Genomic DNA, 127,209 nt, shown 5'->3' with positions numbered 1-127,209 from the left:
GTTTTGTAGAGAAGTCTTATCCATCATTTCAGTTCAGTAGGTGGCGCCATTACACCCTAGGCCTGGCGCAATGCCGTCACGTTACACAAAAAAGTGTTGCGTTTATTGTCGCTTAATCAAGGCGAATGAAAAATTTCCGAAAACTAATTTAAGTTAAAAACTTAGTTCTTAGATCGCTAGCATAGTTACATATTTCTTTCATCTCAAAATTAAGTCACAAAAAATGATGATCCCTTCGCTTAAAGCTAGCACGCCACGACCGAAAGCACAATTAATTGTCAGAAATCGACAAATAATTCGACAAGCGTACTTTTTTTTTTGTTAAACAACAAAAATCAATATTGGTTATATCTTGTCAGTACATTATTATATCATAAATAAAACATATTTTTCCATGAAACATTACGAAGTGGTCCCACAGTTACATAGTCTACTAATGCGATTTTCCGAATAAATTTCCATGGAAACATTTTATAGATATTTTATTACTACGATAATATGAAGTATAATCTGTATATCTACATAAAATGTAAATCTTTTAAAATATTAGATATATATTATTATTATTTTTTGAAATTGTGTAAGTATAACATTATACTTTTTCTATTATTGATATTTTTGACCCTGATCTACTTTTTACCAGCTTAAAATACATTTATAGTATTATATAAGTATCTAATCACAATTCTATACAAATTTTAAAGATATACAATACAAATAGCAAAATAGCATGATTTAATACCGAACACCACACAGAAATGATCTATATCTACCATAACCAAACAGCTACAAACCTAACAGAAGTAAATGATCACTTAAAAGGATGGACATGGAAGACTGAAGAGAAATTCTTGAGGAAACTTTGACAGTCATATGATAACACAGGCCAACAAAAAAAAGTTTATAAAACTTTTCTTACAAATTTATGTGATGCCTATGTATTTTTTGGCGCTGAAAAAGAATCTGAAATTAGATTTTACGTATCACCTACAGTTTTCTACAATTTGACATGATTTATTCTACAATTTAATAATTTGAAAAAGAAAAAAAACGAAATAATAATAATAGTCTCCCGTTTTTATACCGCTTCGCGGCTTTGGGAGTATAGCAGGGTAGTCTGCTATATCTAGGGCCTACGGTATACAAGGAAGATAACATGGCCAGTGCTACGCTTCAACCGCCTATTATTACCCCTGGTTTTACCCAAGGTACTCATTTTATTCAGGCTGAGTCGACCTGGGGCCTATAGACTTTTTTAAAAATGTCTAGTTATTCTTGCCGGCGGTAGGATTCGAACTCCGGACCACCGGCATGCGAGGCAAGCATCCTACCGCTTGCGCTTGCCAATAAAATGAAAAATTAACGAAATACATTAAAATATTACATTATTAGAATAATACCTTTTATCTAATTCTTATCTTGTAATAGTATAGGTCTGTACAATCATTTCAGGAGTCAATAATTTTGTATTTTCTTTCTCTTTTTTCTGTAAAACTTCTTAAGTAGCTTTTTCACCCATGCTAGGCACTCTATTGTTCCCGATGAAGTGACCAACAGTAATCACCCATCATGTTAGTGTTCCAACGTGCTTTCCTGGTATCGTTTCTCCATCACCTTGATATCCTGGTGGAATCGTTCGCCTTGTTCTTCACTGACATCACCCAGATTTTCAGTGAAAAAGTCAAGATGGTTATGCAAGAAGTAAATTTTGAGGCTCATTAGACATCTCAAATCTTTATAATCTGATAAATTAGCTGTTATAAGCTTTTTGAATGAAATCACATATGGAAAAAAAACATCTCGTTACATATTGACATAATAATATACATAAAAAAAGTTATACATTCCGGGGTTTGAGTGAACGGATTCCTTGAGGGGAAGGTGGTTTTCAGGATTATCTTTCCTGTATCTGATATCTTGTAGTTTTTAATATAAATAAGACTAACGTGCTAGGGCTTGATGATGGGGCAAATATTGAAATCGGTAGCTCAAAATTTACCGACATTATATAATAAAATCTACTTAAGATTGTAAGTATTGATTATTTTCCCACATAATAGTAATATTTATTTATATTTTATTATTAATATTTGGTGACAGGTTTGTCATAAGTAAACAACGTATGCTATACTAATACGTTAACAGGTGGCGTTAAGAGCAAATATAATAATTTATTGAATTTCTTTAAAATATAAAGAATAAATAAATAATAAAATTACTTTATAAATTTTAAATATATTATTTCAATTTTAAAAATATTTTTTAAAATAACTTGTTCTTTCATCATCATCATCATATAAAAATTAAATTTAGATGCTTTAAATAATATTGATTTATATTTTCATAATTTGTGGCCTGTCTGAATATAATGTTGGGTCAGGGCTGAAGTAGTATCGGAATGTTATACAGATATGTAATGTTTGTAAATACGGTTATAGATTCGTTGGTTTGTCTGTCCTATGTAGGTACGTGAGCAACTGGAACAAGATATCTCGTAAACACCATGGTCTTCATTGGGATTTCGTTTTTTACGGATCTGACGACATTGGACAACTTGGATGAGTATTGAAGATGGTTTTGATATTTAGAGGGTTAGGAGTTCTATTGATCTTGCGAGTGACACCTTTCATGAAAGGTAGAAAGGTTTCTTTTTTGGATGGAATGAGGTTTAGATATTTTTGAATGCTCCTATTGATTTGGTTTTTGTGGTAGCTGTTTTGTAAGAGTGTTTGCCTTATTAAATTGATTTCGGATAATCTGTGATTGTTGTTACTAAGTCTAAGGGAATGGGAAACAAGTGTGTTAATAACTTAATTAAGTTTTGCGGGATGATGATGTGACTGGGCATAGAGATAACGGTTTGTATTGGTGAGTTTCCGGTACAGGAAATAGGAAAAACGTGAGGTGGCTGTTTCTGAATAAGAACATCAAGGAATGGCAATGACTCTTCAGACTCAACTTTCATCGTAAATTGAATACTGAGATGTACTCCATTCAGGTGGAAGAGGAAGAGATCTAATGTGTCTTTACCATTGTGTTATGTGTCTTTACTTAATCGCCATTTTTTCGATCCTTTCATAGATTTTCCTCTATTTCTCTGTCTCTTATCTCCCTATTTATACCTTCTCTCCAAGGCGAGGTCTTCCTCTTTTACTTCTACCATGAGGTTGCCATGTTAGAATTTGTCTTGGAAGTCGATCTTCGGGCATTCTTTGAACATATCCATAAGATCTTAGTTGTTGGGTACCAATATCATGTACTATTGTACATTAGTGTATTACAATAATACACGATATCATTAGCCAAAACATAAATATTAAAGACGTAATTGATAATGTTATGTCTCCACCCTCAAAAGTATAATTATTAGGACCAGATGGTACGTCTTTTTCCTTTCTAAAGAAGTGTATATTTTGTGTTTGTTATTTATAATTTGTTATTTATTTTCTGACTTGATTCTGGTGTTTTTCCAGATTTTTGGAAACAAAGTTTTTTAAAGCTGTTAGATTGTTTGATTTTCAAGTATAAGACACTACTGTTCTTCTAAACAACGAACAAAAGGTTTCTCTAAGGGAAAATCTACAACAGCCATCTTAGGTGTTTATTAAAACTTTATAATAACAAATTTAGATAATAATAGGCAGTTGAATGTAGTTCAATTCAATCAAGAGAATCACGACGCAGAAACATAGTAGATGATTGAAAACTTCACTAATAAATAACATAATTGCAGTCTGTCCAAAAATCTTTGTAAGTCTCTTAGACTAATAATTAAAAATTATTTTCACGAGGTTTAAAATTCTATAGACTAACTTTGTACATATATTTATTGTTTTGCTACTAGTACATTCATAAACAAATACATTATCAGACTCATTAGAGGATATTTAATTGGTTTATTTTTTAAATTTATTATTTCAAATTCAAAAGAATGAAAAGACAAAGTAATGGTTAGTAATTATGAAAATACAAACAAAGATAAAGTATAATGTAATCGACCATACATGATACGGCTAATTTCGTTTTAAATTTCATTAGATAATTCTGTTATTTAATTAAATAATATAAATATTCAAAAGTTCAAATAGTAACATAAAAATCATGAACAGAAAAGAATAAAATTTCACAGGTTACGCCAAGTTTTGCAATTAAAACGGAAAAACTTCACATTAAAACTTTAATATCTAAAAAGCGAATATTTATATAATAGTCTCCCGTTTTATACCGCTGTCGCGGCTTTGGGAGTATAGCAGGGTAGTCTGCTATATCTAGGGCCTACGGTATACAAGGAAGGTAACATGGCCAGTGCTACGCTTCACCCGCCTATTATTACCCCTGGTTTTACCCAAGGTACTCATTTTTATTCAGGCTGAGTCGACCTGGGGCCTATAGACATTTTTAAAATGTCTAGATGTTCTTGCCGGCGGTAGGATTCGAACGTCGGACCACCGGCTTGCGAGGCAAGCATCCTACCGCTTGCGCTACGCAGGCCCTGCGTAAAAGCGAAAGGCGAATATTTTCATATATTAAATGGTCAGCTAGACCATTTTATAACGTCGGCCAATAAGTCCTGGGCCCACCGAGTAAAACAACATCTTTTTGCAAAAATAATTTTTCATTTATCAAAATAACGTCATTTAGCGACAATACAATCATTCCAACGCTTTTCGAATTTTTCGATCTGGCCGTTGTAAAACTATTTATCTTTGCCTTCCGAATAGGCATCCATTTAGGCGATTACTTCCCCATCGGAGCGATATATCTTGCCACGGAGCATTTTTATTAGATAGGAAAAAAAAGTAATTGCTTGGACATAAAATTAACCCTGGGAGATTTAAATGCGAAAGTCGGTAGGAAGAACTTAACAGGCATATAACAGGAGGAAAAAGTTTACATCAAGAAAGTAACCAGAACGGGATAAAATAGATAGAATTTGCAATGGAGAATAAAATGAAGATAATCAATAAACAATAGTAAAAGGGCATCAGGCCTTCTAGCGCAAAACAGGCCATTTTCCTTTGTAATGTATAATTGGATGGAGATCCATGTATAGTAGTGATCAATCATAGGAATTTAGTATGTAGAGGTCAGAACCTTGTCGAATTATGATGATTCGTATATTGTAAAGATCGGTCAGAGAAGATATATCATGTACAGATACTGTTTTGAACCTAGTTTTGAGGTCCTTTGACCAAGATGTTCTTCTGCTTCGTTTACCTCGTCTTTCAAATATTTTTTCCGGCAGGATGGCTTGTATGATGGCATATCTAAATTCATTTCGCATAATAGGTTCAAAATACTGTAGTTTTTAAGATTTAATGGTATTTAGTACCTCTTGGTTCTTATATATTTATAAGCATTAGCATAAGAATTATTTATAAGCATAACTTTTTTTAGCTTGTGTGAACTTGTGTAATATAACGGATCAAGAAAACCCCTACGACAGCCTTGCAAATATATGTACCGCAAATTCTGAAGCTGATCATGGTGTTTGTTATGGTGATTCGGGCAGTCCCTTGGTTTTAGATAAACAGTTAGTTGGAATAGCATCTTGGGTATTTCTTCCATGTGGCAGAAAAGGCGCTCCATCTGTATTCACCAGAGTAAGTCACTATGTTCCGTGGATCAAGTAACATGATACTGAATTGTAATATAAGTATTTAAATAAATATAAACATCATTTTTAAAATCTCTTAATGACACAATCTGGAATAATAAACACCTAACACAATGTGACAAAACCTGACACATTTAAAACGGAACGACTACTAGAAACAACAGAGATGAAAATACTTCGACGAATATCAGGAAAAGTCTGTTGAATAGGGAGAGAAGCGAAAACATAAGAAGAGCATGCAATATAGAAGACATAAATAGATGGGCGACAAAACGGAAACAGGGGTGGAACGAACACATTAGTAGAATGGCAGAGGATAGGATAGTAGGAATAGCACGAGATAAGTCACCAAATGGACGAAGAAGTATTGGCAGACCAAGAAAAAGATGGTGCGATAGTTTAAACAATTTAGTAGGCTAATATTGACGAAGAAACAGGCTTTAAAGTCTACATACAAGAGGGAATAAGATTTTTAAAATAAATTTTAAAATACAGATTACTTTTTTCTTCTTTTTCTTTTCTATAAGCCAGTCTACTTGTTTATTCATCTGTAACCTCTATGAAAGGTTGTCACTTATCTTTTGTAAAGCATAACAGAAAATGGACCAGGGTAAGCCCAATCTAAAGATAAAGAACGGGGTGGACTTAATAATAAGTAGTAGAAAAGATATTGTACGGGATGTAGCTAGATATTTTAAATAATAGATTCTCTACGAGAAGTGACCACCAAATGGTAAGAGCAAAAGAGCAGATACACATCAACAAACAAAATAGCATGATTCTTAAAGAAATAACTATGAATTGGACAACCCCAGAAATATAGCATAATATCACAAACAAATAAAAAGGTCTCTGAACGATAATGAAGATATGCCCGTGGATACTATTGCTGAAAATTTGAAAGTCAGTATTAAAAATGCAACAGAAAAATATTGTCCAAACAAAAAATATTCAATAAATAAAAAATAAGAAAACTGTCAGATAAAGCCACGCAGGAATTCAAATTAGTAAATAGGAAAAAGACGAAATAGAATAAAAAACAAAAAACAGCACAATACGATTAAGATTTAAATGCAATAGAAGAAAATATATAAAAAAAAAAGAAAAGGGTTATAACTGAAGTCCGTTTGAAGAGGTTTACTCTCCGGACACTAGAACTCACTTAAAGCGTGGGTGTATGTTACCTGAAGTAAAATTTAATTAAAATATTAAACATCATATAATATTAACATCATGTACAATCTTTGGTAACATTATATATTTTAAAGGGTTTTTACCCTAATATTTTGGTGGCTCAGGCATGGTAACCTATATTTTTAACCTGATGATGGAACTGTTGTTCCGAAAACGTTCGTGTTTTTAATGTAGCCCTTTTAAGGGTTTTTGTAAAATATACCCATTTACAAAGATTAACCTCTTTTTGTGATACGTGGTATACAGCCAGCTGCAGGAATTATTTTCCTTGTGGATTAAGAAAATATAAGTCTTAAGGTCCTACACAGAAACTTTGTGCTTTAGATGAGCAAGTAACAAAAATTATGTGTGAGAAAATTTTAAACCACGGATCAAAAGATAAGGAATGAAAAATAACAGGGCACTTCAGAGATCCTTCAAAAGCCAATGAACTCAACATGTGATTTAGACTACTTATAGTTATGCTCTTTTATATACAAAAGAATTGGCAAACTTCTATACCTATGGTTATGTTTTACACAACAAGTAAGATTTTAAAAATTTCAATTAAAAAAAAATTTAATTGTAAAATTATTATGCGAAATCTATGGAAACGATCTTAATGAAATTTCGTGAACTGTTTTATTACAAAAGTCCTTAGTGGTTGAAAATCATTGTAGGGGAACAGGCTTGTTGTCGCTCCTTTTTTTGTATGTATTGCTTCTTTTCAGCAAGAATAATATATTAAAACATTTTTAAATAGTCATATCTTATAGGAAATTCAATTATCTCTATTTTATTTCAGTACGATTTTGCTCCAAAATAAATCGTTTTAAAGTTATAAGCAAGGAAAGTAGAAAAAACGATGTCTTGTATCATTTTTATTTATTTAATAATATTCCCAACCTATTTGAGAGGGAGGATGTCAATTACTATTAAAGTCAATGGAACAACTTTTTCTGCAAAAATCAAAATACATCTGATTTCATCACCTCATCACCTCTCGCATCGAAAAGTAGTCGTTTTTTCACAGCAGCAATATCAAAAAACACCTCAAATTTAAACAAAATACACGGAACTTACACATCCCCATCTTTTATCCAAATACTGAGATATAGTCTTTGTTGACTCATTTTTATACAACAGAGTGGGTAGAATACTAAGCTTTGTGCGGTCGATAGTTACCGTCATTGATAGAGGGCGCGGTATGAATCACGGTCAGCCATATTTATACCATAATTACAAGCATTATTATAATTGGAATTAAAATAAATAGGCATTTTATTGCCACAAAATATTATATTGTTATTATATGTATTTAACTATAAATATTGTGCTAGGAGTTTTAAGTGTTTTATTAATTTTATCTGATTATTGTTATTATTCCCAGATTTAGCCATACTCTCACTCCCTATTGGGGGAAAATTCACTCATCCCAGATAACTAAGTTTGATATCAAAAGGACTCTTTCCGTATTATCGAGCTGTAGGTAATTTCATCTTAGGTATCTGTCAAGAAGTTTCGTACAAATCTGGATTTCGAGAGTACCTAGTATTTATTATTAGTATTTTTATTATTTTATACAAAAATGCTATACGCTGCCGAAATATGGACTATGAACAAAACTATACAGAACAGATTGCAATCATGGAAAAGAAAGATATTTCGCAGAATGTTTGGTGGAAAAATCGTACAGGGAGAATGGAGAAAACGAACTAATGTCGAAGTTTACCAATTGTATTCTAACCCTACAATAAAAAAAGTAGTAGTGAAAAAACGTAGATTAGAACGGCTTGGACAGAAAGGTAATATACAAGTCAAGAATATTGATTGGAGAGTACCTGAGGGCAAAAAAAAGAGAGGAAGACCAAGAAAGAAATGGAGAGATGTAGTGATGGAATATGTCAGAGAGATGGAAATCAGAGATTGGAAGCTGGCAGCTAAGAAGAGAAAACGATGAAAATTATCCATCAAGCAATGGGCCTAAAAGGCCTGTTAACGCTATACGTACATACATATTATTTTATATGTTACTGACTTGTGACCCAGTGTCTACTTTAAAGTCAGTATTTTCACCTCCTATCTTAGATAGTTTCGATGCGTTCTTTACCATTCTTAATTTCAATAATAGATATTGTTGTAACTGGCATGTCATCTGGATTCATATTATTATTTTTATTATCACTGCCAGTTTCTTTCACCTCTCTGACTGTCCTTGAACTACTTTTGCTAATATATTTTCCATCTAAGAAGACCGCTTTGCAATTAAATGCTGGTAACTTTATTACTAGCGGACCAGATAAGCGGCGATATATTTTACACTACCTTTATGAATAACATTTTACTGCTCTGTTGTTTCAATCAGCACTGCTCAACAAGTTATTGTTTATTGGTTTTAATATTTTATTGCAATAGTACGATTACGGAATATTTATATTATTTGAAAAATAATGAGAACCATATATCATAATATATTGTAATCTCCTTTATACACACTTTAAAAATTTGTTTAGTAATGTATTTCTTAAATCCACACAATTATTGAAAAATGATTCATGCTGTTTAAAAATATCTTGTTATTAACGACACTGTCATCGACAAAGTAGATCAAATTCAAACGTCATTATATTTCTCTTCTGTTTACCGTTAAAAATTAATTGATGGTCGTGGGTTGTATTGGTGTTATTTAATAATTTAACAAAATATATAATCAGCAAAAATCGTATTTAAAACATGCGAACGGTTTTTGCAATCACAATCAATGTAGTGTTTATGCTTGTTTAGCATTGGCTGTTAAATAATTTGTGTTCGATTGTTTCGTCTGTTGTACAACCCTCGTCCTTTTTAGGGTGTAGTAGTTGTATATAAGTACCTATTTTTTATAGTAGTGTAGTGAAGCGGTACTTTAAAGCAAAATGAGTAATTTGGAAGAAATAAAATACAGTCGAAATGTAGAGTGTTACCTCCAGAAGAACGGCGTTTATTTCTAAAAGTCGAAAGTTATTTCAATTTGGAAAAAAAATAATATGGGTTCATTGACATCTGTTGTGGCAGTTCAGAAACGCACATGCCATCCCATTCTGGGTTTGGTTTTACAGTTTCTGGTGTGACCTCGCTATTTCCACTACTTTTCTCCATTCTTTTCTCTCTTTAATTGTCTTTTCTATTTTTCTAGTTTCCAGACTCCTTAAGTCTTTTGTCACTTGTTGTCTCCATCTCAGTTGAGGTCTGCCTCTGGTTCTTTTACCTGGTGGCATCCATTCCGTTATAACTCTTAACGGATTGCTCTTCTCTATTCTCATTATTTGTCCATCCTATCTAATTGTTTGTGCTTTCAATTGCTCTTCTTCTCTTGCTGTTAATCTAAATGTTTCTGTGCATATACATCCTTCCCCTTATACCCTTCTTCTTCATATTGTTCTGAGTTCGTTATTGTTTCTTTTTCTTTACCTCTATCCGTTTCTTGATATATTTCTTCGAAATACTTCTGCCATTTTTCTGCTTTTATAGCTATATTAGCTGTCCGTTTTCGGTAACCTAGTTTTAAGTATTGGTACAATGGTTTGGGTTGTGTCTTTTATTTTTTGTTTCTATCTCGTTCATAATTTCTTTTACTTTTTGATTTTTTTTTTTTCGATTTAAATAATTACTTTGTCTTTTGTCTTTGATCTTTGTATTTTTCTCGTTCCTCTTCTTTGCTTGTGCTTAACCATTTCAATCTTGTTTTATTCTTTTCTTCCACTACAAATTTGCACTATGCACTTCTAGCCTATATGGGTGGAAGTTATATTTATAAAGTCTAAAATGAAGCCTTTCTTAAAAAACTGCCAGGGAAAAAAAATGTAAAAACTTCTATGAGGACGACTTTTTTGAGGGAACTAAAAACTCAATGATATCGTAAAATTAAGCCAATACTTTCATTAAAAAATCATTTTTCTTCACCTAAACTTGGATTTGGAAAAGGCCACAATGTAGACCTTTTCGTGTATAGTTCGTTGCAAGATATTCCGGATTTAATCTTCTAGGTATAGTTGTATACAGGGTCGAACTATACTAATACATTTTATCAAAATTACGGCAATCCCACAAAGTAAAAGAAAAATACATAAACATAATACTTTTATATTAAAATATATATTTAACATAGTAAAAAAATACAAAAAATTTTTTTTTTAAACCTAACTATTCTCTACTTTAAAATCGGTATCACAATTATCGCTATCGTTTAAATCTATAACTACTCTATTTATAATGTTTTGGAACTGTAAGTATTTTCTTTAAGTTTTTTGACATGCTCTATACATTTTTTTCAATTATCTGCTGTAATATTATTACATTCGGTCTTAATTAAATCTACAACAGTCGAAAAAAATTTAGGATAATTATTATTTTTCCTCACATTACTTTTTAATTGAGACCACAATAATTCTATTGGATTCAGTACACAATAGTAAGGAGGTACTCTTAATACTTTACGGCCATTCTCAGCTAGCCTGTCGAGAACAATTTTTTTCACATTTAACCAACTTTAATAGTTCTACAAGTTGATTTTTCTGTAAGAATCCATAAAATATATTTTATGTTTTGATAAAAATTCTTGAATTTCAGCGTTGTTTCAGCTATTTCTTTTTAATTTAGGTAGTAATTGCTGCTCAAATCACGTTTCAAACAAAGTAATGTACATATCTTGATGATAATCTAAGTGACAATCACTTACACTCTTGTTCTTCTTCTAGTGCCGTCTCCGCTAATGAAGGTTGGCTATAACCATTGTAAATTATTTTGAGAACAATTTCCGAAGTGGAAATTGAAACGTCAATAAACGTACTTTAACCTTTAATTGTGGCTTATTCCCATTTAAATAGTAATTACATTGCGAATTCGTCTCTATCTTCTGCTTTTCTTAAGAGCGTCTGTGTGTTTAACCCGGTCCAGTGGCGAATGTTTTTCAGCCAGGATATTTGTCGTCTACCAGGACCTCTTTTTCCTTCGATTTTACCCTTTATAATCAGCTGCAACAACTCGTACTTGTCATTTCTAAGTATGTGCCCCAAATATGCTGTCTTTCGCCTTTTAATGGTGGTCAAAATTATCTGTCTCTTCCCATTCTGTGTAACAACATTTCATTCGTAATATGATCGGTGACTTACACTCTTAGCAGAGAGTAATAAATCATCTTCTATCGATCCTGATTCTACCCCACAATGTAAAATACAAATTCTCTTTCCTCTAGAGAAAGAAACATTGGTGACGCAATTTTTACTACCATCGGTTCAACATTTTTTAACTATATCGTGGGTGTCGAACCAACTTTCATCCAAATAATACAAGTTCTTCCCTTCACTCCTAAAAGACCTTAGACTCTCCAAATAATCGAACCTCCACTTTATTAAACGGCTGGATTCCATAAAATTGCCTGCCGTTTATTTACTGTTTTAAACATAAAACCATTAGATTTTAAAAACCTTCCAAAAGTAGTTTTATGACACTCGGGGATTATTTCTTTGTTTTTTTAATTCAATTAAAAGTTTATTTAAAGTTGGTAAGTTATTAACTAAATACACCATCGTCGAAAGAAGATCTAAGAAAAAATATGTAATTTTTAACGAGTAGTTACCGTTGTAAAAGTTAAGCACGATTTGCTTTGCATCGTGTGTGAGATGAATACAACCAGAACGTTTTTCAGGTTCAGACTAGTCTTCACTTCCTGAAATAGTAGCAGGAATGTACAGGACGTCGTCACTAATCATATCTATTCTATATTCTCTATTCTATATCACTCATATTTATAGCTATTACACTGACTTCTGATCTAAATGCATGACAAAAGAAAAATGAAGTTCTTTTCAAGTAAACTTTCTTCTCACAGAAGCCCATTTAGTGATAATTTAATATTAATAATATTAATTAATGATATTAATAAGTAAACATTATTACTTTACCAGAATAAAATTCCAAGAAATTTTCTAATCTCTTATAAACACTGGCTTTACGTATCTAGAAATTTGTAATTCTGAATTCCAGTATAGTGGAACCTCGATTATCCGTCTCTTTATTAACCGTCACCTCTGTTAACAGAAAGGGTCCATACATGTTATGTTGGCTATATAAGTAAAAATTTAGTCATCAATTCATTTTGTTTGAGCATTGCGATAAGCCAAATGAAATTCGTTAAAGTGTACACGTGCAGTTATGCCACCACCGCATTTTTTTATGTAAATAATTTTTGTTCTTATTCAGGGCTCCGGATTAAATTTAAATTTAATCAGGTAATGATAAAATTATACCGTGCTTTTAGAGTTCTGTTTTTAGAATCGCAAGCCGAAAATAAAAACGCACAGCACAATAATTATTACAGTCCTTATCTGTGTGTCACCATAATTCAGTTTGATTCAAATTCGAACATTGATTATGTCACTTAGTCGTTTGATCAATTAAGTTTTGAAAAATGGAGCCTTCCACATCTGGAGCATCAAAAAGGAAAAGTGTTGTTTTGTCAATTATTGAAAAAAAAAATAGAAATTATTGCAGAACTAAAGAAAGGTGTTTCTGCTGTCACATTTAGCAAAAAGTATGATGTTCCGGGAACAACAATCAATGATATAAAGAAAAATACTGAAGGAATTGAAAAGTATGCTTCGCAAATAGAATCGTTGGAAGGCTGGGTAAAACATCGTAGGACAATGAAAAAAGCCACAAATGAATCACTCGACACGGCTCTGTATTTGTGGTTCGTTCAAAAAAAAAGCGAAGGCGTTCCGTTGTCTGGACCAATCGTTGCCGAAAAAGCGTTGTTTTTCAACATGAAATTGAATGGTGATCCCTCATTCAAAGGAAGCAGCGGTTGGTTGGAAAAGTTCAAAAATCGCCACGGTATACGGGAATTGAAAATCGAAAGTGAAAAATTGAGGACCGCAAGTATTGAAGTCGTTGGTGAATATAAAAGAATGTTTCAAGCTAGGATTGATGAATATGGTTTGACATGCGATTAAGTGTTCAATGCGGATAAAACTGATTTAAACTACAAAGCATTGCCAACGAAAACACTCGCTTCACTGTCTGAAAAATATGCACCCGGATTTAAAACGCAAAAGTAACGAATCACAGCAATGATGTGTTCAAATGCAAGTGGTTACCATCACCTTCCTTTATTATTGATTGGTACAGCAAAAAAACCACGTTGTTTCAAGGGCATAAATATGAACGCGCTTTCCGTTAACTACTAAGCACAACATAATACATGGATGTCCCCAAAATATCCACCGAAATATTCGCTGACTGGTTCAAAAAGGTATGTACTGCAAACCAAAATTTGTTTATTTATTTTTCTAACGTCTGGTTTTTTAGGTTTGTATACCGGACGTTCTACAATATGTACTTGCAAGCAAAAAATTTGCCACCAAAGGCGATTCTTATTTTGAACAATGCACCTGCCCATCCGGAAGCCGGAATATCACGTGCTTTTCTCTTCCTGCGAATACAACATCATTGATACAGCCAATGGATCAATCGGTCATTGAAACATTCAAACGAATATACAGAAAAAAATTTATTCAAAACCTAGTTATGGAAGAGGATACTGGAAAGCATACAATTTAAAACACGCAGTCGATAATGCTGGAGATGCTTGGGCTAATGTTTCGGAAGTAACGCTGAAAAGAGCGTGGAATAAATTATGGTCTGAATCAACTCAAGATGGAAATACACCAGTGACAGCCGAGCGTGATGCAGTAACAAATGAAGTTATAGCTAAATCAACTGTTTTGTTTTCGTTGCCTAAAGATGACATAAACGGATGGTTAATTTGTGATGAGGACGCAAAGGACTATCGATTGCTGGCAGATGATGAAATCGTTGAAATGGCAACAGAGGCGGACGAAAGTGATTCAGAAGCTGACACAGACTTTGACGGTGGCGATGTTGATGATGCTATTGCAACTCACGAAGATTTGCGTGAAGCTAGAGAAGCTGCATCGCACATACAAGAATTCATTGAGTGGTATTCTCGACAAGAAGAAGCAAATAAGGTAGATTTGATGATTTTACGTCGATTAAGAAATTGAGCCGTTGCAAAATGTGAAGTAACAATAAAACATACAAAGATTTCGGAATATTTGAAATCAAATTGATTCGACTCTACTAACATAAATCCCTCCTATATTGTCAAATAAAACATACAAATAAAATTTGACAGTTATACTATGATTTTTTTTTTAATGTTCAGTTAACCGTCTTTTCGATTATCCGTCATACCCTTGGTCCAGTGCCCTGACGGATAATCGAGGTTCCACTGTACATATGCAATTAACTGATTAAATTTAAATAGGTACACAAAATTATGCTTAAAATTTTATTTACCAATCGTTAACAACTCAAAATTGAAATACGTACCTAGCTACACCTACTTTGTATCATTTAGTAAAGTACTTTTAAACTTTGGATATAATTTAAAATTGAACCTAATGTAACGATAGACTAAGGGTGACTATTCGTTACAGCATTAAGGGAGTACAGTGATTTTGTACTTGTTATCGGCCCAGTCTCTTAATCTGGGGAATTCCATCCGAATTATCTTGCAACGGATAATATTAACATTTGATTTGACTGGACTATGACGAAAACTCCATTTCACAGCTAACAAAATATAAAAAAATCGAGCGAAAAAAAATTTATGTCAATAAAAAGTCTATTAGATCGCTCGAAATAAGTAAATACCCGTATGACGACGTGATCATCACCATCCCCGACCATCTAGACTTACACTTTCACTCTACCCATGTCGATGGCTATGTGTGTGTTGTAAGAAGTAGCCAAGGTCAGTTTCAACTGTTTCAAGACAAACACCACACCTCGTGCCATGATACTTACCGACCATCAAATCAGTTGTTGACGGGCACTGGACTAATTTTCAAATTGTCGGCAAATTATTGTTATTTAGTGAATTGTTGTGTGCTGCTGCGCTACTTGCCGCAGTATCTCGTGGGTACTTTTGATGATGTGAAAAAGTCAAGAACGTGTCAGCTAGAAATAATAATTGTACTTAAATATTAAAGGTAAGTTTATTATTTTCTATTAGTGTCAAAGTGATACTTTAAGGATTTTAAGAGGAAAAATCGTGTCGCGCAGCTCTTATAACCTTTAAGTGATCAAAACTATATGTAACTGTTCAATTTAAAGCTAACTGTACTTTAATCAGATAAAACATTTATTATTTATTTTATTTATTAAGATATTCATTTAAAATCGCGTACAAAAAACCTGTTAAACTAAAAATTATTGTTGACAATTATTATACAAAACAAATAAATTGATTAATAAAAAACCTACATACCAATAGTTTATACAGTATATTTTACAATATCAACAACCTTATTCGAGTTTAAACCAAAAAGAATAACGATTTGAATATTATTTTGTGCCGAATAATTCGATGTGTAAACATTTTGTTGAGGATATATTTTACCGCTAGTTTGCATTTTAAATATATACTTAATAGTTCCGCTATAAACTATTATAAATAGATCCATTTGTGTTGCCAATATTAAGTAGATAATGTCTTGTTGTATGATAAAAGACTATTTGGAAATGTATGATAGAACAATTTTTATGCCAGTAGATAACAACGGTCTATGTGCAGGCCTATTCAAAGTAAAAAAAAATTATAACATTGATACATTTTGGCATTATTTTTGCTTAATAATTTATTAAAATGATATAATTACTCCAGTTTTCAGAGACGAAAATGCCATTGAACCTATAAAAATCATACAAACCAGCCGAATTTTACTCAGAAACTCCAGTTTAGGACCAGAAAAAAGACGCAAAAAAGTTTACCACTTTTACCCATGGGTTTCCCTCTAACCCCGCCCCTATAGGGGGGTAAAAACGCCAAAAAATCGATTTACTAAGAAGCTGTAGGCCGTAGAAAAAAATGTTTTAAATAAAAAATGTAGCTGAGATAATTTTAAATAAAAATGTTTATTAACACTTTTTGTGTAGAATGAACCGTTTTCTCTAAAACAACGTTTGAAGCGACCTTCAATTTTAAATGTCAGTTACGGGCGCGAAATCAATGTTCAATAAAATTTGTATCAGCTCGACGGTAAAAATTTGGTATCTTTTGACTTAAGTGTCCTATCGACAAAAATCGAGATGCGTTTTAAAGGTAAAGAGTTCAGCTTTTGTATGCAATTTTTGTATTTTGCCGCAAATAAACTCAGATTTTATAAAGGTGTTAAATAGATAAACGTGGCGCAATTTTTCCATTTTCTATGATTTTCATGAGATCAATGCTGAGATCACAACAAACTTGAGCAGGACATAAGTGACACAATTTGGATTTAGAAATGCACTGGGAACGAGGGAAGCTCTGTTCGCTGTGAATGTACCTGTGCATGGATGTTATCAGCCAGTATATATGTGTTTCTTGGATTACAACAAAGCCTTCGATAAGGTCAGACATAACCGTCTTATCGAATTACTTGAAAAGAAAAACTTGGATATGAGAGACATCACGATCATTAGCGCTATCTATTATAATCAGATCGCTGTGGTAAAAGAGAACAAGGTCTTTTGAAATGAAATACATATTGAGAGGGGCATCAGACAGGGCTGTGTCCTGTCTTCTACTCTGTTCAATTTGTATTCAGATGAAATAATCCAGGAAGCACTAGAAGAACTAACTATGGGAATAAAAGTAGATGGCCGACCATTCAATAATATACGGTTTGCCGACGACACTATTTTATTAGCGGAATGTCGTGAGGATTTACAACAAATGGTTGACATAGTGGTAGAAGTCAGTGAAGAAAACGGACTGTCTCTAAACACAAAAAAGACACAATTTATGGTAATTACAAAAGCCCAACAGCTCCAAGAAAACATAACAATACATAGAGAACAAATTAAAAAAGTTGAAAAATATAAATATCTGGGTACAATAATTAACGAAAATAATGAATACACAGAAGAGATTAAGGCAAGAATAGGACAGGCAAGAAATTCTTTCAACAAACTGAAAAAAGTACTCTGCAGCAGGGACATTTCAATTTCTTTAAAGATAACAATTCTGAGATGCTACGTGTTCTCCATATTATTTTATGGGTTGGAGGCTTGGACATTAATGAAAGATGTTTCGGACAGATTAGAAGCCTTCGAGTTATGGGCCTACAGAAGGATATTAAGAATAAGTTGGGTGGATAGAATCATGAATGTCGAGGTGTTAAAAACAATGGGAAAAGATAAAGAGGTTTTAAATACAATTAAAGTCAAAAAACTGCAATATCTGGGACATGTCATGAGGGGCGAGCTTTATAACTTGTTGCAATTAATCATGCAAGGAAGAATACAGGGTAGAAGGAATCGCGGAAGAAGACGCATCTCCTGGTTAAACAATTTGAGAGCTTGGTTTAACTCCACTTCTGCTGACCTTTTTAGAGCAGCGGTATCGAAAGTGCGAATTGCCACGATGGTTGTCAACCTTCTTAGAGGAGATGGCACATGAAGAAGAAGAATGAGATCAATACAATCTATCCCTTTAATTGACTGGCCAGTATGAAGTTTCGATTACTAGAGCCTAACCTTTAAAACCTATAGCATGAAATTTTAGTTTTAAGTTTTGGTAACAAATGTGAGGCATTTGAAATACGCTTAAAAAACGCTGGATTTAAAGTTCCACAAACAATCTAAAACGTTTAAAACTTTATTTTTTTTAATTATACCATTACGTTTTTTAAAAGAACCAACCTTCTGCTATAAACTATACCCAAAATCGTCTTCGTGGAGGCATTTTCCGTGACGTGTGATCGTTTGTAGTGTAAAACATTAAATTCTGCGTTTTTTATTCATATTTCAAATGCCTCATATTCGTTGTCATAAATCAAATTTGAAATTTCATGTCATAGGTTTTAAATATTGATTTTTAAAAACGGAAATTTTGATTGTTGATCTCATGAGAATCGTAAAAAATGGCAAAAATCGCGAGACGTTTATTTATTTAACACCTTTATAAAAACAGTCTATTCGCGGCAAAATACAACAACTGAAGACAAAAGTTGCACTCTCTACCTTTATAACGCATCTTGATTTTTGTCGATGGGATACTTGGATCAAAAGACATCACATTTTTACCGTCGAGCTGATACAAATTTTATTGAACATTGATTTCGCGTGCGTAACTGACATTCAAAATCGACGGTCGCTTCAAGTATTGTTTCTAAGAGAACGGTTTATTCTACACAAAAAACGCTAATAAACATTTTTGTTTAAAATTACCTCAGCTATATTTTTTATTTGAAACATTTTTTTCTATGGTGTACAGATTCTTTTGGTTAATCGATTTTTTTACTTTTTTTTCATTGTACGGGGGGAGTTTTAGGGGGAAGCCCGGGGTAAAAGTGGTAAACTTTTTGCATCTTTTTGGGGTCCCAAAATTATTATTCTTGTCAAAATTCAGCTTGTTTGTATGATTTTTAGGGATCAACTCTCTGACAACTGGACTGTAATATCTAATAACTACAGCTGTTTTGGTAGAGTGCCTTTCTCAAGTGATTTATTATTGGAATGTGTTTACACTGGATAGTCTTTTTAACTGAATAGGTTGAGTTCAGAAATATGTCTGTATTTTTTAATTTGTTAATTTGCATAGATTCTAATAAAAATAGCTTAAGGCCTTTATTTTGGATGTGAAGAATTTGAAATTTGTCAATAAAACAATGATTAAGATATAGAAAATGAAGTGCGTACGTAGAATCTGTTTATCCATTATTGAAATCCCTTTTATGTTCTACTGTATGTTTGTTAAAAGTTTTACCAGTTTGACCGATGTAAGTTTTTGGGCAGTCGCCACATTTAAGTTTGTATACACCACTGTGTAAGTGCTTTTTATTTTGGCTCTTGTTGTTTTTAATGTATTTGCCCAAGTTATTGTTTGTTCTAAAAGCTGCTGTTATTTTTTTCTTTTTTATGTGTTTGGCTATTTTTGTTGATTTCTTGCCTGTACATATATGTAATCGAGCAGAAAGTACTGACCACCACCAAGTACCACTCTAGAGCTATTGTGTGAATCGAAATCGATTCTATAAGGGTATATTTTTTTACGGTACTTATATTAAAAAAAATTGCAACATTTTCTTAGAAATATTATTTATTGTCACTGAAAATTTTACAATTTTATGGAAAAAGCTTATATAAGTTAAAAAAAAAGTAATAATAACAATAACAATTAAAATTTACTAAAATTACATAAATCGTCAATATCACAGAATAAAACATAAAATATACAATCCATTGCAAAATTTTACTATATTGCAAATTGCATAATAAAACCTTACGAACTAGTTTACGATTATTATTAAATTTGTTACTAAAAAACAGTTTGAAAAAGGACTGACTTTTCATCTTATTAACAATTATAACTTTTTTTATGCCACGTGCTTGTTAGTAGGCTCAATAAAAAGCTGGTAAAATGGAACACCTTTCAATAAAAACCTTTTCTGATCAATAGGAAACATGAGCATTTTTTTTAATCTTCTCGATTCTCGCATTTCGACCGCCATCGTTTTCTGTCCATCCATTCGTCTTCTTTGGTATGGGTATAAGATTCCCACAGGCAAAAGACCACTCGGACGTCCCAGAATGCGATGGAGAGATAACATCCAAGCAGATCTCCGAAAAATGAACATTCCATTTGACCCTAGGTTGATGGAAGACCGAACAAATTGGAAAAAAGTTGTACAGTCAGCCAAGACCCACCCAGGGTTGTAGCGCTACGTGATGATGATGATTCGTCTGCTTTGATGGCTCTATCTCTCATTATGTGCCGTACATTTTCATTGTTGTGGTATGTAATTTAAACCTTTCTTTGACCATCTATCTTCATTCATTCGCTTCACGTGACCATACCACACTAGTTGTCTCGTTTCAGTTGTGTCTACACTGGAATATACAGTATTTGTCCTCCTTCTAATATCTTTATTCCCGATATGATCTTTTTTGGATATACCACACGCTCTCCTTAGAGAATCTATTTCCGCTATTTCTATTCTTTTTTTTTTATCTTTTTTCGTGATCTGCCAAACTTCTGCACCATAAGTAGGCTCTACCAAGGTTCGATAGATTGTTGATTTCGTTTCTTGTCTAATATCTTTAGACCATAGTAGAGAGTTTAGAATGTTTACCGCTTTTTCCCTGCTGAGTTTTGTTTTTGATGTCTCTTTTGGTAGTGCCTTCTTTAGATATTATAGATCCGAGATATTTATATTCATTGCATGTTTTTGTGTTTCTAATTTCTAACTCTGGATCTTCTTCATCACCTCCTATTTTAAGATATATGTCTTTGACATATTCATATTGAGGCCCCATTTTTCATATTCTTGTTTTAGTGTTCTAAAAAAAAACATGTAGTCCATGTAATTACTATTTAAATGGGAATAAGCCACAATTAAAGGTTAAAGTACGTTTATTGACGTTTAAATTTCCACTTCGGAAATCGTTCTCAAAAGAATATTCATATTCATAACATTCATATTCAATAATCAATAAAATTTAAATATTTCATACGAAATGATAGTAAAATTCACTAACTTTATTATAAAAAATTTAATTAGTTTATTTTTCCGGGATTTTCTGAATGGTGAAAAGAGCACAATTCTTATTATTTTGGTAAGGTACCTCAATTAAAAAAAAAAAAAAATACTACGTGCCACAGAAGCCAAGATATTGGAAATTTTGCCAGCGCCCTTCAATTCGACGTTCCAATATAAAAAAAAAAAACGAAACTCAGACAGTTCTCTCCACTTTTCCGTGGCGGTATTTTATGGGTATCACCATTTTAATTGTATCACCATTACGCTCGTGCGTAGTATGTTTGTTTTTGAACTTCTTATTGATGATAAGGAATCCATTTAAATCTAGGAATGTGCCTATATTAGCTTCAGATATAATCCATGACTTGAATTTCCTTATATTTAAAATAAAAGTAAAATGTTTTAGTGTTAGAATATTGTTAAAACTTAATACGATTTAAACGAGGATTAAATGATTTCTGGTGTAAAATTTGTTTTTCTTTTTTATCTTTATTACAATGAGTTAACAATTTTATTTGTATATAAGAAATCTCGAGACCAATTCTTATTGCTTTTTAATGGGATAAACTAAAATCAGACTTTTCTTCATTAATTTCACATTAGACGCGTTTTATGTTGATTACTTGGGATACTTAGGGAAATACATTATATTATAAATGATACGCGAAAAAGTACAGAACAAATACAGAAGAAATTATTGAAAAATTTAAAAAAAAAGAGATTTTTTGATTTACTTCTATTCTGCCTTAAATGCATCTCTAACCCAACTAATCAATAGAATAGAATTTATTTAGTTAATATATAAAGATAGTTTTGTTTTTGACAAGTCAAAGGAATAGTGACAATATTTACATACATACATACAAAATTTGTGCGAATTTAAACATTACAAACAGATATTTAATATTAACAATTTAAGAAACGACAAATACACTAAATAAAAATATAAAAACCTGAAATATCGTCATATAGACAAATACCTTGACCAAACTAATACTATTGGGTAAAAGTTGTACTTAGATACTTCGTTTTTGAATAGAAACGTTTTAAAAAGTGTGACTTGATTTTAAGCTTAAACAATAATAACTGAAGACTTTTTATTTCATCGGTCAAAACGTTATACAACCAACATCAGTCGAATTTTTTATGCTCTTTGTCAACCCAAAAAAGGTTGTGCTCCAATAGCATCTCTAGATCTTGTATTGTGATCAAGGCAGTTGGAGTTTATGTTAAACTTACCTTTGTTGGCATGAATTTCAATCAGCGTCTCATATATATAGAATAAAGGTAGTGGCATAATACCTAAATCCAGAAATAAAGGTTTACAGTGTCCTCTACACTCTGCTCTTACAAGTATCCTCACTACTCTTTTTTGGAGTTTAAAAATTTGATCTGCGTAACAAGAATTATCCCAAACAGTTATTCCGTACTGTAAATTGCTATGGAATAGTGCAAAGTAGCACATTCTAAGGGTACTTTTAGGAACCATATAAACTAAGTTGCCTATTAAAAACATATACTTGCAGCAAGTCTAGAACTTAATCTGTATGAGCACTCCAATTCAAATTATCATCTAGGAAGATGCCTAATAGTTTAACACTATTTCTTGAGATAAATAAAGATCTAGATCTAAAAATTAAATTCTGATTTTTCTCTTCATTTAGCTTCAGACAATTAGGTACAAACCTTTTTTTTTGCTTTCTGGGTATCATTATCTATTATTTATTATTTTTAAATTATGCTGATTAATATCAGTATTAATGAGAGTTGTATTGTCTGCGAAGCAAACACATTTTATAGGAAAAGTATAGAGAAATGAATCCATCAGATAAATAAGAAACAAAGTGGGTAATAATATCCAACCTTGAGGAACTCCATATTCGACAGTGTTAAACTCAGAATAGCTGTTATTAAGAAAAACTGGCTGTTTTCTATGTGTTAAGTATGATCTAAATAGATTAAGAGTGTTTCCCCTAATACCGTGTTTATGCATTTTTTCCAACAGTAATTCATGCGAAACACAATCAAAAGCTTTGGATAAGTCATATAATGTCGAAAACACAAAATGACCTTCCTCCAAGCCATCAACTATATATCTCTCACAATTTTCTGTATAGCTGGTGTAGTGCTACATTTTTTTCTAAGGCCATATTGATTACAAAGTACTTTGTGTTTTTCTAGATATTCTATAAAACGATGTGATGACTAACGTGATGGCTATCGATATTAATCGATTTACTGAAGAACTAAATACTAGTCATAAATTAGAAATGGGTCGTTTAGAAAAGTTACTTGGATAAATATTGGTATAGGAATTCAAGGCAATGAAGTTGTAAGATTCCTTGACCAAAGAAAGCGTTGCAGCTGGACAGTTCATCAAGAGTAATCTGGGAGCCGAAAAATACTTAATCGTATCTGGAAGTAACTAAGGGAAAAAGTGGAAACTACATTGAAAACGATTTAGCACTAATAGCACTAATAGATTTACATCGAGTATTATGACTGACTTTTCGTATAGAAATTTTGACTTTACAAAAAACCATATAATAAATTTTCATCAATTTGCATCACACAAATGCTATTATTTTATCCCTTATAAAACCTAAAAAATTAATTTTAGAACCTTCTAATATGTACCAATTACTGTAACATATTAAATACGCGAATTAATGGAAAAGGTAGTAAATCTTATACTAATATGGAGATCAGAAATATCACACCTCTAATCCCAGAGAAAATGGTTTTAGAAAAAATTTATCGGGATATTCTTTACCTCGAAAGTGACTCACATAAAGCACTTCTTTTTCAAGTACCGTGTCCTATTTAGCCAGTATACACGTCGTGTTCCTAAGCTTCTCCTGAACAGTCATCATCTACATCAACCTCCTCGTCAACCATGCGTCCTCTGTTGCTGGACATAGGTCTCCCTCATCTCTTTTCATCTGTCTATGTCTTGTGCGGCTTGCATTCAGTTTTGCTCCTTGTCTTAGTCTCCACTCGACAATATGTTTTGTCCATCGGTTTTCTGATAATCTGGCGACGTGTCCTGCCCAATTCCATTTTAGCGACGCGATTTTTTCGATAGCGTCTGTTGTTTTTGTTCTACCACGTATTTCTTCGTTTGGGATTTGGTCTCTCAGAGTGACACCCAACATCTGGCGCTCCATAGCCCCCTGAATCACGCAAATCTTATTCACTGCCTTGTTTGTGAGTGTTGATATTTCTGCTCCATAAGTGAGTACAGGTAACACACATTGGTCAAAGATTTTCCTTTTGAGGCGTTTAGGTATCCGATTTAAATACATAGTTTAATTTACCAAACGCTGCCCAGGCTAATTCTATGTGACGTGGCAGCTCATACGTCTGGTTATCTCTGCCCAACCGAATTTCATATCCCAACTACTTATACAATGTAGTCTGCACAATATTCTTTCCATCAACAGCAATATTTCGATTTAGCACCAGATTACTCATTATTTGCTTCTTGTTCATATTAATCTTTAGTCAGACCTCCAAGGAAGCGTGATATAATTTTTCAAACATTATTATTGCATTATCCATACGATCGGCTATAAGGACGATGTCATCTGCAACTCTCAAATAACTTCGCTTCTCTCCATTTATGTCAATACCATGCTCGTTCAGATGTGCCTTCTTACAAGTATGTTCTAAAAGCGTCGTGAATAGCGTTGGAGAGACGGTGTCTTCTTGCCGTACTCCTCGCTGTATACAGAATTTATTTGTTTCTTGTTCAGATAGTCTTATATCTACATTTTGGTAGATATATTTGATTATGTTATACTGTAGCGATGGTCTCTTCAGCATTCTGTCAATGCTTTTAACATTTACTGGTAGGTTATAATATCGAATGCTTTTTCGTAGTCGACAAATATCAGTGCAAATGATTTGTTGTATTCTGCAGACTTCTCTATCAGGTTCTTTTTTATCACTAGTAAGTGGTCATTAGTGCTGTATCCCGATCTAAATCCAGCTTGTTCTCTAGTCCAGTCTTTTTTTGATAATTTTTGTGAAAAGTTTATATGTTCGCCAGGGAATTTGTTATTTTTCATTTCTAATAGTGCCGTTTTGATTTCGTATGGAGTTACTTCTGGCATTAATTCTGATCCCTGGTTTGTAATTTTGGGCAAGGGCTGATCTTGCCTTTACTCGGTGCTCTCATACATTTCGCGATCAAAAAATTCGACAACCTCAAGGATTTTGGTTCTATCAGTAGTAATTTTTCCATCTTTGTTTTTTATTTTGTACATATTTTTGTTGCCTATGTTGTTCGTATTTCGCTTCAAAACTTTTAAACTTTTGTTTTCCTGAATTATTTTCGTTATTTCTCTTGTATTGTTTTATCTTACATCTTTTCGGATTGACCGTTGGATATCTTTATTTAATTTCTTTATTGTTGTTTAGTTGGAGCCGTATTTTTCCGTCAGCTGTCTTCTTTTACCTATTAGCTCTTTGGTATTTTTGCTTAGTTTTTCTTTGTGTCAGAATGGTCGGGCAGCACTCCCTTTCCGTATCTTTTAGAGTCTTTGTTATTCCATAATTTACTTGATCTACATCTTCTATTTTATCTTGCATGTCTTGTATATGTCTGGTTAGTGCATCTTCATACAGCTCGTTATTTTCTGAAGGAATCCATTTCTTTTTTCTTGTTTTTAGGATCGTCTTTGTTCTTTAGAATTTGAAATTTAATAGTATCTTAGCTCCGATTAATCTGTGGTCGCTTTCTATTGAAAATTGGTTTTATAATAAAATCTGTTTCATTGTTGAAACTGCCATCTTGGCTGATCATTGACCATTTACGCTAAGGCTTTTTATCGAAAAAAGAGTTTATCATGGATAAATTTTTCTGGTGTAAGAAGTTCAGCAATCTTTGCCCTCGTACATTTTTTTTGCCATTTATTATTGATCGTGAGCAACATATATCTCTCTCCTCTTTTGGTCCTTCGAGTCGGATGTTTTGTATAAAACTTAATGAGGTCGCTGGTTAAATGATATTCGATAAATAATAATAACGAAAAAATGGAATAATTTGTTTGTAAATCAATTAGCGAAAAATAGCAAATATAACTGTCAATAAATTAGGAAAGAAACTGGTCTTACTCATTATTGTTGTCTGTACAAAGAATATAGACTTACCTTTTGAAATATTTGAATCGTAGCCAAAGAAATCTCGTTGGTAGCGCGTCGGGGCGCCGGCCGGCGCTCGATGGCGAGAACCTATCACGCACTAGGTCTGTCTCGATCGCTGTCTGGGGATGAAGTGTTTTTAGATTGCAGGTCAGAAAAGAATCTTTTGGCCGTTGGGTAGAAGAGGGTACATCAATAAATCACCCTATTATATTGTGATTTAGAATGCAATAATTTAAATTAATTGAGACCGTAATACGAAACCGTACACTTGTGTGCATATTTGTGACACAGAATACAAAGGAAGTCAAATTCTCCGCACTTAACATAATACATGAGACAACCAGTTTACAGGAAGCAATATATTTTACCAAAGTCGTTAGAATAGTATTGAATTAGATAACATTACAGTACCGTAACAGAAATATTAATAGTAAAAATATGAAAAGAAATAGTACATACTTTCCCAAACACATGACATCGCTATCTTTTTACTCTTTTTTCATTTTTGCAAAACGTCGTTCTTTGTAAGCTTATCCACAAAGCATATTTTTTAAATTCTCCTGTAAGTTCACCTTCTAAATGTTCTTCCAGTTGCTAATGTCTTTTTTAGCATCTTTTCTTCCACTTCATACAATATCACCGAAAACACACAACACTTCAGTATTCGTACTTGGCGTTGCAGTCTCAGGTAATTGCTGCAAAGTAATTTTCTGATCTTATTAAATATTGATTGTGCTTTTCCTATAATTGAGGGGGCGTTGAAGTATTATGTAGCGCAATTTGAGGGAAGGGAGTTTTCTAAAACTTACAGTACGTTATAAGGGCGGGAGTTGTTTTTTACTGAAATAAAAATAACTAGAGATTTTTAGAAGGTTTTATGATGAGTCCCTTGATTGTTTTGTAAACTTTTTTATTTTCTTCTTTTTGTTTGTATTTTACGGGGAATCCATTGGCCATTTTTTTTTCAGTATTCGCTAGTATTTTAAATACGTAATACACCGAAATACATTGCTGTCTGTCTCGTCAGTTCTGTCCCCCCGGAGGGTGTATAGTGGTCATCGTGATGTGTATTGTTCGTTCCCATAGATCTCTATCTTTGGTCATTTCTTTTACCTCATGCATAGGTATTTCGCATATTCATGTAATTTGGTCGATCCATCTTGTTGGGGATCTTTCTCGTGATTTTGGACCATGTACCGGACCTTTCCTTAAATAATCTTCCCATAATCTAAATCTTTTCATGTTTTCTGTGTCTACTCTCATAACATTTCCAAACTATTTTAATTGTTGGAGATGAACTTTGCTGGAGAACCTAAGTGTCATTAAAAGGGGGAGATTTTCATCCTTAGCTGTCCTTGACCTTTAAAATTGGCGCTTGATGGTTTCGGTAAGGTGGTATTAGTTACAGCGGGTCGACACACCTATCTATAAGGAGTGGGAAGCACGCATTCCCTACAGCGAACACCCATGCCGACGATTTCGAGTCACTTTTATCAGTATCTGCATACAAACCCTTAATGATGGTAAAATTGAATACGGTGAAGCCAATGATCATCATATTTTTGTAGATGGTGGGCCGCATGACAACCCGCGCTATCGAAGAGTCAAGAATTTTGCCATTTAACACGTCAGAAGTACCTGAATGCTCTGTTAACTGTGTGTAATGCATCTGGGAGGAGGGCATACACTCATGGCCTGTCTTAACAAACGACTGTCAGGTCTCATTCTGCTGCATGAACATTTTGGTTCTCATCTCTACAACAAAAAAACTATTATTGATGATAGTTTGAGAAAACGCATTTTTCAGCACGCTTGGGAACCAAAGTCTGGAGAAAAATAAACATTGTGAACTACGATGTTTCATCAGAATCTAATGTCATGGTATAGCACTCATGTCCGTGAATCGCAATATTTCTTGCAAGTGATTAAATGTGCAGACGAATCCTGCTGTTCCTGTTCGAGTAGTAGATTAAAATCTTTCTTTCCTGATTTCTTGCCGCCAGTCTGTCCAATCTTTAAACCACAAACACACTTAGTCATATTGATAGTTAGCAAAAAAACAAAAACTATTTTACTAATACAAAAACAAGTTCGACTATGTCTCATTGCAGTAATGTCGAATTTCATAGTTTGGTTCGTAGATTGATGATACAAAATGAGTGAGCCAAGTTCATGAAATTTTGTAAAACCAATTAAGTGATCAGTTTAATGATTTCTGCTAACATATTTTGCCAATTTTATAGCACTTTTGATCTTTTATTTTGTTTTGCTTGACCCAGTTTCTTTGTACTACTAGGATTATCTCACTCAGACTATTTGAGAGGGATATCAAAGGTCGGAGTCTAAACACATAAAAACATGTCATAGTGATAGTTAACAAAAAAACAATAAATATTCCAACTATTTTACTAATACAAAAACAAGTTTGACTATGTCTCATTGCAGATAATTAAATGTTTTCAGTAATGTTGGATTTCATAGTTTCAATCGTACATTGATGATACCACATGAGTGAGCCAGATTCAAGAAATTTTGTAGGACCAATTCTATCTATTTGATCTTCTATGATCAGTTTAATGATTTCTGCTGTTATCTTTTGTCAATTTTAGACCACTTATGAGCTTTCCTTTTGCTTTGCTTGACCCAGTTTCTCTGTACTACCTACTAGGATTATCTCACTCAGACTATTTGAGAGGGATATCAAAGATCGGAGTCTAAACATATAAAAACATAAAAATGAAGACATTAAAAATAATAAAAGAATATTGGAATAGAACTGACCGGAATACGAAGGACAGGAACGTCCAGAACGTGGAAAATGAACTTATAAAGACGAACGTAAAAGAATATTGGGGAGGGGCGCAAGAGATTGGATGGAAACAACTAATACGACAGATAAAGATATCTCAAGATTATAAAGCTAACAGAAGACCATCCTTTTGAATCTGTGCACCGATTTCTTTAACTGGTGAATAACTAATTTACATGACCACTAAGAAGTGATATATTGCAAATTAAATTATAAGCCTAATTTTAGTATGCTCTCATGACTGTGTATTCAACTCCAAGCAATTTAGGACATTTACTGAATTTAAATACAATTCAATATTCAAAATTTTTAATTATATAATATGCAAGGCAATGTACTTGTACCCATAAATATAATTTAAATATTTTGTTCCCAACCTTGGAGTTATGCGGTATTTATAGTACTATACAATTCACTGTTATCTTGAGATTGTTTCTTGTCTCTAGGTTAATTTTAATTATTGTCATATTTTAAAATTTCTTACAAGGTTTTAAGGAGTAAATATTATGACTATTGAAATTATTATCAGAACTAAAACGCATCTATCACAAGTGGTTTGTTATTTTTGTTTCTAAAGCAGCAATAAAAATAAAAGTACCTACTCTAAAACTTTTACTCGGTATTCTTTATTTGTTATATTTGTTATAATGCCTCCTTATTGAAAGTTATGGTTTTACGAATAGTAGAATTGTTTAAATAAAAACATAAGGTCAATCAGGGTAAATGTGGACAGGGAAAAATGAGGACATCGAAAAAAAAAAATCGTTAATAAAAGCGCTATGTTGAATTTGTCTTGGTATCTCCCTTCTACATATACTTAGGTGAGATCTACTAGCAATCTACGAACTCACAATAAAAAGCTGTTATTTTAACGCACCTGACACTGAAAATTAACCTATAAAATATTTGGTGTATCGGTTTGGTCGGCTGTTACGGTAAGTACTGTTACCTTAAAAATATTTAAAATATTGAATGTTTTTCATCACAGCTGGCTTTAATTGATTAAGTAGAACATTTTTTTAATACTTGATTTAACCGCAAACCTTTGTGAGATGTTTATTTTGTGTCTCCAGAATTTTGCGGCAATTGCGAACGCGTCCCCAATTAACCCTAACAGCAGGGCCGCCGCTACCATGTGTGCCAAGTGTGCATCGCACACTTGGATAATACTCAAACGCGTTTCATTTATCATGTATACTTCTTTTTTTCATCCTAATCTAAAAAAAAAATGCCAGAAAATATTATTTATTGTATGAAATGCCGCCCTTTTGCAGGTAGTCATAAAGCAGTTTTGGGAATACTTTTTAATTGAAAGCGGCTGGCGGCTTTCGGACTTCAGTTATTTGGGATTTCACACGTAGATGCTTTACAAGAATTTAGGCAAGTGGCTGTAAAGTTTCTGTTATAATATTGTTTCTATGATTATGTTTATAAATGGGCTATTATGTCTTGTTCAGTCTTAGTTGAGAATTCGATCAATTTAGACACGCTTTTGATAAACGATTTTGTTTGTAAAATATAGTAGTGTATCCGTTTCTTTTGCACAGTAGTTACTGTATTTCAAAGTAACGTCGAGATTAGAGCAATTTTATTCGTATATGCGTTACGGCTACATATTATTTGGAGAAAAATTATTGGACAACTTATTTGAAGTGTTTTTGGATTTATTTTGTTAAATTCGCCCGGCTTCGTCAATAAGTGATAATTTCAAAATGTCCGAAAGAAAAAGAAAACGACTTTCAGGCTTTCAATATAGAAAAATAAAAGAGGCAAAAACTGAGGAGAAAAAAAAAACTTAGCGGTGCACTGAAATCATTTTTGATGAAAAACATACATGAAAATATAGAGGACTCGGATATAAATTTGGGACCTTTAACTTCAAGCGAAGTCCAAACCATAGAAAAAAGTACCAAACAGTTGAATATTCCTGCGGATAAAGAATATAGAATATAGAACACGAAGTGTGTGCGACATTGGACATTAAAGATATAAACATATAAAGTTTGCCGAGACGAAAGCCCGAAAAGTGCGTTTTTAGTTTTTTTATGTGTTTATGTTTCTATTCACGGTTTATTTTAATTAAATGGACGTTTAAATAAGGATATTAGGATATACATATTCTGGACGTTGGATCATGGTTATTAAATTAGGATAAAGGACATTTAAATTAGAATATTAGGATGGGATATTAGGATATACATTAAGATATACATTAGGATAATATATGGACGTTGGATCATGGAGATTAGTCTAAATGTTCAAGTAAGTATTTATCTATTTACAAATTATTATTGTTACATTATGCACCTTTTGCACATTTCTTTAAATAATAGTATGTATGTCGAAAGTATTGGAAGGGGGGCGGCAAATATTAAGTTGCACACGGGCGGTCAATACCTTAGCGGCGGCCCTGCCTAACAGTTAACGTTACAGGTTAAAATAAATTGCAATATGGTAAGAAAATATATTAAAAAAAAGACCAGAGAAAACCTAAACGACAGAAAACGTAAAAGCTGTCGGAAACGACGTCAAAAACCACAACCGTTCTTATCGCTCTGTTGCAAAATATTATGGAGTTCCAAGAAGCGAATATATATATCCGAATAAATGGAAGAAAAACTTCACTGGAATATCTCGGCGCTGGTCGACATAATGCCCTTTCGAAAGAAGTTGAGGGTCAACTAGATTTTAGCGAGAGTCGACTTTGATTATCCCATGGATAATGAAGAATTAATATCTTTCGTTTAAAGTTATTGTCAAGATTCAAACATTTCCACTCCTTTCAAGCAAAATAAACCCGGTTAAGATTGGTATAAGCATTTTATGAATCGACATCCTCGATTATCATTAAAGAAACCACAAAGTTTTCAAAATAAAAGGGCCCTGTCTTCTGATCCTTTTGTTGTAGCTGGTAGCAGATCATTACAAAAAATTACAACAAATTCTTTTTCAACTGTGAGCTTTTCTTCAACTGCGACGAGTCTGGATTTTGTACGGATCCCTCCAAAATTAAGGGTATTGGCCAAAAAAATAAAGCGCTTTATCAACGCATTCGTGGCACAGGTCGTGCAAATATATCAATCAACTATGATGTGAAAAAAGTTAAAAGATCACTGCCAAATGTGGAGCCTACTCAAAAAGTACTCTTAATGTTTGATGGACACAAAAGCCATATAAGTGCAAGACTTGTACAAGCTGCCTTACAAAACCAAATAATTTTATTTCGATTTCCTAGCCATCTAACGCACAGACTGCAGCCTCTAGGTTTTTCTGTTTTTACTCCTCTAAAAACAGGATGGCATAGAATATTACTCACAGAAATGAGAAAATATTTGGGTGTTATCAATAAGAACAAAATGTCGAAAAAAGATTTTTCTATTGCCATCAAAGATTTATGGATAAAATATCTAACTCTGGATATCATCGTTCTTGTTGGTACAGGTTGTTTGCCAGTGGACCAAAGTAAATTTCCAGAGAATGATTATGATCAAGTTGCGTTAGCTAGGTACAAATCTACCATTAAAAAACATATGACTGCCGAGGACACATTAACCACAAGTTTGGAAAATGCTGATACCAGTCAAATGACTTCTGGTTTCAACGTTTCCGTAAGCGAATTAACAAATGATAATGCCGCTTAACGAAATATAATTGATTTCTTCGTAAATAAATTAAAGACGAATGTAGAAAGTTCGGTTATTCCAACACCAGTCAAAGAAAGACAAATGCGGTTTAAGCAACTTCAATATGGAGAAGTTTTACCTTCCAAAGAGGTTTTAGAATGACTGCGTCAAGAAGAAGAGAGAAAAAAAGTAAAGTTACAAAACGAAAAAGAGGCAAAGGAGATAAAACTCCACAAACTAGAACAAAGAAAAAGGTTCGAAAAAAAAATATTTCGGTAAGCCAATCTGATACCAACGAAGATTTGGAAAAAGAAATGCAAGAGCATATGTGACAGTGCGATAGCGATATAAGCTTGAAATATGATATCGACGATGATACGCCTGGAAATTTTTTAAAAGGAGATGTTAGTTCATCGCAGAAAAATACCATTGAATTAAATTGAGAAAAAGCGCAGCAAAAAGAACAGATGGCAACAGATAAGCCATGCACTAGTAATATTTCCCAACTATTAGGCTGCAATGATAGTTGCCAAGATTTACTTAATAGTTATTCTACAGTAATCACTTCGAAAACATGGTACGTTGGTCTGGTATCGGAAATTGTTTCCGATAAAGAAGTGAAAATGATATTTTTAGATCGACTAAGAAGTTCTTTTAGATGACCAATGCATCTGAAGATTGAGAATGTAGCAGTAGAATCAATTATAATGGAGATATCTCCAGAAGGCAAAAATCCCGTAACATTATACTCTTCTATTAAGGACATTGAACAAGCCTGGAAAGAGTCGAAGATTTCTCACAAATAGTATTGTTTTTATTTGCAGTTGCAGCAAGGTTCGCCCCACATTGTATGCAGGGCAGACGAATACCACATGATGCGCGTCATCCACCACTCCACACTCGGGACACATATTATTCTCGATCTTTTTTATTTTATATGTATAACACCGGAAAGATCCATGTCCCGTCATAAATTGGGTGAAGTAGTAGTTGTGTTTACACTCATACCATCTTACTACATCTGGGATAAGGGCCCTCGTCCAGGCAGCCTTGTCTGTTTCCCTTGACCATTAGTCCTGCCAGATCTCCAAACTCTTTTTTCTTTCTTGTGTTTCTGAACCTAAAGCTCCATTGCCCCTTTGGTGCATCCGACCCCTTTCATTAGCCAGGATATGCACCGGTACAGCACCGGCCACTACTTGTAAAGCAATGGTTCATACGGTCTTGTACGTGCTGCATACTCTGATCAATGGTTTCCTCTGCTTCCTAAGAAGCATGTCTTTATATTTTGCTTTGTTGAGGATCTCATGCCACATTGGGGCCCCATATAGTAAGACATGATTGACTGTAGGATAACTGATATTTGTGTGACCCGGGGCCTCCTACATTCGGCATTATCTTATTAAGGGTCGAGGTCCTCTCTTTCGCCTTCCGACATGCTTCTTGTATGTGGTGTCTGAATGCCATTTTGTCGTCTAGTATGATTCCCAAGTATTTTACGGTCTTCTGGGGTCTTAGGTCGGAGCCTCTGAACCGAAAATTTACCTTTTTTTCTATCCCGTGGTCCCCCCAAGATGATCACTTCTGTCTTTTCTACTGCAAGTTTTAGGTCATTTTCTCTCTATCCATCTCAAAGTTTTTTCTATTACTTTATTTACTTTGTTTATAATACCCAATTCATATCTTCTATAAGTAGGGCTAGGTCGTCTGCGTAGGTAATATCCCTTACTCCTTGTGTTTTGTTTACTTCTAGTACCCCGTTGTATAAAATATTCCATAGTGTAGGTCCCAGGACTGACCCTTGGAACTCCAGCAGTCATTTTCATCTTATTTTTCTTCGATATGCATACGCTTCTTTGCAATAGGTAGTTCCTATCAGGAGAAGACTCGTTCTGTGGTCCAAAAAGTGAAGAAAATATAGCACTATCTGTGTAATTTTATTAAAATTTCATTAAAATAAAATTAATTTTGATAAAAATGGATTGTGATTTAACTAGACCCATTTCAAATGACTTGGAGGCAGCAAAATATGTATCAAAGTAACCAAAATTACAATATTAGTATCACAATCGCCAATGTTTATTTTTCTTTTTAAATTTTCTCAGTAGATACTTGACAGACTATAAAAAATGTGTGTGAAACAAAATCCTCATTACATATTTAAAACAAATTATAATAATTAGGCAAATCGTAACCGAAATAAAGCTACCAGAGAATTTCGCGGTTCCTGTAAAATTGGTCAAGGTGGAGATTGGCGACTTTAATAATAGGCGACTGATTTATTATTAAAAAACTTATATTTGTCTGAGTGAATGTCAAAATAATAGAGTAGAATATTTACCCGTTCAATGTTAGAAGTCAGTACATAAAGAAATTGTTTTCAAGTTTACAATTCAAGGCAAAAGTAAGTTATGCAACCAAGAATCCCAAAACACAGTTGTATACAAAATTACTACTTCGTCAGCTTTCTTTTATTACCAGAAAAAATAATACGTATGTGTTTAATATTTTGGTTAACAAAGTTAAACATAAACAAATACAATAACGTGGGTGATTTGCTGTCCAACCGCACTATGAATATTCGAAGTTTCTAAATAGTTATCTCTTCTGCACACTTATTAATGAATGCAAAAGAATTTATACTTGAAATCGTCATAGATACGCTGCAAGTTTCACACGGTAAAATCCAAGAGTTGACCAAAACAACGTCAATACGGAGACGCACCAGTCGGAAATTCCATCAATGTAGTGATGTGTTTGACCGCAACTACTTAAATCTAATCTGCATTTTATCGAATTGTACATTTTTGCGGATGTATATTGAGTGTATCATAAAATTATTTTGTTGAGTCAAGAATAAAAAAGATTATAAATAAAACATTAGCAGTGTTTTCAGACCAAATTTACAAATTACTTCAATTAAAACAAAATTATTCGAATTCTGCCCACTTCCTGCCATTTTTGTACGGTCAAATGACGTCACGTATTGGCTTCTTCATTTTCATTGTTTCTTTAAAAAAATTTATTTTGAGAACGATTTCCGAAGTGGAAATCAACACGTCAAAAAAATTATGGCTTATTTCCAATAAACATTCATAGGAACAGTATTCATTGTTTCTTATGGAAAGAAAATAATTGGCTGCATTTAAGTCATCGATTTTAAGAACTGTATCCTCTAAAAACATTTCATTTTCTGCTTTTTTTAGTGCCTTGTGAATGTATTCTTTTTATCTACGTAATTTGTCTTGCGTTTCAGTTATAGTGGTACCACCTGCATTTGTTAATAGACCGATTGGTTTGTTACGATTTCCTGAAATCATTTCTTTAACTTTCTTATGGGTGTTGCCATACCTTGCCTCACATTCGTCAATTTCTTGACATTTAATGGACATCCATGGTTCCTTAGCTTGCTTTATTTTCTGTTTTATTTGTTTATTACTACTACTACTACTAAGGATTTCCACAGTTTTCACTGTCTTCCTTCACTCAACCGTTTTCTCCAATTTTCCCTGTCATTCCAGTCTCCATCTCGCAGGGTCCTTTTCTCCATAGCCTCGTCGATTTCATCTCTGAATGACCTTCGGGGTCTTCCTCTCTTTCTTCTTCCAATCGGGCTCCATTCTGTGATTTTGTTTATCCAGCGTCCTCTGTCCGCTCTTCTGACGTGGCCGTACCAGGATAGTCTCTTCTCCTCTATATAGTCGATTATGTCTGATTGCACTCCCATTCTCCGCTTAATCTCTGCGTTTTCAATTCTGTCTCTTTTTGTAAGTCTACAGCTTCTCCTCAGGAACTCCATTTCTACTGCTCTTATTCTACCTCTATTTCTCTTGTTTATTGTCCAGTTTTCGGACCCATATGTCAGGGTGTTATATATTCTCTTTTTTGTCTTTATCATAATGTTCTTATCCCACAACACTGAGTTTAGTTGTCTTATACAGTTTCTTATTTGGCTCAGTCTGTTGTTTATATCTTCTTCTGTTGTTCCCTGGTTCGATATTATGGTTCCTAAATACTTGAATTTATCTGTTCCATTTATTTGTCTTCCCTCGTCTATCTCTAGGTTTCTCATATCCTTGTTTTCTGTTGTTAGGTATTCGGTTTTCTCTAAGTTTATTTCCATTCCGTTGTTTTTATATTCTTCTTCTAGTTTTCTGAGCATAAAGCTGAGATCTTCTTCATCTTGTGCGATGACTACTTGATCGTCGGCAAAACTTAAGGTGTATAGGTATTCGTCTCTTACTGGTATGCCCATTCCTTCGCACTTTCTCCTCCATGGTTTGAGTGTCTTTTCCAAGAATATTTTAAACAGACTAGGGGACGTAGCACAGCCTTGTAGAAGTCCTTTTGTCGTCTTAAATGGATTGTAGGCTTTATTTCCACATTTAATAGCTACTTTGTTTTCTTTGTATAGTGCTTTAACTGCTTTTATTAGTGTTTGTCGGATTCCTAGATCATTCATTGCTTCCCATAATTTGACTCTAGGTATTGAGTCATATGCTTTCTTTAGATCAACAAAGGCCAGATGGACCGGTCTACCTTTTGCCATTTTCTTCTCTATGAGTTGTTCTAATGTGTACGTATGATCTAGGCATGAGTTTCCTACTGCGAACCCTGCTTGGTCTTCTCCAATTTTTCCTATTATTTCAGTTTCTAGTTTTTCTTTAATAATTTTCCCGTAAAGTCTACCTACCGACGATATTATACTAATTCCTCTATAGTTTTCACATTTTTTCCTGTTTCCTTTCTTATGTATGGATGTGATGTATGCTTGTGTCCATTCCGCAGGTATTTCTTCTCCATTTAGTCCTCTTTCGAACATTCTATGTAGCATGCGGAATAACTTTTCCGTTCCGTTTTTAATTATTTCGTTTGGTATTCCTCCGGGTCCTTTGGCTTTTTTGTTCTTCAATGTCTTGATTGCTCTCTTAACTTCTGCCAGGCTTATTTCTATCTGGTCGTATGCTCCATTTCCTGCATGTTCTATATTCTCTTCCTGAAATTGGGGACGGTTTTCTGTAAGTAGTTCTACGTAGTATTCTTGCCACTCGTTTTCACTAATTTTGCCGATCTGGGTTTTCTCTGTCTTATTTTGTTGAAGTGCTTTTAATATTCGCCATGATTCTGAATTTCTCGTTCCTCCGATATGTCGTTCTATCTCTTTGCATGCTTGTTCCCATCGTTCGTTCTTTTCATTTATTACTCTTTTCTTTACCTCTCTGTTTTTCGCTCTATATAGGTCTAAGTCTTCCTGTTTTTTGGTGTTTAGGTATTTTATGTGTAGTTTTTTCTTTTCTTTTATGCATTTCAATGTGTCTTCCCTTAATTTGATATTCTGATGGGTGTTCCTTTGGTCGTCTTCTCCAAGAGCTTCTAAGGCCGCTGAAATCAGGCAGGTTTTTATGTGTTCATGCATTTCATCTAACGTGTCATATCTGAATTCTTCTAGTTTTTGGTCTAGTCCTCTTTTGTATAAATCTTTTATTGATTCTTCCTGCAATAGATGTAATTTGAGCCTCTTTTCGTTTATTGTCGTTCCCGTTGTAACAATCGATGTATGTTTTTGTTTTGTCCAGATATAGGGGAATTCCATCCATGCCACCACAAGTTTGTGATCTGTTCCACACTCTGCCCCTCTTTTCACTCTGGTGTCTTTCACTTTGATGGAGCTTTTGTGGTTCATGATAATGTAGTCAATAATGGATCTTAGTTTTCTTGTCTCTTGAGTCCATGTGTACTTATGTATATTTTTGTGTTTGTAGAATCCGTTCATAATTTTCAAATCATTTACTTCACATAGTTCTACCAATCTTTCTCCGTTGTCGTTAATTGTGTCTTCTCCAAATGGACCAACTGTTCTGTCATTGTCTTTTCTTCCGACTCTTCCATTTAGATCCCCCACTATTATTATTTCTTGTTTAGGTTTTCTCTTATCCATTTGTTCTTGAAGTTGTTCGATAAATCGTTCTTTCTCATTGGCTGGACTGTCTTCCGTTTGTTTATTAATTTCTTGATATTTAATTTAATTTTTAATTTTATGTATTTTTCTTTCGTCCATCTTTTCGAGAATTTCTTGTGTCATCCATTCTTGTTTGGCAGCTTTTGTTAATGTTAATGTTTTCCGTCCCACAGTCTCTATTGTCTTCTTTATATTCTTCCATTTTGTTTCAATATCTGTAATGTTCTTATTTTGTTGTTTTATTTCTTGGATACTTTGATTTATTTTATTTCGAGTTTCTTGGTATGTATTTGATTCTCTTAGTTTATCAATGTATATTTGTGGTCTAGATCTTTTCATGAATGGTTTTCTCAATCTTACATTCAAATTTGCTACTACAGGGTTGTGGTTCGAGTTCTGCTCCAGGGCAAGTCTTCACTACTGTAATAGAGTTCTTGTACCTGTTCCTTATCAAGATGTAATCGATCTGATTTCTTATAATTCTGTTGCTGCTGATATACAAAGTTATAATAAAACTTATTTGGTCATATGGTTTGCAGATCTGCGGATCAGCTAGCAAATCTAATGTTATAAAAATACAAAGATTTAACTGATTTTAAGATTACTGTCAAAACTACTTGCACAATTAATGTAATAAAGAAACTATAAAGAATTTAAGAATATTAAATCATTTCACATCAACTTTGTTCATAAACAAACTAAGTACTACTTATTAGAAATATTTTAAACTAATATCCCCCATACAAATTCTACGACAATGGGTTGGTTGAAAATACCTGAAAATTTTAAACAACGACCAAACGACATTCATTCGATTTTAAATCCTTTATTTATACTTAGGTTCCTTATCCCCAACGCTCTCTCGCTTCCAACGATGGTAGCGATTGGTTTCATTTGCGAAAAATCTCCTGACTATAGAAAAGAAAAATAAAAAAGCAAGAACTGGACTATTTACATCTTTTAAAGCCATTTTAAGGCCGTTCCTCGCTATTCTGGGCATCACTAAATTCCAATGTAAAAGTTTAAAATAAAATAACTCAAAAAAATCGGTTGCCTGTAAAGTCGGTTTTACGGGCGAAGATTTTACGTGACAACGTCTTTTTCTCGGTAGAATATTTATTGATATGAATATTATTAAATTGCACAATAGGAACAAGGAATTGAATGAAAATAAGAATTGCACAAATTTTAACTATAGAAATATATTTTGTTTACTAAAACATTGTACATGTAAACTTAAACTTAACTAATTTCTATTTGAGTGATTTTGTTGAGGATAGGACGATGATAGGAGAAATATGAAATGAAAGGAAGTGTTTCTGCTGTAATGTGTCTTGAACGCCAAGAACGCTCGAGAAAGACAGAGACACAAGCACGGAAGCACGCACCGATTCAACGCGCCTAATTCTCTAGTGCTGCGCGCGCAGCGGACCGATCATGTTTGAGTGGGAGAGAGACGCAAGGCATTCGCCGGTCCGGCGGGCCTCTCTCTCGTTCGGTGACTCACTGTAACAGACGTGAGCGGGCGTTACACTTTTTCATGAATGACTCCGAGCCACAACCTAATTTAAGACGTTGTCACGTCAAAACTATGGCAGATATTAAGATAATTCTTTTTTTTTATATGATAGGTCTTAAAACATTCTATAATAATAGTGCACTAACTCTTTAGAAATTAATAAATTGTTTAAACAATACTTTTTTTCTATTTTTTTTTTGTTTAAAATTAACGTTAAAATTTTTTTTAATAAAAGTTACGTCACTATAGAATTTTTTCCACTTTCCGAATCTGTTTTTACTTTTAACATAAAGTGTAACACAAAGCAGCTATTTTGTTTAAACTTTTTTCAGAAACGCTCGAAGCTCTACTAATAGTTATCTCTCTCCGTAAACTGTTTGTTTTGTTTAGCAGTAATTAGAGTTGTTCAACAGAGCTTGCCATAATCACGGTGTCATCTGCATTTCTTATGTTGTTAATAGATCTTCCGTTAATTATTATTCCTTCACTTTGAGATAGTAATGCTTCTTCAAAAATGGCTTCACTATATACATTAAATAGTAATGGGGACATAATATAATAATGGTGAGTCACGCTGATTGTGAAGTACGGGCTGTTATACGATGTCTTAGTGCTAAAGGCGTAAAACCGATCGATATTCATCGTGAGATCGTTGAAGTTTACGGACAAAACATTATGAGTGATGGAATGGTAAGGAAATGGGTGAGAGCATTTAAAGATGGCCGCACAAATGTGCATGATGAAGAATGGAGTGGTTGTCCTTCGGTCGTTAATGAAAATTTGCTGCAGAAAGTGGACGAAAAGGTGAGAGAAAACAGACGCTTTACAATTTCATCATTGTCCGACTGCTTTCCTCAGTATTCTCGTAGTGTTTTGTATCGCATTGTTACCGAGAACTTGAATTACCGGAAATTGTGTTCACGTTGGGTTACAAAAATGTTGACGGATTTGCACAAAACCCAACGTTTAGGCAGTGCATTGACTTTCCTTGAGCGGTACCACAGGTGAAGATTTTTTAGACCTAATTGTTACTGGTGACGAAACGTGGGTGGCCTACGTCATACCAGAATCGAAACAACAATCCATGGAATGGCGACATTCATCATCACCCAAAAGAGTGAAGTTTAAGCAAACAATTTCTGCCCGGAAAATCATGTTCACAGTTTTTTGGGACAGAAAAGGAGTATTGCTAGTGGAGTTTTTGCCTCGTAATGAGACAATCAATACAGCGTCTTATTGTGAGACATTGAAGAACAAAAGACGTGGCAAGTTGAGTAAGGGTATCGTTTTGCTGCATGACAATGCCCGTCCACATGTGGCTAATCAGACCAAAGATCTCATCAAATCATTTAAATTGGAAACTCTAGATCATCCTCCATACAGCCCTGATCTGGCGCCCAGCGACTACCATTTGTTCCAGCACTTGAAGAAACACCTGGGCGGTCAGCGTCTTCAAGACGATAACGAAGTCAAAACATTTGTGATGCAGTGATTAACAAGTCAGGCGGCAGAATTTTATCAGGAGGGTATTCAAAAACTGGTGCCACGTTATGACAAATGCCTCAATATTCACGGAAATTATGTAGAAAAGTAGGTTAAGGTACAGGCTTTCATGTAAAAATAAAATTATTGCCATAGCTTTGCACGTCTTTTTTTAATTCCAAAACGGTACTTACTTAAAAAACACTCCTGAATTCAATTTCTGGACTGAGTTCGTTATCTATTACGATTTGTGCTCTTTGATTCCAGTATAGGTTTGTTATTATTCATAATTCCGCAACTCTATACTCTCAGCTAAAACCTACCCAGGAGCAGATATAGGCTCGGATCACAATCCTGTAGTAGTCACATTAAGAATAAAACTAAAGATCATTCAAAAACACATACAGAAACAAATTGACGTGAGAAGACTGAGTGAACAACATATAAAAGAGAAAATAATAGTGAACATCAAAGAAAATTTACAAAATATAGAGAAACTGAATAGAAATACTGATAACATAGACCAAAAATGGGAGAATATTAAACATGCCGTAATGCTGGCAGGGAGAGAAAATTTAACACCGAAAGAAAGGAAACATAAAGAATGGATGAATGAGGAAATACTACAGTTGATGTGTGAAAGAAGAGTACACAAAACAAATAATCCGATAAGATACAAAGAAACAGATAAACTGATAAAAAAGAAAATAAGAGAAGCTAGAGAAAGATGGCTAAGTGAGCAATGCCAGGAGTTGGAACAACTGGAGCGAAAATATGACTTTTTTAATGTACACAAAAAGATTAAAGAAATGACAGGAAGGAGAAGAACAACACAGACAGGACAGATCAAAGATACAGATGGTTTACTCATAACAGATTTACAACAAAAAATGAATCGATGGACAGAATACATATCACAACTTTTTGATGACAAAGATAGACAAGAAATCTCAAACGAATATACAGATGATACAGGGCCTGATATAATCAGAGAAGAAATAGATTATGCAATCAAACAAGCGAAAAGTGGTAAGGCCCCCGGTCCTGATGAAATTCCCGTAGAACTGCTCAAACTTATGGACGATGAATCTATTAAAATACTCCTAGATCTATTTAACACAATATATAGAACTGGAATAATACCTAGGGAATGGCTCCGTTCGACCTTTATACTACTGCCAAAAAAGGCAAATACAAGGGAATGCAGCGAATATCGTACGATAGCTTTGATGAGTCATGCTCTAAAACTGTTCCTGAAAATAATCCATAATAGGATCTATAGGAAATTAGACGTAGACATCAGTAACACTCAGATGGGATTCAGAAAAGGGCTGGGTACAAGGGAGGCTCTGTTTGCAATGAACGTTCTCTCACAGAGATGCTTAGACATGAACCAAGAAATTTACACCTGCTTTATTGATTTCGAAAAGGCCTTTGACAAAGTACAACATGAACCACTAAGACAAATTCTAATAAAGAAAAATATAGACAGCCGAGATATTCGAATTATATGCAACCTATATTGGAATCAAGCAGCAAATGTGAAGGTTGAGGGTAGGCTAACACAAGAAATTCAAATCCGTCGAGGAGTCCGGCAGGGATGCATCTTGTCGCCACTTTTATTTAATCTGTATAGTGAAGCTATTTGTGAACAAGCACTCGAGGAAGAAGATCTTGGTCTGATAATAAATGGTGAGACGATCAACAATATAAGGTATGCTGACGATACGGTTCTCCTAACGGGAACGCTAGTAGAACTACAACATCTCGTTCAAAGTCTCAATATATACTGTAACAGTTACGGCTTGAAAATTAATTTGAAAAAAACTAAATTTATGGTAATCACGAAATCAAAGAACATCACAGCTAATCTTTAATAGACAATACAACGATTGAGCGTGTGTCCTGTTATAAATATCTATGTGCTTGGATCACAGACGATACTGATCAAACAAAAGAGATTAGATGTAGAATAGAAATCGCTAGATCAGTCTTTAATAGAATGCGCAAACTCTTTTGCAATCGTGATATCAATATAAAGTTACGAATACGAATGCTGCGGTGTTATGTCTTTTCTACCCTGTTGTATGGAGTAGAGGCTTGGACACTAAAACAGTTGACCACAAAAAACATCGAAGCTTTCGAGATGTGGTGCTATAGGCGCATTCTCAGAATATCATGGATGGACCGCGTCACTAACACGCAAGTACTCCAAACTTTAGACAAAAGATGCGAAATTCTAAATGAGATAAAAACTAGAAAGATGGAATACTTGGGGCACATTGTGAGAGGTGAAAAGTACGAACTTTTAAGAAATATCATGCAGGGCAAAATTAATGGCAAAAGAAGTGTGGGAAGAAGAAAAATATCGTGGCTTCGTAATCTACGTGAATGGTTCGGGTGTAGTTCGATTGAACTTTTTAGGCGCGCTGCTAACAAAGTCGCAGTGGCCATAATGATTTCCAATCTCCGCTAGGAGTGGCACGAGAAGAAGAAGAAGAAGATTATTCATAAGTCCCTATGGTCTATGTTTTTTGTCTTTAGAATTTGGACTGATTTTTTATGTCTTATTTTGTCAAATGCTTTTTTCAAAATCAACGTAACAAACATCACCATTCATATCCATGCATCTTTGAGCTAACACATTAAAAGCAAATAACGCTTCTCTGGTTCCTAGTCTGTTTCTGAACCCAAACTGACTATCATCTATTCCTTCTGCTTATTAAATAGACAAAGTTTATTCAGATTCAGGTTATTGATAAACCAGAGTGTTCATGGTTTTTACAATGAGTAGTTCATGAAGACGTTTATGTACCCCACGAAAAAGTCGACTACAATTGGCGAAATTGTATGTAGACCAGTGGTAAGTACTTATTATTTAATTTAATTTTTTGTTTGAATAGAAATATTTTCTGTTGATTTGTGGCATTTTCCTTCTAAATTTTTATAACTGTGTTTACAAAACTTCTATTGTTTCTCTATTTGCTTATAAAATAATAATATATTATGTAGAAGCAGCGTAGAATTTCGTCCAATTAGCCAGTAGATTTTTTTGAATTTCAATCAAAATTCTTCCCTTTTCTTCTTTACATGGGCTCAGTGTAACACCCCAATATTTTGCAGTAAATAGAAGAGAAGCTCATGGACAATTTTTATAATACAGCAATGGTATTAACGTTAGCTGCTGGAAAAGAAGAGGAAAGTATAGCAAGAGGATGGGTGAAGTTGGTCCAGAAGATAACAAAGCTGTTATTAACGTAATAGCTCATGGTGCATGGGCGCGAAGATTAGAAAATCGAAAAAATTGTATTTTTCACACTAAATTGTTAATAATTAAAAAACGACGCCGAAATATCTACAGAAAACGTATAGGCTTTTTTTATATAGGCTTATAATAACTAAATATTTTAGTTCCCCAAGCTAATATGCCTTAAAGTTAAAAATTAAACAAAATTAGTTTATGTGACACTCCGTGTATAAAATCAAACCGTTGAAATCATCACTAGAAAATTATTTCTAAATTTTTCATTAAGAATTTTATGCGAGAGTGTGGTTTTTTGATCAAAAAGTTTGGCTTTTCACCTACGTAACAGGAAACTCAGTTCTTCCTTCTTAGAACGCATTATCTATTATCTCGTAAGATTGACGGATGGATAACTATGCCACAAGTATTTGTGTGCATAAAATTCCAAGTATTACGTTAATGAAAATCCATTGAGAGATTAGAAACAAAGTTACATAATTTGTAAGAAAAAATATTATAAACATGTAAATAATATCTACGTAATTCATAAATATTCATGCCAATGGCTATAAAACGTGTTTTATGCGTGAGTAGTGGAACCTGCATCAACGACTTACATCGAAATGTTTTATATGAAATTGAAAGATTTTGCAACATTAGTGTGTTAATCGTTTTGCAAAGATCGTCACATACATCTTTTGCATCATTACATATATGACTATACAGAGTGATCCACTTATGTAGTCGACAAATTTCTAAAACTTAACCCGTAACCGGTGAGGTGCAATTTCAGTTACATTGAGCGTGGTGTAGAGTCCCACGGACTCCTTTTTAAAAAATAAAAAAAATGATTTAAGTATTTGAAAAAATTTCACTGAAATAAGTTGCAACTGGGATAACCTTTATTCGCTCATAGGTACATAAGTAATATAAATAAGAGGTTTTTATTTTACGATAGTACTGAAATTTTTCACAAGGAAACAAAGTTCCTGTATTTGGCTGTATACCATATATTAAAAAAAAAAAAATTGAATAAAATCCTTTATAAAAAGGTATATCAAAAACCCAGTTGGGCTATGTTGAATTGACAAAACGTTTTCGGAATAAGTATTCCATCATCAATGTCCTAAAATAGTATTTAACCACTTAATTAAAAAGAACATGAAATAATTTAAGTTTTGACTAAGGTTAATGTAAAATGTGCTTAATACGTACTAGTTAATACATGGATGTAGCCACTAAATATGTGGGTAAAAACCCTTTAAAAATTATTAAATGAAATTTAGTTTACATTATGTCTAATTTACAGTTAAGATGTTAAAGTTACCGTTGGATTGGTAACATAGCGACATATGACTCTACATTAAGTTGCAAGTCCTGAGACGGTATGTCTACGAGGACTTTGTCAAAGCAACTGATTGAAATGACAATCTTGGCAGGTTATGACGGAAGTTATGACAGAGCAGTCAGTGTAACTGTATATGTCTATTTAAGACAGAAGCCAACGTTGTTTAAAATTGTGAAAGTTGAAATAAAATAAAATTATAACAGTATCAACCATCAATGTTATTGTTATAAATTATGTATGTGAAATGAAATTGTGGTGAGAAAATTATATGATTATAGTTAGGCAACCAACTATACAGTGTCAAGTGGTGTGATGAAAAGATTCTAATATAAGGCCCTTTATGTTTTAATAACATTTGATACCTGGAAAATGGAAACTAGACACAGGTGGAAAGTTGGGTTCTTAAAAAAGAGTAGGAATTGATATATTTAATATGTGAGGGTGTTATTCAATGAATGAAATAAAACTATTATGATATAAAGTTCATGTAAAAAATTGACTTATAACTCAATTATATTAGGCCCTGTATGTCAAAAAACAACATTTGGTACCTGGAAAATGTAAAACTTCTTGAGTTGCAAGTTCATGAATATAAATATCTGATTGGATGTTGACAAACTGAGTGAAGTAGTTATATTTTGTGTGTTGATAAGTATATGAAATGGACAAAATTTGATGGTTGAAAGTGGTTTTGTAATAGGTATATTGGTCGTAAAGTACTCAACTTATAACTTGAAAAAAGGCCCTATCTGTTATAAAGCAACACTAGGTACATAGGAAAATAAAAGATTAAGTTATAAGTTGGTAAGTTGAATGAACTATTGGTCTATGTTGACAATAATAGTAAAATGAAATTGTTGTAGGTGGCTCTGTTAAATTTGAGTAAAGAGAATGAAAATTAAGGTGTTTTTGAGAAAATGGTGATAAACGGATAGACTACGAAAGGCTGAGGTCCCCAGAGAACCGAAGCCAAACCCTGAGGGAATTGTGTAGAGAAGTAAAATAAGAATTTAATAATATGAAATGGGTGGTGGATGATGGATGATCTGATCTGAATTTGGAAGTGTCGTAATAGAAGCATGGAAAGTATTGGTTATAGTGATTAAGACATGAAGTTTTGGTTGAAAAGAAAAGAGTGGGATAGATGGAAAGTAAGATGTATTGAAAGAAAGGTTTTTAAAGTGAACTAAGGGAGATGCGTATTAGGTGAACTAATAATGAATATGGAATTTAATTGTAGAAGTAAATTGGGGATGTAAGTTAGGAGAATAGTTGGCGATGGAGAGGGAGAAAATCTCGATTGAATGAAACATGACGATTAACGCAATTTGGGCTTTTTTGTTTTTCTTTAAGAATTTCAAGATCTTCGTATAAATCTAGAATAGATTCGTATTCGTATAAATCTATAAGTTATTCTATAAGTTATCATTATTAGTTCACCTAATACTCATCTCCCTTAGTTCACTTTAAAAACCTTTCTTCCAATACATCTTACTTTCCATCTATCCCACTCTTTTCTTTTCAACCCAAACTTCATGTCTTAATCACTATAACCAATACTTTCCATGCTTCTATTTCGACACTTCCAAATTCAGATCAGATCATCCATCATCCACCACCCATTTCATATTATTAAATTCTTATTTTACTTCTCTACACAATTCCCTCAGGGTTTGGCTTCGGTTCTCTGGGGACCTCAGCCTTTCGTAGTCTATCCGTTTATCACCATTTTCTCAAAAACACCTTAATTTTCATTCTCTTTACTCAAATTTAACAGAGCCACCTACAACAATTTCATTTTACTATTATTGTCAACATAGACCAATAGTTCATTCAACTTACCAACTTATAACTTAATCTTTTATTTTCCTATGTACCTAGTGTTGCTTTATAACAGATAGGGCCTTTTTTCAAGTTATAAGTTGAGTACTTTACGACCAATATACCTATTACAAAACCACTTTCAACCATCAAATTTTGTCCATTTCATATACTTGTCAACACACAAAATATAACTACTTCACTCAGTTTGTCAACATCCAATCAGATATTTATATTCATGAACTTGCAACTCAAGAAGTTTTACATTTTCCAGGTACCAAATGTTGTTTTTTGACATACAGGGCCTAATATAATTGAGTTATAAGTCAATTTTTTACATGAACTTTATATCATAATAGTTTTATTTCATTCATTGAATAACATCCTCACATATTAAATATATCAATTCCTACACTTTTTTAAGAACCCAACTTTCCACCTCTGTCTAGTTTCCATTTTCCAGGTACCAAATGTTATTAAAACATAAAGGGCCTTATATTAGAATCTTTTCATCACACCACTTGACACTGTATAGTTGGTTGCCTAACTATAATCACATAATTTTCTTACCACAATTTCATTTCACATACATAATTTATAACAATAACATTGATGGTTGATACTGTTATAATTTTATTTTATTTCAACTTTCACAATTTTAAACAACGTTGGCTTCTGTCTTAAATAGACATATACAGTTACACTGACTGCTCTGTCATAACTTCCGTCATAACCTGCCAAGATTGTCATTTCAATCAGTTGCTTTTACAAAGTCCTCGTAGACATACCGTCTCAGGACTTGCAACTTAATGTAGAGTCATATGTCGCCATGTTACCAATCCAACGGTAACTTTAACATCTTAACTGTAAATTAGACATAATGTAAACTAAATTTCATTTAATAATTTTTAAAGGGTTTTTACCCACATATTTAGTGGCTTCATCCATGTATTAACTAGTACGTATTAAGCACATTTTACATTAACCTTAGTCAAAACTTAAATTATTTCATGTTCTTTTTAATTAAGTGGTTAAATACTATTTTAGGACACTGATGATGGAATACTTATTCCGAAAACGTTTTGTCAATTCAACATAGCCCAACTGGGTTTTTTATATACCTTTTTATAAAGGATTTTATTCAAAAAATTTTTTTGAAATTTTTCCTTATTATAACAAGCCTCCAAAATTTCCTCAATTAAAAAAAAGTGCAAGATTTTTTATCCAGAAGTTTGCAAGTTTAGAATATATATATATAGGGTCTAGGGAAATGCTAATCATTACTTTTTATGCAAAAAATAAACAAATTTATTCGGTAAAAAAAATCTGACAACAGGTGAACTACACTAATTTTGAACAACATTATTTTCGGTAAGATTATTTTGAAGCACATTTTGTGCATATTTTCTTACTACATTATAAACATATGGGCTTTTTACAATCACAACATAAGTAAAATATTTTGGCTATTAAGTTAAGATGGGTATAAATAAGAATATTTCCGAATCTCTAATTTTTCTTCGGGTGGAAATTTTACTTGTTCTTAGTCAAATAAGTATTCTTCATATCGAGGTTTTTATCTATCTATCTATACAGCCCTTGCTGTCCAATTTTGGACATAGGCCTCCTCTTCTTTCTTCCACGTCTCTCTATTGTAGGCAGTTTGTATCCACTTCGGGCCTGCGTGTTTCTTTAAGTCATCTGACCATCTCAGGCCTTTGTGGCCTTCCTCTTTTTCGTTTGTAATTATATTGTCTTCAGTGTATAATTATCTTAGCCCATCTGTCGTCTTTCTGTCTTATGGTATGTCCAGCGAACTTCCACTTAAGTTTTGCTATCTGCGTTAATACATCGGTCACTTTTATTTTGTTGCGGATCTGAGTTTTTTATATCTAAGCTAATTCTAGGATTTTCAAAAAGGTTCTGTCAGGCTTTTCGCTAGTGCCTTCGTGAATTTGATTCGGGACGTATTTTCAATATTTTTGAAAAAATTAAACATGATAAATGCATTGACACAACTCATATCTAATATTTTGTAAAAAAAAGGCCATTGGCCAATGTCGAATTCTCTTTGATGAGCTGTAAATGGTGCATTTCTCATCTATAGTGTATTTTTATGTATGAGAGAGTAATAAAACAATAAATTATGTATGCACATCCCTAAACTGTTGATACGGGTATCTCAATGAAAAACAGATATTTGTCAACAAGTTTACAGAAGTATATAGGAAAACAATTTTAAATTGACTATGACCACCAGGTATAAAGGTTGGAGCAGAATAGAATACAATAGTTGTGAGGTTTACTAATCCCTAAATAAGGTTGCCAGTATCGGAGTGATGGAGGTTAACAGGTACTAATGAATTTGCAAGAAATGTAAGATGTTTATTTTATTGGTTATATATAACCAATAAAAGTTTAATAAGTACCTACCTATTTGCAAAATAAAGTTTAATTCTTTAGATAAAATAAAACGTTTTATTTTATCTGAAATGAGTGCATTCCACGAAGTAAGGGTTTCAACAATCAAACATTTAATTCTTTAATTCCAGGAATCTACGACAGTAATTGACTAGATAATTACCTTCTAAACTTATTCCACAGAAAATGTGATAGTGGGTTTTTCCATTTTGTAGGAAGGTCCAAGTGGCGTATTCAAAATTCTTAACAGTTCACTAAAAGTAGGTACTTCAGTTGCAAGGTGCAGTTTATTGTGTATACTAGTTTTATGAAAAATTTATTCACAAATGAAAACAATTAACTACTGGCAGCTTCATGTACAGTACTCCTAGATTTTCCACATAGCCAACATAGATCAGTTGTAATAGAAGTTGGCATCCAAATACCAATAATATCATCTTTTCCTCGACCTAGGTGGAACTTTCAAAAAGCAGACTGGCCGAGTTTTACTGAAAGATTGGACACACACAACACGTGCAAACTACATGAGATTTGTTGGTGTGGTTATATCTACAGCGAAAAAAAATATACCCAGGGGATATCGTAAAGAGTATGTCCTAGGATTGGATGAAAAATGTGAGAAATTGGAGCCAGAGTTTTAACCTTGTTTAGGCTAGACGCCTCTTCAAGGAAGGGGTACTCCTTTTTTTTTTCGGAGTAATGGCGGTATGATAAACGTGATGATCGTTGTATTGGTGGAGAAGTAGTGGACTACTAAGGAGCTGGGGTTCAGAAGATGGCGTGTGAACGATGTATAAGGAGCGCACAAGAGGAATTTGCCAAGCATGTCAGACGAGGTACTTCAGGGGTTACCAACTATACAGTAGGAACGGTTCTTTATCAGCGTTTTGGCTTGCAGTGGTTAACTGCGATATTTAATAGGGAATGATTCTAGAATTTCAAAATACTCATTAGGGAGTTCATGTCCAGTGTTGTGCAGAAGTTCAGCTGGAGGAAACGGAACTTTTCTTTTGGGAAGCCTGGTATTTGCCCTCGGCGATTGCAAGGAGTCTTTAGTATTCGTTTATTGTTGTTCGAGCCTGCAATGGTTCTTAGGACATACCTCCTGCTGAGAGATAGGATTCTGTCCTTAATTGGTGTGATATTTGCCGGTGTATGTATGTGGGCTGATGGATATAACCTGCTCTGCTTCATGCAGTATTTAAGGATTTTTTTTTCAGTTGCCGTAATGACATTGATTTCATAGGTCTTCAGAGAAGCATAGACGCACGCCTTGTATTCGATGATGGGTCTGATGAATATTTTGTAGGTGTGCACTAAAGTTTTAGATGACGGCCTGCCAAGTTTACCGGACAACACTGCCAGGAGTTTAAAACTCTTCCTCACCCTATCTAGGGTATCTTGAATGTCGGTTTTCCAGTTGAGGGCCCTAGTAAAATGAACTCCCAAATAGGAAACCGAGTTTCTGAGAATAAGATTCTCTCCTAACAGGGTTATTCGGCCCCGGAAATCGCGACACTTTAAGATTTTAAATCAAATTGATTGTGTTTTGGAGGGATTTATCGTCACTCTCCATTTGTTGCACTACCTAATGACTCTATCAAGGAAGTTTTGCGCTCTTTCGAATACAGACAGTCGTCCATGTTCTCTGTGCGAACCTCACGTGAGGAGAACAGTATCATCAGCGTAAAGTAAGAGGGACTCCGATCTATACTGTGGGCAGGGGATGGCACTGTTGTAGACTGTGTATAATACTGGTGCAAGTATTGAGCCCTGGGGTACTTCAGCTTGTGGAGTAAAGGGGGTGGATAGGTGGTCAGCTACTTTGATCCTTATCGTCCGATTAGAGAGATAGGAATTGATTATAGTGTATTTTTATGTATGAGAGAGTAATAAAACAATAAATTATGTTTGCAAATCCCTAAACTGTTGATACGGGTGACTCAATGAAAAACAGATATTTGTCAACAAGTTTACAGAAGTATATAGGAAAACAATTTTAAATTGAGTATGACCACCAGGTATAAAGGTTGGAGCAGAATGGAATACAATAGTTGTGAGGGTTACTAATCCCTAAATAAGGTTGCCAGTGTCGGAGTGATGGAGGTTAACAGGTACTAATGAATTTGCAAGAAATGTAAGATGTTTATTTTATTGGTTATATATAACCAATAAAAGTTTAATAAGTACCTACCTATTTGCAAAATAAAGTTTAATTCTTTAGATAAAATAAAACGTTTTATTTTATCTGAAATGATTGCATTCCACGAAGTAAGGGTTTCAACAATCAAACATTTAATTCTTTAATTCCAGGAATCTACGACAGTAATTGACTAGATAATTACCTTCTAAACTTATTCCACAGAAAATGTGATAGTGGGTTTTTCCATTTTGTAGGAAGGTCCAAGTGGCGTATTCAAAATTCTTAACAGTTCACTAAAAGTAGGTACTTCAGTTGCAAGGTGCAGTTTATTGTGTATACTAGTTTTATGAAAAATTTGGAAGTGCCGTGTAAACGCCGAAAAATTGGTCCTTTAACGGTTAATGAAAAAACATTAATATTTAATTGTTTTAAATCATTTACAGACAAACGTTTATGTGAAAGTGTTGATGAGACCGTTGAGTTAGTTAGCAGTACACTTGGTGTTGGGAAATCTACGATTTACAGAGGTATTAAAGAAGAGAAATGTGGTAGTTTTCAAATGCCAAGTAATGCTCCAGGGAAACCAAAATTTCAAATAGAATATCATTTTAAAGAAGGACTTCGACGGAAAGTGCATGAATTCTTCTTTAGACAAGAATTTCCAACATTGGATAAAGTTCTTGTCTCAGTTCGAGATGATAAGGATTACCCAGAAATGAGTCGAAGTACGTTATGGAAACTTTTAAAAGAAATAGGCTTCCGCTGGAAAAAGAATCCCAGAAAGTCTATTTTATTAGAAAGAAGCGATATTGTCATATGGAGAAGACATTTTCTAAGAACCATAAAGGAAATGAGAAACCAAAAAAAAAAAATATTTTATCTTGATGAAACATGGATCAACGAGGGTCATACACCAATTAAATTTTGGCAGGATGAAACTGTTACAAGTCAAAGGCACGCTTTTGTAAATAACTTATCTACTGGTTTAAACACACCATCAGGAAAAGGACGCAGGCTGATAATAGTACACATTGGCAGTTCAGACGGTTTTGTTGAAGGTGGTTTATTAACTTTTGAATCAACTCGTACCGGTGACTACCATGAAGACATGAACGCTGATGTCTTTCAAGAATGGTTCGAACAAATGATAAATCTTCTTCCTAAGAACTGTGTAATAGTAATGGATAATGCAAGTTATCACTCCAGACTTATAGAAGGACTGCCCACAACCAAGTGGTTAAAAAAAGACTTGCAGAATTGGCTGAGTTCAAAAAATATAACGTACCATCCCGGATCTATAAGAAAGGAACTTTATTCGTTGTGTGCCCTTCATAAAGAAAAATTTTAAAAATACGAAATTGATGAAATTGCCAAAAATCGTGGAATGACAGTACTTAGATCCCCACCATATCATTGTGAATTAAACCCGATTGAACTGGTATGGGCACAGATAAAGAGTGAAGTTTCAAGAAAAAATACCACTTTTAAAATTCATGATGTTAAACAGTTGTTTTTGGAGGCCGTAAATAATGTAAAACCTGAAAACTGGGGAAAGGCAGTAAATCACACTATTAAAGAAGAGGAAAAAATGTGGAAGCTGGACAATATTACTGATAAAATGATCGAGCCAGTTATTATAAATCTTGGTTCTGAAAGTTCATCTTCTGAATCTGATTTGGATTTGTAACAAGTAGCTGTAAGTTTTATATTAATATTTTTATTCATCTATTTAACATACCTTAGACGGTTTTAAAAACTCTTTTCCTCTTTTGTAATTTTTAAAAATTAAAAAAAAAGTGAATTTTTTAAAACCCTTTTTAATGTAGGCCAGTCAGTTCTAATATAGTGTGTGATAAAAGAGGTCACTTTTGTTTACATACACATAACACTTTATAACACTGAAATAATTAATTTATTTTTTACGATTATTCAAAGTAATTTTTCAATTAATCTTGAGCACGCCCATGGAGTGGTCGGAGGTACCAGTTAAAATTATGCTAATTACTCTCTCGTTCATAAAAATATAAACTATAGTCTATCAACGCCTCCTTTTGTTGAATTATGTAATGATATTATTTCAGGTTTGTTACTCTCAACATCCGTAACACCACAGTGATGTGAACCAACTTGTTTTTGTTTGTTTGCCTAAAATTCTGGAGGTATTTCCCTTGTGGATTTTCTCCTGTTTCCGACATAGGCAAGGCCTCTGAACTGTAACTCTTTCACTAGCTGAAGTAAAGTAAAGCAATTATGTTCAGTAATGTTCCTATTACTGCTAAATAGAGCTTTTGATAGACGAATTTCGCATTGTGTGGGTTTGGTTAATTTTTTTTTCTGAATTTGAAACACCAATTCCATCTGAAGCTTTTTCGATATATATATTATTATGTTAAGGAACATTTAATTTTAAAATACAATATCTAAATTGATAAACTTACCCATAACTTTTTTATCTTAGAACTTACTTCCGTGGCTCAGTATCAATTAGGTTGTGTTTGCAAGTATGAGGACAAATAGAAATAAAAATATACACAAATAATACCATATGTACCTCTTATCAATATATTATATCATAGAAATTCAAATATACCAGCTGTATAAAAAAATAGATTACATAGATACAAAAAAAAACAAGAGCATATCATATAATTATCAGTATAAATAACAACAGATCATATGATCCTAATGTTCTCTCTGGTCCTATAAATTTGTATAAAAAAAACTGTCTCTATTCAATTCTATATCTCAAAACAAAACTTCGCTCCGAATCTCTGGGCCTATCTTTTGTTTTCAATAAAACAAACTAAACTTCATATTGATTCTCCTTATGCTGTTTCTCCACACCTCCTGATCTCGTTTACTCTCGTAATTAAAACATATGCGGCCTCGCCTCAAATGATTCTTATATTAAAAGAAAGACTTGTGGATTTGAAGATCTCTTCTTACACTGTCACGGCCTTCTGCTGCCACAAACTTTCTTTCATGATTCACCACTTTATCTCGCAGCATCCACACCTTTCTTTCTTATCACAGGAAACAACCTTTTCTCTTGCAGTTCTATCTTCTGGCTCCTCGTTTTTCCTTTGCAAAAAAAACATACTAACTTCCCTTTCCTCTCACTTATAAACAATAAATTGAACTAAATAAGTTAACAATTTGTTCAAACTAAGCACAGCAAAAAGAACATGTGGTTTTGTTTTTTTATATAAAAATTTATAAGTAAAAAAAACATTGAAAAAGAGAATGAAGAACTAAGAAAATCATAGATGCACTTCCAACAATACAGCAATAGTTATGATTTATGATTATGATAGTACTTTCAAAATTATTGTATCAACCGTTTCGTAAAGCTATGATTATGCTGACTCTACAATAAACCTATACAATACGCTACTGACGCTACAATAAAGCATCATCATCAACCTGTATGCGTTCCTTACTGGACGTAGGTGTACCTTAGCTCTTTCCATCTGTCTCTATCTTGTGCAGCTTGCATCCAGTTACTTTTTCTTGGTCTCCACTCGACAATACGTTTTGTCCATCGGTTGTCTGATAATCTGCTAGCATTGCTATGACTATTCTAAAAGCTGGCATAGCCATAGCTATATCTTGGCTAGGAAATGGAGTAAAGGGCCCATCTTGGCGGCATATTTTATTGCTAAGTAATAATTGTTATCGATTGGTATATTAACCAATCCTCTAAAACTTCCCCATCATCACCTAGCTCAAAACACACCCCCGGAAAAACCGAGATATCGGCTAAAAAGCGAAGCGAACCGCTTAAAAGCTACAGATAAATTTAAACAAAACCAATATAACTTCAATGATACACTTTAAGATAACAAGATAAATCAAATTTGTTCCCAGTCAAAACATTCCTACGTATGGAATAGAAAGAAAATTCATAGGGAAATATATAATAAAATGTAATTCTCATTACAATCAATAATTGTGATTTAATACTATATAAAATAATGCCGTCAAACTCTATGTATATACATATCAATAATATACCTAACTACTTAACAAACTGTATATTTAATATTGTGTAATTAAATCGTTTTTATGTCAGTAGTTATCGTTATGAATTCGCCAATTAATCTCATTAATCAAAAGTAAAATTTCTTTCTTTCCTCTACATCTGGTGAAACGGAATAAAATGTAGGAAGTAGCTAGTTAAAAAATCAAGTTAACCTGTGCATATCCTTGTTATTGGTAGCAGCTCTTTGAAGGATATTCCGCAACGTATCGTGACTTAATTAAATACCATTATCAAGCAAGGTTAACACATCAATATTTATTTTTTCGGTGTGCAGCTTCTCGTGAGGGATTTTTTAATAACGAGAGAGATTTGTACAAGGCTGTTCAGGTGAAAGAATTAAAGCATGTAAAATTAGCGTATATATCTCAACGTTCTGGTAAGGTTATTTATGCGTTTAAAGGGTTGGTCGTGCTTGACCTTACATATTTAATTAGTAACATATTTCACAAAGGTTTTGAGAAAATATTTATGGTACAGTAAGGTCTCATTTTATGCGGATTATTTTTATGCAATTTTAAAGTTATGCTGTTTGTATTTCATCCAAAAATTTCTATTATTAACTATTATAATTAAATATTAACTATTTACATCCAGATGTCAGTAAAGTGAGCCTTTGCAATTCGGGGATTCCCTTGTTACATGATGTCCCTATTACATCATTGCGAGTTTCGCATTGAATGGTATAACCTGTTATTGTTTTAAAATAATTTATCTCTTAGCCGTGCTTCGTATTATAATAAGTTGTTTAAAATTTTGCTGATTACAAGTTGCAGTATAATAAGCAGCACGGTTTTCGGATTGAAAGGTTTCGAGTATCGTAAAGTTTTATTTAACATTAGAAGAGGTTTTTACCACCTCAATATCGTAAGTATAATTTTTTTTATTTCTTGTTTTAAGATTGTATTTGGCCCAATGGGGAAAACAACATCAAAGACAATCAATTTCGTTAAAATCGAAAATTGTAATTTTAGATCGCTTAGGAAAAGGAGAAAGTAATTGGAAAACATTTTAATTTAGGCGAATCAACTGTAACAGCAATTAAGAAGAATGAAGTTGCTATAAGAAAATCTGTAATTTCTGGTATAAAATTAAGCGCCAAATTTTCATCTTACTCTAGTGATGTATTATTAGAAAGAACAGAAAGAGCCATCTCAATTTGGATTGAGGAACTAATTCAAAGAAAAATTCCTGTAAGTGGTTATTTAATCCAAGAAAAAGCTCTTCAGTTTTAAGAGTTAATGAAACAGTCAGAGCCAACTTCTACTTCCCAAGCTAGTAAAAAAAATCTGGCTATCCCAAAAACAAGATATATTCCATATACTCCAACTCTATCACCCAAAATTATCGCACAAATCAAATCCAAATGAAAAATGATTCAGAGATCCCCTCATCAAGACAGAGTACAACAGGCTCTCGCCGTTCATAAGGCTGGAAGTGAACAAGCTGAAACAATTACAGTTGATGCGCGTCACAGCAGACCTTGACTACCGAGTCGGTGCTGAATTCTGGAATTAACTTAAAGTCCTAACGAAACAGAAAAGTCAGCCACGAACACACCTCATACTTAATAATATCATCCTTAACAATTCACAAGATAAGGCAGAAGCCTTCAAAAATACACTACAGGCCGCCCTCGTTTCCCCTAATAACCCTAATTTCATCGAGAGATCCAAAAGAGACACCGAACGGAGAGTGGAAGATATATTCTACTACCCTCAGGCACACGACGGACCACATCCTCATCCGATGATGGCCGCTGTGACTGAGGACACCGTCAGAGAGATGTGTAATATTGGAAAAAACACATCTCCTGGCCCTGATGGCATCCACAGAAGATGCCTCAAAAATCTTCCAGAGCTACTTTCCAATTCCATGAAAACTGGCCAGCACAGTCATGATTCCCAAACAAGGGAAAACCCTCATCAACCCTAAATCGTACAGACCCATTTCTATATTGAGCACCCTAGGTAAAGTCTACGAGAGGATCCTTAAGGACAGACTCGTAGAATTTCTAGACGCCCACATCTCCATTCCAGACTACCAAAAAACTCCACCTTGCTGGACTGCCCACTCCTTTCGTTAAACTAATCAATTCCTATCTCTCTAATCGGACGATAAGGATCAAAGTAGCTGACCACCTATCCACCCCTTTTACTCTACAAGCTGAAGTACCTCAGGGCTCAATACTTGCACCAGTATTATACACAGTCTACAACAGTGACATCTCCTGCCCACAGTATAGATCTTAGTCCATCTTACTTTACGCTGATGATACTGTTCTCCTCACGTGAGGATCACACAGAGAACATGGACGACTGTCTGTATTCGAAAGAGCGCAAAACTTCCTTGATAGAGTCATTAGGTGATGCAACAAATGGAGAGTGACAATAAATCCCTCCAAAACACAATCAATTTTATTTAAAACCTCAAAGTGTCGCGATGTCCTGGGCCGAATAACCCTGTTAGGAGAGAATCTTATTCTCAGAAACTCGGTTTCCTATTTGGGAGTTCATTTTACTAGGGCCCTCAACTGGAAAACCGACATTCAAGATACCCTAGATAGGGTGAGGAAGAGTTTTAAACTCTTGGCAGTGTTGTCCGGTAAACTTGGCAAGCCGTCATCTAAAACTTTAGTGCACACCTACAAAACATTCCCATTGTCGAATACAAAGCAGACCAATGAAGACCTATGAAATCAATGTCATTACGGCAACTGAAAGAAAAATCCATGACAGTATCTAAGGAGCAGATTATATCCATCAGCCCACATACATACACTGGCAAATATCACACCAATTAAGGACAGAATCCTATCCCTCAGCAGGAGGTATGTCCTAAGAACCATTGCAGGCTCGAACAACAAAAATAAACGAATACTAAAGACTCCTTGCAATCGCCGAGGGCAAATACTCACCAGGCTTTCCAAAAGAAAAGTTCCGTTTCCTCCAGCTAAACTTCTGCACAACACTGGACATGAACTCCCTGATAAGTATTTTGAAATTCTAGAATCACTCCCTATTAAATATCGCAGTTAACCACTGCAAGCCAAAACGCTGAGAAAGCGCCGTACCTACTGTATGGCTGGTAACCCCTGAAGTACCTCGTCTGACATGCTTGGCAAATTTACCCAAATTCCTCTTGTGCGCTCCTTATACATCGTTCACACGCCATCTTCTGAACCCCAGCTCCTTAGTAGTCCACTACTTCTCCACCAATACAACGATCATCACGTTTATCACACCGCCATTACTTCGAAAAAAAAGGAGTACCCCTTCCTTGAAGAGGCGTCTAGCCTAAACAAGGTTAAAACTCTGGCTCCAATTTCTCACATTTTTCATCCCATCCTAGGACATACTCTTTACGATATCCCCTGGGTATATTTTTTTTCGCTGTAGATATAACCACACCAACAAATCTCATGTAGTTTGCACGTGTTGTGTGTGTCCAATCCATGGACGTATAAACATAGATGGACCCAGCAATAAGATACCTTAAACACACACTGTTTTGAAGCTTCGATATTCCTGGACAAGAGGGTAAAGGGGAGTAAAACGGGTATCGATAAACTGTGATACTTCCTCAATGAGCATAAGCGTGCTTGAATTTTTACTCGCGGGGATAATTATTCAGAAGTTAATAATTGGAAGTAGTAATAATGTATAAAAACACGTTTTTATAGAAAAAATAAAATACAATTTTATTTGCTTTAAAATTAATACAATAAAATATAGTTGAGCTCAAGTTAATTTTTTAATAGGTATCAAATAATCCTACGATAAAAAAAACAATTAAAAAATATACATTTGTCAAATTTAAGTACATACCTATATTTATTGATAATGTGTTAAAACATATTTTTTCAAATTGTGACAAATTTGTTTTAATACAATATCAATAGATTTCACGTAGTAAGGGTTTCTGCTACAAAATTATTTATTGATCATTCCAAAGCTCTTGCTGGCATTTGACATAAAATTATTTGCAAATATACCTACTTATTAAAAAGTAGGCGTGAAAATGTATAAATTATTGGAAAGCTATTTACCGAACAGAAATATTAAAGTAAAAATGGTAAATAGACATAATAGAAGACGTTGGTATAGAAATAAATTTTTATTGATTGCGAAATAAAACAGTCTTAGTAAGAACGCTTCTTATGCGCACGGTGTTAGCATCTAAAGTAGTACTCGTTTCATGATGAATTCCAATTTTAAAATATTTCTCAAGAACCAATTTTAAAAGTTGCATAGAGTGACCATCGATTGCATCTTCATCATACATATGGTCACCAAAATGCTCATAGATTGATTTTGGGACATTTTGTATGGTTTTATTAATTAAAATATTCATAAGGTTTTTAACTAGTCTGTTGTAGATATTTATAGTTTTATTAAAAAATCTGAAATATTTTTCAGCTTCCTTACAAGTTTAAATAACCAAAAAGGATGCTTTTGAAAGGTTTTTTTTATACTGTTTTCTCTGTTGAAGTTTAGAGTAAGTTTCATCATTAATCAATATTATTTGGAAACCTACATAGAAAAATAAATGAGTTTTATTCATTTCACTAATTTATTGTTAATTCATGAGAAATATTAAATTAAAAAGCTACTAAACAGATCTTTTTAATCAGATGATGTCTACTTACAATTTAAAAATGTCTATACTAATTTCATGAACTAATATCTTGTTCAATACATTAATTAATATGAATAAACCCAATGGTACGCCTATGAAAGACATATTTTAAAATGTAAACACACAGGCTTCCTCAGTTCCTCATCTTAAATAATGTAAACAAACAGTACTTACAAATTAAATGAGACATTGGGATGTAAATATTTCGTTTTTTTTTTGCAAATGCAAAACTGTAGCACCATTATTATAATTTGTTTATTTCACTATTTACAAATATCACTTAAAATACAGCTAAAATATCGAAAAACAACTTTTCCTCATCCTGGGTAAAAAGTAAACAAAACATGGACATAACATGGAACAGCATTTGAAGTTTGACGTAGAGCCATAAGACAGAGAAATGTAAATACCGTTGCCATTAATAAATACGTTTCAGTGCTTCTACATATAAAATAATTGGTTGATATCTGTTATACGCTATTATTAAATGATATGCACACTATGTGCACATTTGATGTTTTAATTACAATTAAATATATTAATATAAGTAATAAATTATTATTTTGGTTTGATAGCACCTGTAGAGTATAAAATAAATATAGTAATATTTTCAGCGATACGTGAATAAGATATTTTAATAAAAAAATGTGACAACATTTGAAGGTGCTGAGAATGTGACCTAGTCAAATAATTTTGGCTTCACATTTTTATGTAAATAACTGAGTCCATCTGTGTTTATACGTCCATGGTCCAATCTTTCAGTAAAACTCGGCCAGTCTGCTTTTTGAAAGTTCCACCTAGGTCGAGGAAAAGATGATATTATTGGTATTTGGATGCCAACTTCTATTACAACTGATCTATGTTGGCTATGTGGAAAATCTGGGAGTACTGCACGTGAAGCTGCCAGTAGTTAAATTGTTTTCATTTGTGGAAATAAAACATAAGTCTGGGTTGTAGTCTCCCCTCCAGGCTGCAGATCGAAAAGTTTCCCGATCTTTAGCCTATATATATATATATATATATATATATATATATATATATATATATATATATATATATTTAGGGATTCTACAGTATTCACTGCCTTCCCTCGCTCAACCGTTTCCATCTCTCTCTGTTGTTGCATTCTCCATCGTTCAGTCCTCTCTTACTCATGGCGTCGTCTACTTCGTTCCTCCAGGATTTTCGGGGTCGTCCTCTTTTCCTCCTTCCTATGGGGTTCCATTCGGTTATTTTCTTTATCCATCTGCTGTCGCTAGTTCTTCTTACATGTCCATACCACTTTAGTCTTTTTTGTTCTATATATGTTAGTATGTCTGTTTCTATTGATGTTCTTTGCTTTATTTCGTCATTACTTCTCCTATCCATTCTTGTTACTCTGCAGCATCTTCGCAGGCATTCCATCTCTGTTGCTACCATCTTACTGCTGGTTTTCTTGTTTAGCGTCAAAGACTAAATAAGCGTTTTCATGTTTATCGACATGATATGAATAAATATAAATAGTCACAAAAACAAATAGAAAGATGGAATAGTTTTTTTAAGCTTTTGTATGAATTTCTTTCAGATATTCGAAGTCATTTGTCATGCAGCCTATTTCTTATATATATATATATATATATATATATATATATATATTATATATATGTATATATTATATATATATATATATATATATATATATATATATATATATATATATATATATTGTATGGCATTAGGTAGCAGGCCATTATTTTTGTATTACATGCCTAAATTATAAATTCTGTACGAATATGTTTGACCAAAAAATCCCTTTTGTTAACTTGTGAGTGTTAACTTTACCTTACCATTATTGTCGGCATAGTTTTTAAAGTTGGTATTACATATTGTAGTCGTGAATTATATGTGATTTATGCTGGCTAAAATAACCCCTTAACAATTTCCCACTGGCTTGTAGCTTACTACTGTCAAATGATTTTTAAAATAATATGACATTTTTTTTAACGATTAAAACGGTTTTTATCACCTTGTTTCTGTACTACTTTTTCTAGTTGTCAACAATGAGAAGTGATCGATATGTAGTTAAAACCTTCATATTTTAGACTGGCTGACATTCACCTCATTTGCCCATTTATGCTGATTTTAATTTGCACACTGTTTTCTTAAGCGTTTGTCACTATAAGGATTCAGATGGGTATGATACTACAAATTCATTATTTGTTGAGAATTCGAACTTCGTATTGATCTGCTATTTATTTGAAAGAATCTACTATTTAGATTAGATCAAGTTTGAATTAATAAAACAGTTCAAATTTGTGCAGATACTTGGTTTACAGACAGATTTAATACCTGATTTGACCTTTCACATAAAATTTCAGAGAGCAGTTATACAAGTTTGATTTTAAACTTTTAAACTAATTTCAAATCTAATCAGAAACATTTTGTGATTTACATATTATACATTTTATGATTTACATACAATATTATGCTAATTTTTGTAACCGGTTACATCAACACGTGTCTCAAAGTTCATCTACAAATGTTTCGAAGACTATAAATAAATTAACAGAGAAATGTATCCATGGGGAAACCAGAACAGAGACAAAATCTACTAGATGATGAATAGTAGATACTGGATATTGTCAAAGAAAATAGAATTTATTACTCCACTCGTCAGAGCCGAAAATGGCACTGAACCTTTAAAAATCATACGAACAAGCAGAAGCTCGCTAAGAATGTCAACTTTGGGACCACAAAAAATATGCAAAAAAGTTTACCCCCTCTCCCCTCGGCTTCCTCCTAAAAAGCCCCCTGCAGGGGGAAGAACGGAAAAATCAATTTATCAAGAATCTGTACGTCGTTGAAAAAAATGTTTTAAATAAAAAATGTAGCCGAGATAATTTTAAACAAAACTGTTTAATAGCACTTTTCATGTAGAATGAACTGTTCTCTTAGAAATAACGCTTGAAGCGACCGGCAATTTTGCAGTTACGCGGGCGAAATCAATAAAATTTGTATTAACTTAACAGTAAATTCGATATCTTTTGATCAGAGTGTCCAATCTACAAAATTCAAAATGTTTGTATTTTGCCGCAAAGGTCAGTTTTTATAAAGGCGTTAAATAAATAAACGTTGCGTGATTTTTGACATTTTTTAAGATTCTTTTATGATTATGATATTTTTACAATCAAGTTGATACAAAATTAATTTCGCGAGCTAACTGACAGTTAAAACCTGTAGTCCAACATTCTATAAACAACTCAAAATCTGGCAGAGCCCCTGGGCCAGATGAAGTTCATATCGAGCTGATTAAACTTATAGACGAAGACAATTTAAGTGCAATAACTATACTCTTTAACAACATATACAAATCTGGTGAGATACCTACAGAATGGCTGCTATCGACTTGTGTTCCGATACCAAAAACCAAGAACCCCAAACACTGTAATGACCATAGATTAATCAGCTTAATGTCACAATTAAAAACATTTTTAAAGATTATACATGCAAGAATATTTAGAAATTGCGAAGCGGACATGAGTAATAGACAGTTTGGCTTTCGTAACGGCTTCGGAACAGTGGAGCTCTGTATAATTTTACAACTCTTGCCCAAAAATGTCGAGACCATCAAAAAGATCTTTTCGTTGCGTTTATAGAGTATCGGAAAGCTTTCGACAAAGTTATACATAACATTCTCATGGAATGTCTAGAGAGAAAAGGACACGACAAAAATGATATTAACATAGTGAAAAATCTCTATTGGAACCAACAGGCTGTTGTAACATTAGATGGAAATAGCACGGATGTGCAACACATAAGTAGAGGAGTGAGACAAGGCTGTGTACTTTTACCATTACTTTTACCATTACTATTAAATATATATTCCGAAGAGTTATTTACGCAAGCACTTGAAAACTGTACAGAAGTGATCAAGATAAATGGTGAAAATATAAATAACATCCGTTATGCTGCCGTCATTATCTCTGAAAGTGAGGCAGACGTGCAGACGTTACTACACACAATTTGTGATACTGTGGAACAGTTTGGTTTAACAATAAACATAAAGAAAACAAAAACCATGGTTATCAGTAAGAGGGGCAAAGTCATTACAAGGATCTAGATAAAAAATGAAGATATTGAGCAAGTGGACAAAATGAAATACTTAGGAGTCTGGATTACGGAAGATCTGAATCCGAAATCACAAACTCGCTAAAGAATAGAGCAATCAAGAGCAGCCTTTTTGAAGATGAGGAAATTTCTGAGTAACCAAAGACTCAATCTGCAAATCCGATATCTAATGGTAAAATGTTATACGCACTCAATTCTTCTTTATGGTGTCGAAGCCTGGATTGTTGATGTTGACTTAATGAGAAAACTGGAAGCTTTTGAGATGTGGCTTTTTAGGAGAATTTTGAAGATACCATGGACCGATCATATTGCGAACAAAATGGTGTTGCACAGAATGGGAAGAGACAGAGAACTTTTGACCACCATTAAAAGGCGAAAGACAGCATATTTGGGGCACATACTTAGAAATGATAAGCACGAGTTTTTGCAGCTGAATATGAAGGGTAAAATCGAAGAAAAAAGTGGTCCTGGTAGACGACAAATATCCTGGCTGAAACACATTCGCGACTGGATCGGGTTAAACACACAGACACTCTTAAGAAAAGCAGAAGATAGAGACGAATTTACAATGTAATTACTATTTGAATGGGAATAAGCCACAATTAAAGGTTCAAATACGTTTATTGACGTTTCAATTTCCACTTCGGAAATCGTTCTCAAAATAATTTGCAATGGTTATAGCCAACCTTCATTAGTGGAGACGGCATTAGAAGAAGAAGAACTGACAGTTAAAATTGCTGGCCGCTTCAAGCATTGTTTCTGAGAGAACTGTTCATTCTACATAAAAAGTGCGTTTTATGGATTTGTCGTGAAATCCTAACAGAGAACTACCGAGTAGCTATCGTCCGATATCCCTGCTATATCACTTGTACAAATTATATGAACGTCTTATTTTTAACAGTATCCAGACACTATTAGATGCAAAACTAATTCCACAACAAACAGACTTCAATCCAGGCAAATTCTGCATAAGCAAGTACTGAACCTAACAGAGTACTTAGATGAAGGATTTGTACAGAGTGAGATAGTGGGGGTAGCCTTGCTAACTAAGATGTGTAACACTGTGCTTGACTACGATTTGGTAAAGATCATTAGGTCATTTTCCCATTGCTGTATTCCCATTTTGCGTAAATCACTGGCTACTGCGTCCTTCTATCTCTTTCTTGGGCGACCAACTGACTTTCTGCCATCGGGCCTTTCCCAGAATGTGGCGTTCATAAGTCTTTCGTTACTCGATCTTAGTACGTGGCCCGCCCGTCTTATTCGGTTTGCTTCTACGTTGTGCTAATTGGAAAGAAGAGCAGATGACGAGCTCAGAAAAATGATGTACCTCAAGGCAGCTTTCTGGCCCTGCCAAGATCTACTCAAAGCATTAAAAGCAAAAAGGCTTTCTACGAACCCCTTCGCCTATCAGTTGGCCCAACGTTAGATTGGTAAGAAAATTAAAATTTAGAGAACAAAAATAAAAGCGCAGCGTAAATTTTAGAAGTTTTAATGCATCGAACAACATTTTTGAGTTTCCTAATTATAGAAAATATTTTATAACGTAATTAAAACTATTGATTAAACAGAATAATAATAAATTAAAAAAAAACGCATAGAATATGTAATATTAACAAAAAAATGTGAAAGTTTACTATAAAAAAAATCCCTTTATTTTTAATGACATCCACAATTTTTCGAAGCACAGTTTTTACCAAGTTATGACAAAATTCTAATGTAAACGAATCCCATATTTCTTGCAATTTTTCCTTCAATTCGTTGACGGACCTGGCAGGATGTTTTCTCAAAGCTTTTTTCATTTCGTGCCACAAACTGTCTATCGGGGACAAGTTGGGACTGTTAGAAACCCATTCCAGAAGTGGTATGCCATGGTCTTCCATCCATTTTAAACTCTATTTTGAGGTATGACAACCTGCGCCGTCCTGTTGGAAGACAAAATCTTCCGCTGATGTTAAACGGTTTTCCATAATCGGTAAAAGAGATTCTTCTAAAATATTCTAATATTTGTCCGTGTTAACAATTCTATCGATAAAATGTAACTTTTCCACACCTGTAGACGACCCAGATCATGACAGATGCAGGAAATTTGACTTTTCTCCTTATACAGTCGGGATGGCAAGCTTTATTTTTCCTGCGAATGACGCGACTCCTACTGTCTCCAACACACAATTTAAATCTGGACTTATCATCATCATCATCAGTGGTGCTACAGCTCTAGTTGAGCCTTGACCTTCCCCAGCCTATTTCGCCAGTCGTTTCTGTTCATCGCCAACCGTTGCCAATTTGCCGCGCCGATTTTCCTTGCGTCCTCGTCCACACCGTCCCTCCATCTCAGTCGAGGTCTGCCTCTACTCCTATTTCCCACTGGGACCGATAATAGAGTTCGTCTGGGTGGGTAATTTTCATTTGCTCTTGACACATGTCCAGCCCATCTAAGCCTACCTATTTTTATGAAGGATATTACATCTCTACCATTTACTATTTTTTTATACTTCTCGTACAATTCGAAATTATATCGCCTTCTCCAAATACCATTCTCACAGAATGCGCCCATTATTCTTCTTAGTATCTTCCTTTCGAAGACGAGCAGAAGATTTGCGTCTGTTTTGGAGATGGTCCATGTTTCTGACCCATATGTCAGCACTAATAGGATGAGTGTTCTATATATTATTAGTTTGGTTTTCTGGCTTAAATTTCTGTTTTTTAGCTGCTTGCTTAGTCCAAAATAACATTTGTTTGCTAGCAGTACCCTCCGTTTTACTTCTTCAGATGTGTCATTATCGTTTGTTATGAGAGAACCCAAATATGTAAACTTATTTACTACCTCAAAATTATATTGGTCTATACTGAAGTTTTCTTCGGCGTTTCTAGCTCTATCTCTGTTATTTGGAATAGATGCTAACATTTTGGTTTTTTCCTCGTTTATTTTAAGGCCCATATTTTGTGCGGCTGTCAAGAAGGTGGAAGTCATCTCTTTAAGTCCTCGTGTAGTACGTGCGATCAAATCCAGATCGTCAGCGTAAGCCATAATCTGCGTTGATTTATTAAAGATTGTTCCCCTATTGTGTAACTCGGCATCACTTATAGTCTTTTCTAACGCTATATTAAAGAGAAGGCACGCCAGCGCGTCTCCCTGCCTTAACCCTGCATATGTTTCAAACGCTTGTGACATATCGCCTTGTATTTGCACTCTGCAGATCACTTTACTCATAGTTGTTTTTACGAGCCTTATTAATTTATGGGGAATATTAAGTTCATTCATGGCTTCGTATAATTTACCTCTTAGGACGCTATCATACGCTGACTTAAAGTCCACAAAGAGATGGAACTTATCACTCCATTGTATTAAACCCAATTGCAACTGAGTCCAATCTTTATACTCTTTTGACCATCTTAGTCTATTTTTCTTTTTTGTAATGTTAAAAGTGGCTTTTCCTTAGCCTAAAATAAAATGGAATTTATTAAAAACAATTCGTACCAATTTTTTCAATTATAGAACTTAGTTTGTAAGTCATCATCATCATCACTGGCTCGACAACCCTTTTTGGGTCTTGGCCTGTTCCAGAATTCTTCTCCATTCTGATCTGTTTCGTGCTTTTTTCTCCAGTTTTTTTATTTTTAAAGTTGTTATATCATTTTCTATTTGTTCTGAGTATCTCAGCTTCGGTCTTCCTCTTGTTCTTTTTCCTACTGGCATCTGTTTGAATATTTTGTTTGGTATTTCGCCTTCTTCCATTCTTTCTACATGTCCTATCCAACGCAGCTGTCCTATTTCAATGAATGTTATAATATCCAGATCCTGGTATATTTTGTATAGTTCAGAGTTGTATCTTCTTCGCCATATTCCGTTTTATTTTGTGCCCTTATATATGTGTCGCAAGATTTTTGTTTCGAAGGTGGCTAACAACGTTTCCTCTCTTTTAGTGAGTGTCCAGGTTTCTGAGCCGTATGTGAGTACCGGTCTAATTAGGGTTTTATATATTTGGCATTTTGTTTTTCTAGCGACGTTATCTGATCTTAGTTGCCTAATTAAGCCATAGTAACATTTATTTGCAATAAATATTCGCCTCTTCACTTTCTCCGCCACGTTATTATCATAAGTGACTAGGAATCTCAAGTATATAAAGTTTTTTACCCCCTCAATGTTGCATTCTCCTATTGTTGTATTTTGTGGCTGCCTTATTTCTGCGTTTTTACTTACCTGCATATATTTTGTTTTGGTCTGATTGATTTTAAGACCACTATTTTGTGTAGCTCGTTCTATTTGGTTGTATGCCTCTATCATTTCTCTTCTTGATCTTGCGATTATGTCAACATCATCTGCAAATGCTAGTATTTGCACGCTTTTATTAGTGATTGTTCCTCGTGTATTGACTGTTGTGTCCCTCAGTATTTTCTCGAGTACGATGTTGAACAAGATGCATTATAGAGCGTCTCCCTGGCGTAGTCCCTTTTTAACATCTATTGTTTCCGTTAATTTATTTTGTATTCGGATTCTCGGTTTATATTGTCATATGAGCTTTCAAAGTCTATGAAAAGATGATTAGTGTCGATGTTATATTCACTTGGTTTTTCGAGGATCTGTCGCAGAACAAATATCTGGTCTATTGTTGAGTTCTGTCTACAGAAGCCACTTTGGTATTTGCCAACTATTTATTTCCTTTTCTATGTAATGGTACAATAATACCACTATTCCACTCTACTGGTAGCTGTTTATTTGACCATATCTTTGTTATCAATTCATGTATTTTTTTTTGTAGTGCGTCTTCTCCTTCCTTCAGTAACTCCGATGCTATTTGATCTGATCCCGGTGCTTTATTGTTCTTTAATTATTTGTCTACTGCTGCTATAATCTTGGCTATTGTTTGTGGAGTCTTTTCTCTGTTGTCTGCTTGGTCTCCTGGTATGTCAGGGTTCGTCTCTTTCCGATCTCCTTCAAGCTTTTCCGTAAAATGTTCTGTCCATCTACTTAGCATCTCTCGCTGTTCTGTCTGTTAGTTTGTAAGTACCAAATCTTAATTTGTGGGCTTCTCAGTGATATGTTGAATATTGATCTAAAAACATGTGTTCAAATGTCACTCCATAAAACGCTTAACTCCATATAATTTGCTCGTCGATTTTTCACTATAATGCATTTTAATGCCCTTCGATCTGCTTCGGTTATTTTACTTTTTCGTACTTTTCTAGGTTTTGTGACGATCGAACTTATAGTTTTGTATCTTCTGACTATATTTCTTACAATATAGCGTGACTTACAATATAGCTGTCAAAGATCAGAAAGGAGATGTAATATCTACAGGAAAGCCAACTTATTGGCCAACTGATAGGAATAAAATACCAGATTTAATAGATTTCTTCATAATTAAAAATATCTCATCCAATTACTTGGACATTTGTGAAGGATGGGATATGAACTCCGATCATTCACCCATAATTCTAACCATGAGTGATATGATTATTAGAAAAGAGAACAACCCAACCTTAACTAATAAGCTCACAGACTGGGAAAGTCTTAAAGTAACTCTTGAAGAAAAGATCATTTTAGCCGTGCCACTAAAGACAATTGAACAGATAGATCAAGAATTAGATTTATTTGTCAAAGATATTCAAGATTCAGCATGGGATTGCACTCCCATACTGAAAACAAAAGTTAAAGGGAATAACTAATCTAAAGAAATTCGTGAATTAATAAAAGAAAAAAGAAAACTAAGAAGAAAATGGCAGCAAACGAGAGCCCCTCGTGACAAAACTAACCTAAACAATGCCAGCCAGCAACTTAAAAGAGAAATCCAGAAAATTAAGAATGAATCTATTAAATCTTATCTGGAAGAGTTAACAAACGACAGCAGCACAGAGTATTCGCTTTGGAAAGCTACAAAAAGAATTAAAAGGCCAATATTATATTCTCCTCCAATAAAACTGGAAGACGGTAGTTGGGCCAGAAATAATCAGCAGAAGGCAGAGAGATTTGCCACTCATCTAGAGAACACATTTAAGTTGCAAGATGACCAAGACGATGACCAGGATTGGCCTGAACCAAAGCAAATAGATGAGAATATCAAGCCAACTTCCCCAAAAGAAGTAGCTGAGTTAATTAAAGAACAAATCGACCCAAATAAAGCACCAGGTTATGACCTCATTACCGGAAGACTGCTAAAAAATCTACCAAGAAAAGCTATCGTAAAATTAACAAATTTAATAAATGCTGCCTTTAGACTACAACATTTTCCAGATTTATGGAAGATAGCTGAGATGATCATGATACCAAAGCCTGGGAAACCCCCCAATGAGGTAACATCATATAGACCAATATCACTCCTACCTGTGATGTCCAAGGTGTTTGAAAAACTCCTCCTGCGAAGAATCCTACCAACAATTGAAGAAAAGAAAATAATTCCAGATCATCAATTTGGATTTAGAAATAAGCATTCGACAATTGACCAGGTGCATAGAATAACTGCTATAATTGAAAGATCATTAGAGAAAAGAAAAGTCTGTTCTGCAACCTTCCTAGATGTGGCACAGGCGTTTGATAAAGTCTGGCATAAGGGTTTGATACATAAACTTAAATCATTCATGCCTAAACAATATTCAAATATATTACAATCATATCTAGCGAACAGACATTTTAGAGTTAAACAAGAAGATGCATACACTGATCTCAAGGGTATTGAAGCAGGTGTTCCACAAGGGAGTGTATTGGGTCCAGTCCTATATCTAATATACACGTGTGATATACCTGAACTAGAAGACGACACCATAGCTACCTTCGCAGATGACACTGCTGTCTTAGCGGTAAGTGACACCGTCGAAGAAGCTACAGAAAAACTACAAAATTCAATAAACAAAATCCATGAATGGACCAAAAAATGGAAAATTAAACTGAATGAGAATAAATCAGTCCATATAAATTTTACCAATAAGAGAATTAATAATATTCCTATTAGAATAAATGATGTCCAAGTGCCTATTGCAACATCAGCAAAGTACTTGGGGATCACTCTTGATGCGAAACTTCGCTGGAAAGCTCACGTGAAGAAGAAAAGAGAAGAACTAGGCATCCGCTACAAGAAAATGTATTGGTTAATGGGAAGACATTCCTCCCTATCCATAAATAATAAACTCCTAATCTATAAACAAATACTGAGACCAGTATGGACCTATGGCTGCCAACTCTGGGGCTGTGCTAAGCCTAGTAACATCAAAATAATCCAGACATTCCAGAATAAAGTACTGAGGAACATCGTAGATGCGCCTTGGTACGTTAGGAACAACGACCTTCACCGGGACCTCAAGATGGAAGACATCAATCAGATAATCAAGAAATTTGCAGGGAGCCATGAACAACGACTCCATCATCATGTAAACGTCGAGGCTATCCAGTTCCTCGACAATACGAACCTAGAAAGAAGGCTCAAAAGAACAAAGCCTTTTGAACTGGTATAATAAGTGAGTGAAAAGCACAGTAAAGTGTTGTGCGAGTATGCATGCTAAATCTAATGCTAGTTATTAGAAATAATAGGAAAGACACTAGTGAGTAGACACCTAATTTTAAGATTTCATTAGTAATTTATGTTAGAAACAAATTGATAATTGGTCTTACTGACCAGATTTTAATGTAAGTACACTTCTGTGTCTTTAGTAAAAAATATAGCGTGACAACTGACAATATTATTGGTTCAAATCTATTACATTCAAATACACATTGCTCGACTGTGTTATTAACTCCACAGTACACCCAGTCATCATCCGTTGCTTTGCCTATTCTTTCGAGACAGGCTGTGCGTGATCCATGGAACGTTAGAAGTTGTGTAAAAAAGTTCATGGTCTTATAATTGCAATTGATGTACATCCAAGATTAGCACCCTTGTCCACATATTGGATTCCAAAAGCGGCATCCTTTGATGTTTACCACTGTACCACAAGCTCCCATTGACCAATGATAAAGAAGCCCCTCCCCCCACAAATCCCGCCCATTGTCCAATAAGAACGAATCTCGCCCAAGATGGCCGCCTCTTCTTTTTGGTCTGTTATGTCAACTGTCAATTCTTCTTCTTTTTGGTATGTCAAATTTTCTTCTTGTCTGCAGCCGTCAACTGTCATTTCAACTTTGAAATAGCACGTACATAATTCATTAAAGTTAAAACATCTTTGTTGTCGAGATATAAGCTTAGAGCATAGAGGTTAGTGTTACAGAAGAATCCTACGAATATGATGGATTTAAAGAGTGTTTAACGTGAAAGTAACTGGGAGCACGGGAAATGAAGCGAAAATAATATTAACTATCAAAAGACGAAAACTTAAATACTTAGGATGTAATGAGAGGACAAAAATAGGTATTGTTACTTATTATGCAAGGCAACATTCGAGGAAAGCGAAATGTGAGAAAACGAAGAATATCCTGACTTAAGAACTTAAGGGAATGGTTTGAATGTAGTAGTGCAGAACTATTTAGAGCAGCAGTCAACAAGGGTCCATGCTGCCATGATGATTTCCAACCTTTGATGGTACTTGAAGAAGAAAAAGTTCCTGATAATGACTATGTTTAGTTTTCGTGAGGCCATCCTGTATAATGTTTTATAATAGCGTGAACTTGATTTTCATTCTGTAGTCTAGATTTGACTGACAGATTAAAATCAATATTAAATTTTCTTACTTTAAATCTTTTTATTGGTCAGCAACTTAAAAATCAAAATGTTTGCCTATCTTTTTCCCTCTTCAAAATTTCTTCAATAACTTCTTCAAATAAAAGAGTGTTCTCTATTGTTAATGTATTCTTTTATGTAATTTCACATATAGCTTATCTTTAATTTTTAAGTGAATCTTTAAGTTTGTCTTAATTTTATCTTGTGCTACCAGATTCCAAAATTAGTACCAAGTAAAATAGGAAGTATCAGTTAAATATAATAGTATTGCGTGACAAACAATAGAATTAGATAATAATATTTACATATTTACAGCACAGTTTGGGTGATAAATAATAATTACAATCATATTAAATTTTATGTTAACTTCATTATGATATATAGATTGAAGCAAGGTTATATTTATTAAAATTTGTGATGAATAACTGAGCAGTGAGTAGTATTTAAGATTTCCCGAATAATAAAAATATTTCTCATATGTATAAACCGATAAACTGACTCATTTAGTATAGCTTGAATGGGAAATATATTAATAGGCTTTTGTTTTTTAGCCATTTATGAAATGCATAAAGTACAAAAATATTATTAAGTATATTATGTGTGTGATATAAATAAACTTGTATGCATTGAAATCTGCACACTTCTATACTATATTTTTTCCGAGACTATTCATCGAATCAAAAAACGAGATATATTGTTTGAAAGATAATTTAATGTGCTTAAATATGAGCGTAAAGTTATGAAAATTGATTTACGCTTCTAATTAAGTAAAATTAATAAGTACATCAAGCAGATTAACTTTTTTTATTGCTAACAGAAAAAGGATAATTGACAATTTAAAATTTATTACCTAATTAAATTTTTAATAATGGCTTATGTTTTAAATGGTTTATGTAAAACATGTTGAAATTTACTGGTTTAATATTTAACAATAATAAATAATTGAATATATTGTATATAATTGAAAATAAGAAAACACTTGGCGCAAGTCATAAATGTTATCTGTATAGTACATCCACTAATAATTTTCCAACATAAACATGTCTCATTCTGGTATCAAAGAGACCGCCTTTCAAATCAAGGTTGTCAGACATATTTCCTAAAATTCCTAAGGTTATATTTAAAAAATATTCTCTATTCTCTATTCGTTATTATTCTATTGCTAGTCAACGAACGACACTCTTAAAAAATAATATGAACATATTCTCAAAAAATATATATATAAATTAATTAGTTAATTAATTTATATATATATATATATATATATATATATATATATATATATATATAAATTACTAATACTTCCATGGACTCTTCACTAATGAATTAAAGCAACCGTGAATTTTGTATATATTACTTATATTCTAAGTAATTTTCGAATATTGGCAACATTGTAGTCTGGAGAGAATTTGAACGTTCGACGTTGCCCTGTTGGTGAATTTAGCGGTAATACCTTTATAGATATAATGATCGACTTTTAAGAAATCAGACAACTTTTAAGAATCCAAGTTCTCAAAAACGGTTTCAAGAATTGTATTATTTTTTTCCAAATTTCATTGATTTTATACCTTACCTGGAAACATGAAAAAATGCAGATATATTAATAATGGTATTAAGGTTATATTCACTAATTTTAAACTTATGCATTATGGCAACAGCGAAACGCAAAGCCGTAAATTCTAATGAACACCTGTTTGTCTGGCTATGTGACACCCTAAAATATTTCCTTTTGCAGAGGCAGAGGCTTATTATAAGGTATAAGTAATATACCTTAGAGACAGCTCCGAATTAAAAAATAAAGATTTGCACGTACAATCCCAAAGAATAGTTTTAAATATGTATGAGTGTTTGAAAAAAGAAAATATTGGGATGGCTGATAATGCAATTGTTTCGAGAATTCATGTATTAAAAAAATCGGGTATAAGACGATATATACAATTATTAAATTAGGCACAGTTACAGATCATTCCTTAAAACGAAAGCGACCAGATAAAAAATTGGGTAGGATTGACACTGCTGCAAAAGACGTTATTCAGCGAACAGTTTACAATTTTTACAAAGAAAATAGAGTGCCTACTTTAGAACTGATTCGTGAAAAATTAAGAGATTTCCCTGAATATAATTATATATTCCGCCGAATTCAGTGATTGTTATGGATAATGCGTCGGATCATTCCCGCATATTAAATAAAATACTTAATAATAACACGAAAAAGGACGAAATTTTAAAATTTATGCAACTTAAAAACATCACTGTTCCTAAAAAGATTCCAGTAAAGAAAGAATTAATTAGAATGATCAAAAGTCGGAATTTTAAAAACGAATACGTTATTGACACCATTTGCAGCAGGCACGGCCATACTCTTTTGCGATTGCCCTCATACTATTGCATTTTTAATCCAATTGAAATGGTTTGGGGTACCGTAAAAAAACGATTGCCAAAATATAATCAGTCACCAACATTAAGCGCAATGGCCATTGAGAATATTCGAGAAATAATTAGTGGCATTAATAGCGATGTGTGGAAAAATTGCGAAGCTCATGTTGTAAAAATAGAAAACGAATATCCTGTTTTACCGGAAATAGCACCAATAGTGATCCAACCTGGGAACGATTCGACTTCAGAAGACTCTGACGATTCTTTTCAGTCCTTCTAATTAATTTCTTTACAGCTATCGCGATGCATCTTGAACACTAGTATTCATTATTATACAGTGTGTCGCATTTAAGATGAAGACACCTCTATATATAAGCTACTAAAATACATACAGATTTGACATTTTGCACAGTCATACATGTTGATAGTGCACATTTTTTTAAACTAAAAAGATAGTCATCTGAAATTTAAATTTTAAACGCGGCTTACTGCGAATCCACAAACAGGGGAAATTTTCGATATTTTGCTTCGCGTTAGAGAAATCGGAAAAACTTATTTGGAAAAGTTGTTCCACTTATTGTAACCGCACATACCAAATTTCATGACAAAATTCGCAATTTTAGTTTTTCAGTATTATTTGTAATCTCGATCCTAAATCTACAATTGGCTGTCTAAAGATGCATCTCGGGACAGCCAACTGTCCGTTTTAGAATCCTGACTACAATTGAAGAGCGTATTTCCAAAGTGTCTTACATCCATATAATGAAATCCATGAAATTACAGATTTTCATACAAATTTAACATACAAATTATACAATTTTACAATTTTCATATGCACTTTTAAATGGTAAATAAGAAGTTGTTTTGGTACATATAACTTTATTCTAGACTTGAAGAAATCTATAAAGTTTAAAAAAAGAAAATTAAAAAAATCGAAATTTTGGTTTTAAGACACTTTGGAAATAAGCTCTTCAATTAATGAAAAAAGTAAAAGTGCGAATTTTGACATAAAACTTTGTTATGTGGGGTTATAATAATATTTGGAACATCTTTTCCAAATAACTTTTTCAGATATCTCTAACTCGAAGCAAAATATTGAAGATTCACCCTGTTTGTGCATTAACAGTAGGCCGTGTTTAAAAATTAAATTTCAGTTGACTATCTTAATTGCTGGATAGACAATCTTTTAAAATTTTCTGACAGAATGAGCCATTATTTACAGATAATTGTAAAAAAATATTATGGTTTATGTAAAAACTAAATAATAAGTCCAATATTCTTATAAATCACTAAAATTAACAAGCTTTAATTTGAAAGAATTAATTTGTTATTTATTCGATGTTGTGAGCCCGCTCCCATTTGAAAAAAAAAACTGATTCTGTCCTTTGAAGAGTCCTATTCAAAAATGCCCCGTTTAAACAAATCGAAGGTTGAAGGGTGCCGGACATTTTTGCCGGAAACAATTCAAATTCAAAAGATCACCTTTTTCTGCTACGGAAAATATTGCTCCGATTTCTCACCAAAATCAATGTTGATACTTTAGTTTAGATACTCTTGAATCTCAAAAATACTCATTTACATATTTTTCAAGCCTCGAAAATGCATATTAGGTATCGCATTTTTCGGATTTTAAATCGCCTATATCCCCAAAACTATTAACTTTTGAGAAAAATGACATAGATCTTATTTAGAGTCACCCAAAAACCTAAAAAATATTTTTTGGAGCACAAAAGAGGATATTTTTAATTTGTTTAAAAAATTGTTTAAACAATTTCCTGAATATAATTATGTAAAAATTAATAAAAATTATATGATTTTTCTTGAAATATGCGTTTGATAACTGATCCCTTTTCTTAATTTCCACGCCAATGGTCGGCATTGGCATCAAAGAATCTCAAAAGTCGACGCTTGGCAAATTGACGATGGAAAAAGTACACAAAGAAAAGCACTTACCACTCGTCGAAAGTTGAATTAGTTGTAGATAGGGCAGTATCTCAACTTGGTGGCTAATGTCTTCGACCAGCCACGAAACATATGGAAGAGCCTAAACCGAATTAGAACGGGACATGCAGTATGCGCACACAACCTACATAAATGGGGAAAACAGCCTACCTCCAGCTGCGACTGTGGAGCTCCAGATCAAACCATCCAACACATAGTGGAGACATGTGAATTGAGGGCATATCGAGGGGACCCACAAGACTTTTTTAAAACTACGCCTGCAAGCCTTGAATGGATAGCTCAACTTGACTTAAAGATATAACCTTATCTGTTTGTGTTATCTTGTATTTTATCTGTATTTTGTCTATGTTCATTTCTATATAATCTTATGTTTGTATTTTTGAATTATGTACTTACGTTTTTTACAATTATTACTGTATTTACGCCATGTATTGAGCCATACGCTAAATAAATAATAAATAAGACCGAAAGACGTCATTCAACTTTTGTATAATATAGAAGTTTCCCTAAATATCATAAAAATTATTGAAAGCAATTACCACAACAACAAAAAGGAAGTCAGAATAGATGGACAACTTATAGTACTACAGACAAGGGCAGCGGAGTAAGACAGAGGATACAGAATGAGAAACAATAAAGTAAAAATACTCTTTTAAACAGCCGACGTAATATTGATAGCTCAAGATGAAGATAATTTGCAAAGACTATCTTCACAAATTTAACATAAGAGCAAAAGAATTTATTCAAGAAGACAATCTCAACTTGAAAAACTAAGACAATAGTGGTCAGTAAAGAACCCATCAGATGTAAAATAGAAATCGATGGCATCAGTATTGAATAAGTAATGGAAATATAGATTGGCAGAATGCCTTTATAACACTGTATAGCAAAACTGACAGATTATTACTGAGATGAAGTCAAGAATTTGAGTCAGTGTTAGACCATGCATCAAAACAAGACCCGGCACAGCCACAACACAAAGACTACTGAAAACGGCAGAGATGACAGTACTGAGAAGAATTACAGAAAATACGCTGAGAGATCGAAAGAGGAGTGAAGACCGAAGAAAATTTTACTTACAGTCTATCGACGAATGAACACTAAACAGAAAAAAAGTGGAATAAAAGCATAAGTAAAATAGGGAGATCCGTGTGGCCAAAATAGCAAGAGATAAATCACCAATCGTTAGAAGAAGTATAGGACGACTGCGCAAAAAATGAAGTGAATAACTTCCATAGAGGAATCAATCTACCAATGGACAAGCAGAATTGTTTATAAAGAGAAGTAAGAAGAGAAAAAATTAAAATCTAGTTACGAAATATTGTAAAAAACTATTTAGAGTATAGATAATAAAATAAGACTACTATGGTGGGATTTTAAAAACTATTAAAATGGTGACTAAAATTATTAAAAATATACCTATACAATGAAATAAACGACAATAGTGACTCTCGAGTTTGTAAAAATTGTTTTATATTTAAAACTGTAATTATAAAAATATTACTACTTACTTATATAGAATACTGTAAACTTGAACCACTATTGCGATTAGATTTAAAGTCGACTTTATACTGTAATAATCAAGAGGCATCTGCACCATACACGCCCACATGACGAGGAGCAGGTATTATGGCAAGAGAGAGCATGCCTCTTGTAGGGATTTTGCCAAAAAAAATTATGAAATTCACGTGCAAAAATCCAATCAATTTGAGCAAAACTGGAAATAAAAATAAGTTGCAAGTCACTTTCAGAATGTGTCCTGTTTTCCAATTCGGATTTTACATAATATATTAGTCAGCAGGCCTCTCTTAGTTTGTCTATTATTCGCAAAAAAATGCATTACCATTTTTGTATACAAATATTCATTAGCTATTTAAATTAACAGTATCACAGTTTACGTTAGGCACATTTTTACTGAGTTTAGATATATGTAGGGAGCATTAGGCGTGACTTCTTTGTTTGTGTGATTCTGATAGGTTTTTTTAACGGCATAGACATTAGTTATTTAGCCACTTGCAATAGATTCTTCCATCAGATAAATACACAGTCCTATCCCTAATCCCATAATCCCATAATAGAATGTCATGGCTGCGCAACCTGAGAGAGTGGTATGGATGTACATCAAATGAACTTTTCAGAGCAGCCGTCTCAAAAGTCCGAATAGCTATGATGATTGCCGACCTCCGCCGCGGAGATGGCACTTGAAGAAGAAGATCCCTAATCGTCTAGAGCGGTTGAGTATGCACTTTTATGTCCCCTCGGTACCTTGACTTTTTTTATGTTTTTTTGTGCCTACATTAGATTTTTCGAGAGTGCCAGGCTAAAAACCCTCAGATAATTTGTTATTAACAATTTAATTGTTTAAATTATTGTATCTCCTAAATTATTAGAGACATTTCATTTTAATAAAATGAAAATTGTTTCTTTTAAAAAAATGAAAATGAAAATGATTTGTTTATAGAGATTTAAACAAAATTAAGCTAAATTAGGCTAAATTTTGAACAGCTAATAAGAACAGCTGAAGATAGAGAAGACTTTAAAATTGTAGTAGCCAACCTCCATTGAGGAGAGGGCACTTTAAGAAGAAGAAGAAGCTATAAACTTTAAAAATCTGGCTAGTGGAAATTATAGAACAACTCAAAAGACACATTTTAAGCTTTGGTAAATGTATATATGGTAATATGATAAAATGTATATGCTGATATGATAAAATGTATATGGTAATGACCGAGATATGGAGCTTTTAATAACGAGCTCAGCTAGCACGAAAGCGGGCGGTGACCCCCTAGTTCTTCTGGGTTTTGTCCAGATTTGGGTGTCAGAATAATGTGTAAAATTTTCCATTGACTCGGAAAGTAGCATGCTTTGATAATGGCGTTGAAAATGCGCTGCAGATATTTTTACCCTTTTATTGTACATTCTTGCAATAACTTGCCTGTTATCAGATCAAACCCAGGGGCTTTTTTTGGTTTCATATTTTTCATAACTGAATTTCTCATTTTGGTAAGCGTGAAGTTTTTAATCGGTAAGTCCAGTTGAAGCGGGTCTTCTAAGAAGTTATAAATCTCGCTATAATTGTCTTTGGGATTTGGTTCGTTTGGTTCAAAAACTTTTACTAGGTGTTCAGAAAAGGTTGAGGCTATTTTTTTTTGTTATCTCTGATCCATTTACTCTGCATGTTTTTTATTGGAAGACAAAATTGTTATGGTTGTTTTAGCTTTTTGTTGCCTTCCAAAGTGAGTCTCTCTCTTCAGAGGCTGCAAGAGAACTTAGGTAATCCTCGATACCTTTGTTTTTGTTATTACAGTATACTTCCTCTATAACGAACACGGTTATTACGAGGTTTCGCTTATAACGAGATACATTAGATGTCCCGTGAAATTTCTATTGAACTATAACCGTCTATAGCGAGGCAAATTTGGTTATAACGAGAGAAAATAAGATCTTAAAACGTGTTTTTTACGTTTTTGGTCGGGTCATGGCTATAAATAAATACCTTTTCAAACAGCCCCTCAATAAACTGAACTGCAGCCTTCAATAAACTTAACTGCATCCCGCAATAAACTTCTTTACAATGAATAAATACAACTGTTTCACATCTTTAGAAAATATGATAGAATGATACTGGACCATTTAAAGCAGTTAAAAATGACAGAGTTCTTAAAATTGCAGAAGCAATAGTTTATGTTATCCTTGAAAATACGCTTTATATATTATGTAGTTGGAAAAAAATATAAGTACAGATTTTTTGTTTTAACGTATATCATTGATAATAAAAGTAAACAACTCTTTTATGTTTTAATATATTTCATTGACAATAAAAGTAAATAACTTTATTTCAAAAACGCCATTCAAACAATATTTATTAGCATCTTATATTGCTCCGAATGGCTTCACTATAGGAAGTTAATGGTTTAGAAAACTACAGATTCATATGATGCACAGTATTATTATTGTCTGATATAACGAGATCGGCTTATAACGAGGTAATTAGTCTGTCATTTCCGTTCTCGTTATAGAGGGAGTCTACTGTATTTAGTAACTTTGGTAGCTCTGTTTAGTTTTGCTTTATCGCTTGCGCATCTCGAAAACTGCCATTTTTTTCTTAGCTGCCTTTTCTCTAGTATTTTTTGTTTAACTGTAGGGTCAAGAGTTTTTCTGGGTTTGGTGTAGTGAATAGTCGGGGTTGCTGTTCACGTTGCTTATTGTATCTATCTCTCTATCTATCTATACAGCCCTTGCTGTCCAATTTTGGACATAGGCCTCCTCTTCCTTCTTCCACGTCTCTCTATTGTAGGCAGTTTGTATCCATTTCGGGCTTGCGTGTTTCTTCAAGTCATCTGACCATCTCATTTGTGGCTTTCCTCTTTTTCGTTTGTAGCTATCTGCATTAATACATCGGTCACTTTTGTTTTGTTGCGGATCAAAGTATTTCTTTTCTTGTTTGATAGCCTGATGTTCAGCATTTGCCTTTCCATGGCTCTTTGGGTTTTTGCTATTTTTCCATGTTTTCCTTTGTCCAAGTTTGAGAACCGTAGGTAAGAACAGGAAGTATACATTGGTTCTGAAGACTCTTGTTTTTAAATTTTGGGGGTATTTTCTATTTTTTAGTATATAGGGTGGCATTCGGCAAGCTAAGCTATGTTCTTAAATTAGAACTGCCTATGTGTCTTAAAAGAAAAGTCTTTAATCAGTGCGTGTTGCCAGTACTTACATATGGTGCAGAGACATTAACATTAACCAAGAAAGTAAGAAATAAAATTTGTGTTACCCAAAGAGCCATGGAACGATCGATGTTAGGCATTTCTCGTAGGGATCGGATCACGAACAAGGAAATAAGACGGAGAACAGGAGTGACAGATGCCATAGAAAGAATTATGACCCTTAAGTGGAACTGGGCGGGGCACATAGCTAGAATGTCGGATAACAGATGGACACAGCGAATAATACAGTGGAGACCGAGACAAGAAGCACATCGAAGTAGAGGTCATCCACCAAAAATTCATGGAACATTCATCCACAAAACAGAAATACATGGAAAAGACTGAGGGAGACCTATATCCAGCAGTGGATAGATCCGGGTTAAATGATGATGAGTATATAGGAAAGTTTTCCGAAGGATACCCAAGCGAACCGTATCCTTCTCTTTATTTCTCCGGTCTGATTTTCTTGTTACTTACTTACTTACTTACTTGTTCTATAGTTATTTGTGCTATTGTAATTATTAATTCTTCTGGTTGTTGGTCATAATTTTCGTTTTATTATAATTCATCATATTTTGTAATTCTTTTTGTATAGGTATTGTTAATTATTTTGTTGCATTTTTTATTTCTTGTGGCGTTTTTAATGATATTTGCAGATTTATTTGTACATCTAAGTGTTCCCTAGAGAGGACTAAATCTGAAAATAAATTTTACTGATTCCTTTTATGATTAAAAATCTAGTAGATTGGGCAGTTTTCTTGAATCGCTGGGCCAATAGGTTGGTTGGTTAGCCAGAACTTAAGTATATTGATTTGTTATCTGATATGGCTGCCGGTAACTCCTTGCCATTAGTTGTTATGACCCTAGAACCCCATTGTGCATGTTTGGCGTTCCATTCTCCACCAGCTATATATCTATTAAGTACCTAACGATCTAAGAAAATCTTGGTATTGTTCAATTTTTTTGTTGTTTTGACGGACAGTATATGGCAGACATTACTATTGGCCCCATGAAGTCATGTACGCAAACTGTTGTTGCCTGTATATATTTCAGGGTAAAAAATAAGCTCAGTAAATATTTGACTATCAGACCACAGAAGCACAGCGAGTCCCTTCTATTGATTTAGATTCATCTGTGTATATAACTCTGGTATCGGTGTAGCAGTTCAAAGGAGATCAAAGAATATTGTTACTAAGTTTTTATCTACTGACGTATACTGAAATATAGTTTGGAAATCGTTGAGGGGGCTTTGAGTACCCATTTTTCACTTAATAAATTTCTTCTAATCGCAAGAAAAGGCTCAGAAGCTTCAACATGTAGTGACTGTATGGTGGTAGATCTTATAGCAGCCAAACATACCCTCAACGCAAAATTTTGAAAATTTTTAATTTATCTTAGAAGATTTTTGGACGCAGAACCATAGAAGTAGCACCATAATCTGTAATGGATCGTATATAATCTCTATAAAACAATAAAGATGTTTCAACATTGCAACCCCACCACACTGTAGTTGTCATTCTAAGGAAATTACTACCTTTGTTGCTTCTATCCAGCATATATTGTATGTGTTTTTAAACGTTAGTTTATAGCCCAACAATCATTGAGCACAAAAATTGGTTGTATGAGTTGTTTCTCTCCACGAAAATCTTTACTTAAAGATTTATTTGTTTTGAAGGGAATCCAGAATAACCTGATAGGTCTAGATAAATCTAGACACAATGAGACGACTTAACGCCCTTTGAAATGTGGACCTATAGAAGAATTATGAGGGTTTCCTGGGTAGATAGAGTTACGAACAATGAAGTACTGAGAAGAATAGGTGAAGAGAAGGAAGTTGAACTTACAATTAAAAAAAAGAAAGCTACAGTATCTCGGACATGTGATGCGGGGCGAGAAGTATGGCATCCTGCGACTCATAATGCAAGGAAAGATAGATGGCAGAAGAAGCATCGGAAGAAGACGAATTTCATGGCTCAAGAACCTGAGAGAATGGTTTGGATGCAGCTCAAAACAACTTTTTAGAGCTACTGCCTCAAAAATTAAAATAGCTATGATGATTGCCAACCTCCGTAGCGGAGATGGTACCTGAAGAAGAAGAAGATTATTTCTCTGGTCACATTGCTCGTTCAACAGAAATATTTTTAAGTGAGCAGTGGCCATTGAGAATACATAGAATTGTTTTCTGAAGCTCTAAGAGTATTTTTTTTAACGAACTTTTCTTTTTCAAGTTTCATTTTACATCCAAGGTTAGCACAATGACAATGACTAAAAAGATGAAGACGACTTACGAATAGTGGATGGAAAAATCCTGAGAATCATAATGGAACCAATCAAAACAGATCAAAATAAATATACAAGCAGAACAAATTTAAAGATTAAGGAAGTACTGAAAGAAGATATCGTGACCAAAAAAAAATAATCTAGAACTAGATGGCTAGGTTACACCTGGCGAGCAGAAAATAAAGCAGTGACATACGCGATGATACAATGAAATCCAGGAGGAAGAAAAAGAGAAGACCAAGATCAAAGTGGCCGCTTATAGTTACAAAAGACTTACAAAATGCAGGAGTAAGAGAACAACGATAGGGAAAACTAAAAACAGGAAAAAAATACAGACAGCTTGTTAAGTAAATAACATAAGGAAAAGGGACTGATCTTCCTAAGAAATATGATCTAGAAAGTTATTGCGACTTAACCCTACATTGTAGTGTACATTATTATTATTATTATTATTATATATATATATATATATATATATATATATATATATATATATATATAGTTTATATAATTGTAATCACAAGTGTAATTAATTATATATCAATTTTATGTAATTGGCTGTATTTTTCTGTTGTATAACATTTGGAAAACTTGTGACTCATTCTTTCGGAAATTTACTTCCACCTTAAACACCATTACAGACAGTCCTAAAAAATATTTTTAGCATATGCACCGGTAAAAATCCGATTCATTTGGGTAAAACTATAAATAAAAAATCTTGCAAATCACTTTGGGAAGTCATCCGGACTCGCTTCCACTCCGGATTTTACACATATCAAGTCGATGAGTATTTTTTTATTATTTTTGCACAAATTAACTCCTACTTAATCATACCAACTTGTAAAATCCCGCCAATATAAAGATATTTGTTATTATTAATTTGCATATAATTTACATTCTTGTTTTAGGTATACCAATTTTTTTTGCAGAGCTGGCTTTATGTGGATTGTATTTTTTTACAAAATAATAACTTAATATCTGACAGCACTGCGATCATAGCCTCATTATTCAGGCTGTCGCAAAAATATTGGTCAAAACTTATACTACAATTTTTAAGGATAAAAAGTCGTTTTTACCTATATGAAAAAGTGTACCCAGACAAAGTTACAGGATGATAAAATTACAAAATAAAACCGAATTTTTTAATATTGCTCCAAAACGGTATAAAATTTTTTTACGAAAATTTATATTATATTTTAGCATGCCATGGCTAATAAAACCAAAGTAGGAAACAATTTTTTTTTAATTTTTCTAGATTTTAGGAGGTTCTCCAAACCTTACGTTCCCTCTATCTTTTTTGTAGTATAATATTGGATTAAAAACGGGACGTCAATAGAATGGTACACTTATTTTAGAACTTTTTTTGGTATGTGATTGTAAAATTAAAAGTAGTTAGTAAAATTAAAATTAATTGTAAATTAAAAAATACAGCCACATTTTCAAATGCAATATTACATTTTTCAAAATATTAAGTTTATTATTAACTTTCAAATAGGAACAGAAAATATGTAAATTATATATATATATATATATATATATATATATATATATATATATATATATATACCGAAACGTTTGCGAACGGCCACTCTTGTTTTCGTTCATCGAGAACTTCAGTCATCTTCACGCATCACATCCCATGTAAAATATGTTCCAAAAGGAACCTCATGGTTCCCCAACTCAATTAGTGGTCAATGGTCATCTGTACCAATATATTTTCAACCTTCCTTTTTAATCCAGATTTATAAAAATTTGACTTTTCTATTCTGTCCTGCTTTAACGAGTAACTTTTTTATCCAGTTGATTTTTCTTATAAATAAGAGCCATTTTTGTCAAAAGTTGCTTTTTTAATATCTTTAATGTCTTTAAAAATAAAGTTAACTTTCATGCATTTTGTTTAAAATTTTTTTTTTAAATTGTGTTCTTAAGCTCTAAAACAAGTTACTTTTTCTCCTGGCATCACGTTTTGTTATATTTTACATCAACGATAGAATAGAAATAGTATATCATATTATATTGTTTTCTTGTTAACATACTGTGACATTTTCGTAACTTTTTAATGTTTGTATAAATTTAGAAAAAACTCAAACAATGTGTTTTGTACTGTATTTTTATTGTAATTTTTTAATGTATGTTCTAACACCTAAACCTATGCATTTGACATTGTTTGCCATCTTTATATGACTTTACCAATCATTAGAACTGAAGAAGTGTAGGAAAACTGCACGAAACGTTTTCTGTTAAAAGATTGAAATAGTTTTTTCATTTTTTATTTCTCCTTGACCGATATCCTCATTTACAGTGAGATTTTTATCCCACTTGCATTGTGTATTTAAATTCAGATAGTCGTACTCCGGACCTTTCAATATACAGGGTGTTTCAAAAAGGTATGTCATAAATTAAATCACGCATTCGGGGGACAAAAATAAATTGATTGAATCCAACTTACCTTTGTACAAAAGTGTACACAAAAAAAGTTACAACCCTTTGAAGTTACAAACTAAAAATTGTTTTTTTTGCACCATCTCCTAAACTACTTGACATTTTGTAATAAAAATGGACACGTTACTTTCTTGTTCTGAAAGCATTTTTCATACAAAAGAAACAACAAAATCTAAGCGCACAGAAAAATTTTAAGGGGTGTCAGGCCTAAATCCTCCCAAACTTTTGAGTACGTTCAAATCAAAGGAATTTTGTGACATCATTAGTTTAAGACATTATTTTTAAAACTTTTTTGCCTCTTACCACTTCTTCGAAAAACTAGTTTTTTCCATAGTTGGCCATAAAATTACAATTAGTTTCTACGGATACAATAATTACAAACAGTTCCATCTAGTCAATAATTTGAAGCTATCATTTATTGTGTGAACAAGATTAGTATTAAAAATTTCAATATTACAATGGCCAACACATTTCATAAAATGGCAGATATGCATTTAACTTTGGGTAAGTTGGATCAGATTAAATTATAATTTCAATAAACTATCGGGATTATCGTAGGTGAATGTCAAGGAAATAGTGCAGCAGCCGCAAGGCGTTATGCAGTAAAATACCCCAATCGAAACACAATCGATAGACGATTATTTCTGACCATTGATCGTCGTTTACGGGAAACGGGTACATTCCAACCGCAAGTTGCTGGAAATAGTGGTCGTCCAATAATGGATGCAACTGATGAAGACATTTTAGAAATCATTGAAGAAGTCCCTGGAACAAGTACAAGGGTAATAGCTGCTCAACTAAAAGTTCCTCACGTAAGGGTTTGGCGGCGTTTGAAGGATCAGCTGCTTAAACCCTATCACTTAACAACGGTTCAAGAGTTATTGGTTGAAGATTATCCTAAAAGGATTAGATTTTGTGATTTGTTGTTAATGGAAAACAATCAAAATGTTAATTTTATTAGAAATATTTTGTTTACCGACAAGGCTACCTTCAGTAGAAGTGTAATAACAAAATATCATAACGAGCACATTTGGGCCGACTAAAATCTCCACGCCAAAAAAACGACTAATCGCCAAAGGACTTTCAAAGTTAATGTTTGGGTAGGAATTGTGGATAACAATCTAATAGGCCCAGTATTTCTTCCCAACAATTTAAATGGTGATAATTATTTGCAGTTCTTGGCAAACGATTTACAAGAGTATTTGGAAGAAGTGAAGATTGCAATAAGGCAAAATATGTGGTTTCTACAAGATGGCGCTCCACCGCATTAAAGTATTGAAGTCCGGGAATACCTTCACAGGCAGTATTCTAGTCGGTGCATTGGAAGGGGTCGTCGTGACGCACCTATTTATTGGTCACCCAGAAGTCCAGGTCTTAACCCCATGGACTTTTGCTTTTGGGGGTTTATGAAAGAGAAAATTCTGTAACAATAGAGGACGAACAACTATTGAGGATTAGAATAATTAAAGCTAAAAATAATGTGTTGAACTAATGATGCCACAAAATTCATTTGATTTGAACGTACACAAAAGTTTGGGGGGATATAGGGCTGTACACCCCCTTAAAATTTTTCTGTGCGCTTAGATTTTGTTGTTTCTTTTGTATGAAAAATGCTTTCAGAACAAGAAAGTAATGTGTCCATTTTCATTACAAAATGTCAAGTAGTTTAGGAGATAATGCAAAAAAAAATTTAGTTTGTAACTTCAAAGGGCTGTAACTTTCTTTGTGTACACTTTTGTACTAAGGTAAGTTAGATTCAATCAATTTATTTTTATCCCTGGAATGCATGATTTCATTTATGACATACCTTTTTGAAATACCCTGTATATATATATATATATATATATATATATATATATATATATAAATAGTTATACTTATATATATTTATATATATATATATATATATATATATATATATATATATATATATATAGATGATAGCTATATAATTTACACAAGGCGTCACAATTGCTATTAAGAGTCCTTTTTGTCCAGAATTGTAAGCAGATTTATTTTTTCAGTAACTATTGGTAACATTACAAAACAATTATTTGTGAATCATCTCTCATATTATTTATCTTTAAACCTTTACCCAACTTGCGAAATTATACCAACAGAAATACCACGTGTAAAAAAATCTTAAAGTAAGGAATTCCAAATTCTCTTTCATCTGCCCCACTCCGAGTCCCACTCTGTACGCTCAATTATATATTGTTTGTTGGATTTATCAATATATCAAACGATTTTGACCATTCCAAAGTAGTTTCTGTCATCTCTGGTCAGTGCATTGTGTGTGGATGGTGATTGTGGTTTGTGTTTCCTGCTACTTCCTATACATTCAGATATCTGTGTAACCCTTTAAGTTGGATCTTAGTTCGGTGTTTCGGTGAATAGCAGGTGGTTGAGTGAGTGCGAGGCTAATTGGTTATTAAGATAATTATTTATTCAGGTAAAATTATTATTGTTGTATTTGTATGTATTAGCGTATCTTTGTATTTGAAACTTTAATTTAAATTTAATGCATTTATATAAAACTATTGTTTAATATTAATGACATTGAAAAAACAGTTTTAGACGACAATTGGGTTAGTCCTGTTTGTTTTGCAATTGTTATCTTGTTTGTACAATGTTAAACTCATATTTTAGTTTTACATATCCAATGTTTAGAAGTAGAGTTGAAATTTTTTACAGGGACAATTTTTTCACCTATACTTATAGGTAATGTTTAAAGTACATAATAGAGAAGACTAATATTGCCACAATGCTGGTAAATATAATAAATTAATGTTAGCCTTATACATAGACATACGATAGTGATACATTTAAGTTTTTTTGAATTTTTTTCTTTTTCTTACCATCTTTCATCTCGTTTCAACAGACATTAAAGCCTAGGGCTCAAAAGTTTCATTTTTCATTACAATTACTATTTACATTTCTTCTTCTTCTAAGGGTGCCTGTCTGTTCCGAACCTGGCCCTGCATACTCTATCAAATGCTTGTTTAAAATCTATGAACATCTGATGGAGCTCACGATCAAACTCCTAGCATTTTTCCATTATCTGTTTTATTGTGAATATCTGGTCAATGGTGGAGCGGCCCGGTCTAAATCCGCATTGATAATCTCCAACGATTCCTTCTTTGTATATTTTGGTTTTTTTCTAGCAGGATGTTTACAAGGATTTTGTAGGTGGTGTTTAGGAGTGTTATTCCCCGGTAGTTAGTACATTGCTTTTTGTTTCCTTTTTTGTGTATTGGTACAATAACCCCTTCTTTCCATTCATCTGGCATTGTTTCTTCTTGCCAAATGTCTTGAATTAGCTTGTATCTAGAACTGTACAATGCTTCTCCTCCATTTTTTAAGCATTCTGCAGGTATACAATCGCTACCTGGTGTCATATTATTTTTTTAAGTTTTTTAATTGCCTGTATTACTTCTTCGTATGTCGGGTATTGGTCTTCTATGTTAGCTGTATGTACTTCTATGTTTGATGTATTTCTTCTAGATTGGTCGTTCAATAGTTGATAGAACTATTCCTTCCAGGTTTTTAGAATTTCCTTGTCATCAGTGATAAGCTGCCCGTTGTCGTTTTGAAGGAAGTTTCCTGTTCTTGCTTGGTACCTGGTCTTTATATCTGAAACTCCTTTGAAGAACTGTCTCGCTTGTTTGTTCTTTCTTTTTTTTTGCTATATCTCTGATTATTTGTTCCTCATACTCCCTCTTCTTCCTTTTCATTAGTTTTCTTGTCTCTGTTCTGCTTTGTCTATACATTTCATTGTTGTTGTGCAAGGGGTTTTGTAGCATGTTCTTTCTAGCCATATTTCCTGCTGTTATAGAGTTCAGGCATTCATTATCAAACCATTTTTTTGTTGTTTTCTTTTTGTATCCTAGTATTTCATCTGATACGCTTGTCAGAGCTAATTTGATATTTTTTCAAGCTGAGTCTATATTGTTATAGTCTTCTGTCTGTGTTAGAGCGATTTTTATAGCCTTTTGAAATTTCCGGTCTGTCTCCTTATTACGTAGAACTTCGGTATTCCATAATTGTGTTGGTGTATTCTTGTGTGTGTTTTTTTTGACGCTATTCTTGTCCTTATCTTCGCTTTTACCAGAAAATGATCCGTGTCTCCATCAGCTCATGTTAGGCTTCTTACATCTATATAGTTAATACCCCTCCTGGCATCTATTAGAACATGATCGATCTGATTTCTTGTGACGCCGTCGTTGGAGACCTATATTTGTTTATGCATTTTCTTGTGTTCGAACATTGTCGATTTTATTAGTAGGTTGTGGGACGCTGCAAAGTCTATTAACCTTGTTCCATTATCGTTGCTGACATCGTGAAGACTATGGTTACCTATTGTTGGTTTGTACGCTGCTTCCTTCCCAATCTTTGCATTGAAATTCCCTAAGATAATATCCATGTCTTGTTTGGGTAGATTATTCATCAGTTTCCCTAGTTTCTCATAAAAGTTATCTTTTACATGCTCTTCCTTTTCCTCAGTCGGTGCATGGGTAGCAACTAGGGAATAGTTATGTAGTTGTCCTTTGAGTCTGAGATAACAGAGTCTTTCATTAACGGGTTTGAAAGTTCTGACACCACAAGACTTTCCCTGACTATAAAACCAGTGCCGAATTGATGTTCCCGTTTGCTTCCGCTAAAAAATATTACTGATTTATTAGTTTTTAGTGTACCTTCTCCAGTCCACCTAATCTCTTGTAAAGCAGTTATGTCCATGTTTTTGGATTCAAGTTATTTGACCACCTAAGTTAGGGCTCCAGGCCGATATAGGCTTAGTACGTTCCAGGTTCCTATATTCATTGTCCTTTGCCATCGCTTTTGTCGTCTTAAAAGATCCGTCCTTATCCGAGGCATGTGCTTCGTTTTCATAACTATGTTTTTTTTACAAGGAATAGTTAGTCCCTTGCTTAACCCTCCTCCTTTCTCATCCTGGACTTGGGACCAGGCAACGGCGGAGTTAACCTCTGATTTATCACCACTTGTAAAATTTTAGTTGTAAGTTTTAGCGTAGTATTTAACAAGTTTATACCTCTGTAGTTTCCTGGCTGTTTTTTATCTCCTTTTTTGAATAGTAGAATTAGTTCGCTCGTTCTCCATTCTTTCGGTATTTTATTGTGTTTTATAATTTTATTAATCAATGTTGTTAATTGTTTTGTCATTGCTGCTCCACAATATTTCAATAACTCGTTTGGTATCCCGTCTTTACCTGCTGCTTTCTTGTCCTTCAGGTTTTCAAGCATTATTCGAACTTCCTGTACTTGCTTCGCCTTGAGAATGACTTATTTTTATTTATATTTCTTTCACCAAGAACTTTCTTGGCCGAGGCTAAGATATTAGACTTAATTTTTGCCCAGCTTTCTTCGACTCCATCACTTTCTATGATATATGTATTTTTGCATTTTTCGGTTATTTTTTTTTGGAATAGGTATCTTGTGGAGTCATCCTGTAAGCTTTCGACTTTTATCTTTGTGGTGTATTCTGGTGTTTTGTTATCACATGTTGGTGGTGTTTTTACTCGTATTTTGCCTAATAACAATTTATGATCGAGTCCTATTTCTGCTGATGTTAGTGCTCTTACATCCAAGATTTGAGAGGGCTGTAACTCTCTATTCAACAGAATATAGTCTATCATAGATCTTTTTCGTCTACTGTTTTCAAAAGTGTATTTGTATTGTTCGTTGTGAGGAAAAAATGTATTATTAATACGTATCGCGTTTATGCTGCAGAGGTCCGTCAGAAGGTCTCCGTTTTCATTTCTGCTATTTTCGTTATATCGCTGTTTTATTCCTGAAACTATATCATTACCAACACGGGCGTTGAGATTATCTACACTGATTATATATTCATCATTTGAGGTCTCGTTTATTACAGTCTGAAGGTGTTCGTAGAAATTTTCCCTTGTGGTGGTATCTCTGTAATTCTCTGGGGTTTGACATTCAGAGGTTTGACATCCAGTTTAACTTTACTTTTACACTTAATATTCTTTCAGAGGTATATTTACATTCTTGTACTTGGTGTAAAATTTTTCTGTGTACTAACAGGGCGACTCCTTCTTTGGCTCTGGTTTCTTTCGCAACGCAACTGTAAATCATCAGATAGTCATCTAGCATAATTTGGCCATTTCCTTTTTTCTTCGTCTCTTGTAGTGCATATATATGTCTATATTTTTTTACAAGCTCTTTTGTAATTTCCTGCTCTCTTGTATTTAGAGACTTTCCGTTCCAAGTACCGATGTGAAGTACAGTTCTCGTTTTCCATAAATTCGTTGTTCTCTTTCTCGCGTTAGTCGTCGTAATGCAATTATTCCTGTTCCGAGGCATAATCCTGTTTCTATGAGCTGTATGGTTTTAAAGTCTATTAGTAGGGTGCTAACCTAGCTGTAGACCTTCTGTAGACCTCCTCCTCCTTTATCCGAGCTTAGGACCTGCAACAATTTTGTCGAGCTACTTGATCCTCCCAACAAAACTGCAGGCGGAGTTCATTTTTATTGTAACAAGCGGAAATCAAAACGTCAAATAAGACTTACTTTAAATTAAAATCGTGGTTAACTGCCATGAAATACAGTAGATATTTTCCTCTTATTCTTTTTTGTATATATAACGCCATTCTTGGAATGAAAAAATTACCGTTTTACTTTTTGTTCATGTTTTTTGTGGGAGTGTCCAGTTGTTAACCACTAAATTTGTAAAATATTTCTCATTGCCTGAATTTTGTAAGTAATTCAATAAACTTACTTTTCTTGTTAATTGAAAGTAGCTTTCGTGCCTTTGGGTTTTTACAGTCCGCACATTGTTAACGATTCTGTGAAGTATGTGTTAGTGTTTACAGAACGGTTATAATTTTATTAAAATATCAGAGACCTGTGGTAAAGTTCTATAAACAATTCATATTGTCCGATAATTAACAATTTAAATAATTGTAATTAATAATTATATTTCGCCACTTTATGTGTCATTTTAGATATCATTTGCATTTAACTTATCAAAACATAATGCGTATAAATTATTCAAATCAATTATCAAGTTTTTGGTTTTAACTAAAAAATATTGTTTCATATTTAAAAGATAAGCATATAAAAATAAACCTTTAATAGATAAAGAAAGACATCTAAATAAGTACAATGATCTTCAATGGAAAACTACGAGGAATGCATTGGAATAAATTATGGTCTTCCATTAATTTGTTTATCTAATAACCTCGGAAATTACATAATATTCGGACTACTATCTAGGTCTTGGAACAATTCAAATATGATAAAGAAGACAAAGAATTTAATACTACTCAGAGAAAAAGTATTTAAAGTGTGTTTGCCACAAGAAGAAAGTGTAAAAGGTATTTACCAAAGATGCTTACCTATTGTAAGTTCTCACTGATTACTTCGTTTCTTATTCTATCGTCTTTTTAGTATTAATCCAGTCAATTTAGACATAAAAATAGTGGTCAAATAACAAAAATTCCCGGAGAGCCAAATACTGGTGGAGAGCTGGGGTTTACCATTACAAATAAAGTTTTAAATATCCCCATCGATCGTATTGTGCTACAAAAGTTATTTAAGGTCAAAGGTCAAAATTTGAGTTTTTTTCGATTTTTCTCGAAAACAGTAAGTTTTATCAAAAAAATATTAAACCAAATTTGTAGACCTTAAGATCCTCTACAAAAATGGTCGTTATGACTTTTTCCTTAGAGTTACCATTCCTGAGGTATCGTGAATAACAAAATAATAATCTACAGTAAAATATATTTAGCCTACATTATTAAAAAAGGGAGGCCTACATTCTTGGGAGGGACAACGCTTGAAACATACTGATAGGCCCAAATATCTTGGAGTAGTACTAGACCGGTCACTAACGTATAAATTCCACTGTCAGAGCACAAGAAAAAAGGTTTCTACGAGAAACAACCTTCTCCGGAAACTTGAAGGGAGCAAGTGGGGTGCAAACCCCCAGGTCTTGAAGACAACAGCTGAGGCCTTATGTTTCTCAACAGGGGAATATGCTTGTCCCGTCTGGGGTAGATCTAGACACGCCCAACAAGTCACCACGGCGTTAAATGAAACATGCAGAATAATTACCGGTTGTATGAAGCCTACCCCCTAACCCTACTGTACCGGGTAGCTGGATTCTCATCACCAGATGACCGCAGATGCGTCTCACAATATGTGGAGAAGTTCAGGCAAACTTTCGATGAAAGGCACCAATTATACGGGTTTGAAGAACCACCAGGAATCAGCCGACTTAAATCAAGGAAAAGGTTAATGAGAAATGTCAGCGTCGAACCACCCGAACTGTTCCCCCTACATCCAGAACGACCTAATGGAATGAACCTGGACTGGAGAACCTGGCGGACACTGAATCGCATACGCACAGGTGTTGCCCCTGTAAAACAGAACCTCATTAAATGGGGCATCAAGACAGACAGCGACGCACTTTGTGAATGTGGGGAAATACAGAACGTGGAGCACCTGAGAGTATGCAGACTTTGCCCATCACAGTGCACCCTCGATGATTTATGGCTTGCAAATACAAAGGGTGTAGACGTAGCCCGATATTGGGCAGAAAAACTGTAGTCTTATCCAGACACGAAAAAGTAAAGTACCGAAAAAAGTCTGTTTCCTTTTCAGTTTCCACAGAACTGACCTGACCTTGTCCTGAAGACGCATAGAATCTTCTACAGCACTTATATCGTCTTCCTGGTGGATGAAGAATCGAGTACTTTTGCCCTCGACCCCTCGAGCATCCAATGCCTGCTGAGGGGTCGGAGCTAATTCTGGCTCTACTTCCACTTGCGGCTCATTGTTTTCTTTTTCTTCTACACGAACTGCTTGTAGGATGTCCTAGTCAGAAAGTCCAGATCTTGTAGCTAAATTTTCATCATCTTCTTCAAAATCTGTTAGCTCTTCCGGTCCGTAGGTGATAGTAAGTTCAAACTGTCTAGCCCAAACATCTAATGGCAGGTCATCTTCATCATCACTCAATATTTGATCTTCCAGCCATCCTGCATGTCTAAAAGAATGTTTTATTGTATTGCTCGTCACCTCGTCCCAGGATTTACTAATCATTAAGATGGCGTCAGGAATGTTTAGCTTAAGATCGCCATTTTTCTCAACCAATTCCATCAAAAGTCTTCTCCTGTAATGGCTTTTTAAATTATTGATGACACTTTGGTCCATATACTGAAGGACACTCGTTGTGTTTGCTGACAGAAAACAAGGTTCAATGTTTTGAAGGTCGCACAGTACAGGATGAGCAGGACAATTGTCTACAAACAGAAGAAGTTTTTCCCTTTAAGCTCGATATCCCATTTTCTTATCGCTTCTTTAAAAATTTACGAAGTCATCCACGCACTCTTGTTTGCTTTATAGATCACCGGTAGATTTTTTATGTTTTTAAAGCAATGTAGGCTTTTCGGCTTCCCTATCACTAACAATTTTCGCTTCACCGAACCTGTCATGTTAGCGACCACCAAAACTGGACGGCATTCCTTAGAGAGCTTTCCACCAACGCATTTTTCCGATCTAAATTTTAAAGTACTGTTTGGTGACATTATAAAAAACAATCTAGTCTCATCACCATTGAAAATGTCGTCTGATGCATATCGTGTCTTCAGTCCAGTCCACACGTTTTCTAGCCAATTATCAGTTACGTTTTTGTTAACATCGCGAACCTCTCCGCTAATTTGTCCGTAGTTGATCTTGTGCCGTAGCTTCCTTCCACTTGCTCAGCCAACCCTCAGAAAAAAACCCTGTTTTTTATGTTTTTTAATACGTTTTCAATAATAATAATGATTCTTTAGCCTTAAAACTGGCATTTTCTTATGTAAAATTTAATTATAAAACTTTTATGCCCAATACAAAATTATTCTAAAACCAATAGTTCTTGAGATATATGCAAAAAAGAAAGAGAAATATCAAATTTTTTGAGTTTCTTTCATATTTTGATTATTAAAAAGTTAAGCTAACATTTTACAATTCACGCATAGTAAAATTTTATTTGTAGTTATATTTTGGAGCGATTTATGCAAAAAATTGCGATCATATTCTACACATTCAAAAACATTTATTTTAAACAGATAGCACCTGGACTATACAGGAAAACGGGTATTTAATAGGTACCTAATTAAAATAATATAGTAATAATACTTATTTATGAGTTTATTTTAATTGTTATACGGAAATAGAAAAAAAATAAAACTAGTTTCTAAGAATATTTGTTTACTATCTACAACACATAACTACTAATAGTAAATATGTGCATTCTTAGAAATTAATTACAAACGATAAGTACAAAAATATTTATTCGGATGACATTTTATCTACAAATAAACAAATAGTTATTGATTAGTTGTGAATAGTATAAAAGGTATTCGAATAAAGATAACTAGGTAAATTATCTTACATTAAGTGACACATGAAAACATTAAAAAGTTGCAGTTGCATTCATACTACGTCAGTTCTGTAATTCATTAAAATTTATTATCAAAGAAAAAATGTTACTAATGTCTAGAGCCTGACCCACTACTCTGAGCCGCGTAATGTAGGTTGCCTATTATGAATTTGGATCGGGGAAATTACTGACAGACTTACGCATGACGTCCGACATCGGATAATCATTTTTGACTAAAATAGATGTTTATAATTATTTTTCTTTCAAAACGAATTGTCATTACAACAAGCAATTTTAGTTCTACCATATAATGATTTAATGACTCCCTTTTAAACATTTATGTTGTGATTTGATTTATAATTTAGATATATGTTCATATGTGTTGGTTTTTTTATACATGAGTCCCATATCCACTATTTTCCTTTGAGATTAAAACATCCAAAAAAGGCAACGATTAATTTTATTTCTTTTCCATTGTAAGTTTTATTGACTCCTCTTTTATAGCTTTTATCTATATTAATCAGAAGTGTGTCCAACAGATCATCTACATATTTCCAACGTATTGTGGGCTTTAAATTTTGATTAGGAATATTTGTTTTGAAATCTTCCATCAATATATTAGCTAATAATGGATTTAAAGCACAGCCTAAAAATTTTGTTTATAGGAATCATTGTTTAGATGAAAATAAGTGTTGTCAGTAGATAATGTCAATAGTTCCGTTATAGCTGACACATTTAATTTGGTTCTAGTTGTTAATCTATCATTTTGTAATTTGGTCCTAAATTGTTTTCAAAGTTTCATCTAATGGTACATTTATATATAGACTATTTATTTGTATAAAAACTTACTTAGAAAATATTACATATTATACAAATCAATGTACCAAATTATAATAACATTTAAAAAAATATAGATAATTTTTTCGAGTTTTATTCGAGAATCACAAAGCAGTTTTTTTATTTTTTCGAAAGATTTTCTGGCCTGTTCTATTCTCGATTATTTCTAGATCAGGATTTAGGCTGCTATCGATCCAACATCCCAGGTACTTAAATCTATTGACCTGTTCTAAAATGTGCCCATTTGGTTTTCACTTTGGTTTTTTTAATGTTTATTTTCATACCAAATTGCTCACAGGTCGAGTTGGTCTTGTCGATGAGTCGTTGTAGACCTAAGTTGGAATCCGCAATTAACACTGTATCATCGGCGTATCTGATACTGTTGATATTTACGCCATTCACATTGACTCCATCCTTGGAATCCTCCAATGCTTCTTTAAATAGAAACTCGGAGTAAAGATTAAACAGCAGAGGCGACAGAACACATCCTTGTCTAACTCCCCTCCTAATTTCTACTTCTGCGGATGTGGAACCTTCGATCCTAACTCTGGCGTTTTGGTTCCAGTACAAGTTTTTTAAGAATTTGATGTCTTTTCCATCTAAACCGACTTCTTGCAAATGTTCTAATAGTAGGTCGTGTCTTACTCTATCAAATGCTTTTTCGAAGTCTATAAAGCATATAAATATATCTTTCTGTTGGTCGTAGCATTTTTGGGCGAGAACTAGTAAACTGGGCTCTGAATCCAAACTGATCGTCTCCGATGATTGTTTCGCACTTTCTATAGATACGATTATGTACGATTTTTAGTAGGACTTTTACTGCATGACTCATAAGGCTTATCAGACGGAACCCATTGCAGTGTTGTGGGTTACCCACCGCTAAGATATTAATATGTGATCAATTTAAATACATTTATTAGTACCGGGTATCATCCAGGTTACTTTATGAATATTTTTATGAGGGAAACACGTACTAACAACTCTTAATTTGTTTACCATTGCCAACTGTGCCACTCTTATACCGTTGTTGCTGGTAATATCATGTAAACTATGCTTACCAAAGGATTCTGCATATATTGGCTCTTTTCCCAGCTTCGCGTTCATATTACCCAGGACTATAACTGCATCTCTCTTCTGTGCGTTTTCATATTCTACTTGTAGTTGTTCATATAATTGATCGGTTACTAATTGATCTGCTGCTTCTGTTGGGGCATGGATATTAATAATTGTAATATTATGAAATTTTCCCCTTAGACGTATTTTGCATATTATTTCATTAACTGGAGTGAAACCCAATACTGACCTGCGGCATTTATGGTTTATCATAAAATCCACTCCAAAGTCTTTTTGTCTTTCTGCTCCACAGTAGTACGTACAGTATTCTTTTTTATTTATGCAACGATGCCCTTTAAATCTGATTTTTTGGTGGGCTGCTATGTCTTCTGCGTACTTAATAGTTCCTGTGCAATACTTTGCATTTTGCCTGGCTGCAGCATGGTTTGGACATTCCAGGTTCCCAGTCGCAAATCCATCATTAAGTCCTTATTCCGTAGCTTAGGTCGTTGTCCATCCGTTTAGTTCATTGGTTGTAGCATTCGTGATAGCTGAGTTTAAGGTGAACAGGTTATCGGCCTATTGCACCCGAGTCCAGTGCCAGGGTTTCTGGCTATGGCTTCTGAACAAGCTATGCTTTCTCCCTTCCTCGTCCGTCTTGACCCTACCTTCCATTGGAGTTGGTTACCCAATCTCCAATAAGGTTGCTCAGATTTACCGGGGTTCACCCGTGTGATCAAGATCACACTTCTTGGAGATGAGGATAGGAATTAAGTAGGAGAGGCTATAGGTGTTATCTGGAAGCAACACCTTGTATTGCGCCTCACCGCTCCTTTGAACCCCATTGGTCTTACACTGGCTTTATAAATTTTTGATTTCTCAGTGTTAATGTGTCTGTTTCGCCATATAGTGTTATTAAGGCATCCTGACAGTCTATTTGCTTTTTGTACTTTATCTCTCACTTCTTTGTCCAGGTCTCCTGGATCACCTGGACAATCTACAGATATTTGCATGAAATATGCAAAATATGCAATATATACATTTTGGATATTTGCCTAAGTCTAGTAATACAGTTTAGATACTATTTAAAATGCCTAGGTTCTTCTTCTCCTGACGCTTTAATCCTTTGTGAGTTTTGGTCTGCTCAACAATGTCCTTCCATTCTAGCCTTTCGGTTAGTTTTAGATTTATCTTTTATCTTATTGTTTCAAATAAATTGCAATTGTACAGCTTGGGAAAAACATGACAATACAAAAAAGCACAAGTAAAACATTTTTTTTAACCAAATATCTTTAATATTCGTTGAAATTTCGTTAAAAATGAGACATAAAATATTATAAAGTGGTAAAAATTCAAATCACGACTACTAAAACACTAAAACTCATACTAAAGATAAATGAATCAAAAATTAATTACTATTTAAATGGGAATAAGCCACAATTAAAGGTTAAAATACGTTTATTGACGTTTCAATTTCCACTTCGGAAATCGTTCTCAAAATACAAACATTAGTAAATAATTTAAACGTCAATAAACGTATTTTAACCTTTAATTGTGTCTTATTCCCATTTAAATAGTAATTAATTTAAAATGCCACAAGAAAATAGCTTTAGAATGAATCAAAAAGTTAAACAAAATTCATTTATCTCTATTCTAATAATATATAAAGACATTCCACAAGATTTTATTGTGGTCACTTATCAATCTTCACTTTAAAAATTTCAAAATTATAGCTTTAGATAACACTAGAGTGGTATACAATGATCGTTCTATTGTAAAATGTAACATAATGCAACGCTATTCCTAAAACAAGTAATAATTTTGTAGTATTATGACTGATACAGAACATAGTGCATTGTGTATGAATGGATTTTGATTCAAATTTATAGACTTTGCAAACTTTTTAAACTTCATTTTCCCTTATCCAAAGTGTTATAAGAATTCCTGCATCAAGAAATGAACGCACCAATTATAGGTAATGATAATAAAAATGTTATGTAAAAAATCATGACATATGGGGCCGAAAATTGGATCATAAACAAGAAAAACAGCAGTAAGATAATAGCAACAGAGATGGAATGCCTGCGAAGATGCTGCAGAGTAACAAGAATGGATAGGAGAAGTAATGACGAAATAAAGCTAAGAACATCAATAGAAACAGACATACTAACATATATAGAACAAAAAAGACTAAAGTGGTATGGACATGTAAGAAGAGCTAGCGACAGCAGATGGATAAAAAGAATAACCGAATGGAGCCCCATAGGAAGGAGGAAAAGAGGACGACCCCGAAAATCCTGGAGGAACGAAGTAGACGACGCCATGAGTAAGAGAGGACTAAACGATGGAGAATGGAACAACAGAGAGAGATGGAAACGGTTGAGCGAGGGAAGGCAGTGAATACTGTAGAATCCCTAAATATATATATATATATATATATAAAAAATCATATAAAATTACTTGTCCTACCTTAGCGTTCGTGTGTGTTCATAATAACTTATTAAAGTTATTATAAAAAATGTTTATAAGCTAAAAAGACGGTTGTTTTTAATGCTTTTAAAGTTATTAACATTTATAACTTACTGCAACAACAAAGTTTTTTGCAATTATCTCTATCTTAGAAACTAAAACTAAAAAAAAATTAAGATCTTCAACTTTTATTTGAACTATTTTTCTCTAAAATGTATAAGACTGTTTTCTATGCAAAAAATATTTTTTGTTAATTTTTATGATCGTTTAAAAAAACAAAGCAAAACCAGCTGTATGTCTTGAAGGATTTGTCATCAACTATCCCTGATAGAACCTTCAAAAACCTGTTTAAGATTTTTTCAACTTTTTGTCTTATAAAGCGTTATATTTTCTTCTGTAGTGATCATTCCTAATTCTTCTGAGAAGATCAAGAGAATAGTGGAAGTTTCAAAGGGTGTCAAGTGCCAAAACTTTTGATTTTGAGTTATTGTCATAGAAAGGTGGTATGTGCCATGCTATCGCCATCGTCCTAACAAATGCGCTAAGTGCCATTCCTAATACTAAACTTTGAATAAGGACTGTAAGATGGCGCCTGTGGTATGTGTCTTGCCTGTTGCTTTACAAAGGAGTTATGTGTCAGACTGACAAATTCATTAATATTAATTTTATTGTGAAAAAACAGTTTGCTGCAATGAGTGAAGTGAAAACTCGAAGAAGTAATGGCAGCAACTCGGCAGCTTTGGCAAGAAACAAACATAACTTAGGAAGGCTAGCAAAGCATATACAACTAGAAAACGTAAAGATATAGCAGCAAAACCGTTGCCAACATAGGAAGTTTGTAACAGAACCTATCATGTCGCACTCTGTCTTACTTTATATATTTTTTATTCTTAGATGATTTGTAAGTGCAAATTTAATTGTGCAACTATCAGTTATTGTTGGAGAAAATCCTTGTTTGAATAGAGAACACCAAAACTCAAGCTGCCGGTGCAAAGTGCAAGGAGGCGCCGACATGGTACCTATGAGGTTCCGGAAGATAGTAGTCGTCAAGCTACAGTAACCTACACCCTACCCAATGAAAATGGAGCCTTTGCTCAAGTGTGGAAAAATACATTTATGAATACCTTTGCAGTAACAAAGAAAAAGCTGGAAGTTCTTATAAATAAAAAGGAACTTGGCGAAACTTCTTTCTCAGATAATGGGACGTCTCATAAAAAATTGCTATAGTCTGAAGATAATCAATGTGCTTTGTTTGTGCAATTGTTTGTTTTGTAAGTGAAAGTCGACATTTGTCTCAATACCTAAGAAACATCGTCCAAAGACATGCGGTAATTATCGGACAATAAGTCTGATGAGTCACGTTTTGAAGATCTTCCTGCGAGTAATACGCAGCAGAATTTACACGCTGTTAGAGGACAGAATTAGCAATACTCAATTTGGGTTTAGGAGTGGCTTGGGTACAAGAGAAGCCTTGTTTAGTATACAGGTGCTAGTACAGAGATGCAGAGATATAAATCAAAATGTGTACATTTGTGCAATCGATTTGGAAAAGGCTTTTGACAAAGTCCGACATAACAAAATGCTAGAAATATTGGCAACAGCTGGATTGGACGATAAAGATCTACGAATAATTACAAATCTATACTGGCATCAAGTGACAAGAATAAAGGTTGAACAAAAACTGTCGGATGAAATAAATATAAAAAGAAGAGTGAGACAAGGCTGTATATTGTCGCCTTTACTTTTTAACTTATATTCGGAGGAAATATTTAAGTAAGCCTTAATTGTGAATGGAGCAACCGTCAACAATATTAGATATGCCGACGATACCTTAGTGCTTGCTAATTGCGGAGAAGACCTTCAAACTCTAATGAACAAAATAAAACAGACTTGTGATCAGTATGGATTAAAACTCAACGTTAAGAAAACTAAATATATGATAGCAAACAAAATTATATACAGGTTGACGGTATAAAAGTCGGAGATGCCACACTGGACAGAGTAGAGAAACTTGTGTATTTCGGCAGTAATATCAATGAGAGCTGGGATCCAACTGCAGAAATTAAAAGCCAAATGCCTTTGTAAAAATGAGAAACGTACTTTGCAGTCACGATCTTAGCATTGACCTTAGAGTTCGAATGACATTTTGCTACATCTTTCCTGTCCTGCTGTATGGAGTGGAAGCGTGGACTCTAACTGAGGCTATCCTTAGACGCTTGACAGCCTTTGAGATGTGGGTATACAGACGACTACTGAAATAAGCTGGTTCGACAGAGTTAGAAATGAGGAGGTCCTTAGACGGCTGAACCAAACAATACAACTGGTCAATATAATAAAGAAACGCAAGCTGGAATACTTCGGTCACATTATGAGACACCCTGAAAAATATGATCTTTTACATCTGATCATTCAGGGAAAGATCCAAGGTAATCGTGATCCTGGTAGAAGAAGAACATCATGGCTGAAAAATCTAAGGCAATGGTATGGAAAATCAACTACATCGTTATTTAGAGCTGCTGTCAATAAAGTCACGATAGCGAATATGGTAGCCAACATGATATCCAACGATTGATAACGGTCATGAAACTAGAAGAAGAAGAATCAATACAGTATAAACAAATTTTGACAATCAATCAAAATGTGAGCTAGAACTTCACCAAAGAAAAGCCTAAAAGGCAAGAAAACTACCCAAGCAAGATACAATAGATTCACTACAACCTGGTAGCAAGATTTGCTGCTTATCCATGGATCTGGAACAGGTTATGTTTGTGCCAACGTTAGTTCACTCAGATATGTTCTACTTGTCACAGCTTTGCTATTTCAACTTTGGAATGCATGTAGGGGACACAAATAATGCCTCCATGTTCCTGTGACACGAAGGATTCTCGGGACGTGGCGCAAAACGAATGCATCGTGCCTGCTACGTTTCTTAAATAGTGGTTTTACTAACAAGAAGGACATTATTATTTGGAGCGACAACTGTGGTGGGCAAAATAAAAATAAATTTATTTTGTTTGTGTTGATGTTTTTGGTTTCTGATGGCGTATACGATTCTATAGAGCAAAGAGTTTTGGTAAGCGGTCACAATTGCATGCCTTGTGACAGGAATTTTATCCTAATAGAAAAACGGAAACAAACTATGAAAGCACTCGTGTCGGAGGATTTGATGAACATTATTACCTCCGCAAGATACACTCCACCTATCGATGTCATCGACATGAATAGCTTTGGTTTTTGGAACATCAAATAGACTGCTGAGAAAATGTTAAATACCACTAAGCTACAATTTAGCAAATCAGTTAGGATACGTGCTGAAAAAGAGAATCCTATAAACATCAAAACCACCCATTTATTTTCAGAATTTGAATCATGGCGTGAAACTAACATTTTAAAAAAGAACACGACGCTTAATGATGTGAAAATAATAAATTAGTGATAATGCGAACAAAAAGAAGAGCCTCTAATCAATGATACCACACCTCAACAATCCTCAGCACCAACAGTTCTACAAAAATTTACTAGGAGTAGTTGAAACTGCACAAGAAGACCCTGCTAAAAACATTAACATGCAAAATAATGATATATCCGTCCCGTTACTGAAGAAAAGTAGGTAGGCACTTAGCATCTTCCTATTAAAAAAAAATTTCTTCGTTTTATTTCTTCTTAATATTATTATACTTTTACATTAGGTTTTCCGTTTTGTTATATACAAATTTTTTGTATAAATAAACAAACGAAATTAATCCTTCTTGTGTTTTCTTAACGTTTTTACTACATATCTCAAAATGTTCTTTTTTGCACTTCGCTCATTTGAAACTTCCACTCTTCAAGTGATTCATTTCATATTGTTTCGTAGTTTGGTCTTATCTCTGTGTATTGTTTTAGTTTATCTGTTTATCTTGAGTGAAAATCTTCCATAATAGAATTAATCCCACACAAACAATCAGAATTTCTTATAGAGAGAAAGAAGCAGAGGAAGTCTATAAAATTACTTTATATTATTGATTTATGAGTCTGTCTAATTATTTTACAGAATTTAGATGAACATATTTGCTTTATGAAGAGAGAGGGACACTGTATAAAAATCCGACAAATACACTGTGCTGCAAAATTATCGCATAATTTTAAAAACCCTGGTAAATCAAATAATTTAAGTGTTACGATTTTTGTGCTAATATATTACTGTTACTCCCGGTATATTATAAAATTTATCGAAAGAACGGTAAAAACGCTGATGTTTTTATCATTTTTTGCAAAAAAAAATTAAAATCATGCTAAGTGTGCTTCATTTTATTTCGAATTTAGTTGGGTAGGATTACGTTGTTCTGAACGTTTAAAGGGGTTTTTCAAGTTTATTAAGTGTTTTTTCTTTGAAATGAACGACCAGTAGCTAGAAAATCAAAATTTGTCAGAAAGTGACTGTTTTAGAATCGTTACTCTTCGCGAAGAAGGATACACTCAAGTAGAACTCGCTGAACGTTTTAACGTCACCCAGTCAACCATTTCAAGAGTGTTAACACGTTTTTCTGTTACTGGAAGTAACTCGAGAGGACCCAGTCAAAGCCGTAGAAGGGTTACAACCCCTAATCAAGACCGGTTTTTGAGACTTCGTACACTGAGACAAAGGTTTGTTACCAGTACTTCTCTACAAAATGAATTTTTGGATCGTTATAACTTTAGAATCAGCCAAAATACGATTAAAAGAAGACTTAGACCGTAAATGACCTACTCCCTGGAAGGGTACCAATTGGCCCATTATTGACCAGAGACCATAGAAGGCAAAAATTGCATTTTGCTTGTGAACATGTTGATTGAAATAATGACGATTGGGGAAGAATATTGTTCACCGATGAATCCAGGTGCTGTCTTTTTTCTGATGACAGGAGAAACCGAGTGTATAGAAGGCCTGGGGAACGCTACGCACAGTGTAACACCGTAGGGACTGTACAGTATGGGGGCGGCTCGGTAATGGTGTGGGGTGGGATTAATTTAGAGGCTTGTACGGAATTAGTTAGAAAAGATCGCGGTTGGCTTACATCGCAGAGGTATATAACAGATATTTTAGAAGAGCATGTCGTGACATTTGCACCATTTATTGGGGATAATTTCATGCTTATGCAAGATAATACCAGGCCACACACGGCAAGAATTGTGCAGCAGTATCTTCAGGAGATTAGAATTCCTGCCATGGATTGGCCTGCGAGAAGTCCTGATCTCAACCCAATAGAAAATGTTTAGGACATCATAGGCAGACGACTACGACAACTACCTAATACACCAAATACATTAGATGACCTGTTTTTGCGGTTGGTTGAAATTTGGGATCAAATTGATCAAGAAGAAACCAGAACGATTATTCTCAGTATAAGAGATCGTTGTCAAGCAGTAATAAATGCCAGAGGAGACAATAATCGATACTAGTACACGGTACTAGTATTTTCTTCAACTTTAAAAATTTCAATTTCGTCATTAATTTATAATGTTAGTTTGTTTAGATGTTTAGATTTATGATGTTATATTGTTAATTTCAATACATTTTTTCTAAAAAAATAAAAGTTTTTTATTTAAGATGTTCTAAAACAACCATAAAGCAGAAAAGAACAAACAAAAATTTTTTCATTACGACTCAAAATAAGAATTTTAAAATTCTGCGTTAATTTTGGAGCGCAGTGTATTTGATTATTAATAAATAGTTATTTATTTGCTTATATATAAATATTACGTCTTTTGTATTGGGTATTAACTTCACAAGATTATTGTTACTTAAATATAAACAACGTTTTTTGGGAAATTAACTGTTTTTGTTTTATTTTAGTTCTTGCAATTATGGTGTCTATACTACTTCCTTTGCTTTACTTGGTACACACTGTGATAGCCACTGAAGATAGTTTAAAAGTAGCATTCCAATGGAAAATTATTGATTTCGAATATCCCACATCAAACGCCAGGTGGGAGGCATCGTCGACTAGACAATTTATACCAGAAAACAATGTGCCTTTGGGATTAGAAGTATATGGAGACAGGATATTCATCACCTTGCCGAGATGGAAGGAGGGAGTTGGAGCTTCTTTAGCTTATATTAAAACAACAGGTAACACGTTATGAGAATTTATAACTTGCTTAATATTATTTGCTTAAACCAGAAAACTAACTACAAATTGACTTCGATGTCGTCTATTTGTTTCAGCTGTATCTTCTGTGCTAGCATTCTTTGGTACATTTCTCTTGTAGAGTCGTTCCCCAGTGATTCTACATTGAATTTTTCCTCGGTGATTTCCGGTAGAAAATGTTTTGGTGTTATTTTCATTCTTATTTTTGCTAGTACTAGTTTGTGTTCACTCCCTATGTCTGCTGAGTTTAAAGTTCGGATATCTAAAATCTGCTTTTTGTGGATTTTTCTATTAGTGACTATAAAATCAATCATAGATTTGTGCCCCGTGGAGTTTTCAAATGTATATTTATACTGGAGCTTATGGTCGAAAAATGTATTTTATTGATTCTCAGTTCGTTAAAAGCACAGAGATTAGTCATGAGTTCTCCATTTGCGTTGACATGGGTTTCATTAAATCTTTGTTTTACTCCTGGGACTATTTCATTTCCGATTCATGCATTGAAGTTGCCCATAAGAATTAATGGTTCTAATAATAAGAATTATTAAAGTATTAAGAATAAGAATTAGTAAACCAAATAGATCATTTACTAATAGAAGCCAAACATATGAGAGTCATAAAAGATAGCCGAAGTTACAGAGGTGCTGATGCAAATTCGAACCACTTTTTGGTCAAAGTTAAAATGGAGCAAATAATACCCACAATTAATAACACTAGTTGTAAACAAATAAAAAGATATAATGGTGCACTACTTCAGGAGGGAGAAGTTAAGAAAAAATTCAGGCAGCAAATTGAAGAGAAACTGAAAAGCCAGACAACAGTAAATACATAAACATAAACATAATAAGAAATAATGAAGAGAGTAAAAAAGCTTATGCCGCAAAAAGACGGGAAGCAAAGAAGATCTGTAGAAGGAAGAAGCGGTCAAGTTTAGAGCAGAAACTAGTTCGTATTGAAGAAGATTTTTTACATGAACAAGTCAGGAATTTCTACCAAGAAATAAAACGAGACCGAACCCAGTACAAAACCACATCAAGATATTATAAAGATGAAGAGGGGAATCTGTTAGGTGGAACAGATAAAAAATTAAGAAGTTGGGCCAACTATTTCGAGAACATATTATGTACGGACGACCAAGATGAAAGAGAACAAATGCAACTACAACATGAAGAAGTAAGGGACCCAGATGTAAAAGAAGAAGTACCTACCAAGGAAGAAATTATAGAGATCATAAAAAACTTAGAAAACAACAAAGCACCTGGTGAAAATGGTATCATTGCTGAGTTTCTAAAAGAAGGTGGCGAAATGGTGCAGGAAGAAATCGCTGAGTTAATACGCGAAGTGTGGATCAAAGAAAAAATACCCAATCAGTGGAAAGAAGCAATCTTATGACCAGTGCATAAAAAAGGAGACGTTACAGAATGTAAAAATTACAGGGGAATAGCTCTACAAGATACAGTGTATAAGATTCTGGCCATATCAATTAGAAATAAAATTAAAACAAAAGTTGAAAATTGTCTAGGTGAATATCAAGCAGGTTTCAGAGCAAACAGATCGGTAATAGACCAAATTTTTACAATAAAACAAATTTTAGCTAGCTCATATGAATTCAACCTAACATTACACATGCTGTTTATTGATTTTAGACGGGCATATGATACTATAAAAAGAAATAAAGTATATGAAGCACTAGAATATTTTAAATTTCCACCAAAAATAGTAAGACTGACTAAATGCATACTCAATGATACTAAAAGTAAAGTCATGTTAGAAGGACGGGTTTCGGATAGCTTTATCACCAATAGAGGTCTGCGACAAGGTGACCCGTTATCAACAGATTTTTTCAATTTGATCTTAGAGAAGATTTTACGAGAATGTAACATCTACACTAGAGGCACAATATACCATCACATGCATATGCAGATGATGTTACCTTAATAACAAGGAGACCTGCAGAATTAAGAGAAATCTTTACTAGAATACAGAGAATAGCCAGGGAATATGGGTTAGAAATAAACGAAGAAAAAACAAAATATATGGTGATGAGGGGAAACGAAAATCATCTAGGACAGTCCTTTAAGATACAAAGCCCAAGTAAAGAATATAACTTTGAAGTTGTTAGTCAATTCGATTACTTGGGAGTGACACTAACAAATAGGAACGAAGAGAACCAAGAAATCATAAAAAGAATGGCCAAAGGTAGTAAGAGTGCTGGGAGCCTGACTAAGATACTGAGGTCAAAGATAATATCCAGAACAGCAAAAAAAATGAATATATACAACAGTTATTCGACCTACAGTACTCTATGCCAGCGAGACCTGGACACTAAATAAAGATATGGAAGTAAAATTAGATAGATGGGAACGAAAAATTCTTAGAAGGATATACGGAGATGTAAAAGAGGGGAACATCTGGCGAAGAAGAACTAATAAAGAAATAATGCAAATATATGGGCAACCAAAAATAACAAGACTCGCTAAAATTCAAAGATTAAGATGGGTCGAACATATAGCAAGAATGAAGCAAGGAAGAGTTCCCAATGAATTAATAAACACGGAGGCTGGTACAAAAAGAAAAAGAGGCCGCCCCCGAAGAAAATGGTTGGAGTCGGCAAAAGAAGTTCTGAAGTCGCTGCGGGTACAAGATTGGAAAAACTTAGCACAAGATAGAAAGAAATGAAAGAAAACCGTTGAAGCCTTAGGCCTTTGAGACCTGTTGAGCTGAACTATATATAATAATAAGAATTAAGGGTTCATCATGAGGTATTTCATCCAGGATGGTTTGCAATTGTTTGTAGAATGCCTCTCGTTCCTCCTTAGGTTTACAGTCCTCTGGACTATAGATATATGTGACATTTAATTTTTGGTAGTCCATTGTGATGTTCATATGTATTATTCTTTCGGAGATATAACGGCAGTTATTTATGTTGTCTTTATTTTTTTTATGGACGAGTACACCTACGCCTGCTCGTGCTCGACGCTTCTTTCTTCACTTCACTGTATGCTAGTAAATATTGGTTATAGTTTATTTGGCCTTTACCTTTCTTCTTGGTTTCTTGGATTGCACAAATGTCTAAGTTTTTATTTATCAGTTCTTCTATTATCTCTTTATATTAATTATAATAGGTAGAATTTCCACTTTTTGAAATAACTCTTTTTAATTACATTTTCTGTCTATTTCTATTTAGAATTATATGACTAATACTTACATTAGCCATATAATTTTTGAGTAAAGAGCCTAAAAAATTAATTATTTATTTATTGATTTACAGATCGCTTAGACTCCCCCATCCTTCGTCCTTACCCCAATTGGGAAGCCCACAACCAAAGGAAAGAAGTACCAGAGCTAGTGTCAGCCTTCAGAACGAAAGTGGACAGCTGCGGCCAACTGTGGGTATTGGACACTGGATTCTCGGATCTTAATACCAACAATCCTAAACAGATAGTCCTTCCAAGAATTATTATCTATGATTTGAAAACTGACAAACTACTGCGGGTTTACCAAATACCAGAAGAGCAATTTAACAAAGAAGACAGTTTCTTTTCGAATATTGTCATCGAAGAAGACGGCTGCGATAATAGTATTGCTTACTTGGCCGATTTGGGAAAACCATCTTTGGTGGTGTATGATTTTAAGCAAAATAGATCATGGATGGTTACTCATCATTATTTCCATATAGATCCTACTGCAGGAAGCATGAATGTATCTGGGGTAAGTACTTTTAAAGCCAAAAAGGTAATACGTATATAAATAATGTTAAACATTTTTATGATTTATTTTCCTGTCATTGTTTATATAGTTTTCTCCTTTATTTTTTTTAATTATGTTTCACTACCACAAGGTCTCTTTAAGACCAGTATCCCTTATAACACTAGGCTCATTCACCCAAACTGTATTAGGACTTCTTTTCATGTTCCAGCATATTTTTGACCTAAATAGCCATTTTTCTAATATTTGAACACCCACCACGGGATATTTTGTAGTCCTCCCCGATAGTTTCGTTTAGTTTACCCCACAGTATTACTAACTATTTGTCATAAATTTGGTCTTACTGATGTTCATGTTTATGACAAAGTTGGTTACCAGCGAACACTTATCTATCCTAAATCAAGTGATAGAATTGACAGAAAGTACATATATCTCGGTCATGAAAGCAGAATAAGCAAGGATAATCAGACCTGTGAATTTCAACGACGAATAACACTTGCTTGGGCGGCATATGGTTCACTAAGAGACATCTTTCAGAGCAACATCCCGATAGCTATGAAACAGAAGACATTTGACCAACGCGTTCTTCCTATTATGACATACGGAGCAAAAACTCTCACTCCCAAAAAAAGAACAGCACTAAAAATGCGAGTAACACAAAGGCGTATGGTTAGTAACAGAGCATTAAGTGATCATAAAAAGTTTCTGTTTTATTCTCACCTAGACCAATTTGAGGAGCGTACATACACAACATTATAACACTTCTTTATTAATTAGAAATTAAACTGTCACTATTCTCTAACTCGTTCCTATAATTTCTACTACGTTATCTTTTATTTTTCTATTAGCAAATATACCAACTCCATTTCTTGTGTTACGTTTTCCTATATACCACAATATATATTCTTCACCTAGTTCTTTCGCTCTTTGCCTTTATTCCTTTGTCGTTCATGTTGAAATAAAACAATTTTAGGATAATTAGTCCTATTGAAAACAATCATAGATATTACATTATATCTTGAAAATTCGAAGCTTCTGTTGCTCTACCACTACCATACTATTTATTCCAGTAAATCACCTTTTGTAACAATATTTATTAACGGCACACAAAAACTGTAGACTTCAGAAATACACTTTCATTCGACCAATCACAAATATAGGTTAAACGAATAAAAGGTTGCCTATGTCCTAGGTACATGTTTAAATTTAAGATAAATATTTTTTGAATATATAAATGGATATATTTTCCCAACAAGTTCGAGAGGGTTAAGGGGTTAACTTTATATAACAAATTATATAAATAATATCAACTAAGAGGTCATGGAAGGAACCACAGGTCATGGTAGCTCCTAAAATGGACATTATCTGTAAAATTCATCTTGTTTGTCTCGGTTTTAGAGTTTAAATCTCTTACGATTGGACTATAAGACAATATTTCTTTTACGTATTTTAAAGCTTGGGAATACTACTGTTATTAATTAACCGACGTCTATATTCCACAAGATTGAGGAAACGGTATACTAAAACAATCTAGAAATGCTCACAAGAAGGGATTAAGAGAAATTAAAACTGTGCTGTATGTTGCCTATTTCGTCTTCACAGATCACTAAACAGTTACGAATGCCCAATTGCCTGCCACTTATGTTTTAGTTCTAGCACAGAATACTCCTTTGTGATTAGTATTCTGTGGTTCTAGTGTACTTTAAGATTAATGAATTTATTGAGTCTATTGATTAAGACATAACTTTATTAATTCTACTTGTTAATATTTTTTTTTTGTTTAAAATTAATTGATTAATTATTATTAATTTTTGCAGGTCAGTTACCCGGGAACTGATGGACTTTATGGACTGGCCCTTTCCGAGAAAAACGAAGAAGGTTTCAGTACCTTATACTTCCATCCTAAGACGAGCTTCAACGAATTTACTGTTAGCACGAAAGTTTTGAGGAACGAGACTGCTCTTCAGAATGCATCAGCAGTGTTTTCTGAGTTTAAATTACTCGGTTCTCGGGGACCAAAAGCTCAAAGTGGCGTTTCATTTTTGCATAAAAAAACAGGGGTTTTGTTTTATTCTTTAGTGAATCTTAATGCCGTGGCATGTTGGAGAACTTCTCTTCAGAATTATACCATACAATCTCAAGGAAGGATCTTTATGAGCAACGAGCTTATGGTGTCCCCTAATGATATTAAAGTGGACCAAAATGATACTCTGTGGGTTTTGTCGAATAAACTACCTATTTTCTTGTATAAGTTTTTGGACTACAAGGAATATAACTTTCGCATATTAAAATCGTCCGTTAAAGAAGCTATAGCAGGAACTGCGTGTGATTCCAAAATAAAATACAACCATACCATTATGATGAACATAACTGGCAACAGCAGGGGCATTGATTTAACTGCTAGTACTGCTGCTGTATCTATAAATATGATGTACATTACAATAGGATCTTTATTACTGTTATTAGCCAGTAGGTAGATGTTTACAACTAATTTCTGGGAATGAACACAACCAAATGTAAAATACTAAAAGTCAAAGCAGCTGCAATAGTTTTTTTAAGGATAAATGTAAATTATTTATTTGATTGTTCTCTTAGAGTTTAAGTAAGTATTTATTAATGACCAAGGTAGTGAGAAATAGGAGCTCCTCAGTAGTAGGAGCTGGTAATGTAAATCTGAAAGTTTGAGAACTGAAAACCAATTTTTTATCCCTACTATAATAACTATATTGCTTTTATAGTGTACATTTTAGGACTTCTTACATATATCGAAATGAACAAATATACTTTATGAGTGGCTAGACCATTGCTCCAGATAATTATTTTCACCGTTGATTTGAAGTCTTCTCTTGTTCTTCTTCATTAGGTATTTATTACCTGTTCTTAAGCTATGAGGTTTTTCGCTATCAGGTCCTCAATTATTCCTTGTATTATCAGTTGGATGAGACTGTTTTTAAACAGCGTGTTTTAAACAATGTTGTAAACGCCAAATCATATTTTGTCGACAAATTGAAAAAAAAACACCTTAGAATTGATTATTTTGAAGAAAAAAATATTTATAAGCGTAACATGATAGACTATAAGGATGTATAACATTAATATCAAGAAAAATAAACTTAGGTTATACAAAACAAACATTTATGAACATAATATGCTATATTTTAATAAAAAAACGTTGTTTTAGAAATAAAAAGTGAAGTACATGTGAAATTAAGAAATGAGTAGGTACATATCAAAATAATATTATTCACTTTTAAGATTTTGATAGTAGCTTACATACTGTAGTGGAATATATTCGGCAATATTTAATAAATTGGCATGTTTTTCTTTTTTAATTGGTAGTGAACCTTCATAGGCTTGTGTAAGTTCAGCAAGAGTGACTTCAGTTATAGGCGTTTTAGTTGACTTTAAAGAATAAGATGATCACGGTTGAATAGTCTTGTTTAGATTTACTTAACCGTTTAGTATGTGGATCATCTGAACTAATTTGTATCCACACTGACTAAGTTATTTTGCACTTTGGATCTTTCCATTCTACATTTTCAGCGTTGATAAAATTTTAAAAAAATGTCTGATACATGTAGATAACTTTAAATGGGTTTTTAACTCTTCTTCTTCGCGTGTCATATCAGAATTATCTTACTTCCCCTTACTATATGTCCCAGATAAGACATTTTTCAATGTTTAACAGTCTTTGGCAGTTCTCTATCTTTGTTGACGCTCGTTAGTACTTCTTCATTAGTTTTCCTTGATGTCCTAACTATCTTCAGCATTCAGCAAATGACTTCATTTTCATAAGTAGTTTTAGTCATTGCTATTCTACGTTTTATGTCTGGATCTAGTTGGTCCTTTATCACAGTTCCCAAATATGTCATTTTGTGAACTTTCTCAACTTGGACTCCGTTTAATTGAAGCTTTGCATCGGGATGTGGGTCACGACTAAACCCTACAAATTTGGTTTTGTTTGAGTTTATTTTAATGCCCATTTCCTCTCCTACCTCGTGAATACGATCAAGCAGAATTTGGAGACCTTCAATATTATCTGACAGAATTACTGTATCGTCTACATATCTAATCACATTAAGTAGTTCCCCGTTGATTTTTATTCCATATGGTTGTCTCTCAAGTGCCTTTTTAAGTAACTGGTCCGAGTAAACATTGAACAATGTTGGCGACACAATGCAACCTTGTGTGACTCCTCGTTGTATGGAGATTTCATCGGTGTTATCTCCAATTTTACGATAGCAGTTTGATTCCAGTACAAATTTTTAATGACACGAATATCCTTGTCATCTATTCCGATATTTTTCAGTATTTGCATTAATTTTACATGCTGTTCTTTATCTAATGTCTTTTCGCAGTCCACGAAACATCTAAGTACAACTTTTCTTTGGTCACGGCATTTTTGTAATAGGATGTTAAGCGCAAAAAGTGACTCCCTGGTTCCCATAGCATTTCTAATACCAAATTGGTTATATTCGAGATCTTCTTCACATTTGCGTCTAATTCTGTCGTGAAGTATTCTTAGGAAAATATTAAGAGTGTGGTTCATTAGGCTAATTAATCGATATTCTGAGCATTTTCTCGCATTGTGTTTTTTAGGTATTGCGACACAGATGGATGGAGTCGATCTGTGGGAATCACTCCGGTGTTATATATTGAATTAAAAAATCTTACTACTACTTTTATGTTATCATCCTCTATTAGTTTCAGCAACTCTGTTGGTGTATCATCAAATATGGACCACAAGCTTTTCTAATTTAGCATTATTTATAGCGTGTTCTACCTCGCATTTCATCATTTCTGGGCCATCAGTACAGTTTTGGTAGAATTCGCCAATATTATTCCTGTCATCTTCAAACAACTCTGATATATACAGCTGCGTTTCTTTTCTTATTTCGTTCTCATTTACAATACTTTTGTTATTATTGTCAACGAGTACATAGGGAACTCGTTTTTTAAATACGTGACTCATTTCTTTTAGTTTATATTTTAGTCTATATTTTATAGTTTTAGTCTATATTCGATTTCATTAGATTTTATCAGTCGACGTTGTTTCATTAATTTCAAGATGTCGTCTGTCATCCATTTATTTTTCTTGATTAAGTTTGTTCTATAATCATTGTTTGTGGAGATTTCGTTAACTTGGTTGTTAACTCCATAGTTCTTCTGGATCTTCTAGTTGTTCTTTGATGTTTTTTATTCTAAGTATTGTTAAATTCTTTTGTAATGTTATGTTTTATGTTTATATCGTGAAAGTTGGTTTATATCGTACATTGGTTTTTGGTTTTTGTCACTGAATTCGTCTTAACCTTAGTTTAATATCTGCTACAAGTGGTTGATGATCAGATTCAATATCTGCCCCAGGAAATGTAGTGAAGTTTTTGACGGCACTTTATTTCGGAAACACTAATTTACAGGTATATAGTCTATTTGATTTCTTGAAGACTCAGGGTTATTGCCATCATCAAATGGGGCTTTTCAAGTATATAGTCGTCGCTTGGGTAATTTATACCAGGTGTTTGCAATGATCACATTGTTTTCTTTATGAAATTTATACAATCACTGTCCTCGATCGTTAGGTGTAGAAGAAAGTTTGATAAAGAGCTTGTCACAATATGAACAAGTATCTGATCTGGGAAGTCCAAAACACAAGTTGAATTTACTTTTAAAATTGTCGTGGTAGGTTCTCAGAGAGATATCAGAGTACATTTTTTAAAATAATCTGTACATTTTTGAAATGCTTAAATTAGCTGGAAGGCAACTTTTAGAGGAATGATTTCTGCTATAATGATTTTCTTGCTGCGGAAATGACCTAATATGTTCGTATATTTTCTCTGCATCTGTTATCATGAGTTTTTGGGACGATTAGTATGTTTGCTACGTTGATCATTTAGATTTACTCCTGCTTTCATTTTATCAACAAGGTACTGGAGTCTTCCAGCGGTTATTGAAAATGTATAACATACCGTTGATTTACATACCCTTAGGTTTTCTACTGTATATTTCACTGTACACTGACGACGGAATGTTGCTTCCCCAACCCTTCTTCTTTTTAGCTCTTGCAGCGAAAGAGACTCAGATAAAAATTTTGATTGGCCATTGTAACTCATTTCTGTAAACGTTTTGAATATTTTTGCCTGATTGCCCACTAATAACTCAGCAAAACAACCTGTATAATATTGTTTTAAAACATAAAACTAGTTTAGATTACTTTAACTTACTTCATCTGGGCAACTTAGAGCTTGTTTGGGTACTTCCCTAGATGAAACGCACGAATCACCATGATCTCTTCGATGTTTTCCAATATTCTGCTTCCACATATCAATGTTAAGCTTTCGTATTTTCCCTCCGTCAATTTGGGTAATCACTGACTTGGTTATAATAACATTCATTTTAGCTCGAAATGACAAATTACACAATTGAAAACGTTGACTTACAAAACACGTGCAGAAAATTTGCCGCGAAACACGATCTACTTTAACACATACAAAACTGTTGTTTCGTGGAAAACCCACATATGAAAGTATTGGCGGTTACAGCGTTCTTCCAGCATAGCATTCTACTGTTAAAGTGCAAAATTTTAAAATTTTTTATGTATTTGCTGAATGTTTGTTTCCTTACATTTCTATGTCTTGGCATCCTACATAAGTAATATTGAAAACATTTGGCAATAAAGGAGTTAAAGCCCTTATCTGGACGCTTCTACTCTAGCTTCATGCTGCATAATACGATTTTGGATACCTTTGTGGAATGTTCTATTCTAAGCCGATGTACCAATTCTCATCTGTTATATTGGAGGTTTAAATTCCTTTTCCATGGGATTATTAAACGCAAATTATTGTTTTTGAACAGTAATTTTTTTATATATAAACTACTTTTTCGAATATTTTTATATTCGATTAAATGTGTAATTTTATTGTAGACTTGTGTGATACATCTATTAGAACGTATAATTATGTTCAGATCAAGTAATTATCACGTGAAAATAGTAATAATTAGCATAGATTATTTTGTATATACATATTTAGGAAGGTATGTATTATTTGGTTAAAGAATCTTGATATAAACTGATCAATAAAAGAACCTTGAAACTTTAATTTTACTTAATGAGTATGTTGAAATAAGGAACCAATAAACAGAGTCAGAAAAATATATATTTAATCATCGTAGATAAAGTTAAACAAATCTGCAAACTATATGTCGGGAATGTAGGCAAAATCTTCCACGGCAAAATAAGATATAATGAGAATGTAAGACATTCTTACAGTCTTCATATGGATGAAGAGAAGTGGTCAAAGAAAATGATGGAGTGGAGACCAGTGCAGAGAAGAAGACGAAGAGGACGCCCGAGAAAGACATGGCCGGAGGACATCAAGGCATGACCGAAAGGCATCTACAGGATAATGACTGGGGGGATAGAAAGCGGTGGAAACTAGGATGCAATACTACATTTTGATTTTGCCCGTCACCATGTGACGGGGGATCTAATCAATTGCCATCTACAGTCACTCCACTTAATTTTTTCTGGCTTTCTTCTATTTAAAGATAAGACAACAACAAAATAATATTTTAGTCTGTTTTTACTTTTTAACATCAACTGTTCTTTTTTTTACTCGTAAAGTAAATCTTTGCCTTTTAAAGTACGTCGTATAGGAGATTTATTTATTAAGAGCAGTTTCAACATCCTTTCTCGTGATGCTACAAAGTACGGTTAGGAATTTTTTTCCACTACAGTCCCGTTTCATCAGCGTTAAATACTTAATCGGCACAATATTCCCCATCTTCAATAATTTTCGCTAGATCCTGTGGAAATATTTTTGCTGTGCTTTATCTGCTGTAGTACTCTCTCCTGTGATCTTAATATTATGAAATGCATTTCTTTTTATAAACCCAATTAACCATCCTTTGCTATAGCCGAAATTTTTTTACTAGCTATACTGTATATATATATATATATATATATGATTTTTTTAGAATAGCAAGTTATTTTGCTGGTCAGTTTAGTCCCAACAAGTTGCATTATCGCTGAATGGAATTTTTTTAAAAGCATTTGACTTCGCTCTTCAGCGGATTGCAAAAGCGCGGAATATACGGGAATGAAACGAAATCGATTGGATTACCAGCTGGGCGATTTTTTTACAGTTCCTCAGTCCTGTAACTATTTACTGGAATGTTTATGATGACGCCCAACACGCTCTGAGATTATTCAGGTTATTTTTTAAACTAAATCTCGTTTAAATTAGACAATTTCGTTTTTATTGTTGATTGATTAATTAAAATAAATATAAAATTAATAATCAAATAAGACAATAAAAATTAATGAACATAACCGAATAATCATGCCTCGAAATTCTGCGCCAACATGCGGAGACTTAACATTTTTTCTGTTCTAATTCATTCCGTTCCGCGGTAATATGCAGCTTGCTTAATGAACACTATATCAGATACCTAATTCAAAAATATTGAAGTATATTTTATTATTTTAATTTTGTAAAAATGTATTGTATAAAGATCTTGTATAAAGTCACAAACCGCCAAGTAATTAGTGTGATTTATACTATTTTTAAATATTCTGTAGTCCTTTAAGTATTCCTTTGTATTTTATATTGTTTAGTTTCTCATTACGTATAAGTATAATATGTATTATTGTTAATATAAACCAAAAACATTAAAATGTTTTAGAATTTTTAATCATACATTATTTCTCCCCTTTTTATCAATTACCCGTTTCTAAACAGCGTTATTTTCTTTTTTCGTATTTTTAGAAGCCATCTGTAGCCTTCGATGATGTTGGAACAACGAACATGATTATATCTAAATTAAAAGATTTAGCTCTAAATTTAAGTAGGACTGCTTTATCCGATACTGGTATGGTACTTGGTACTGTTGTCTTCTGCATTCAAGAATATCTGTTTACATAAACTGCATTTCTTGGACAATATTGGCATTTTTCCTATTTAAAACATCTTCATAGAGTTCCGTAACAATAAGGACGTTGTCAAGTGCCATCTCCGAGGCGAAGGTCGGCAACCATCATAGCTATTCGGACTTTTGAGACGGCTGCTCTGAGAAGTTCATTTGATGTATACCCGTACCACTCCCTCAGGTTGCGCAGCCATGACCTTCTACGCCTCCCTATGCTTCTCTTTCCTTGAATCTTTCCCTACATAATCAGTTGGAGCAAGGTGTATTTCTCTCCACGTGTAATATGTCCGAGATATTCCAATTTTCTTGTTTTAATTGTATTTAAAATTTCTATTTCTTTATTTATCCTTCCCAGAACCTCTTTGTCTGTGACGTGTTCTGTCCACGATATTTTCAGAATTCTTCTATACACCCACAGCTCGAATGATTCCAGTTTTTTCATTGATGTCGCATTCAAGGTTCAAGATTCTCTTCCATAAAACAAAGTCGAAAAAATATAGCACCTCGGCAACCTAACTCTTAGTTCCAATTTTAAATCCCTTGTACATAGCACTCTTCTCATTTTGTTGAAATTTGCTCTAGCCTTTTCTATTCTGATTTTGATCTCCTGATTGTAATCATTTGTGGAACTAATCATTGTTCCCAGATATGCATATTTGTCCACTTGTTCGACGTTGGTTCCGTTTATTAGAAGATTCTCGTTATTTCTTTGAGTTTTCGATATTCTCATAGATTTCGTCTTCTTGACGTTAATTGTTAGCTCGTACTCTTTTCCATACTTCGCTATTCTATGCCATATTATACCATTGGGTGTTTAATACTTCCTTATTTTCAAAAATAAATAAATAAATAAACAAAACACACCGTTCTTGTGTGTTTTAGATGCCCAAAGGAAAATATAGGATTTGGAATGTAGACGATATGAGCCGGGCTCTTTATACATTTCGTAATGGAGACATGCGATTAAATGAATGCTGCAGGCAGTATGGAGTCCCTAAGCCTATCTTGCTCCGTCGCCATAAGGGGACCAATGTCAAGGCAAATGAAGAAACGAAGGCTTTTGGCCGAGGCCAAATTAAAACTGGAGACGATGTTCGATGGCAGCATTTCAAATCATCGAGAGAAATCAGATACCATATAATTTTAATAAAGAATCCCAAATGGCAGGAAAAAAAGTGGTTTAATGCTTTTAAAGCTCGTTATAAGGAAGTAACTCACTGAGAGAACCTCAAGCAACGTCCATGATGCACGTAAAGGGATTCAATAAAAGGAATGTTGACGTCTTTTTCGACTTTCTGGAAAAAATTGTAGATGAGAATAATATTGATGCAACTCTCTTATTTAACTTTGACAAAACAAGCGTCAGCACTGTGCAAAACAAATGCTAAAAGGTTCTTACACAAAAAGATAAAAGGCAAGTTGGGTCAGTTTCCAGTGGAGAACGTGGAGTCAACACGACAGTTGTTTGCTGTGCGAGTGCTTCAGGAATTTACGTTCCATCTATGCTTATATTTAAGCGTATGCGAATGAACAATGATTTGAGGCTTGTTACTCCACCAGGGAGTATGGTTGAGATATCAGAATTAGGCTCTATGACTAGTGATTCCTTTGTAAAATAGCTTCAGCATTTTATTGATTCTGTAAAGCCAATAGCACTTCAAGAATCTTAAAGCAATTTTACGTGCTAGAGATCATGGTGTAATAATGCTACAATTAGCTGGGCATACGATCTATCTCGTGCAGTCTTTGGATAGATCATTCTTTAAGCCATTCAAAGGCTACTACACTTAATCAGTTGAAAAGTGGCTTCGTTCTAACCCCGGATTATGTGTTACTCAACTTCACGTAGCTGGCTTGATTTCTGAAGCTTGTGGGAGAGCGGCAAGCATTGAAATTGCAGTCAATGGTTTCCAAGCTAGTAGAGTATGGCCTGTTGATTGCGTGGTCTTCAAAGATCATGACTTTTGTGCAGCTAAAAATTTAAATGACCATAACGGTAGTGAAACTCGGGAAGATGGTGAAAATGAAGAATCTAATGAGACAAACAAGAAACTACTTAGATCTACAACAGGAGCTAATGTAAAGCACTAAATAATCTGATCTGAACTGCCTAGTCCTAAAGAGAGTTTAGCTACGACTGCTGCACCCACTAGGCCTAATAAAAAAAACTCGTGAAGAAGTCCAAAAGTTGACATTTCAATTGATTCAATTTCCCCGATACCGAAGCCTCATCCAAAATCCAAGAGAGAAATTTAAACACCGTTCTTATCAATGCTCTAGCAAGAATTTGAAGACTAAACAGGCAGTGACCAGAAGATCTTCTTCTTCTTCATGTACCACGTCCTTTCAGAACGTTGGTTACCATCATAGCTATCTTAATTTTATTCACTGCCACCATAAATAGCATGTTTCTATTTATACAGTCGCGATCATAAAATCTGGGTCACCTTGAAAATTTCAAGTTTCTTTAATATTTTTGCCTCTGATACAGTAATAACCTTTTTTTTTTATCTAATGTATTTTTTATTTGTCATCAATGTTTGTTTTAAAAGAAAAAAAAACGGTTTTTTAATGTTTTTATTAAAAAAGCAGAAAACAAAAAAAATTTTTCATAAACCAGACATACGAAAAAAAAAAAAATGAAAAATACAGAACGTGGTGAAACATCAGTTAAATTTCAATGACTAATATCGTGTATTACCTCCCCTTGCTCTAATAACCTCTTCTAGATGACGGGGCATACTCTAAATTTTTCTCCAGATTACATGTTGTGGTATGTTATTCCATTCTCTCACTAACAGATCATTAAGCTCCTTTACGTTGTTAGGAGGAGCTGTACGGATTTAAATACGTTTTTCAAATCTTCCGAGAGATGTTCGATGGTTCAGGTCCGGAGACCTAGCTGGCCAGAATAACCTCGTAATTCCAACCTCGTCCAAGTACTTATTGCATACTGATCCTGGCAACGTGACTTCGCGCGTTGTCCTGTATAAAAACGGCGTTTTCTCCAAACCCTGCCATGGTGTGCATAACATGTTCTTCCAGAATCTCCGTTATGTACCTTCGTGCAGTTAAGGACCCATTTTCAATGAAAGGTAATTCATGAAGGGCTAACATTGCGATTTCGTACTTCCTGTAGACGATTTCGATGCATAATCGCAGTTGAGGTCCGGTTTCGTAAAGCCTGAAACACAAGAAAACGGTCATCTCGTGCCGTGGTCGTTCTTCTTCGTCCAGAGCTGGGTCATCTAGTTAGCTAACCCGTCTTCTGAAAGCGTTGAAGCACTCGTTGAACTGTAGAAAGGCTTACGCCAATAGTTTTTGCAACTTGCCGTTGAGTGTGACCATCTTCAACAATTCGTGCCGTTTCAACAACAGTAAAAGGCATTTATGGCAAAAAATAAACAATAACAAACACTAATAATGGCACTTATAAACACTAATGGTGGCAATAATAAACGTTTGTTCGTTGCGTTTGAACAGAAAGTCGAAGCACAAATGGGACATTTAAAACAAGTGGCTATTATATGTACCGTTCATTTGGGGAAGTGTGCGCAAACTATGCATTTGTTTGTATTTGTGTTAATGTTATGTACGATAAAGCTCGTTAAAAATGAAATATCGGTGATTTTCAAGGTGACCCGGATTTTATGATCGCGAGTGTACCAGAAGACTTGGTTAGATGAATCAAGGTGAATCGAGACATGCCGGCAACAACCACAAGCTATCGTCATCAACAAACTTATTTAATATTTACAATGTAATAAGTAGATTGTAAATAAACAGTTTAATAAAAAACGGTTTGAGGGAAGCGTATGTTGAACAGTAGACGCAACAAGCATTGAACTATGTATATATTGTAGTTACTAATATTTGCATTTAAATATTTTCTTTACGTAAATACAACATTATATTTTTTTGTTTAATTTTAATTTGTCATTGACCCTTTAAATTAATAAAAATTTCTAATTTCCTATTTAAATTAAAACTATTCTGAAATAGTGCCAATGTGATTCGTCCAAATCACAGCCAGTTATAAATCGATTACACCCCAAACTTGGTATTAGTCAAATAAATTTGGGACAGGTTTTTTATTTGTTTTATCAGTAAAACTAGTTTTCAGTTCTTACATTTTTATTGGTGAATGAATAATTTTGGGTACGACCGTGTGTTACTGGTCATACCACTAACGAATAACTGCTGAATGTATTGTTTTTTGCAGGTACATAAGTAAAGTTGAAATATTATTTGATACGACCGTAAACCAATAAAAAACGAACGTGGCTTTAAAAGGTGTAACTTATTTATATCACAGTTTAATGCTAAGGAATTCTTTTTAAGCGGTATGCTTGTGTTTATACCTAGAAAATTATGGACAATGATCAAAAATAATTTTACATTTTTACATAGGATTAAGTGTGTAACTTTGATTTTTCTTCTTATGAAAGATATATTATTGGATTAATGACAAAATACATTCTGTAAAAAATGCACGTTTGAATACTGTGGCTTAGAAGATATTATGTTATATTATTTCCTTTTGAATAAACAAGCCTTAAAATAAATTAGGTATTTTTTTTAATTTCGAGTATATTTTACATGTAGGTACTTATATAAAATTTTTCATAGATGTTGGTTCAAAGAACCACGAACATTTTTTCATCTTTTCAATGACTAAGTTTTACTTCTTCGCCAGTAGATTTTCATTTCATGCTCCTCTTTTTTTTTGGCCACTTGCTAGCGAAGCGAGGAGCTAGGATAGTGAGAGTAATAAAGTCCTTAATAGATTTCACCATATCTTTGAGACCTTTGAAATCTTGGAGATCGTCAGATGGAAACAACTCCTTCATTTGTTCTATTATGTGTCTCTCTCGCTCCAATTTTTAACTTAGTAGATGTTGTGTTCTAACCAAGGATTTTGACTGGTGAAATTATCCTGTTAAATTTTCTTACGGATATAGGTAATAAATTGGTGAAGCACACGTTGTAAATCATTATGCGTCATCTGCATATTAGATTATTTTAATTTTACAGTTGTTTTTCTTAACATCAGAACATCAAAAGATTAACATCCGAAATGAAAAACACTGAGAATGTGAACATTATGTGGAGCAAAATCAAAGATTCTGTTATAAAAATACAGAAAGAATCTCTACAAAAGAAAACAGAAAGCCGAAAACCTTGGATGACTCAAGAAATATTGGAAATCATGGAACAAAGAAGAAAATATTAAACAAAAACCCAAATAAGTACAGAGAAAAACATAAATTAATAAGGAAAAAAAAAACAAGAGGCCAAGGAAAAGTGGATTATGGAAACATGCATCGAAGTGGAAGAATTGCAGAAAAAGCATGATCGTTATAATTTACATAAACAAGTGAAAGAATTATCTGATAAATCACGAACAAACACACCTAACCGATTGATTGACAAAAACAATAAATCTATTAATAACCCAATTGAAATAAAACAAGTATGGACTAAATATATTGAAGATCTTTTCATGGACACAAGAACGGAACCAACACAAATTGATAACGAGGAAGCGCCAATAATATTAAAATCTGAAGTCCAACATGCTATAAACAACTTAAAATCGGGCAGAGCCCCTGGGCCA

General features: G+C 33.7%; 1 protein-coding gene across 2 annotated transcripts; it reads left to right on the top strand.

Annotated features, from left to right (window-relative positions):
• Positions 1 to 15,549: 15,549 nt before the first annotated feature.
• yellow-b (L-dopachrome tautomerase yellow-b) lies at positions 15,550 to 121,341 on the top strand. 2 transcript variants are annotated; one of them, XM_072525223.1, is made up of 4 exons: positions 15,550 to 15,843; positions 108,665 to 108,940; positions 112,231 to 112,670; positions 114,485 to 121,341. In XM_072525223.1, exons 2-4 carry the CDS (start codon positions 108,676 to 108,678, stop codon positions 115,142 to 115,144), a joined length of 1,365 nt encoding a protein of 454 aa, XP_072381324.1. In that variant the 5' UTR covers positions 15,550 to 15,843; positions 108,665 to 108,675; the 3' UTR covers positions 115,145 to 121,341. The 2 variants fall into 2 exon arrangements, with proteins under 2 accessions (XP_072381324.1, XP_072381325.1); XM_072525224.1 differs by lacking the exon at positions 15,550 to 15,843 and adding an exon at positions 90,346 to 90,539.
• Positions 121,342 to 127,209: the final 5,868 nt, after the last annotated feature.

This window comes from Diabrotica undecimpunctata, chromosome 3 (assembly GCF_040954645.1).
Source record: "Diabrotica undecimpunctata isolate CICGRU chromosome 3, icDiaUnde3, whole genome shotgun sequence".
Classification (NCBI taxonomy): domain Eukaryota; kingdom Metazoa; phylum Arthropoda; class Insecta; order Coleoptera; family Chrysomelidae; genus Diabrotica; species Diabrotica undecimpunctata.
Note: the sequence above shows the minus strand (reverse complement) of the source record. Positions and strands in the feature narration are given on the sequence as shown.

Coding starts and splice junctions, on each gene's coding strand:
- yellow-b (XM_072525223.1), top strand. CDS start 108,676: ATGGTGTCTATACTACTTCCTTTGCTTTACTTGGTACACACTGTGATA. Junction 108,941..112,230: donor AGCTTATATTAAAACAACAG/GTAACACGTTAT, acceptor ATTGATTTACAG/ATCGCTTAGACTCCCCCATC. Junction 112,671..114,484: donor GAAGCATGAATGTATCTGGG/GTAAGTACTTTT, acceptor TAATTTTTGCAG/GTCAGTTACCCGGGAACTGA.